At 39.3% G+C, this 144,179-nt stretch overlaps 2 protein-coding genes across 2 annotated transcripts; one reads left to right on the top strand and one right to left on the bottom strand.

The window, feature by feature from the left end:
* The first annotated feature begins 16,839 nt into the window (after positions 1-16,839).
* Positions 16,840-22,145, top strand: dusp4 (dual specificity phosphatase 4). The gene is made up of 4 exons (XM_053477760.1): positions 16,840-17,407; positions 17,971-18,098; positions 18,829-19,048; positions 20,196-22,145. The coding sequence occupies exons 1-4, from the start codon at positions 17,038-17,040 to the stop codon at positions 20,576-20,578; spliced, it is 1,101 nt and encodes a 366-aa protein (XP_053333735.1). The 5' UTR covers positions 16,840-17,037; the 3' UTR covers positions 20,579-22,145.
* Positions 22,146-24,014: 1,869 nt separating this feature from the next.
* Positions 24,015-137,595, bottom strand: tnksa (tankyrase, TRF1-interacting ankyrin-related ADP-ribose polymerase a). The gene is made up of 27 exons (XM_053478089.1): positions 137,023-137,595; positions 135,528-135,752; positions 121,988-122,083; positions 85,847-85,883; positions 82,364-82,439; positions 54,824-54,918; positions 54,001-54,067; positions 50,926-51,112; positions 50,257-50,378; positions 49,722-49,813; positions 48,824-48,902; positions 44,640-44,811; positions 44,472-44,551; positions 42,506-42,651; positions 41,711-41,876; positions 40,518-40,737; positions 38,281-38,390; positions 34,335-34,523; positions 31,959-32,196; positions 31,306-31,388; positions 29,564-29,684; positions 28,891-28,988; positions 28,381-28,455; positions 28,105-28,210; positions 27,090-27,276; positions 26,849-27,005; positions 24,015-25,970 (listed from the first exon to the last, which is right to left on the bottom strand). The coding sequence occupies exons 1-27, from the start codon at positions 137,480-137,482 to the stop codon at positions 25,884-25,886; spliced, it is 3,771 nt and encodes a 1,256-aa protein (XP_053334064.1). The 5' UTR covers positions 137,483-137,595; the 3' UTR covers positions 24,015-25,883.
* Between the last annotated feature and the right edge of the window lie 6,584 nt (positions 137,596-144,179).

The following is a 144,179-nucleotide window of genomic DNA, read 5'->3' as shown; positions in this document are numbered from 1 at the left end:
TGTTAATATTAGCAGGGGGAAGAAAGAAAGAAAGAAAGAAAGAAAGAACGAACGAACGAAAGAACGAAAGAAAGAAAGAAAGAAAGAAAGAAAGAAAGAAAGAAAGAAAGAAAGAAAGAAAGAAAGAAAGAAAGAAAGAAAGAAAGAAAGAAAGAAAGAAAGAAAGAAAGAAAGAAAGAAAGAAAGAAAGAAAGAAAGAAAGAAAGAAAGAAAGAAAGAAAGAAAGAAAGAAAGAAAGAAAGAAAGAAAGAAAGAAAGAAAGAAAGAAAGAAAGAAAGAAAGAAAGAAAGAAAGAAAGAAAGAAAGAACTAATGAACTAACGAACAAACGAACTAGCAATCCAGTCCAATACTGTTTGCCTCTAAAAGATTCAGGGGAGATCCACAGTGCTGGAAAGAGAAGAGATCAGCTGTTCGCTAAAACCTACATTCAAAACCAGTCACAGAAGCCCTTTCCACACGGAAACACATCTGCTAACATTATGTCTCTTTATTAACTGCTTTTACATTATTTCTGATTTGCCTCTGTACCATCGGTGTTGTGCTTTGATCCAGTGTTGTGGGGTTTTGGTACTGTATGTAAACCACTGCTGCCAAATGTAGCAGGTAAAATATGTAGCAGAATAAGATTTTCATTATATTCTGTTTTATTCCAACAGCACAGAGACAGACAGCAGCTCAGACAAGCTGGGGACAGTCAGGGATTACCTGTATACAGCATGCACCTCCTTCTTTACCTCCTAAACCCAACACCTGTGAAGGGTATATTTGACTTATTGTTCTAGGACGTAATTATTTTTTTTTTGCAACTCAGACCACATATTTTATTAATGTCTTTTAGCCAGGACAGGAAAAAAATATATATTTTTTTTAATTGAAAACTTCTTGGTTCACTCTCGTGGTTAACTGTGTTTCTTATTTCTTTCTACTCCATACAGGTATAAGAATATTGCTTTTTTTCTAAGAAGTTCTATCAACCCCTGGCTATTTTTTGAGATTAGATTTTAGCCATTTAGCATGCTAATGTAGCAAAGTATAGACAAAAAATACATTATTTGGTGAAAACATCAGATTAAACCCATATGTTTCCCAATCTGGTTTACTACATGTTAGCTACCTTGCTATTTATTAGAGATAGAAGAGTTTTTCTTTTATATTTTTGTGTTCAGTAACTAATGAAGGTAAATCTATTGAGGTGCTCTTTGGGCAATGAAGTATTTTGTGAGGAATAAAAGTATAAATAAATCTGAGCACAAAGAAAAAGCTCATGTTTTTTTCATTTGTGCTGTACGGCACAGTAAGGGTTAAGGCTTGTCAGCGTGAGATTTCGACTGCTGTTGTGTGTTGAAGGCCATCTTGGCAGGAAGAGAAGCTCTTCGGCAATGGCACATATCAGCTCAGCGGCTGAATGATCTCCTGGAGTCTGTCCAAACTCAGACCAGGTTCTCAGAAAGCCGGAGGGGAGGCAGGCAAAGTTGCAATATTGCTGCTTTTGTTATGTTTGTGTGTGTTTTTCTGGCTTCCTGTAAAAATTATCCAAAGCAAATAAGAGCTGTGTGCGGCACTCAGATGAAAGCAGTGCCTGGACGAGCACACGTCACCTATGTGACAGACTCAGGAGAGGAAGTTGGGCAGTCCAGACAGAACATCTGCCTCCCTGTGATCCACCTCCCCCTCATGCTTAGTCTTGGGTCCTTCCCTCACTTTCTTTCTCTCTGTGTGTCCTTGATCTTTCAGCACGTCATAACCTGGACCAACCACAGGTCCTGAAACACAAGGTTACAACATGGCAGCGGGGATTCAATTCAACTTAACTTGTTCAACAATGTGAAATTTTGAGACACAAAATTAGATTAAAAGCACACAGGTCACGCATCCCTACTTTGGTCAATCATTCAGATTTAACAAATGATATATTACATTATAGTAAAGAAAGGTGTTTTTCTAAAAGAGAAAACACAACAATCAAATTCAGAAACAGTAAATCTTTAATAAGGCAGCAGTGGTTAGTGATTAGCACCTTATACCTCCAGGGCCTGGTTTGATTCCTGCCTCACGTCTGTGTGCATGGAGTTTGCATGTTCTCTCTGTGGTTAGTGGGTTTCCTCTGAGTATTCCAGTTTCCTCCCACATTTTAAAGACATGCAGTTTAGGCTAATTGGCATTCCCAAATTGCCCGTAAGGTGGCACCCCATCTAGGGTGTACTGTACCCCACTTCATGCTTCAAGTCACCTAGGATAGTTAAACTTTCATTTAATGCAGTATAATCTTTATTTCAATTTGTATTGTTTATATTATATAACACCAGTAGTAAAATGTAGGATCCTCTTTGATGTTTACATGATTTATTTTTCCTTTATGACTGTGCACAAGATCTGGCACGGACTCCAAAATTTGTGCATTGTAATATATTCTAAAGCAAATCCTTTAAAGTGTCATCTGAACACTTGTTTCAATAGTAGAGATGTAGAGTAGACATGAGGAAAACCTGGTATGGTCAGTAGTACACACTAGATAACAACAGCGCAATAGAGATCTACTGTAGATATAGCACAGAATCTTCAACATTAAATATTTAGAATATTGAACATTTGCTCCTTTTGTTTTCAATATTTCAAAATTCTAAAACACTGTTTATTTTTATATTTTTCATGCTATAAAATCACAGACCTTTGAAACACCACTGTCTAGGTCTTTACAGTAAATGTTTGTATTTTTATTCTTATTTCTGGGAAATGTCAGAGCACTTTTTGTGCTGATACGATAAAAAGCAGCCCGACTGACAACACTGCCCTTCAATCCTAGCTTTTATCAGTCTGGCTTGCTTTCTATAATAGATTTTTTTTTTTTTTAGCAATGCTGATGAGATAAAGATTGGTGTATTTCTGGTGATGAGTCTTCAGTAGCAGCAACTTGTAAGAGTCTGGGGTGAATATGAAGGTAATGATTTCTGGAGGAGGAGTTTGTGCTATTGGTCATGATACAATGATAAGGTGCATTACTATTATTACTATTATTATTATTATTATTATTTGTCTTAATATGATATAGAGGGGAAAAGACATTCTTAAGTTATATATATATATATATATATATGTGTGTGTGTGTGTGTGTGTGTGTGTGTGTGTGTGTGTGTGTGTGTGTGTGTGTGCATTAAATCATTGCTGATTTGCTCCAGTCTAAAAGGAGTTAAACAAATTGGGATGTTCTGTTTTGGGAAAGAAAAAGAAACAGCCTCAGAGTGGTCACGCAAATCACCCCCCTCTTTCAATCATCATTTTATTACCACCACAAGCTGTTATACATATAAATATTAATGTAAAACATATATAACGGTATAGACGGTATAGAAGATGAAAGAAGATAAGATCAATTTGACAAAACACCCAGTATTGAGTTTTCTTTACAATATTCCAGAGAAGAAATCTTTCTGTATCCAGCTGCAAGAAAGTGTTAGAATCTCCAACTTCCTCATCATCACCTCTGCTGAAAGCGAGAGACGATAACAGAGAGAGAGTGAGAGTGATTGGGGGAGGAGGAGGAGGTGAGGTGAAGAGCAAACCGGGTGCCAGGGCTCTTCTCTTTTAAGTCTGCTTCCTCCTCTCGCTCAGAGATGGGAGGCTTCCTGTGTCTGGCCTTTGTCACCTCCTGTTAGCCAAGAAGAGCTGAAGGAAAAAGGAAATGAAGGATCTCCTTTTTGCCACCTTAATAACAACGGTCATAATCGCATTGTCCTAAGTGGACAACAAGCAGACGTCTGTTGAAGAAGTGAAAAGGTGTACAGGATACACGTCTGACCGCAGAACAACTGATTCTCATTCAGCTTAAAACAAGCGCTCCTACAGATGACTGAGTAACTGTAATGGGTCAGAATGTCCAATCTGATTAGTTAGAAGATACTGATTAATTCCATGTTTTGATGAGAGACGAGTAAAACTCTTGTTCCCAAAGTGAATAAGTGACGTTTAGAATGAATAATAAACCCGCAGGGATAAATTCTTTTCTTAATCATTATTATTATTAAGCTATGTAATTAAAATAAAGCATGTTCTATTTGTTTTAAAAACAATCACATTTTAAAACATTATTTACATGTTTAATTCTATTGTTTAATTCTACAGAGAAGGTTGAAGTATTTATCCACAAAAGTTGGTTGTCTAAGATGGCTCTGTTCCACAGTGTTCCAGTGTTCAGGGGTGAAGTTTAGTTTATGTTTAGGGATGACTGGAAGTCACACTCTGTTCCAAACCACATGTTACATCACTGAACTTGGTGTCATTTAATATGGTTCTATATACAAAAGAATTCAGGTGACACGGACCTCATCAAACCATTGTTTAAACCTGAGTAAGAACCCAGCTTGGGTGTGCACAGAAAAAAAATCATTAAAATTTTTTTATTTAGGTCAAATATGTAAGTTGAAAAAAAAAAGTAAATAATCGTTTGTCTATGTTCAACTCGTTACACAGAATCGAGTAGAATTTACATAATATGTAAAAGCTAAACAGGCCTTTTCTGGGTCTATGTGCATATATTTAGCTGCGCTATACAAATCTCTGCAGTAGCGACCCAGATGCTCAGGCCAGATGGTAAAGCTGCGGTCTTGAGCACATGACCTAAAAATACATTAAAATCAGCTGAGCTGAGCTGAGCCGGCATTTTAACATAAACACAGCACTGACAGGGAAATCTGTGAATCTGTCATAGACACACTGACTGTGATCACACTCTCAGTTTCTTCATTAATGCTTCTGATTCGAGGGGGAGAGTGAGACTGAAAGCGCAAGGCCTGTCCCTGGCTACTGTGTCACATGACTTCATGATGGTGGACTGAGGCTCTGCTGAAAATAAAGCTGAAAATAAATCTGTGAGTTAGTATGAGGATGAAAACCCGCAGTACTGTATCGGTTAATGTTGTATAGGACAATTATTCAATCTGTCTGTCTGTTAAAGCTCTGTGTCCATCTGTTTATCTGTCTGTCTGACTGTAAGTCCGTCTGGTTTCTAGCTACCACAACCCTGATCAGGATACAGCATTTGGGTGTACACCTTCCTGTCTGTCTGTCAAATACATAAACCTGTCTGTTGTCTAGTTAAACAACCATCAGTCCTAGACCTGTCGCTCTCTGTTTGTTTGTCAAAGATGCATAGATGTCTATCAAAGACGTGCATCTGTCTGTCTGCCTCTCTGACAGTCCGCCTCTTTAGCTGTATATCTCGCTGACAATCACTGTCTATAATAGAGTCTAAGCAAATGTCGGTATAACTAGTATTCTATCTGTCTATCTGCATTGTCAACAGTACTAATCAATCCGTCCACCTCCCATTCAGACATGTCCATCTATTTGGCTGTCCGTCGAAATCTAAGGTTTGTCTGGCTTTCATTCAAAAGTCGTCTGTGTTAAAATGTATTTCAGTTTGGGAGCTCAATAATTGTAAATGTTACTCTGCGGTCAGTGCGGTCAGTGGATTAGGTGGTATTTAGTAAGTGTTTATTCATGCAGTCAATAAAGTGAGCTAACCGAGATGAAACCGAGCGACTAGCCATGATGAATGGAGTTTCACACTTAATCCCTTCTTGCAGGCTCAGCCTGCTTTAATCGGTTTACCCAGGAGATTAAAGTGAAGGCGGGGCGGTTGAGGAAAGCAGATGCAGTCTTTCAGTATTACACAGGGTCAGGGTTTTCAGGTTGGATAGACATTTTTAACACCAGTAAAGGTTTTCTCAAAAATTCACACGTCATTCCAAACCTTAAACAATTGACATAATCAATCTAATGTGAATGTTAATTTTTGTAACAATACCACAGATTATGCATGTTCTGCTAATATTCTTTGTTAACTGGGTTGTGCAACAAGTCAAAATGGAATCTGTCAACTTATTGGTAATATATATATATATATATATATATATATATATATATATATATATATATATATATATATATAACATTCATACATATTGTATATTTACAATGTTTCTTCATTTTTAGCAGTTGGAACGACCCAAAAACATTTTTGTTACATACAATATTTTAAATGCATCATGAAGCAACAATTGGAAAGCATGCAATATGTAACATTTCTAGTAAAGTAAACATGAACAAGAAGCTGCAAAAACGCTCAGCTTAATTATCAATTATTTTGGTTCTTGTGCACATGCTGAATTAAATCTCAAAGCCACGTGTCATGAATCTGCTCCATTTCCTGTATCCGAGGTCATCAGAACTCACATGTCACTTGATACTCCGCTGTAATTCTTCTGCATGTCCTTCGTCTTCTGTAAATCCTGTCATATGTTCTGGGCTCTTCAGTAGGATCTCTCTGTGTTTTTTACATCTTGCGTCCGTTGACGATCCCCACTCATCTGCAAAGCTACAGTTGGCGGTAACGACTGCACGTGCAGGAATATTATATACACGGAACGATCTGACCGGAGTTTCAGTCATGCTCTGACCTCCATCCTGCCCCTGCCTTCTGTGATTTGCTTACACAAAGTAGGGCATTTTGAATGAAACGGATGTGACTTCCACATTCACAGAATCATGTGCGTGTGTGTGTACATTGGATCATATGACTGAGAGTAAGTGAGAGGTTGATGGATGATTGGTTGCAGGCTAGAAGTCTGGGGAAAACCACAGTTTAGTGGCCTGAACATGATGCTTTGCATAGCAGAAAAAAAACATCGCGTACACGCATGTCACAAAAGGCAAAACATGAACGCAACTTAGGTTTTCTTTTAGTCACTTTACACATTAGTTTTCCAAAATCATTCATCATCATCAGTGTAACCATCAGTTGGTTTAATGTCAGGGGCGATTACCATAACAAATCCATATACTGGCAGAATTTTTGATCTGGAACAAACCCACACAGACTCAGAGAAAGCATATAGTGAATCTCCATTCAATCTCCAGACGGTAAACTATAGCACTATGACAAGATAAAACTGTTCCAATATTCTGCCCTTAAAGCTTCTCATAATTATTTGATATCTATACATTCCTATCTGAAAGTAATGGAAAAGCAAACACTTCCACCATTTGGAGCAGACCACCCAATTTTTAGCTGAGCAAAAGTATAGAAAAAAAGATAGTATTAAAGTAAGGAGCATTTAATAGTTGCATAACTCTTACTTGCAATAACTGAACCAAACCAAGGACTTTTTATTTTAGGGGGTTTCCTCCATCATGTCATGCTCATTTTGGTCAAGATCTCCTGATTGCCTTCTTCAGTCTAAATCCTTCCATGTTTTCCACATATGAACACATTTTGTTGTGTCTTTGGATAGATGATACATTGGATGGATTTCTCTGTATATCTTTAATTTCATTCTGCTGCGACCATAATGAGTTATATCCTTAATAAAGATTAGTGAGGCTGTTCCAGAAGCTGCTTTGCAAACCCAAGCCATGACACTTGAAGAGTGATCTCATATATTTGGCTCACAGACAAATCCTTCCTTTCTTTGGCCTTTCACTTGGTAAAGGATAAGCTTGGTGTCTATATTTGTCCATGGTACTCTTTGTACTGCTGTTGAGTGGTTTTGCATATTGTGGTATGGCCTTTCATATTTCTGCCCTCAAAATCTTCTTTAAACAGTTGATTGTGAAAGGTTCATTCCTGCCTTGCGGAGGTTATTTGTGATGCCAATGGCTTTTTTTCTTTTGGGATTTTTCTTCATAGCTTTCACAAAGTTTCTGTCTTCATCTGTTGTTGTCTTCCTTGTCCAGTCTGTTGAGTGTTAGTACACCAATGGCTTCTTTGCTTTTTCGAACATTCCTGGTTGTTTTAATGCCTATGCATTGCTTATACAGTGGCCCTGATGCCAGTAAAAAATAAAAGTATATAGTCCTTGCAAAAGAGAACCACAAGCCTTGTATCAATGTAAAATAATAATAAAGCACCTGATCTAGTGAAAAAAAATCAGATAATACTAAAATAACAGAACGGGTGATATGACTTTCTTGCCTTGTCGCTTTCTTCCCTTGGTATAAAATGATAAAGAATACACTGATCTAACTAATACTATTAACTGTACATGTTTAAAAAAACATTCAATTAAGTTTTAATCGAGATCATGTCCTTTTTAATTTAGTTAGAAAGCAAGTAAACAAGAATTCTTTAGTTAAGCTATCTACAGCCACTCTTTTCATAAAATTTCTACACAATTACTTTTTATTAGAATTTTCATTCATTTCCAGCCATGTTTATAAGAAATCCAGAGGCGTGAGAAGTTTCCTCTGAACATACTCTTGTAAGATAAAATAAATAAATAAAAAACACTATAATGCGATATACTGTATTTTTTTTTATCATACAGACTTCTAAAAAAAAACGACACAGGTGGCTTTATGTTTCATATCATTTTCATGAAATACTTGGTAATTCATTATGAATAGCATAAAAATTTTATTAATACCTGTGATGCTACAGTGAGACTTAAGCTGAGGAATAATGATTTCACTTTGCCTCAGTCTTGAGTTCCTCATTTCCAGAGAAGTAAATCAGTGATGTGTTGGGACTGGAGCACATTTGAGGGAGGTTTATTGCTCAAACACATAATTCCAGAGGGAATCTGTGACACTCCTTAGAACAGATTCCACAGTGATGGGCACTGCGTGACTGACTTGCTAATCATCAGGAAGCAAACCACAATCAAGAACAAACACGTGGGCAATAAGGGAGTGTTAATGCTGACATTTCTCTTCGTCATGCTCACTAAGACTCACCTCACATTCAAATGCCCTTTTCCCTCTATCTTGTAATATCTGTATTAAACATCTAATAGTAAACAAGACCAGACAAGCTATGATCTGCCAGACAACTCCATGAACTTTACAGAATTCGGGGGATTTGAGACAGAGTTCCTGTTCACATTTCTGTAGAAACGGACAAATTTGCAGTTCCATGTTATGAGTATTATAGCTAAGCACTAAACATTAGCTTTTAGCAGTTCAGTTTTCTAAACATGTAGAAATGTTTAAGTAATCAAAGAATCCTCAGTTTGGCTCTTCAGTATGCGTACATATAGAGGTGTTACAAGTGTTTTTTTTTAATCTCCCAAGAACAACAACCCAACATTTTTATTTACATTAATTATTAGTTTCTTGTGATATTTTCACATGTACTGTATATAGGACATTGCAGGAATGTTATTATTGAAATAGTGGATCATTACGAATAACAGTTCATACATTGATACAAAACAAAGGGACATTTAACAAAGTATTTCCCTCCCAGATGAACGTTCCTACTAGAACCCTTTAGAACTACTATAACCCCCCCCCCCCCCCAATCTATTTTAGATATTAAAAAGCAAATAATAATGAGTAATTATTTGGAATCTCTACCCTTACTTACCTAGTTACTACATATACAATTTAAAACAAAATGTACATTTTATAAATAGTGTAGTTAAAACTCTCTTTTTAACAATAACACCTTGTGATCAGGTTCTACACAGGACCCATAAGAACAAGTGAACTACCACTAAGGAAGAACAATTTTTCTAGACATGTACCGCATAGTGGGGTTCTATGGATATTGTAAATGGTAAAGTGGTCCTAATTTTACTATATGTAATTTTCTATATGTAACAATTCATATATACATACAATCTGTCCCTAGAGAGGTAAACAGAAGAAGCCATTAGAGTGTTAGATGAAAGGTTTTTTTGTTTGGTTGGTTGTTGTTTAAGAGCAATGGCTAAGGCTTCCTCTGGGGCTTTTGGTTCTTTATGCGTTCTTCCATTTCAACAAAATGAATCGGTACTGTTTTACACAGTGTAGTTGTGGTCAGTTCACTTAGTTTAGTTAAAACCTGTTTCATTTTTCATACTTTCTAAAAATATAGCTATTATAAAATCTTTTTCACACCCTTGGTTATTATCGTTAGAGCAGGACAGCGTTTAAAAGAAAAGATGTTAATGAGGCATATTTTGTACAGCAAGAATGTTTTTATTGAGTCCTTTCCCAAGATCTAAAATAAATGTCTAATGTGGTTTCATACATTATTTTAACCTTAGCTATTATATGGCATTAAAATGTCAATTTCTGGCCTTTTTTTTTTTTACATTTTTCTTTTTTAAATTTTGTTATGATATTTTTACACTGTTGTTATTTGTTGTCATCAGTAAAGTTACCCAATATATAAAATGAAAGGCATATTTATTTAAACATAAAAATGAACATTAACAATACAGAAATACTTATTTTGTTCAAATATATGTTTTTTTTTTTTTTTTAGGTTTTTCTGATACTGGCACTGACAGTTCTTCACCCGCTAAAGAGTTGATAAACTTTTACCTTAAATAGACGTGGCCAAAATAAGATCGATGATGTCTGTCAAAAGTCCATCAGGATCTTTTTTGCGCTAAATCGATTGGCTAATAAGGTCATACTGACTGTTTTTTGGTTGTGCATCCAAAGTACATATTAATTTGTAGTTTTGTTGGTCTCCATTTAAGTTGCTCCACCAACAGCCCCTGAGCATTTAATACCTAGCCACAAACTTCAGTAATTTGAAAGTCTAAACGATACACTTTTAAACAGTGTGACATTATAGAGCTTTAAAAGCAAGATAAAGACTCTGGATTGAAAAAAAAAATAATAATAGCACGGTGCCTTGGCTTTAAAACCTATTTCAGTTTTTTTTTTTTTTTTTTGAAGCTGTTAAATTCTGAAATTGAAAGGTATTGATTCATTTGCTAACAGCTCGGACAGAAGTTCCAGCTTAATTCAAATGGTAAGTTTATGGTAATGCACTTGTTCTAGAACAGTTTCTATTTTATAATCGACAGGGACTTGTACATAACAGTTAACAGTTAAGATGAGTTGAAAACGTGTTGTTATATAACACAGTAAAAGCTAACCAGGTGGTCTGGAGAAGCTGAATGTGTAAACCAAGACCCACCCAAACGCTGGTCTGTGAGAGCGAACCACGCCAGCATTTCTCAGGAGAATGACTGGCCAAGTAACCTCATAACCCCTGAATGTCCGGCAAAGATTTTCTCACCCGCATGCAAACACAGTCAGGGCTTTCATTCTGGATTACAAAGTGGAGGAGGAGGAGAATAAGTGCACAGAGGCTAGGGAATGTGAGTCGGCTTCATGATGGAGTGGTGGGAGGGGATGGAGATGGACAGATTGCACAGGGTTCGGGAGACACGGCTCTAATGAATACGGCAGAAGTGGATCAAGTGACTCATCCTACAAAGCTAAAAACCAAAGCCCTGCCTGCTTATCAGATCAGCTCTGAGAGACAGAAAGAAAGGATGGTGGGCTAGAAGGATCTCAGAGATATATGAAAGATCCCACTCGCCTTTCAGCACGCACACACAAACACACACACACACACACACAGTTTGACGTCAAGTGACTGTGTTAAAAGAAACCACTCATGTCCGCTGCCACTTCTAACTCGTCCTCAGCTCTCAGCCTCTCCGTGTGCCGTCCCTCTGTTGCTATGACAGCTACCTTGGTTTCACATATAGTTGCTCAAGAGAGCACTGTGAACAGCACATGTGCATGGCTGCCATGGCGACAGAACACATGTCATCTTGGCATAGTTTTGCACAGCTCTTCCTCTCTCTCTCTCTCTCTCTCTCTCTCTCTCACTCTTACACACACCAAACCAAAACCTTTCCACTCTGAAACATTTAAAGGCTCTCATGCATAATTTAGTTTGTTCTGCAATGCCACACTACCAGCCCGGCCAACACCTTTGCCTCCACCCACGTCACAGTGTCCTGATGAGGGACTAGGGCTCTATGAGGTGGTTCAAAAAGGCTATCCCAAATATAGGATTTTTAAATTTGATACTCTTTTAGATCTTTAATCTGATATCTTTCTATCATGGCCAGCATTGACTTTCATAAGCAACCTGGCTTTTTTGTGGGATCGGACCAGACGGGCTAGGCTTTGGTCCACAAAGGCAAAAATGAACCTTGGGTGCACATGATCCTGTCACTTGTTTCCTTGTATATAATTGATAAACATCATTATTCAATTCACCTGGCAGTGATGTTAGTGTTGTGGCCTAATCACATTTGGTGGGACGAAAAAAAAGTGTTACAACACTCTTTAGTCTTAGTTAGTAAACTAGTTTAAGCAGCTTGTGTGTTTGATCAGCTTACAGTGAAATGGCAACATGAAGTGCGCATACCAGTAAAATTCCCCAAAATGCACATTTTTTCACCACCATGCCACCATGCCATCCTCCATCTTTGTTTTTCTCATCTGTGCAAGAAACTGATTGGTGCATAAGTAATGTTACAAAAATTGTTATCCCCTTTCACACAGCCTGGTGTGCCTTCATCACATCTCTTTGTTCTGTTGAAAGGCACAGAGTCAGAATCAGGAGTCATTGTTGTTGTGCGGTTGGTGGAGGTAGTCACAGAGGTGAAATGTGGTTTGTATAAAAGAAAGAGCCGCCATTGTGGAACAGGGTGCGCCAGTTTGAAAAGTGTGATGTGTTCAACCCACAATTTGAAGAGTAAAAAAACAGCAAACAATTAGCAGGTACCCACACAGGGGTAAAACCAAATGAGTGTATATATAAGTCAGAATGTTAGCTAAGTGGGGAGATAGCAAAGTACAGGAGCTTCTTACCCTTGTGTTTGTTGTGTAAAAATGTAAATGTGCATAACTAGCAAAAGCAGCTCAGCACTCAGTTCATTTGTCATCGTTGTTTGGAAAACAGCAGTAAAAGGGTTTTCCCTAAAGCATATGTTATGGTTCACACTAGTCGCTAACGCAGTTCTGTTATAGATCTCAGTTCTGATCCGGAGTCTGGATCGATTTTTGATACATGCTTTTTGAAAGTGCACACTGTGCTGGAAATACAAACTTCATCCAGATAATACAGTTGGGAATTTAACTACTCCTGGGATACAGAATTCGCCCCTGGTGCTCTGCCCATGCTCAACAGTTCCCATGATGACAGAGCCTCCAAAACAGAAAACAAATGACAAGACAAAACAGCACAACAAAAAATAAAAAGGTTTGACATCAAATGGAGTAGGGTGTGAGATACTTTTTTAAAATAAGTTATATAAATATCTGAAATCTGTGGTATTATACAGTATATTGCACTGTGGTACTGTACACAATTATTGCACATATATTTATTGACAGCTGATGTTTAACTGTTCATGAGGGAGATTGCCTGGGGAAAAAAGCTGTTTGATGTTAAGTCAAGTCACCTGCGAAAGGTTCAATACTTACAAGACGAAAGGGACCATATGGCCACCCATCGAACAATCCAATTAAAAAGTCTGGTCCTGATCGACTTATCTATGCATGTAAACGTACTGAGTGAAGACCACTACAAAGCCCACTGAAAATCTTCTCCTGTTTCTAAGCTTCCTTAGCGTCCGAGCATGTCCGGACTGATCCATTATTACAGTTAGGATAAAACCCTGTTATCCTTAAATGTCTAGCATTTAGATTTACGGCCCCAAGCAACCTAAACACTCATTATTTACCACATAACAGTACCCCCCCCCCCCTACACACACACACACAGAGACACTCAGACAGTACAACAGAATAAAAGAGCAGCTAATGAGCAGTCTGTTAAGGTGTGTGTGTGTGTGTGTGTGTGTGTGTGTGTGTGTGTGTGTGTGTGTATTCCTCATTCTCTCTCTGTCAGCTTTCTGTAGAAGGGTGTGTCTTGTAATAATATTATCACCTCCTGTGTGTGTGTGTGTGTGTGTGTGTGTGTGTGTGTGTGTGTGTGTGTGTGTGTGTGAATAATGACCACGTCTCGGCTCACAGCTCTCGGCTCTCTGCTCAGCCTGTGATGGCAAAACACAATGCAAATGGCGGCATGTTGTCAATGAGCTTGTGTTAAATCATGCAAATGTTTTCCATTCTACATCCGGAGAGTTCAGAGCACTGCAGTTCTCTAAATCCCGACTTAAAGCTAAGGCATTTTTGTGGGTGTACAAGTACAGTACTGATTTTATTAGCAGATATTAATATTACACATATAATAATGCAATTTTATTGTTTCATTAAGTAGTGTTGATGATGTTCTTGGGTTCTTCAGGCCCAGTATAAATGCCTTAAATGGAGAACAGGACCACTAGGTGTAGTCTGGGAGAGAACATTCGCCTTTAACCCCATTGGTGTTAGTCTGACTTAATTAACTAGCCTATTTTAAACACGATTAGTAAAATGTAAATGTTTTGTGATGTTTCCTTGTGACAGATAAAGACAACCAGGTTTCCGGTGAGAGAGGTGAAACGTGTGAGGTTTAGACCTGTTTCTGTAGCAAGGTTCCAGCTTCAGTGGGATCAGGTTACATACATCAACCTCCTCACTCACATCGTACGTAAAATCAGCTTTGGTGTATTTGTCTTGTAAATGAGGGACGACGCATTCCGAGCCAGCCAGTCTAATTTTCATTGAAAAACTCATTCAAGTTTGTCTGTCTGTCTATCTATCTATCTATCTATCTATCTATCTATCTATCTATCTATCTATTAATTTAGCCACTTGTCTACTAAGTATATTATATTAAGTGCATTATAAATACAGACAGACCTTCACGGTATTTAAGGTAGCAAAACAATGGATTTCCGCTTTAAAAATGATCACCCATGGCCATTACTAGACCTTTGTGTCTTTAGCCATTTATTCTTCAGCACTAGCTCTTACCAGCTCACATTCCATGGATCTGGAGAATTCAACATTCTATTGCAGACCAATGTGTACTCTCTCTCTCTCTCTCTCTTTCTCTCGCACACACACACACACACACACACACACACTCTCTCTCTCTCTCTCTCTCTCTCTCTCTCTCTCATTCACACCTGGTGATAAATTAGCATAACAACATCCACCTACTTGTATGTTGTTGGGAGGTGGGTTGAAACCAGAGAACCCAGAAACCTCACACAGGAAGTATCTCTGTAACAGTAGCTCAAGCTCATGGTTGAGTCTGGAATCATGGAGCTGTGAGGTGAAAATGTTATATTTTGTGATCATAAATATTGGATTATCAAAAAGAAAAATTAATAATACAGTAAATAAAAAATGAAAATAAAACGGGTGATTTTCACCATAATTGACTTTTGAATTGACTTTCCAACAGATTAGTTTAAGGCACAGTTTGGATGTTTATTTTTGCAGAAAAGACAGTTTTATATATAAACTGCTGCACTCTAAGAAAAACAATGAAGGTACTGTAGGTTTGGTATTACAAAAACACAGTTTTTCTTTTAACCATGGCTAACCAATGACTGATTTCCTTTCTGTCTTGTTTCAGTCCACTTAAAGATCCCCTGCAGAGGAAGGTCAGTCTGTTAGCATTCGCAAAAGAAAGCAATCATTAACCTGTAAACCATTTTCTCTTATCTTTGCTGTTGACAATAAATAAGTGTCCAGCAATAATCAACGTCTTCATTCAGAGCCGTAGACAGTGGAGTGATTGGTGCTTTTCATGGAGTTTAAAATAAAACCAAACAAGGCAAATAAATCCAATACCTCCTGTAGAGAGTGGGTGGATTCTGGATTTGTTTAAATTAGTGAAATCAAAGACAATGAATTTTAAGAATTATTTTGTTAAGAGAGGAATGTTTTTGTTTTCACAAGTGTTTTATTATTATTATCATCATCTGTTGTTAGACATATAAGACAGCATTACTGACTCAGTAGTATTTTAAGTTCAAAAACACATTTTATCGTTTCATTCTTTAATCATTTTTCTTGGTGCAACAATACAGTAAATCATTTGCTAGCAGAAAAGAGTTCCTTGTTTCTATGAGGTGCCAACAAAAATGATTAAAGAACCATCCATCAAAATGGCCCTTAGAGCAGTTTTTCATCTATTTAAGCCTTAAAATACTTCAGTGTATATACAATTTCATTGACTTGTACACGAAAAAACATAAAAGTACATATATAGTGGAAATTAAATTAAATTAATAAAAAAATTAGAAAACAAGTACAAATTTTGTTAATTTGATAAAATAAACTATTGAAAACAAACTGTTGCTTTAAAATAGTTTAGATTATCATATTAACACAATTTTTTTCAAATTTTTTTCTTAAACCAATTTACTTTAACTGGTTCTTATAATGTTAAGTTTAAATTTCTGAAAAGTCCCTTTTTTAATTCACCTCTCTGGGTTAAGTTTTAAAGATTCTAAAGTAGTACAGATTGGCAGCTAAGAGTCCTATAATATATATGGAACACTTGATGTGCTGCCTTTTTTAAAGAAGTTGTGGTAATGCTTTAAAACTTTGGTTCTCAAAATAAGGTTCATGAAGCGCAACCAGGTGATTTTTACCTATGTGATGCAGCTATGGAAATAAAAACCCGAAATTAATCGAAATGACTATATGTATTATTGAATTCGTGTGGTCATTGCCCTGTTTTGCTGGTTTTATGTGTTCTGTGAGTGAAATTTTCAGGAATAAAAACAACCAGAGGCCAAATAAATAGCCAGACTATAACTGAGCACATTTAACCTAATATATGTCTATGAAATAAATCTGAACTGAGTATCTCCATAGATTTTATTTTACAGTTAAAAGGCTGCTGGTTGAAACGGTTGGACAATGCAACAAAGGAAATGGTATGACACAATGCACTTTGCTTTGAACCCAAAACTCTAACATTTCGTTATTTGTTTAAAGGGAATTCCAATCTAAGACGCATAGTCTAGAAATTTGGTTTGTCTGTATTTTGCACCTTGCTGCCATTTCTTCCTCGTCTGTTTTTTTTTTTTTTTATGAATGAAGAGGCGCTCGCGGTTAATGAATGGTACTAGTAGAAGACGTCATCTCCATTGTGACGTCACGCTCCTTTTATGGAAGCGAGCGCGCCCATTCATAAAAACGGAAAGAGCTTCTCCGCCTGTGGTAGTAATGCTCTCGGGAGGATAAGTGCGCAGAGGAGGCTACGAACACCGAGCCTGTGTTTTTCTTCACTATTTCCTTGTTGAAGGGGGAAAAGGAGAAGGGAAAACAAAACTAAAAGCGAGGGAGATCCGTAGACACTATCGAGATCAACAACAGCACGGTCAGGATGGAGCAGCTGAGCGAGATGGAGTGCGGAGTGCTGAAGCGGCTGCTGAAGGAGGACGGCACGGCGAGGTGTCTGCTGCTGGACTGCCGCTCCTTCCTGGCGTTCAGCTCCTGCCACATCCGGAGCGCCGTCAACGTCCGCTGCAACACGATCGTGCGCCGGAGAGCCAAGGGCTCCGTGTCTCTGGACCAGATCCTGTCCGGGGACGAGGAGGTGAAGTGCAGACTGATCTCGGGCCTCTATTCGGCCGTCGTCCTTTACGACGAGCGCACTCCGGACGCGGCTTCTCTCAAAGAGGACAGCACGATCGCGCTGGTGTTTAACGCGCTGGGCAGAGACACCTTCAACACCGAGGTGTATTTCCTCAAAGGTGAAGAAATCCTTTCAAAAGAATACATGAAGAAATAAAGTCTTTATGGTGTATATAATCTGTGTGTGCGCAGACCGTTACAACTGGCACTGATCTAGTGTAAATGCAGAGATATTCTATATTTATTTAAAACTGAATTATATAATTCGGGTATTCATATGGACAGATTTAGATAGACATATTCATATAAGTCGTCATGCGCAAAATATAACCTATTTAACACTTACAATATTTAATTTTAACGTTTTTCTCCCTATATTCCCTATAAACCTGTTATTTATTAATTTATTTTTTGCCTGATAGTGACTGAACAGGCCTACATTCATTCATCAAGGCAAACATTTTTTTTCTTTATTAAATAAAAATAGAATATTTGGGTTAATTCCTCCCTAGGTGTGAACAGAGAAGTGGGGTTCAATCTACAGCATTTCCTTTCCGACATGGATGCAGAAACATTTATCTTATGAAGAAAAGCCCCATGATCCCGAGCAGCCTAGAATATGATGTCATATTTCTGCTGAAATCTTCACCAACAACATTCGATTTGTTTTTCTTTCCCGCAGGAGGCTACGAGCGCTTTCTCTCTCAGTATCCGGACTTGTGTTTAAAGAGCAAGTCCCTGCCGGTGGCGGCGGCTCAGAGCCAGACGGAGCCGAGCTGCAGCTCCTGCACAACTCCACAGCACGACCAGGTGAGACCCCTCTCCAGCACGCTCGCTGAGGTGTGTGTGTGTGAGAGTGTGTGTGTGTGTGTGTGTGTGTGTGAGAGAGTGTGTGTGTGTGTGAGAGAGTGTGTGTGTGTGTGTGTGTGAGAGTGTGTGTGTGTGTGTGTGAGAGAGAGTGTGTGTGTGTGTGTGTGAGAGTGTGTGTGTGTGAGAGAGAGTGTGTGTGTGTGTGAGGGGAACTCTCATGTCCCAGCGCGCATTAGCTGGCCTACAGTAACCTGAACTACAAAATGGAGCCTTAATGGTCCATCGATTGGTGTCATTAACTCTCATTCCCCCGCCCGGTAGCTGTCTTTACTGGCCTCTGTTTTACTCGCACATCATTTCCTGGCTGTAGCTTAAAAGCAGGTCAGCGACCTCAAATCAATAAGGATACTTCCGGTTCCGGCCGGATGATAATATTAGGTAAATAATACTTTACCTCCAGCATTCTTGCTTTTAAGTGGCTGAATGGTAAGGTCTCTCTCTCTCTCTCTCTCTCTCTCTATCTTCTCAGCTCAGTTAGAATAAAGAGTCACTCTGTCTAACATAATGAGACCCATCATCAGGGTGGTATTGTGTAAAGTGTAACTACACAAGACACACCAGGACACCACCTCAGAGACAAGGAAATGTAGTTCAGTGACTACCGTGAAATTCGCAGACATTTGTAACATTGCTGCTTTGTAACATTGCTGCTTTGCTTATTTTCCCATAGGGTGGACCTGTGGAGATCCTTCCCTTCCTGTTTCTCGGCAGTGCCTTCCACGCATCCAAAAAGGACATGTTGGATGGCATGGGGATCTCTGCCCTGTTAAATGTATCTTCGAATTGTCCCAACCATTTTGAAGGAGCTTACCAGTATAAGTGCATCCCAGTGGAGGACAACCACAAGGAAGACATCAGCTCCTGGTTCACTGAAGCCATTGACTTCATAGGTGAGCTCACTGATTTAAATCAGATCATCATCATCAGACTTTCTCTTTTCCAAGTAAACACTTAGCATGTGCAAATTGAGTGGGCAGGGATAGATCGCGGGAAATGGGTTTTGCTCAGCGTCGCTTGTCTTCATTGTTTTTTTTTTTTGTCATCATTGTAAACGGCTCAATGTCAATCAGTGATTAACAGACTCATTTGCATTACACTGGAATCTGTTTAGATTATTCGTGTCACAAACGGTTTTAACCACTCATCCATTTTTCCATCCTGAAAGCATCTGATGTGTGTGCATTGATTTGTGCTTCATTGATGGGTGATGTATTAATAAAGGGTAGAACATTTAGAAGCGGTCAAAGATGCTGAAGGCAAGATTTGCATTATGGGTGGTTCTCCCTCAGGCAGGGTTTTCTGAGAGTGTGGGTGGCGGAGAAGTGTGGGGTATCCTCAAGATCTGATTTCAGTGCTGCACAGATCATCTGCAACAAAACCCGATGCTGAGAAGGAGGAGGAGGGGGGGTGGCTATGTAAGCATGTATGAATGCATCAGAGTGCGGAGCTCAAGGACTGGGCTCTGACTCATCCACCGTTCAGCAGCACTCGGGTCCTTCAGTCATTATATGTGTGCATTGTGAAAGCCGATGAGACACAAATTGAAGTTCAAAAGGTGCCAGAAAACAATCTTCAGGGCCAAATGAAAACCAAGAATGATTAAAGATACAAAAACCATTGCATTATTTTTTTTTTTTTTTTTTTTAGACCTTCTACTATTAAGATGGTATGAAATTTAAGATCAGGTAGGAAGAAAATGATTGTTGTCTTCCTTTGTCACCACTGAGTTCTCACTTTCTAATTAATGATCAGCATCTTGTTAGTGTTAGAAGGGTGTCGATGTTTACGTGTTTTAGTGAGGCACAAGGTGTGAAACACACCCCAGGCCGTATTGTTAGAGTGAGAACTGCTCTCTCATCTAGAGGTGTTGATACCATTAGAGTTTTTAGACAGTGTTGGTGTCTTGTTCTTTTGTTTCTTTTTACATTATCCAGACCATCAGCTCACTCAGACTGTAAACGAAATACAGGATATGCTAAAGGTCTATTGAAACCACCATTGAGACTAATTGTTTCGTCATCATTTTCTCTCTCACAGACTCGGTGAAAGACTCCAACGGACGCGTATTGGTTCATTGTCAAGCAGGGATTTCACGCTCAGCCACTATTTGTCTGGCATACCTGATGAAGAAGAAACGTGTGTGCCTGGACGAGGCTTTTGAGTTTGTCAAGCAGCGACGCAGTATCATCTCCCCCAACTTCAGCTTCATGGGTCAGCTGTTGCAGTTTGAGTCACAGGTGCTGGCCACGTCATGCTCAGTGGAGGCAGCTAGTCCATCAGCCACCCTGGGCCCCAAGTCTTCCCCATCCAGCAACTCACCCTTCATCTTCAGCTTCCCTATGGGGCCAGTGGGGCCGCACGGGCAGCCCAGCAGCCTCTCGTACTTGCAGAGTCCCATCACCACCTCACCAAGCTGCTGATAAACTGCTCAGGCCACAAATGGCAAAACCTTTTTAAATTGTGGTGCAAACAGAGGACTCACTAATAAAGGATATTAATGTGGACAATCACTCTGAGTGGGTTCAGGGAATCCACACCAGTTTTTTTTTACCCAAACAACTAGAATTTTTGTTCGCTGGCTGGTTGGTTGGAAAGGAACTCGAGTAATCAATCATGAACTTGAAGGGACGAGAATATCAGACAAATGAACTCGTGTTCATCTGTGCGGGAGACATATCTCGGGTTCTTCCAAAGCCCTGCCATGTGGTTTGGTAGTGTGTGTTGAATGAGCGCTGTGGGGGTAGGGACATGCACCGCCTCTCCTCACAGTCTCACTTCCTGACAAAGAGCAGTAGGCCCTTCAGCTGTGGCAGGTGCTGCACACTGTGTCCGGGACTGTTGGCTTTCTGTTATCGTCCCCCTCATTTTCTCGGTCAGAAAGAAAACGATTGAGCTTGTCCAGCACATACTGAACCTGTTCATCGTCAGGGGTTTCATGCGGCATGTCTCATTAGTTCTGTTGGTTTGTTTTTTGGTCAGTGCCTTGTACAGTGAAGGTACAAGGCACAGACGGGCCTGTCCTGGCAATTATCCAGATTTTTAAATGCAGACGGACAGGCAACTCTCGACTAAAATGTTTCGACTTGCAATACGTCTCCGCCTCTCAACCGAAACAGAGCAATAACATCTCCCTGTCTCTTCCCAGTTGCCACCAAAGCACTGTTGTGTTTCAGAAGTCGATCACACTGTACACTGTTTTTAATGTCATCATTTCTGTCCATAATTATTTGTACAGTAGCAGGGTAGGGAGTTATTATAATTTATTTTTTTTGCTGTGTGCGGCTGTGAAAATCTCTGCAACAGAAAGTTGAAATAAATCATTTTGGTACAGATTTGATTCGTAAAGCGTACACAGATTTCCCTAGGTCACCTTGACAGGTCTAACCACTGTAAGCTTTATTTCATATGTAAATGTGTTAGTGGATGCAACTCTTGCTGCTCTGTATGACTGCAGTGGATAAACGGCAAGCGTGAAGATGGAGATGGCTGCAGTCTTATGAATGTGTATGTTAAGACACGACTCAGTAAGAGACTCTACCTTCGATTTCTTCAGCTTGCCTTGAAGACCAGAGTTCATCTCAAACATTGAATTGGGGGTTTAATAGTTTTACCGTTCCCTGACGAATGTGGGCACCTTTTCTACAGAGCACTTTTAAGTGATGCAATATGCCGAGGTTTTGTTTTGCACATGACCGGAGTAGAGACAAGAGCTGTGTGTTTGTAACACCCGTTAGAGCTTTACTTTGTGTCCATGTAAATTCCATGGTCTGTCACCACATCACTGATGAATGCAATACTTTTTACTGTGTCCGTCAACTGAGACGTTTAGACTGCCGACGGCAATATCAGTTTGATTTTTAAAGCGATTTGTTGTGTATGTATATTTTATTTATTCCTTGACTTCCACTGTCGAATATAACAACGTTCTTTAACAAAAGGCTGGTGTGACTCATTATTACGTTATGTATAAATGATTGTAAGTGGATTTACAGCACCCCCTTGTGCAATCAGTTTGCAGCTACAACTTTAGTCACTCGCACTCACTAATTGTCTCTAGCGCTTTATCCTAAGTCTATACAGGAGACTTGAGGCAGGTACAACCTGGATAGGGTGCCAATCTATCGCAGGGCGTACACTTACACACTCATGGCTAGACTACTGATCTGGATGTCTTTGTACTGTGAGAGGAAACCCACCAACGCACACAGGCGTGAATTGAACCCAGACCCTAGAGGTGCAAGGCGACAGTGCTAACCACTAAGCCAACGTACTTCCTAAACTTTAGCCAATGCACATGTTTTCCTCAATTTTGCAAAATAATAATATAGCCAAGATATGGAATTGTTATAATAAGCTGTAATCTCTCCCTCTCCCTCTATTTCACCAAATATTGACTGTGTTTGATTTATGACTTTGTAGAGACCTTTATAGAACCTTCTTTTATTTAATAAGGCATTTTCGTTCATATTCCCAAGACGTTTGCACAGTGCTTTAAGTAAAACAACTGTTCAGTTTTACTAAGCATGCTGGAGAACATGAGTACTTTGGAACTTGTCGTCCTTTATATATTATATATTGTTTTAGACAAATTAAGTCAACTCATTAAGCAACAGTTGCTTTTGAAGTCATTGAAAAGTTCAAGTACACACAACCCAGTAGACCCAGTATTTCCAACACATATAACAGCATTCAGGCAGTAAGTATATTCTCAGACATCATTAAGAGTGATCTGCTGGTCTAATGTATGCATTTGAGATGAACGTTTGTCAACAATTCATATTAATTTAATAAAAAAGTTAGGATAATACATATTTTTAATTACACTTGATGCAGATCATAATGCCTTATTTAAAATGTTACTTCCCCTGCAACCCTTCAAATAATATAGAGCATGTTCTTTCTTGTTTTTTTGGTGTACATATAAACAGTAAAATAGTAATGACTGATTTTGATTCTTTATGGAGTAGATTTAGACAGGGATCAAAAAACATAAATACTTTTCTTCACACAAAATCTCTTTATCTTACCCATGTCTATTTCCATCTACCTCTATCTATATACCTATTTATATTCACATCTTTTCATATCCATGTCTATATCCATCAATCATTATTTTTACCTTTGCTTATTTTTTGGAACCAAGGTGGCTTCTTAACCAACAACATAAAACGGAATAGACTCAGACCTAATAATACCACCTCTGCATGTAACATCGGTCCTGATACGTCCAGAAATGTTTTTTGCATTCATTTAATCTGAGCATTTGCAGTAATTTTTTTTTAAATATATTTGTGACTATGGATTTAAACCCTGTATATTTGCACTATATTCATCTTCAACATTTATATGTGCTCCTGATAGACAAATTTCTACTTACAGAAACAAATCCCTAAGTCATTGTAGTATCTGTGCTTTAAAGGTGCAAATTGTTCCACTTTATATAAGTATCCATAATTTGGTATAATTTGGTATAATTGATGCAAGAGTCATAATGCAATCAAGACGTTAAAAGAAAGGGAAAAAAAAATTATTAATATACAAGTAAGAAAACCCAAACAGAAAAATAATTAATTAGCTTCTTTTAAACATTATGTACTTTGTGTGTGTTTAAGTCATTGTTCTGTCTGATTTTGTAAAATCTCTCATTATACCACCTCCCTCTGTCTCTGAGTGTGATGATGATCAGCCGCAACGTGCAAACACTTACAAACTAACAGGAAGTAGGTTTCAGCCAAGACCTCACACCTGCTGTGCAATCAGCTCAGATCAGAAGAATGCCATTTTCAACGGAACAGGAGTGAAATGAGTCACAAGACCACGAGAGTGCTGAAAGGGGGGACGATGACAAACCAAACATGAGGAGCACATATGACATATGTACTTTATTAAGACTGGTTTACAGGACTGAGGACTGTTCAGTTAGTCTGCTTATGGTAAATTGCTCATCACATTCTGATTAAAGTATACTTAAAAAAAAAAAAAAAAAAAAAGGAAATCATTAGACACAAGTGAAACGTGAAGTGGTTCAGGCTGGGAGGCAAAAAAAGACGTTTGTGCCCTTTTCCACCAACATGGTGCTGGTGTCAATCAAAATAATTAAAAACCTAGTGTGTGTGTCTGTAGCTGGTTCCCAGCAGTAAACTGCTGCTGGCCTTGAACGAAACACCAGTGATGGCAGACTGCATGTTGCCATGACAACACCAAGTTATTCAAATAAGACATGTACAGTCATGAATGGTGTGTGTTTTTTTTTTTTAAATAATTATTTAAAAAAATCATAACGCATGTATGAATCATCATAAGTCTTACAAAAGAAATGGTGCGCTTTTCTGAAAAAACAACAACAAAAAAACAAACAAACAAAAAACATAAGATTCCATTAGAATAGTTTCACTAAAAGAAACAAAAGCATGGATCCATCTTGTCCTGGCTATAGATGCTGAAAGATTTTTACTTAGAATTGTAAAATATGCTCTGAAACCATCCTACGCAGTTATTTTTTCCATTAGGAAACGCCTACACCTGGTCATGTTATATAATAGTTCACATCTCCAAATGTGATAAACAGGGAAAAAAGCTGATTCCTTGTACGGCACCAGTACTGTGTTGGTGGAGAAGTGAAATACCATGCAAAAACTAAAAACAACCCCAAGAACCTCCAGCCAAACATAAGCTTCCAGGGGCACATTCACATCCAAGCTGTTTTCCACAACCTGTGTGTGTGTGTGTGTGTATATCAGTGATGCTGAAATGTCAGTAGTGTCTCAGAGGAAACAAATCTCTGCAAGAGATTATGCTGGAATGAGACAGAAAATACAGATCACCCTGCTGTCATCCAAAACCCAAAGAACATCACAAAAATGGTACTGAAAGCAGGGAAGGAAAAGCTCCAGTCATGAAGCCATCCTCCAACAGAAAACAAGAGCACAGAGAGGAGAGCTTTTACCAAAGCACCCATCCATCACAATCACTACAGGAAATGTTTGTTTATGTAAATGGCATTTCTCAGTTTCATTAGAATAAGTTAAACCCTGCCTAAAAGTGCGAGTCTTTTAAAACGTTGCATTTTTATAATCCATATATGCTAACGGAAATGATGTGTCTGACTGACTGTCCTGTGGAAAGTCAAACAAATTACAAAAAAAATAAAATAAAAATCCTGTGTTAAACATTTTGCTATTAAAGGCCCAAATGGGAAACTGTGTTTTCCCACACGTGTCCAACTTTCAAAAGGCGTTCGCAACAATTCATAAAAAAAAAAAAGAATGAGTCTGAAAAGAGAGGCTCCATGGAATATAATAATAAAGAAAAAAACATGGCATATCACTAAAGTGTTAACGGTGACATGGTCCATCTTGTAGTGTGTTAGGTTTAAAATAATTCACGTAAAACATTTCAATGTAAGGACACGAAAAAGTGGAAGAGAAATGTGTACTGGATTAAACCAGTAATAAATGAGCAAAAAGCTATGGCAATGAGGTCGCTTGTCCTAGATCACTTCAGCCCTCAATGCTCTGACCTGTGACCTCTGACTTGGGTAAATCACATTAAGGAGGGGGAAGGTTGCTTAAAAACACTAACGCTGCAGGTGTATGCGAGATGAGAGACGGGGAGGTCAGGTAGGCGAGAGGCTGGGGAAAGACGAGGATGAGCTGGAGGCCAGAATGTGTGTGTGGTGGAGTGTGTAACAGTCTGAGCAGTGTGCAGGAGACGAGGTCTGGACACTCAGGACTTCTGCTCTGCTGCGGCTGGCGGCTGGGCTGGGCTCTCCGGCTTCACGATCTGGTACGTGATGAGGTACTCTGGGTATGCCTGTGTGAGGACGAAGACAGCACACAGTGAGGATCGAGGACACGGACGCTCTCATAAGCACATGCTTTATTTACAGTTATGTTAATGATCCGTTGCCCTAGTACACTATGTAAAACAGGACATACATCAAACTGCAGTGGACCATCGCATGCTGCCTTGTAGATACTACATGTAAAGTAGCGATTATGAGACAACTTTATCCCAGCAGGACAAATGGCTAACATTAGCTCAGGTTAGCTAGTCAGCTGACAGAGACTTAATGAAACAACCTGGGATCCTTTCCCCACCCTGACATCAACAACTAGGTTTCTGTGCTCTTAAATACTGTGAGGCAGAGAAGCTGTGCGACATTAATCCTGCCGGGAAATTTAAAAAATAATTTTATTTGTTAATATGATTGTTATTTTTACTACCACAAGCATCTTCATTCTCCTCCACCTCGCCTGCTCCCCCTAGTGGTCCCTGGTTGCAGTTGTACCTAGGGCTATAAAACCCTGTGCCTGGAGTTCAGGAATCCCAAATACTATAAGACCTGCTTGCGCCTGGTTAAAATGTTTAAAGCATAAAAAAAAAATCTGGATCCTGATAAGGCTTAAACCAGATTCGTTATTATTCTGTGATATTTGGGAGCTACTCTTTCATGCACCACGTGGTCCATATGGAGTAATATCATGCTATTTTGAGTTGAGATTTGAAGTAAGAATAAAAACTAATTCATCCTTAGAACATCATCTCAATTTCCTGCTCAACGTTAGGTGCTGTCATGACTCATCACTGAGACATTTCTTTAAGACCGGTGTGAGTGGACACCCGACTCATTTATCAGCTATGTTTCAGACACAGACTCAATTATTCATTACAAAAGCGTAAACTCTGACCTGCTCCCCTCTGTAGATGACGTACTCTGCGTAGGCCAGGCCGTTAACGCTGGGTCGCCCGATGACAGAGTGGTGCCCCGGAGGAGCGTGTGCCATTTTCATGGCACTGAACTGCAGGAAGGATTTGCCCAGGGTAACGCGACAGAACAGCATTTGTCTGCACAACACAGAAAGTACACAATAATTATAAAGGCATCGGCTAATTATTTACACACGTTGCTAGAACTAAGAGCTCCTGTACCTGTGACAGACGTAGCAGGAGCGATCTTTGTGTGTGGGGCAGCCGGTGCCGCCGCCGATGCCGTACACGTATTGGTTGCTCTTGGATGAATTCTCAGCAAAGTATATCCCCGCTCCGAACATCCCCCCGATGTAGGCGTGTCTCTCATCGAAACCTTTGTGGATGATGGCGTTAATGAAGGGAGAGCCTGCGCAGAGAAAGGAAAAGCATATGAGTTTGACCATGTAGTCAAACATTAAGCTTCACATTAATGTTTGTTTTAATACAGATCTAATTATTGTTTCTATAAAGCTGATATTTTTTAAATACCAGCAGCTGGTTAAAGAAGCTGCTATAAGGGATATGATAACAGGATCCAACCAAGTTCATGGACACTGGACAGCATTTAAAAATATACCTGTGTAAGGTATAGTACCAGACCTTTAGTAATTACATTTAAATTAAACTTTAAGTTACAAAAGGAATGAAGCAGTTTGGGATGTGCTGGTACAGAGAAGTAATCAACAGCGGTTTTTACAGTAGCTCCACTGCATCAGTGTCCGCGCCTTGTAACAGGCCAATGGTTGTGTTCATTATGTACTGTCTCTTCTGCCTATAAATGGACCGGAATGTCCCCCAATATTTTAATTTAAGTTTATAACATCTGCTAAATGATGCTGTAAGGATGAAGCTAGTGATGGATCCAAGATGCAGGGATGAGTTTTGTTCACAATGCGTCAATGAATAAACACACAGTTCCAGTCAGATGATAATGTCCTCTCACCACACAGTTTCTGTATTTTAGTAGACAATTATCTAGCAGGCTGTGATGTTAGGATCAGCAGAGAGTTGTATTTAAAGTGCTCTCCAGTTGACACGCATATATATAAATTGAGATAAAAAAGTGTGATCAATGTTTAACCAACCAAATGAGCAAAACTCCAGTCAAGAATCAGTCCTAGTTCTTAAAAAAAAAAATTATAATAATTTTTTATTTGTTGTGTGTGTTAGCTTTTCATTAGCAACTGAACTCTACCATGGAATAGCATGCGCTCGTTGTGGTGGTTGTGGTTTTCATCAGCAATTTCTTTCTGTCTGTGTGCGTATCTCTCTCTCAGCTTCTTGTTCACCACCTTCTGAATCTGTAAACACGCACATGGACACACACACACACACACACACATATATATATATGCATGCCTTATTTATCCTTGCCAATGCTGCCCCTATAAGAAATAATGGAGTTAATCATCTCTCTCTTTAATTAAAGTGCCTTCAGTTACAACATGCTGTGTGTCTTGCTCTTGCTTACCTTTAGGATGTTGTACCTGCTGAAGACTCCGCCGGCATTTCCTCCATCCCTGTGCTCTCTGATCGTGCTCTGTAGCTAAATCCCCACAACACACAGACAAAAGAATGTAACACAAACTACGCTTTTACACATTCCCGGTTTTTGTTTAACAGAATTGTGTAAAGTGTTTTTCAACAGCACATGCAAACTGAGCATAATGTAATCTTTGACAGAAAATACTAGCTGGAGATATATAACACAATAGTTGTCCCCAGATAGTACAGTAAAGAGCCTCAGAATACAACATAACATGGCAAAATACAGAACGAAACAAAATAATTATACTGAGCTAGCATGAAGGACAAAATATGATCAAATAAAATTTGTATTTCTGTAAAACTCATAGTTTTTGTTAATATAATAATTTGTTTTAATATAACCCCAAGCCGTTTGTACGGCCTTTTTTACCCTACTTCCTGTACCATTGTATAGCGAATTTTTTTGTAAATGAGGTCAGGAACCCCGACTCACCTCCTCTTCCACAGACTGAAACTCTTTGTCGTCAGGTGCCAGGTCGATCAGGACTGTGCCCTGACTCGCACAGTGGAATGTCAGGTATGGGTTGGCACCTGTCGAGTTACAGACCACACAGACACTATAAAATTTCAGATATTTTACTTTGCAGTAATCTTTCTTAGTTCTTGAGATTTACTTGAAATGATTTTTTAAAGAATGCACAGAATAGTCTTGCATCTTCTTAACTTATGCTCACAAGTCAGACCTTTACACCACAACAAAATACTTAACTTTCCACTAAATATGCTGATTGTATATGGTATAGGCAGCACAACATTAGAACTTGAACAACCTTTTCTGTTGAGTGTTACTGTAATCTGACAAACTTCTCATTTTCATGATTTATCATTAGCAGCACAAAGGCATTTCAAATTAAGATTAGAACACAAAAGGGTGTGCTATTATAAGCAAATAATGCAAGTGATGTGAATTTTTTCCACCAACATAAGATCCTTAACTGTTTTATTCTTCTAAACCAGGCAAAATTGCTGTTGCACAATAAAAACATTTTTTTTCAAAGGGTCTGTTCTGAATTTCATCAACGGATGACTCAGTAAAAAGTTCTCAATTAGCCATGATTATCACAAGTAAAACGAAAACCAAAGATAAATCACCACAGTGTTCTGACCTTGCTGACCGCCCAGCAGTCTCTCGATGCCCTTGATTAGTTTGTGACGGTGACCGTAAGCGTTGATGCCGATCTCCTTCAGCTCCTCGTGTCCCATATCAGCCAACACGTCCAGAGTGATCTAGAAGACAAAGCGACAGGCGATCGGACACAGAAACCCAATAGCTCAACACGCTACTATGCAGAACAACTTGCGCAGAAGACAAACAGCAAAAATAGCAGGACCGGGATTAAACGGTGTGATGCAGAAGGACACGCTTATCGCAGATTTCTTTCGTGGTCTAGATAAAAAATGCCTCCTACACACCAAGATGAGGATTTATTATTAACAGATGCAGCGATGAGAAGCAGAGCGAGAGATGAAAGCCTGCAAAAGAGAGGGATGCTAAGCCCGAGTAAGATAAGGCAGCAGACTGGCACTGATGTGACACTCCTCCAGATTTCATCATTTCTACCTTTATTCGGTCCACATGAGCTCCATCAGCAATTTTAGCACATCATCGCTATGATAGGTCTGTTTACAAGCCATCAGCCCGGTTACTCATTCTCTCATTTCTCAGCACACTGAGATATCCATGAGGATGCATAAAATATATTATTATTTTCATCTATTATTACTTTTTAGAAATACAATTTTATAAAATAATTACATTGAGAAATAATAAAAAGTCAATAAATAAAAGCCAGACAGGTAAAATGTACGCTGATTAGTCATAATGTTATGACCACTGACGCATGAAGTGAATAACACTCATTATCTTGTTACAGTGCCACCTGAAAATGGGTGGGATATATTAGGCAAAACATGACGATTGTGCCTGAAGGTGTTGGAAACAGAAAAAAAATGGGCAATTTTAAGAATTTGGATAATGTCGACCAATTCCAAAAGTGCAGCCCTTGCGATCTGCAGTAGTCAGGACCCACCAAAAGTGGTCCTAAAAAGTAAATCTGATAAACCGGCGACAGGGTTATTTAGCAGCCAAGACTTAAAAGCACATGCGAATGCTATCCATATTATCCCATGCTGATGTGTGTCCAAAAGTGCTACAGTGGACACACTTTATTAACACTGTTTGGCCTATTGATAGTGTTCTGTTTTTCTCTTAGTAACTTCATATCTGACTGCCTGCTCATGGCTGCATGACAATAAAAACATCCTGCTTGAGTGACTTGCCCCTAACCAAACCCAGTACCTCAACCTGATGCCCTGCAAACTTTACTAGCTAAATAAATAAAAAAATAAATAAGTGCACCTTCTTTTCTGCCACCCAGCACAGCCTAAAACAAAAGTATCTTGCACTACAATAGTTTGCCTTAATATAAGCCTAATTAAAACTCACAATAGGCTACTTTAGACAAGTCATTCAGATTACAGGGGTCCAGCTGATAGGAAAGGAGTTAACTAGTGCAACAAGCAGCAGAAAGAAAAAAAAAAGTGAAATGAGCCACACGACCGTGGCTGCTACCCTGCTCACATGCCACTGCTGGAGCCAGTTCGGTTCATTTATGTGCAAATGAGCAGCCAGTGAGTCTCAGCGCGATTAACTCAAAGCTGAGGACCTTCAGCCCTCCACCCATCATGACTCGGAGCATCATGGAGGGACCAATCAAGCAGTGCGGTGAAATGATGCTCTACCGGCAAGAGAATGAAGGGAAATGACCGATGACAGCAAGCCGAATGATGCCATTACGTTTGCATGAACACCATGCTCAGATGTTTAAAGTGAGCTAGGGCTTCTCACCTGCTCCCTCTCAAAAATGTCCCGCAGATGCTCGAGGCCCAGACTCTTCAGGAACTGGCTGATGTTCATATCCAGAATGGTAACTAAAAGAAATTTAAATAAAATTATTATAAATTATAAACATTTATATTAGATATTTACAGTATATTATCATTGTTGTAGGTCTCTTTAGAGGAAATAAGGGAATAAGACCAAAGTTGACTTGTCAGTCTCCTTCCACTCTGTCAAAAAAGCTGTGCAAAAATAGTAATAGTGCCACCTACAGCTAATAGTGCAAATGATTTTGTTTAATATCCCTATATTATAAGAAAGAGCAATTGTTTGCAATATTTGCTATAGATGGTGCTGTTACTATTTTTCTGTTTATTTAATAAAAAACAATAAATAAACTTAAGGATTAAATAAAACTTAATAAACTTTGCAAGATTAACAAAAAAATCATAACTGACAATATTTTATAAAAACAAAAAATACAACAAAAACATTGAGATTGTAGCTGGACTGTAGATTTTTCAACACTTTCAATCATTCATTTCAATGACAAATTCATTGTGCCCAATTCTGATGGCAGTGTGTCGTGTTTACAGGATAATGCTCTCCTCTCACTGATGGAAATAAAAGGTGTAAACAAGTTATGTTTAATTTTCTCTCACTCTCTCCCTCCTTCCTCTCAGTCCCCGTAGCTCCGTCTGCAGGCCCTGACGCTCCGGCCGCTGAGAGCTCAGTTAATGGGCCGGCCAGGTTATCGATGCTGCTGGCAGCTGACAGGCAGGACGGCGTCGATGCGGGCGAAATCACGGCGGCGCTCACCACCGTGGCCTGAGGTTTAAAGCAGCTGGGTAGGGCATCAGGAGGCATGGCATCAATCAGCAGAGCACGGATATCATCAGCCTACATCACACAGAGACACAACCAAAGAATTTAACCTGTTTATAAAATACAGGACACTATACGCGTTATACCACAAAACTGTATACAGATAAGTCAAAATGTTTTGACGGTCCAGCTGCAAAGGACAGCTTTATTAGATGCTGAATGAATGCAGAACATAACGATTTGTGCTTTATGATGTGGTTTGTATTATTAACTCAAGACTGAGAAGAAAAGGGAGAAGGAACAACTGCTCAAAAAAAAGGACATCCAGAACTAATTTGTTAAACAGATGATCCACAAGATTAAATTTAAATGGAATGTAAAGGATGACAGGTCCTATTAATTAAAATAAAAAGAATTAATGCTTGCAAATTGCCGTGGTTTGAAACAAATAAAACATTATATGAAAATAATACACCCTGGATACTCTACTTCATCACTATGATGTTGATTATTGTCCTATAACAGCATGCACTGATTTATGCTGCACAAATAATTCCATTTTTAAACATCATCCATATAATTTAAGGCATTTTGAATTTCCAGATTATAACTGATTACAAGAGTGGGGAGTGAAGATAATTTCCAGCATTATCGGGTTGTCCTTTATGCAAATTCCTAAATAAAGATGAATAATTTGGCTCATTACTTTTAAATTTAAAGCAGTGCATTATGTTACATGAATGCAAAAGCAGGTGTTTGTATTATGAACACACACACACACACACGTCCTCTAAGGATTAACAAGACAGGTGGTATTTGTTGTTTTCTATAAAAAATAAATAAAAAAACTAACTGCTCTACTGTGATGGATTTTTAAGTCTAATTAAGTCTAATAATAAAAGGTCACAGGGTATTGGAGCACCTGACATGCTATCTTTTTCAGATACAATAGCATGTGGTTTTTAAGCATTCTGTGCAACAAGACAAATGTCCAAACTATCCAGGGATCACATATCATCTGCACAATCTAATTTTTATACAGCCTGTTTGGTCTGATCCCACAAAAAAACCACAACCCAGAAGGCAAGCAGCCCAAGAGTACTGACCTGGCCTCTAAACTCCCTGCATCACAATCCAATTGAGCATGGGATTGCATCAGACAAGTTCAATCCATGAACAGGAATAAACATACAGTAATGGACCATACTATTGTCTAAAAATTATCCATGCAGCCCAGGCTAAAGTGAGTTATTTATCTTAAACTACATTAATATAATGATTAAAATTTCTAATTAATTAATTAAAAAAGGCATCAAAACATTTTAACCTCTCATAGTTATGTCATGTGATGGACCGGACACAAAACAAAACTGTTGCTCCTCATGTTACAGAGAAAGTGTGAAGTGCATAAGTTCCTAATTTTTAGAAATCTCTAGTTAAAAAACTTACTGTTACGAAGCATGGACAGTGAACAGTTCTCAACTCATAACTCTTACATAAAACTCACACAAAAAAAAAATGAATATTTATTTATCTCTGTTAAATAACACCAAGATTATGTGGGGCTTCCGCCATAAAAGCACTTATGTACGAGCTGAAGTCCCTGTGAATGTTATTATTGAAAAGAAAGGGAGCGTTTATATAAACAGACAAAGCAACATTCTGATTTTTGCATTAATTTGATCTGTAATAAAGGAGTTTTTGAGGGTTTTCTGCAGTGGCTGTGTTAATCGCTCCTTTTCAGTTAGTTCTTGAAATGTTCAAGACTTATTGGGGGTCAGTAACTGACAACAATGAATATAATAAAAGACTGCACATAAAAAACATAAATGGCTACAATAAAAAGATTATAGAATATTCATACTTAAAAAAAAATGCTGAATTGTGCATCCCCTTACTGATTAAGGACCAGAAAAAAAAAATTGCACGAACAAAAGCTTTGATGCATGGTTTCAGTGTTTAGTACTTTATGAGAAAGACTGATGTACAAGGAGAATTTTTACTCCTGACAAAAGCTAAGGCAAAGCTAACATGACACACATTCACGTATATTTAGTCATTTCAGATACTATAAAAACATTTTGAAATTGTTCAATGTGAAATAAACATCATATCGGCTATATTTTATATATTTCTCCTGAAAGAGAATATAAACTGTACATCACAAGTTCAGACAGAAAAACGTATGATGACATTAAGATGATTGTGATTACCGTGGCGAGGTCGAGGGGTGTCTGGCCCTCCTGGTTTTTCATGGTGGGGTCGGCTCCATGCGCCAGCAGCAGGGCACACAGCTGGGTGCGCCCCTTTTGCGCAGCCTCGTGGAGCGGGGTGAACGCCCACTTATCCGTGGCATTCACACACGTGTTGTATTTAATCAGCAGAGCCGCAATATCCACGTGCTGAGGACAGACAAGCAGCTGTGTTACAACAAAGCTTGCACTTATTTCAGGACAAACAGATTAACATTAACATCTCAATACAGATTTAAACTGAGTTTAAATGCATATAGTATGCCAACTAGTATGAAAACACAAAAAAAAAATCTATTTTGAAAACAACAAACAGTAAATGTGAACTAGTTGCACTAGACCTGAAGAAAAAAAAAAAAAAACGTTCACTTGCCGCTGTTGCTAAAATCACAACTCAAAATAGAGACTGAAAGTCACAGGGACTCCATGGAACAAAAGGAAGTACAACTAGAGCTATTCATCATCCCAACCTCACACCTTCTACAGGCATTCACAAGCTTTGGGTGGTCTGTTAGACCCGTCGCTGGAAATCTAGCTGTGTGTGCGCGAGAGTGTAGACATGCTCCCAGAACTAACTGTCTAGTTCCACAGACAACAATTTGGCACATTGTAATACATTGGTCCAGCATTCACTGGCCATCAGCATCATATCTTACTGTGAAGCCAAAGAGCTCCCGTACACCAGACCTCACAGATTTGTGGGAATCTTAAAGCTTCTGGTTTTATGACTTTCATGAGCCAATATGTTTAATATAATTCCTGTGTTGGAGAAATGTCAAAAAATTAAGTATATATCATTTTGTATTATAATTTTATTTCCTTTAGATTTGTATGTGAGCTTAATTTGGAGTAAAAGTCTGTCGTACATGTCTGTCGGCTGTGTATGTTTGGAAACGCTATTTCTTCACTGCCACTTAACAGGGTGAGAAAATGGTACTATTTCAAGGCTAGAATTATTTTTTTTATCTGTTCCTGATGGCTAAAAGTAAAGTAAACAGCAGCAATGAATGATTGGTTGAATTGTGTCTCTAATGCACTTGAACGACCAATCTAACTTCACTCTGAGTTAAGACAACAGTGTATAAACCTATGTGCCCTAGTGTGACCTATGCTAAAGCATTAATTCAAATGCATTTAAATATAACATTTTAATCTATGACTGCTCTGCTTCAGAGTGCATGATAACTTTCTTTTCATTTTGTGAAGCTGCTTTGAGACAATGACTATTGTTAAAAGTGCTATAGAAATAAAATGTAATTGAATTGAACTTAAATTTTGCAGCATACTGGTGCCATCACCGGTTCAGGAACGTTTTGGCCGTGAGAATACGCCCAAATGGGGGAGACTCCAGAAAAAGTCCTCCTCCCCTCTGGACATACTTCAGGGTTTGGATGCTTGTGAGGCCAATGATAAGGGTGGTGGCATCCAAATAGCCAGTGTAGATCCCAGGTTGAAGGGTTTGTCGAATTCAGGTTTGTCGAATTCAATGTCCAAGTTCAGGGAACTTAAAATAACTATTTGAGAAATACCACACTGTTCGAGAAACAGTAGGTCAGAGAGTAAATTGTTATTCGAGGAATAACAAACTGTTCAGGGAACAGAGCGCTTGTGGTGAATATAAACTCTCTTTAGAAACTTTTTGACCGACCTTGAATATAAGGAGATAAAGCCTTAGAGCGGTGCAATCTGGTTACTTTCTGTTAAGAGAGCAGAAAGCACTGAGAGTGGCATAGAACTGATGTGAAAAAATGGTAAAAAACCTTTGCAAGGGTGAATTGTTTGAGGAACAACTAGAACTGCTAGCGGATCAGAAGTAGGCTGCCTTGGGATGTTGATAAGGAGGGACAGCTTTCACTGTTCGAGAAAAAACCAGAAGCCTACGTTAAGTTAAAATGTTAAAAGAACAACTGATCTGATCAGAAGATATACAGCTGTACAATGTAAGAAATGTGCCAGTGTCCCCAACTAGAGTCCCAGAGGGGCTGTGGGCCATACTCATGGTAATTAAGTCATACTAATAGTAATAATAAGTACAGGGAACGTCATTAAAATAACTATATACATATAGCTATTTCTAATACTGGAGGAAAAAATGCAAAACTCCCAGAGATGAGTCCGATGACTCCTCGCACAGTCCGTGTCTACCACCCATAATATTAAATCAGTTATGGCCCAAGAGCCATTTCAAAAACAGATGAAAAAGCTACATCATCTTTAATACATATTCATTCTGCGGACGCTTCTTTTCAAATGTATTTATTGTATTCTTATCTTCAGAGAGTGGTCTTTTCTGCAGAAGAGTGGTATTTTATGCAGAACAGCCGACTGCCTCATGCAGTCAGTTCAATGTATTGTTCTTGTACTGAAACTCATTTCAGTGTTGCATTATTATGCCTAGTGTCGTATCATTAGGCAGATATCTTGGGCAATGTTTATGCTGATGTCACTCATGATGGTAGCAATACGAGGAATACAACTGAAAAGAAGCATTCACACATTCAACCTGTGCAAAAAGCCTTTTCATATATGCAAGCTTTTAGTCAAAGATCTTCTTTAAGGTATAAACAGACAGCAGGAGATACTTGTACTACAGAGGTTACAGCTAGCTCGTACTGTCTGTTTATGCCTCTAAGAAGGTGGTGTCTAACTGTAAGCTTTTATAAATTGTATTAATAATGTTTTTGAACATATTCAGAGTGCGGATGCTTCTTTTCAATTTTTTTTTTGCATGTTTTACAGCTCCAGCACCTCGGTAAAATTTTACGTTACACCATGTAAGCAGTGTTTTCCTCTTTTATTAAGGAATATGAAGTCTACATGTAACAAATTACTTAAATCATGTTTCTGTTATACCTGTGAGAGGCATAGCCCAGAGGCCATTTTAAAAAATGGTCTTTATGGAGCGTGAGAGAAATGTAGACACACTGACATTTTTAAAGAATCACTTGTAATATGGTGTGTTACACATTATCACACAAACAGCATGCACTCCAATAGCTGTCAGGAAAACAGCGAAAGGCTCAGTAGGGGTTGGCTAGTGAGAGCTATACTCTGGCTCCACTTTAAATTCTCTTTTAAGTAGCTTGAGAGATATAATTAGTTTGTGTGTTGTTGCATTTCCTTTGAAACAAGAAGTATGGAATGTAAAAATGCACAATTCGCACAAATTGCAACATAAACAAACCCCAGCAATGTATTTACACACTATCTAATCTTTTGAAAAAGGAACTGTGTGTGAAAAAAAACGCACAGATGACTGTGACAAGATCTCAATCTTTTTAATTATTTTTTATAGATATTCTTTCATACTGACGTCTAGGACACTAACTAAGAAGTAAACTAGCTTTACAGGCATTCTGTCCTGACTTGGGCCTTCTGCAGCCGATCAGCATGCAGCTCAGAGCATGCTGCCTCAGCCTGAACGTTATCCTGTATAATAAATACGTGCTCAGGCACTAACACGTTTTGGATGATTTTAAGAAGAAAAAAACTTTGTACAGGACAGACAAAGAAGACAGGACCGTCCCTTGTTTAGAGCTTGGCACCATCATCTGGCCTGGACTGTCACTAGCTACAGGGTATCATCCCAACCTCGCAGGTCTATTCCTGAACAAATCGTGCACCAGATTGTTGCATTAAAAGTGCATGAGCCAGGACGCTCCCGGCAGCCAACAGAGACGCCGCACACTTCAGCACTCGCTATAACCGGAACAGTCAGTAGCTAGTGGCATGAATGGAAACTTTAAAGCTTGTGTGTGTGTGCATAGATTATTCACATCTCCATCTGTTTTTCTAGTTGCTATGGCTTGTCCTTGTTTGTTCGTTCTGCACTTAACTGCCAAGTGTCCAGGCTAATCTGATACCAGGAACCGCTTGTTTAACAGCCATGTTTAATTTGTACACTCACTCCGTATGAAGCTGCGTTGTGGAGGGGAATCAGGCCTCCTTTGTCCTGCGCGTTCACGTCCGCACCATGCTCCAGAAGATACTCTGCTACCTCCAGGTTGTTATATCCCGCTGTGGAAGTTAAACATATATACACATGATCAGAACACACTGGATTTGAGTTCTGTGAGAGTGAGCTCACTAGATCAGCACTAATGAATACCATCTATACAGAACGCAGCTTAATGTTCATGCAACTGCACTCACACACCTACACACACAAACAGACGCGCACATGCACAAACAGCTATTAAGACGTGCCTTTTCTTTTACTTAAATGTTCTCCACACTGGTCTGTTCCTTTTCCCTTCCATGCATCATTATGCAGCAAAGAGGTTATTTAGGGTTCATGGGCTTATTATAAAGAATGCTTTTGCTTGTAATTTTTTTTCCATTAGCTAGTTTCCTACTTAAAGACAACAAAATATAACATGCAAGGAAAGTGGAAAAAAATTTAAGCAAAATGCAATAAAACATTCTAATAACTTTTAGTATTAAAGTTGTGGAAACATAAATTAGCTTCCCTTCTTCTGAAGTTGTACTGCACTGCCTCATCCAAAATCTTATGCATGGCATTACATGCTTTCGTAAAACATTTCACTAGACTGGAAAACCATGTGTTGTTCTGTGATTAGATACATAGACTGTTTAGCCCCGCCCACCCAAAAAAGTCACATTCTATATTATTTTGTTGGACCGCCTATTGCTCTGATTATGGGATGCGTAATAACACTCCCCCCGTGGGCTTGTATTAGTAGGCACGATGGGTACACTAGGTATGATTGTTTACTATTATTTTTTAACCCTAAAGCAGCCATCACTCTGGAACAGGGTAAATCTGGACTCATCAGACCACGTGATCTTTGTTCCAATGCTTCACAGTCTATTCTTTATGCTCCCTAGCAGATTAAAGCCCTTTTCCCAGATTACCCTCCTTAATAAGTGGTTTCCTTAAGGCTACACAATTGTTTAATCCCAAATCCCTTGAGCTCTCTTCTCACTGTGTGTGGGAGAAATGCTCTTACTTTCACTATTAAACACAGCCCATAGCACTACTGATTTCTTTTTAATTTGGGTTCAGCAAACATTTAACTGACCTCTGATCACGATAATTTAATTCGTTTTCTAGTCACATTCCTTCCTTCCCCAAAGATGATTCCTTTCAGGTTTTAATAATGTTTTTTGTCCTTGATGCAGGACAATAATTTGACTCTTCTGAAACGGAGTAACATCTTTGCCATGACCACAGGATATGTCTTCTGACATAATTGTTTAAGAAATGAGAAGCTGCTCCCTGCAGTTGCCAGCTGAACCATATTAATCACAGCAGTAATTATCCAATGGAATTATCCAATTTTACTATGTGCTTAGTTAAATCCAGGTGGTGATTTTTGATCTGTACGATCAGGAGCTCAGATCATAAGCATTGCTCCTATTCTGAAAAGATACACTAGACTGTCCAAAATGTTTCTTTTACACATTTAAACCTTAAAATATTTATTTTTAAAGCCCATTAACTGCAGCATAAAAAATGGGGGTGTGAAATACAATCTGTGCGTACCGTGTTAGTACGGAAGAGAACAAATCCAGGACTTGGGTGTACTAGCAGACATGCCAACACTGTCTACAAGAACCTGGTGATAGTGAAAATAGTTTTCTGGTGTCTCCCAAATCACAAGGGGAAACAGATCTAATATCAGTACTATAGCTGAACCTGTACTTCGGCCCAACAACCCATATTGGTCTTTGTTTCATGTAAACATTCTGCATATTTCTTTACATTTTAGGTGATTATTTTATCAATATTCATGTGAATGAAAGCAGATATAATATCTGATCTAAAGTGTCCAATGTATTATGTTTTGTTCAGAAAAGAAAAAGCCTAGAGAGGCTGGAGGTCTGCTCAGAACTGAATTCAGAATAAAGGAGATTTAATTGGACATGACTTCCCTGCCTGCTTTATCTAGCCACATCTCGAGGGAGAAGGGATGCTGTTTTCCAAAGTGCCACACAGCTGCTAACTCTCTTAAACACAGTTTCAGACTAGAACAATATGGTTCAGAGGCATTTTACAGCTAACAGTGCGACTAGTGTTGTTTAAGCAGTGACTGCTGTTTCTGCCTGTCATGTCCCATAATTCCTTAGCACTGTACAAATGACGTGCGTCAGTCAGAAACCTCTCCTAACACTCTCCGTTACCTGCCAGGTGTAGTGGTGTAGAGTTGCGCCCCTGCGTGTCTCTGCAGTTGATGTTCTCCGGGCTGCAGAGTTTCTGCACGCGGGCCAAGCAGCCTTTCTTCGCGGCATCCAACAGAGCAGCGTCTCCTCTTAGCAGGTCCTGGATATCAGTGTCTCCTTCCTTCACCATGTCTAGGGGCGTGTTCCCGTCACGGTTCTTCTTCGTCGGGTCAGCGCCGTGCTGAAACACGTACAGCCATGAACTCATCAGAACACATGATCGTTTTCCATTGCTCTCAAGGTCAGTCTTATGCTCTCTAGCAAATTTTTCCCCCGATTACTCACTAACAAGTTTTTTTTTTTATGTCTCCACAGCCGTTTAATCACAATCCTGTTAGGTCTGATCATATTGTGCATGTAAGGAAACAGATAACCCCTTTAAGATCAACCACATTTCTTTCACATAGTTGACTTATCAGCAAAATGTGTTTAAGGGTTATTAGTCCAGTTCCAGTAATTTAAATTTGCTTTAATTGTTTTTCGGTACTTGATGGAGCCCAACAATTTGACCCTTCTGAAAGTGTAATTTACATAAATAAGCACTACTAAGTTTATGTTTTTGCCTGAAACAGTTTTGATTGCTGTAGGTGTCCATCTTTATAGTACTGGGAGTAACAGTTCCACTAGGGCCTAAACCACACTTGCACATCTGTGTGACTTCAGTGAAGAGCCAGATGTGGTTTGAAGCGGATATTTACATGCATATTTGCTTTAGAAAATAAAACAACACCCCAACACAAAAAACTTAAAATTGAATATGGTACACTTTCATTTCAAGGCTTTAAAAGTGTTAAAAAAAAAAAAAAAACAAGCGCATAGGATTTCAGATTTGAAGAGGTACTCAAAAACACTGCATATGATGCGAAGAGGCCACATGATCTCTCATTTTAATAAATATCGAAATATCAACTCGTTTAAAATGTGCTGCTCTCACCATTCTTGAGCTGCAAAGGAGCTCCGCTGAGGAGATGGACGCGGAAAGTAATAAAAAGTGGGTTCATCTCTAATAAACCCTAAGCCGAAGCTTTTCTGCAAAGGTCAAAAGTCAGGGCTGTGTTCCATAAAAAGATTTTATTTGAATTAACCAGGCAGGCAGGAGGAGATGCTGAGTCACAGTGCTCTGTGCGTGTGTACGTGTGTGTGATGCACCAAACCTTTAGAAGAAGTTTGCAGATTTCGTATTTGCCCTTGGCAGCAGCTTCGTGCAGCGGCGTAAACTTCCACAGGTCAGCCACGTTCACCGACGCACCGTGTCTCACCAGCAGCTCGGCCACTTCGTAATGCCCGTAGGAGCAGGCGTTGTGCAGCGGCACCAGACCTCTGACATACACAGACGAAAAATGCACTATTTATATAAATGCTATACACTTCTTAAACATAACAGGCTGTACACATTAGTTTACTTAAACATACAAACTATTATAAACATTCTAAACTAAACCTACATCAATTATTTAATGTGTTTAGTGGTAAAACTTTTTTTAATTTCATCTGCACCACAGTGCCGCCTGAGTTCTGCATTCTGCTTAGTCAGCATGGTTAGGATAATTATTTATTTTCTATGAGAGTAGTACAGCTTCAAATAACAGGTTAATAAACAAAACAGTGTTTAAACTGCTACATTAAAAAAATTATAATCTGAGTTGGATCATTTCCAGAAAGGCTTTTTTTGTTTCCCTTTCAGGAAGCCATTTGTACTAACCTTGTGTAAAAGACTTCAATAAAACAAAAGGATTCATGCATGTTAATGACAGTGTGCCAAATCTTGCAACTAAGAAGCATTACTGTAGAATACAACTGCATGCTCAAATAATGATTTCATGTGTTCAACAACCCAAAACAAACAAACAAACAAACAAACAAACAAACAAACAAACAAACAAACAAACAAAAGTGTTCCAGCTAAGTTTTTAATCAGATCTGAGTGGACGCTGGAAGATCGCGCTCACCCTTTGTCTTTGGCATGAACATCTGCACCGTGATGGAGCAGGTACTCCACCACAGCCACACGGTTGTAGCCTGCCGCAAAGTGCAGCGGCGTTGAGTGACGTCCCTCCAGATCTCTGCAGTTCACATTCTGAGCAGAGCACAGTTGCTGCAGAAAAAGAGAGAATGCATGCACACACACTATATAAATATGAGCACATTAGTTTATGTTCATGACTTTACAAATATACAAAACAACACAATGCAAAATACACAAAATAGACTGCTAAAACAAATTAAATATATTAAGGAGCTACATTTCCAGCAGTTGCCTTCATTCAAGGCTTTCCCTCAGTTGCCCCAGTGAAAGCCTTCAAGTTCGTCTTGGGGTCAAACCTTTAGCTTGACCTTATCGTCTAGCTTATCGTCTGTTTATCGGCTAGAGTTTGTTGCCCCTAAAGGAAAAACTCATCTTTTTATCACTTTCTTAATTCTGTCAAAGTCCACAAAATAATTTAGGACATGTAGTCTGAATTTATATGATAGTTCAAGTGAGACATTTGTATTTCTCTGAAACTTGATAATAGTTTAAACTATTTTAGACTTTAAATCTACTGGTTTAAAGTTTACATTTTGACTATTTGGCTTTTTACAGCAAAACAAACATGGAGGCTTTGGAGTTGGGTTACTCATTGTCAACAAAATCAGGTAAAAGACAGGAAGGTGTTTGACAGCAAAGGGCTTTCAATATCAACATGTTTAACCCTAACAGCTTCCCATAATCGCAGCGAGGTTACCAGGCTGTGTGTGATAATGTCATGTTTAACACAGATAATAAGATGACTGAGGAAACATCACCAGGTGTGCTAAACAGCAAGTTTCATTATAAAAAAGCTTCTAGATGTGTACTCAAGCTAACTTCAAGGGTAAATATTTTTCCTAGAACAAATTAAATGTAAGATGTGGGAGTGATGGCTCAGACGGCGAAGGCTCTGGGTTATTTATTTTTGTATTTAAGGATCCGGGCTCGAGCGTCACCATCGGTGGTTTGCCACACCCCATACTACCCAGCCACTGCAAGCAATGCCAATTTGAGAGACTTTAATTTAATACTTGTTAAATGTTAGTGTACGTGCATGTTATTCACAAGTTCTGACGCGTGTCTTTTTTGTTACACAGTGTCACTCACGAGTCCAGACATCCGTTGATTTCTTTGTCTCTTGTTTTATTTTCAACATCAAAGTACAACGTTGTTACAGTTTCTTGCATAAATCCACTGTAGTCACGACAAGTCGTTTGCTGTGTTCTGTAGCTTTGATAGATTACAGTTACAACAACTTATTTTACTGTATCTTTTAGCTTACAGTCTCTCAGTCAAAAGCTTGTGTGCTCCACACCTTTCTGTATCCTTCCGTGTCTTAACAACAACTGAACAACATGCAGCTACATAACTGTGGGATGATGTCACAGAACAACTCATAAAATGATGTCACAATACAAATTACGAGTATGATACTTAATGCTTAACTAATAGACTGACATGAAATAAACACAACAGCAAGTTACAAGAATGAAATATGGCCCTTACATTTAGAGATATTATAAGACTGCATAATCTGTTTCCTCTAACCAGTTTTTCATGCATTTCTTTATTCCAACACTGCATGTTTATGATACAAGTCACAGTATTTTAAAATAACTATGATAACTAGTTGAGGACGCTGCCACTCTGTACAGTGACACAAGCAGTCATGGGATATTTGGTCCAGACACATTCTTGCACAAAAGAAACCCTGGTTCGGTGTAGCGTGTCCACCAAAATGGACATGCTATGCGGTGTCTTTGCCGCTCTCTAAAAGACTCTGTCCTTGAGCACTTCTTTTACATGATTCAAAAATGGCAGAGCCATTCACTTAATTCCGAAAAAATAGTGTCTGTTGCTTTGTTAATTTTTTTTTCCCTCCAGATAGATGCGAGTGCATTAGTCACCTTCACAGTGTCCAGGTCTCCTGCTTTAGCTGCCTCTAAAAGCCTGTAGTCTACATCAGAGTTCCTCACGGGAATGTTTTCTACAAAACAGAGTTATGAATGTTAGCAATCCTCTAATGCCCACATACAATACCTGGTGCTGTGAGCGTGCCTTAGGCTTGTGTTTACCGTTGAGGATTTGCTGGACAGCCTCGTTGCCCATCTGTGCGGCGGTGAAGCCCTGCAGCGAGACCACGGCTGGATCTGCGCCGTAACTCAGAAGCAGACGGCAAGTCTGCAGGTGACCAGCGAGAGCCGCTCTGTGCAGAGCCGTCTGTCCCAGGGTGTCCACAGCGTTCATCTGTGTTCATATAAAACACACACACACACACACACACACACACACACACACACATATATATATATATATATACATATATATACACACACATAAGGAAGTGCCAGATCTGCTGCTACTGCTGTGTTCATTAGTGTGTTCAGTCAGGCATGCGACTCCAGGAATTATAGGATGGTTATAGCTCATTTAAACCATCCTATAAAGTTTTTTTTATACAACTTTAACAAACTGACAGTTTTGGTAATTTACAACAGTTTATTTAAAACCGATTATTTAGAAAAGTTATAGAGGGTGTGGATCCACACACTGATCCTTAGCAACATGGCCATGACCTGAAATGACCTAAAAAATTTTGCTGTTCACATTGTCATTTAAATGCGACTGCCATCAGTCTCATGTGTGAACCGTATACAGCCCTGAAGTGACCCGTAAAGCTATCCTTTAAGGTCTGTCAGCACTGTGCCTATGAAGAAAAAGCAACACAAAAGAAACCAGCGGTCTGTGTGTCCATGCATGCAGACTTTTTTCTAACCTGTGCCTCAACTCTCCAAAGTTCTTCACAACTTTTGACACAGCGTGTGCGTGAGGTTCAGTCTCAATTTGCAATTCCAGCCTATAATTGTAAACACAGTGACAGCTGGACGACTGCATGTTGCATCCCGGCACGTAAATGGTCTGGAGATGGCTTGGCTCGTCCAGTCTCTCACTCGCTGTCTGTCTCTTGTGTGTAACGAGCTCCTTCCATCAGCGCTGCTCTGTGCTGACTTGTGGTGAGTCGAAATAGTGTGTTTACCTCCCTGCTCCGTGGTCTGCTTATTAGTGCGACACTGCCACACCATCTGTTTACACACTCACCCCCTCTCACACTCCACCACTCATCATCACCCAGTCTATCACAGTGAGTCAGGCGAAACAGCCCTCAGGTCACACTGGCTGTTTATAACTCGAACAGAGCAAGTGAAATCGAGCGAATTCAAGCTTTTGACACTGGGAAAAATACTGTAGGCAATCATCATCTGGTCTTTACTATATTTTGTAAGGAAAAAAACATTGAAATGTGTATGAACACTAACCCGGCTTTACTTTGTCTCCCTTAATATTAACCGAGCCAGAAGGTTTGTGTTATGATTTCTATGCGTTCTATGTAGGATTTCCACGCTAACTGTTTCTGTCCCCTGCCTGGTCATGCTCGCTGAATAACTTGCATTGCAAGCATTAACCTAATAATTCCACTTAAACTTACTGTAACATGCATCAACATTCTGAAATGGAACTGTCTGGGAAAAAAATTTTGGTTGCACAACCAGAACACTTGCAAAATTTCACCACCCTGAGGTAACACAAAAGCAGACAATTACAACCAACACAGATGTTTAATTAAACACAACTCTGAACACAACTCTCTTGAAGATCACAACCTGATCCTAATCTAAGTGTTCTTAGTTTGCACATGCTTAAAACAGACCCAACAGTCAGACAACACTGCGCTGTTTTAGCCGAGGTGCCTGGCAAGGTTAAAATACTTTAAGCCTAAGACACATCTAAGAAAGAGTTGATTAGATAGGATCGTTAGGAGAACAAAAAACAGGACATTTTTGCAGCAAACACAGCAGAGCAACCAGCCAGCATGGACATCCTGAGCTTTGTCTAGAGCCTGAACGGCTGTCTAATCAGTCCATACTTATCTGATTGGGCTCGTGGAAAAGAGCTGCATTGATCTGGCAGTCTCTTAAGCACCGGTGCTGCCGCTGCTGCTCCCGCGCTGATATAAATGATTTACCTCTCTGATAGTTTCCAGACCCGCAGAGAGAACTGAGATTTTGACTCACCGCCAAAAATCTTTAGCTTCACAGCTTTCTGGCACGAATTTCACCTCAGAAATGTCACCTTAATCCTTCACAAGGTGACATATTACCAGATAAAGACCCCTCCTGTGATTTACACGTTTAACCATCCAGTTTTTCAGCAGAGGTCCGTGTTCATACTGCGCACCCGCTGAATGAATTAAATGCTGCATTTGAGACTAATGTTTACGACGGTAAACAAACAGCATGCATCCTGGATGATAGAAGCAACACAAGAACACTGAGTGATGACACAGAAAATGTTAACATTAAAATCAGAAAGTGTGTAAAACTTCTCAGGTCACTAGCTGTCCTTTAGGTCCAACTTCAAGATACAGTGATGTACATTCGCATCCTTTTGAAAGGCTTAACAATTTATTTGTGAATTACTGTGTCAAATAAGTATTTGATCACTTGCTTATCAGCCAGATTTCTAACCATCAAAGACCTGTTATTTTGCTTTAAATAGTCCAGCTACACTCTGCTCATGATTCTAAATTAGTAGAACCTGTTTGAGGTGTTTAAGGAAAGGATCCATTAAACCCCATCTTTAATACTCTGACTGAGGGAAGGAGGTTTTTGCCCAATATGCCACAATACATGTCCCCGTTTATCATCTCCTTAATACAGTGCAGTCGTCCTGTCTCCTGTGCAGAAAAACACCCCCAGAGCGTGATGCTTCCAGCCCCATGCTTCACTGTAGGTATGGTATTATTGGAATGATACTTATCATTCTTCTTCCTCCAAACACGGCGAATGGAGTTAAGACCAAAAAGTTCTACTTTGCTCTCATCTGACCACAGGACTTTCTCCCATGACTCCTCTGGATCATCCAGATGGTCCCTGGCAAACTTCAGACGAGCCTGGACATGGGCTGACTTAAGCAGGGGAACCTTCTGTGTGATGCAAGATTTTAAACCATGACGTCTTAGTTATATATACAGTATATACACTATTACTGATAGTAGCCTAGGAATAGGTGGTCCCAGTTCTCTTCACGGCATTGACCAGCTCCTCCCGTGTAGTTCTGGGCTGATTCTTCACCATTCTTAGCATCATTGATACCCCATGTATATACTTAGACTTTGGCTGATTGTGGGGTGCACAGGTGTCTTTATGACAGCTAACAACCTCAAACAGGTGCTACTAATTTAGAATCATGAGCAGAGTGTAGCTGGACTATTTAAAGCAAAATAACTGGTCTTTAGAGGTACAGAAATCTGGCTGATAAGCAAGTGATCAAATACTTATTTGACACAGGAATTCACAAATAAATTGTGTAAAAAATCTCACATAGGTGGAATGCACCTATGCTGAAAATTGTAGACCCCTCCATGATTTCTAAGTAAGAGAACTTGCAAAATCACAAGGTGATCAAATACTTATTGACCTCCCTGTATATATAAACACTAAGAGTGTTATAATGAAGCAGAGTTTCTGTTACAAGCTGATTATTTTAATTTCATTACTCTTATACCACAATTGGCACACAATCAGCATTCCCAAATTGCCTGTAGTGTGTAAGTGGCTGTGTGTGTAATGGACTAGCACCCTGTCCTGGTATGTACCCTACCTAGTGCCCCAAGTGCCCTAGACACCTCCCATGAGTGAGGCTGTGGAAAATTTGAGAGACAAATTAGTTCCGGGTATCATTTGCATTATGGGAGCTATAACAGCTACTCCTTTACTGATGTCTTGAAGTCAATAAGCCAAAGAAAAAGCGATTGTTTATGTATTTATGGACACATTTTCAGCGCCGTATAACACTGATACAGGCATACAAAAAAGAAAATCTGATGCGGTTTCGCTTGAGTCATGTTCTTTCTCCATGTCTCATCCACAATTTGCAGATAGAGACACTTTGTTAGATGTGTCTCTTACATAAAGCTCCATAAACACTGGTTCTCATTGTTTTCATTATCATTAATGGACCCGAGAGTGGAGAGCGCACCGACGGCTCCACATTCTCCTGCCCTCATGAGGTGAGAGAGTGAGCGGAGTGCTGAGAGGCGTGCGTGTTCGTCTGTATGACAGGAGGAGACGTGTGAGTAATCGCACTAGCGATGTGTTCTAGCGGTCTGTTACAGTACAGACACTCCAGATGGCCCGTGATGTGATGTGATGTGATGTGATGCGATGCACGACAATCACTGTGTGTGTAAAGTACCTACCTTGGCCCCGTGTTTCTGCAGCACCTCCAGGATGTCATTGTGAGCTCTCTCAGCTGCCACGTGCAGAGGAGTCATAAAGCTGTACATAAGAAAGGCAGGAAAGAGTGATATTAAAATGCATGCAAACCCAACGCTCACAATTAACAACATTCACATTGCTCAAGATTTCCTTAACAACAAAGAGTCCCCCACGGTACGTGCACAATTTGTCGTTACATCATATGTACAGTGTATGAGTCCAAATTTTCTTTCTACGATATGAAGGACAAATGTGGTCCTTTACACCATAGACTTTCCTGCACACCTTTCTTCTGCAAGATCAAGGTCATGTGAAAGTGGAAGGTCTGACCTAACAGGACTGCCATGTGGACTTTTAAGCAAAAGTGACCAGAGTGACTCAGACACAAAGCCGTTAAGTTTGAGTACCGTCAGATTAATGCCTGATACAGGCTATAGCTCCCCAATAAGCAAGACAGGCCAAGACCAGTGGCTTGCTCCCGGAGACAATATGAGCAGGAAACCAAAATAGGAACCAGAATAAAAAAGGAAACCATTGTTTTCTGTCCACTAAGTTTAATAATCGCACTATAAGTGCTATAAGTGCTATAAGTGTAAGGCTAAGGGAAGAGTCTTAAAGATTACTGCAGCAGTAATACTATTCCAATCACATGTGAAGAACAGCTGTATGCTCTGGCCAATGATGTCCCATCCTACCAATCACTTTGTTGGACTTTGTCAAGGTCATCATCAGCGTTCTGACTACAGCTTTGGAGATTATATACGGAAATTGCAAAAACACTTAAACTAAAATACATCTAAAAGAAAGATTTTTTTAAAATATGTTTTGTTTTATGGTGAAAAATCGAGTCCGTAACATGAAACGCCTCACTGAACTCACTCTTTGTTCTTCTCGTTGACGTTGGCGCCTTTCCGAAGCAGCAGCTCGGTCACCTGCTTCCTCTTGGGGTGGGGCGAGGCAACAGCACAGTGCTGCCACAACAAAACACCAATAAATTAAAACTCAAACCACATCATGTCAAGCACCTGGGCAAACTTAAGTAACACATATCTGTTAAAATCTGTACTTGAAACAAGCTCTATATTCTTAACTGGTGGCTGTAGTAACATTAGACTGACAGCAGAAGCTTAAAGAAGCAAAGTGTGGGTGCTGAACATGTCTGGCCTGACCAACTAACTCTGCAATGAAGGGCAAACTCCCCCAGTGATATAATGGTGTGGGCATGGAGTCAGAGGTTCTACATGGTCAGGTGATATCGAGTTCCGAAGGATATGTTAATTGTCATGAAATCTACCATTTGTACTGGGGGATCAGAACACTCACCTTTTGTTACATTTTGAGTTAAACTATACATGTATATATGTATAAGTGTGTATATGTGTGTGTGTTTGGGGGTGGGGGGGGGCAGACTCACCAGTGCAGTCTCGTGGGTCTGCGGGTGTTTGAAGTTGATGATCTCCAGAGCGAGCGTCTTCTTTACTTTGGCCATGTCAGCTTCCCGTGCCGCCTGGAGCAGAGAGTGACCCTTAAACTCATCTGATGACAAGCAGGACAAAACAGAAAATGGTTGTGAGTGAGAAGATGAGATCTGCGAGGATAATAGCATATTCTGGGGGGGAAATACACATCATCATCTAAAATCCAGTCAGAGCTTTTGTCTGTGAGATTCATGCTGTTCAGACAAAATGGTGATGAGTTTTTTTTTTCCTTGCTTCATTTATCAGAAAGACTACATTGCAGTATAGTTTATTCAAGAGCATAAAGTATAGTGTGAGAAGCTGACCTAAGGAATTCATAAGAAATTCATCAATGAGATAAACAACCTGACTCGCAGCAGAGTAGAGACCTCATCTAAAAATTAATTGAATAAATCCAAAGCGAGCTTATTTATATTGGCTTGGTTTTGGAGATTTAATAACTGCTATATTTTAGGATAAAGTCTACAGTGGACAAAGGTGGCCATGTGTTAATCCCGATTCGTCTCAAAACCAAACCAAAATCAAACAGAAATTAAAAAATGTGATTTGCTTGTTTTGAGGAAAAAAAAAGATAATAAGAAGAATAAGAAGAGTAACGTGCTCACAGGTGAGTCTCTCTTTGAGCTCGGGTGTAGGTGCCATGTCCACCGCGCTCTTGCCGTGACAGTTGACCAGCGTAGGATCGGCGCCGTGACTCAGCAGGAGAGAACAGACTTCTACGCGGTTCTTGGACGCTGCCTCATGCAGGGGGGTGAACTGCCACAGGTCCATAGCATTCACACACGCTCCATGCTGAAGGCATACAAATACTTTTGGTCATGTGTGTTTGAATTTCCAACATGAAGTAAAATAATATCAGGAGGACTGAAGCAAAAAATGTAATAAAAGAAAAGAAACAACTTACGAGCAACACTAATGAGACAAATACTAAACTACACCACATCCAAAGCAACAGAGGGCACTAAAGTTGTTTCAGACACTGTGTGAAATGGGAAGTAAAAATGACTTCTTATTGCGAGCTGTACAACAATGTGACGCAGACTTCAACCTCAAAACAGATGGAATTTATGTGGCTGTGTCTCACACCAACCTTCTTTGGTGTAGAGAATACTTTGTGTTTTATTTGCTTTGCTTTGATCAAACTCACAAGCCTGTGTCTCCTATTGTGTGTTTTACACCCCATCTCTAATTAAGCCAGGATCAGCACCCAGCCAAAATCAGCAGAAAACCCTGGATCGGTTATCAGAGGAAATAAACAAACACTAAGCCTGATTCAAATCTGCACAAATAAAAAAAATCTTTAATCAAATTTATAAAAAATTTGATTAAAAAATTTAGCCTGAAAATTGACAGAATTGCTTGTAGCACCAAGTACTAAAATTACATAAAGCTGGTCATGTAGTGAATTAAACTTGAAACTTGAAACTAGGATTGGGTCATATAACAGAAACCCAAATGATTCTTTATGACATGTGTATGATAACTGCTGTAGTATAAGAGAAAAAAAAACACTTGAGGTTGTTGAAATAAAAGAATCACATCTTTGAAGAGGAAACAGTACCCCGACCCGACGCCTGTATGCTACCATTACCTGCGAATGGAGTGTGTGGTCAACTCGCTGCCACTCTTTATGCAGCTCCATTGGTTCATAAGCCCTTAATTGTGCTTGTCGTACTGTTACACCCAGGCAGAAACGCTTGGGACACGCTCACAATCTGACATAAAAGTGGGCAGGTGACAAATGTCTTGCTCGAAATGATTATTATTATTATTTTAATATATATATATGGGGGCACGGTGATGTAGTGGTTAGCACTGTCGCCTTGCACCTCCAAAGTCTACAGTACGTTTAATTTCCGGCCAAGCTCATTCCCGTCCCGTCCTCCCCGTGCTTGGTGGGTTTCCTCCGGGTTCTCGGTTTCCTCCCACCAGAATCCAAAAACATGTAGATTAGGTGTAACAGTTGACTTTTACATCAAACTACGAGTGTGTCTCACTGAATGTAACATTAGTTAGCATATACAACAGGCAGAATTAAGGACTAATGAAACACTGGAGCAGCGTAAACCTCTAGTGTTAAATAAACTTCTTACAGTAAACTAGTAGCAACACCATATGGCCTTCAAGATCAGTGAAGGAATTACAAATATTCACATTCCTCCAAAGGTCTGTGTCATTATGGGCCCCGGAATGCAAGTTAAAATGAACATTTTCTCTGTTGTTGCTGCAGGGTTACTTAATGCTACAAGCTACAAAGTCAACTCTTTGAGTTTGAGAATTTAGGATGAAGGCTCCTGCATTGTAAGTCAAGGATGGCACTAATTAAATAAATTAAACAGCCAATCAAATTGCACCACTTGTGTGGTGTATTTTTTTTTTTTTTTTACTTGATCGGCGCAACATTACAGCTTCACCACGAACAGAGTTTATTTAGCGTCTCAGCAGAGTCAATGCAATGTTAATTAACTTGAAGTAGTTGTGTTTAACATGAGACTTTGCTTTAATCATCCCAATGTAAAATAAAAGACAGATTAAAACATAATTTTGTGTAAAATAACCCCAAAATCTTTTGAATAATATATTATATATTACATATAGTACATGATATTCCACATTATTAATGAAAATATTGTTATTTTCTCTAATTAAGGGTGCCACACATGCCTTGTAGATGAAAAGACTTATGAGAATCAACAGAGAGTGTTTATTAAAGTACAGTAGAGTAGAATTCCTGACCAATGAAAAAAACTATTTACTACAACTGAAACATAGTATAACATGAACTAGGCCTTAAAAAATGTGAAACACATCAAGTCAACATGCAAAGGGACTAATACTATCTAAATGCAAAAAGTCACACATGCCCTGACAAACACTGCTTCAGCATCTGCAGTGACAAATGACCTTAAAAAGACGACGGATGAGGGAAGATGAGCTGTAAGTATCAGTCTCAAAGAGCTCCGCTCTGATAACCCTGCTAACACGTGTTAACCACAAAGCCGACACTGATAACAGGGTTTTTAATTGTCCTTTTGATCCCTTACATGGCATCTATTAATCGGCTCTGGAGTCAAGCAGCTAGAGCAGACGCACTGTGGGCTTAAGAAGATATCAGGAGCTGCTGATACTCCTGGGGGGGAGCTGCTCATTGTGAGCCACCAGTTAAATCCTCTTAAACCACAGAGCTATTGGATTCTTGCTTCTGATTGGTTAGAAAGCATTGATTAATTTTTTTTTGATAACAGCAGCACAGCTGCAATTAACCGGTTTATATGAATTTGCATGCTCTTATATGTATCTGGAAAGGAAAGAAAGACAAGTCTCCATATTTCGAGGTGTATAAATATTTGAACACTGACAAAGTTACTGATTAAATTAAATAATGAGACGAATTACTTTATTAATTTGATTGAAATCCACAACTGCCTTCACAATGTACTACTATTTCTTTTTTATTATAGTCTGGTAGGCATTGCTGGCTCAGGCATTGGAGGCTTCCTGCCTCCCATGTGGAAGGACCTGGTTCGATTAGTGTAGCAGGGGATTATATAGATAAATAAGAAGATATTTTATTCTTACACTTGTGTTCTGTTTCGTTGCTCAATCAAATGTCCCAGTTTGATTTGAATACCCCTCGCATTTCAAACAGGACCTGAGGGATGTTAGTGTGTGTTTTTTACCTTAAGCAGCAGCTCTGTGACTTCATAGTGGCCGTAGGAGCAGGCGTTGTGCAGAGGGACGAGGCCGCTGAGCCGGAGAGAAAACACAGAGATAAGTAACACGTTTCCACTTTATAACCCAGACATTAAAACAAGCAGGGTCTTTATACCATGGACATATGATCTGTCTGAAACTCTGACTGCTCCCACGGACACGTTTAAACATCATGCCTTAATGCTAATAGCCTCTGTAGGACATCAGCCAGTGGTCTTTTTTTTCCATCCCTCCCCTCTGAGAGATCTCAGGAAGATAGGACGATCACGTTACCACTGCGCCAGTAGGAGGCCACAGTCTGTTGTGATTTTAACGTACAGATTGTAACAAACATAACAAAATAAGCGTGAAATATAAATAAGGCTTAGAATACGCTATTCTTTTTCATCAGGGTAAACGTGAGATAATGTATAACAATCTAATGACTACAAAAAAAGTTAAATGTACAGTAAATTATAATAAGATGATATGATCAGTAATATGCTCTAAATCATGATGGATGACTGACAAAAAAAAAATTATATATATATATAAAAAATCAATTCCTTTTGAGATATCATCAAGCTGTAATGTCATGGACTCAGGAGCCGTGATGATAGGGAAATGAGTAAGACCAATAATCTTATTTCCCTTAATAGGGATGCTACAAAGAGTAAAGTTAATAAAGTAAAACAGTTTGCTATAGGGAAAAAAATATATATAAATAAAAGTTATATATATATATATATACAGTGTACATATACACATGCATATACACATACACACAAACACAGAGAATTAGATATCTACCCCTTGTCCTTGGCGTGGACGTCTGCGCCATGCTGCAGGAGGAGCTGCACGATTCGGACTCTGTTGTAACCCGCTGCCAGATGTAGTGGAGTCGACTGGAGGAAGGAAAGAGAAGGCGTTGTTTTTATTTGATTATTTATTTTATATGAAGGTTGAAATCATATAATGATAATAAACTACGGCTACATTAAGTTACACTGCGAATGACTTAACACAGCCGTTACAGTGCAGTCTGGGGCCAATTTCAGCAGCTAAGCACAAAAATAAACCAGGTTTTTAGTCTCACTGAGGAAGTGCAGTAACAAATAACCTTCGCTGGACATGATTCCCTGGTGCAAACTCCTTCAAAGTCACTGCTTAATTCAGGCGGTTTAGACTACAGCCAAGTTAGCAGCTGCTGCAAATAATTTATCCCTCTGCTTAACTGTTATGCAAGCTAATCGCTGACCTTCCAAAGCCGTCCAAACTTAGCGGAAAAGAATTCTAAAGAACGAATGTGTTAACGGTATCAATAACTCACTGAATTAAAAAAATATAATAATAATAATAATAATAATAATTGAGGCGCCTCAGGACTATTTTCTCAGCCTCAGCTGAAGATGTCCCCCTCTGAGCACAGGGGTAACGATCATCCACAAAGCTGGAACAGCGAGGTTGACAAGTGCTTTCTCAGTATCCCAGTTATTGCTACCTTGTGCTAATATTGTTAGCAAGACTGCATTAGGCTGCATCATCTAGGGATGATATTGTCACAGCGTCTGCAAAAAGTCTGTTTTATTATAATTTTAAAAACACTTAATAATTTGATAAAATGTCTGAGAAGTCCTGTCACAAAAACCTTTAACAAAAATAAAAAATAACCACCAAACCACCTGCACATCAACATTTATAATTAAAACACATCCAATATTTATTCTTCAACAACATCTACGATTTCTGATAACTTCTTGGTCTCTTCTACATTGCCTGGCCAAAAAGTCACGGAATCTAATATTTCCTTCAATCAACTTTAGCTTTAATTATAACACACAATGTGGTAGAGTTTTTGGGAGGAAATGATTCCTCATGCTGCCAGAACAACTCTTTTAAATTATGAGCCATGGAATATACCCGTGCCATTGGGGAAGTAAAACTCCGGTGATGTGATACCCTGGTCATTCAGTACATTCAGGTACAGAATGTTGCTGAGCCTGGCCCTGACTAACTGAAGCTACCTCAGATCATAACACTCCAGAGGCTTGTACAGTGGACACAGTGCATGATGAGTGCATTTACTTCTTGTACTTGTACATGTTCTTACTTTCACTATTAAACATGGCTATGGTTTTTACTTTAGATTTTTACCATGCCATTTTCCCAAGTGTTTAACAAAGTTGAGGCACTGTCCTTACAGGTTTTGATAAGGTGTTCTTAACCCAGTTCTAGTAGTTTAAAATCTCCTTAGTTGTTTTCTTTGTTAGATGCAGCCTAATAATTTGAGCTTTCTAAACTGGTGACTTGGTTTTTGGCCAGACAGTGTATTTTCACAACAATTTCCAACATTACCCACAATTCTCTTCGACTCCTGACAATGGTGAGGTATGACTGCTTCATCTCTAAGGCAATAAAGGAAAGCAACAGGTCAGATCTTCAAGTCCTTCAGCCTGTCTTATGTCCTCAGATCAGCTTGCATTGTTTCCACTTAAGCTCTAAATCCGCCATCAATCACACTGTGTCCTAATGTCATTGCGCGGGTTATGACAAAAAGACAGCTGACGTGATGTAACTCTAAAAGTCCCAGCTGATGGTGGGATGCACGAACAAGTAGCAAGGCTACGTTTGCAAGATCAGAAAGATATCACCAAAATCATGTTAATGCAAATACATGCTAAGCGTAATCGGTGTTAGGTTGTGAATGACGAAAAGGAACACAAAAGTTACACCGCATATTAACAGCCTGATGAGTCACTCATCTGCCTGGCAACATTTTATAATAATAATAATAATACCAACAATGTACAACTCACTGGAGTCCTGCCCACATGTGCATTTTCACAGATGCTGAAAAGTAATAATGAAGAGATTCAAAGCCTGTGTTGTAGATGTTTTGAATACCGGTCACTGTGTGCATCCTGATCGTGCCTTTTTGGTGTTAGAAATGTGCGAGGATTCTGAAAATCTTATCAAGGCTGCTGGTCAGGATGCTCTTCTACACTATAACGTGTTTGTAATCTGATATCGCTCCGTATGATTAACCACTTGTCCAGAAATGATGGAAACCATTATAAACATTGTACTTTACATTGTATACACTCTGTGCATGCATACGTAACACAAAGCAGTAGCTAAACCTCAACTTTTGTACACACATACTGATCCTGAGTGTAGGGCTGCACGATTAATCAATGAAAAAATGTAAAAAAAAAAAAAAAAGTAAAAAAATCATAGCCTCGATTCATACATACACGTGATATCTTAACGTTTGACTTGCATGCAGTTCGCTGCAATCAGATCACGCTGCATTCATTTGTTCACTTATTTACTTGACAACAATGCCAGATTTCTACATAAGTTACACCCACGCAGTGTAAAACAAAACATCATTATTTCACCAATCAGGCCAGGGATAAACAGATGATCCAGTCATACAACTTTATCGCTTCTCGCATCTTTCTTCCTCAATTATAAAGTTCCAATATTAGCGAGTGCTGAATATCACAACAAGTCAGACACTGGAGAGGTGATCCATTCGGACAACCTGTTTCGGGCTAGCTCCTCTTGATGCTCGTGTTGGCCCTCAAAGCGGATCTGTCAAATGTTCTCCTGTTCTTGTGTTTAGCAGCGAGTATATACTTCATCATCGCATGTGTTTGTTTCTTATTATCATAATCAGAAACATGTCAATAAGATAAATGTGTCACATGAACACACACATACGCAAACACAAATTTCAATTTAACCTGAGGCGTTGGTTCTAGCTGTTACACAACAACTCTGAGAACAGAGAGAAAGCTACACAGAGTTATACCAGAAGTGTGTTGAGATTGGAAGCAATAAAACCTTAGACACCAAATAATTGTTATACTGTAAAATATGTATTTAATTTCGAACTCCCTAAGAAACTCTGAGAAATAGTAATGATATAAACTAACGCATGTGATTTAGTACTGTAGTTGGCCTAGTGTCCAACAAGCACATATACTATTTATGAGTTATTCATAATTATTATTCTTACCATTCTATTTATGTTCAGCAGCTTTTTAATTATTAATTTTAAGAGTTCTTAAATAAGGAAAGATTTTTTTCCTCAAGAGTTGAAACTGCTGTTTTTTTTTCTTTTTGAGTACAATAATATAAAATTAATAAAATAAAATAAAAATAATATGAGAATCAATATCTCTTTTTGCATGGAGAAAATCGTGATTTACATTTTAACAAGAATCATGCAGCCGAACATCACGGTGGTGATTTTTGTTTTTGCTGTTACCCCCACCCCCCCCAAAACCCTTAAGTTATTGCTAATCGTGAGATGTTTGACGAACCCATTTATGAAACGACAGAAATATAAGGCTACTGATCTGTCCACACTTGTGTTCTGAAACTTTACCAAAAAACTCCTGACACTCACTTTAAAACGTTTTAAAGCGTCTACAAAATTCATTAATGAACGTGGTTTCGAACGAGAGCGAGACAAGCCTATCACGTTAAACTGTGTTTCAAGTCAACAGGCCAGATTAAGAAACAAGACAAACAAAACAAGAGCAGGAGGAGGTGATGTGTGTTAAAGCAATGCGGTGATGAACAGCAATTCGTGATCAGTGCTTATGCTCTGGGCGTCTGAGCTGATGCAAAGCACGACCAGACAGACGGTCAAAACATGGACAAAGCTGTTATAAAACAAGAAATAAAAAGAAAAGACTGCAAAGCTAAACTCCATAAATATCATCTCATACAGATGCATGGATGGGATATACAGGAGTACAATGCTCACGCTTCATACACGGCCCGATCATTCCTTTAAAGTGTATGGATTGTTCGGCCAAACACACAAATGAAACACACAAATCAGTGCAAAATCAATGCTTGAGAAAATGAGACCTTCGATTATTCCGGCTGACGAAATGCAGAGGCAAGCTGTTGTTTCGGCATGCACGTCCTAAGACAGGGCAACTCAGGAGGAATGGTAAGGAACTGAAAAGCCAACTGGAGGAATCAGTCTGCACCATGTTAGAGGGTGCACAGAGATTAGACTTGAACCAAAAAGCTCAAGTAGCAATTGTCTTATTAAAGAGGGCGGGGGATAAATAAAAAAATTAAAAAAAAAGGCAGGCAATGAGGCACGGTGTGATAATCTGCCTGAGAGGGAAGAGGGTCTGCTTACAGCAGGGGGAGAGTGACACATGACACGTATGAAAATAAAAAAAAAAGAAAAAGAAAATCTCCAAACCCATCCATAATGTGCATGAGGAACTCCGAGCCAGCACACTGATGAGCAACACAAAACTTAAAGTGCAATCTAAGAACTTACTGAAAATAACTTACCAGCATTTTGTGAGATGTCGACTGAGACAATGTCGCCAGAATCACAAAAAAAACATAACAAAAAAACACAAACAATGATATAATGATAGCATCATGTAATTTCAACAAAGTGCTAAACAGCCATGTTAGCTTTTCCTCCCTACTCCCCTCCCTCTATTATTTGTTTTTGACATCTCCGAGGATGTGCCGCTTGTGTGAACTGTGTGTACACAAAGCCTGCGGGACTGCGGGACTCCGTACTGCGACAGTGATCAATCGCAAATCTAACTTTCTACACTGAGATGAAACGCAGAGCGGAGTGAAGCCGCTATCCATCATCGGTTCTCCGAGCTCCAACGCGTCTCTGTTTTCCCGTGGTGGAGGAGCAGCCGCGCCGAGCTCCGACCCAGACAGCTGTGGCTTACTGGCAGCTCTCTCTCCCTCACTCACACACAGAGTCTGTAGTAGTATAGAAACGCCTGCAGCCTGTTCAGTTTGTCACAGAAAGGCAATCTAAACAGCTACACACCATTTATTAATAAACGCTCAAGAGCTGATACAAAGCCCTTAAACTTGGTTGGAAGCCAATTATTTACATACAATTTATTTATTAAACATTTATTTACTCCTTTATATTTCCCAACATCTTCAGTTTAATAAATTAGAATTTTTTTTTTACATAATTATGAAAAACATTATTATAGTCTGGTTGTGTAATGTGCTTTAGTCCAGAGCGCTACTGAATTCTTTGACAATAGTGCAGCTGCACAAGTAGGTAGGGGACGTCTGTAACACTTTCACTGTATGACAAACATTGATGACGCTGCCTACAGCCTTCCTGTAATTTACATCACCCGCTGTATATTAAATACTAACAAACAAACATCGGTTTTATATCCATCATATTATATATATTTATATATATATATATATATATATATATATATATATATATATATATATATATATACACACACATATATATATATATATATATATATATATATATATATATATACACATATATATATATATATATATATATATATATATTTATATTACTCAACTTTACCATCACAGCAAAGGTTTATACCTGACGACCTTCTTCCTGCCTTTCCATTTGTTACATAAAGCATTTTTTTTAAATCAAAGGTTTGTTTTGTTTTTTTGACTGACTTTAATTGCAAAATTTTCCCTACGATTATAAAAGTGAAGACGTGAGAATTTTAAAATAACACCAAATGGGACCAAAATGGAAAGTGCTAAAAGAATGTAAAATATCTGCATAGCCGTGATGACACTTTCTGTCCTTTCAGTGTCTCTGAACTGCTTTACTAGCAACTGGGGATTTTCTGTAAAATGTTCCCACATGTACCTTTAAGCTGCTTTCCAAGACTCTTATAATTCACTAATAATAATGTGACTTTGACAATATTTGTGTGTGTATATATATATATATATATATATATATATATATATATACACATATGTAAACTATCTAATAACCATCTACTTTATATACATATACTATATACAACTGCATATATGGAGATCTGAATACTAACACAAACATGAAATTCTGAGATTTTATCAACTGGTCCTCCTTTAATTTCAATTCAGGACCCCTACCATAGAGGGAAAAAAGTCAAGATTTTTATTATATGTATTATTAACCACAGACATACAGCTATGTGCACACCGGGTCATAAGGCTCTCCACAGCCACACAGTCTGTGCTCATTTGCATAAAACCCACCCACCAAGCTGTTTGCAAAACATGTGGGAAACTCCACATTTTCTTGGAATAATAAAAAAAAATGATATACTGCCTACAGTTTGTTGAGTCAGGGTTATCGTGAGGAGCTTGTAGATTTACAGTGCCCGCATGTATGTAAAGGTGTCATTGTGACAGATCTCAGAACTGAATCTGACAGGCTGTTTACAATTCGAGCAGCAAGGCTTTTTGTTACTTAGGGAGGAGTCAGGTTAATTTTTTTCAGCAGCGCTTGAGGCAAGAATCAGGTTAAGATTAAAAGTGAGCAGAGGGATGCAATAAGTCTTTTGTGCGAGTGGGAGGTTTTTACTTTCAGCAAGCCCTTGTATATGAAAAATATGACAATGAAAAAGGTGGTATGGTTCATATTTACTAAAAAAAGATATTTATATACGTCAACGCCACACCATAGTAACGTTAAATCCGAATACACATACAACAGAAAGACAAAAACCCCAAGCAACAAGGAAATGTCTAGCACTCTTTCATTCTGTAGAAAGCAAGTGCATGCTCACACCTGGATGCCTTGTCTGCAGAGAGAGAAGACAACTCGGTGACAAAGAACATAAGAACTTGATGATGGCGCAGGAGAGGGTGGGTGAGAGATGTAAACTGCTTCACTGACTCATACACATAGCCGGTGATGGCTGCTGCCATGCTCAATATCGTCCCTCAATCAACATGAAGCAAAGTAAACACAAATCCGGAGATGAAAAATGTCTAACTAAAGGGAAGCGATTTAGATGCAAAACAAATGCAAACGTCCCTATCACGTTGCTATGGACAAACCGGTGTCGTATTTCAGCACGAGAGCAGATGGACACTTCCGTACGTTTCCCTTTTCCTGCCGTGGAGAAACTGTGACCTGTAACCATGCCAACAGCGATTCCCCATCCCCCCTTCCTGCAGTTTCCATAGCACGACAGAGGATAGGTCTGGGTTTTAAAATAAACCTTTGGACCCAGGAGAGACGAGAGAAACTGTCTGGAGGAAAACAACAAGCTGAAGGCATGGCACTGCTCAGGCCAGGCAGATCGATAAGAGATTAGCCGGCGCTGCTAACGCTCATCTCTTACCTGCTCTACAAATTACACTATGGATCCTGTTTACTGCACCCAGGTCAAAAGTAATAAAGCAGCCTCTTCTCCCCATGCCATAACTCTCATAAACAAGGCGCTTCTTTTTGATGATCAGCTTCACACTGCTGCATAAGGGAGATTTTAAGCTAATCTGAATCATGTGTGAAAACTACTTTTGCTAAATGTTCCTAGGATTTATTAGCATTTGTCACAGAGACAGCAAAATCAGAATCTGAATATTTATGAAAAACACGTTTTTCACAAACAATATGGCTGTCAATTAGTTGTCGAGGGGACAAAGGTTTACCGTTATTTAAATATCTATATGACTTGTAATAGGTATTTGGATTTGCATGAAATGATCCCTGGTACACTGTTTTTGTTCATTAAAAAAATAAATGTTATGGGGAAAATAAATGCCTCCTCTCTTCTCCTCAATCTCCTTAATTAAATGTCAGAGATTTCTTGTTTATTTTTCCGATAAAACAGTGTTCTGTTATGTGTGCGCGTGTGATAGAAAAGAGTGGAGGAAGGGTAACTGTGTAAGACGAGAAGGGGGAGAGGGGAGCTTACCTTAGATTCGCACGCGCACACATTGTATTTTTACTTTCGTCTTTGTGTTAATTATTTTTATGTATTTATTTTTTGGGGCTGTGAAACGAATAATTTAAGTTATTTCTCATTTCTCTTTATTTCTCATTTCTCGTTATTTCTTATGAACAAAATTAGATTTGGTTTATGAGTGTTTTGAAATACGAGCCCGCTTCTGGAACTAATTATGCTCGTGATCCAAGGTTCCACTGTATTATTTAAAGGAGAAACTTCATTTCATGTAGTCCTGGCACACTGTTTCTCCTAGCCTCAATATTTTAACAATTATTTTACAGATGTGGCTCTGGCTACCACAACCCTCAACAAGCAGCTCATAAATAAGGCATTAAACATTTGGGAATGCCAGCAGCTTTTCCTTCACCCTTTTCCATTCCAGATTTCTGATATTTGAGGTGAAGGATATTAAAAATGTATGTATTGCAATTCACTCAGCAAATGATCCATAAGGAAGATTCTTGGAAAAACAGGTGTTATACTACCAGTATTATCAACAGAATGAACATATGGTCGGTAGCATCAGTGATATTTCGGCTTTTAATTTTTTGCAAAATGTGGACCGACTAAGATGATAAAAGAGGTCATTTGAACAATTTATTTACTCTATTATAAATTATATACATTAGTAATATATAAATAATATGAAAGTATGTCAAAAATTATATGTGCAGCTGTGGATGTGTTACATCGGTTTATTTGTAACTGCGGTGCGACCAAATATGGATGCCACGCTTGTGATTAGCAAGAAAAAAAAAAGTCAACCAAAAAGAGAAAGTCAACCATCAGCTGGACAATCGACGCTTTCACTTTTCAGGGATTCTCAAGAGCCAATAACATTAAGACATATTCTGGAAAAATGTCCAACAATCAACAGTAAGATGCTTATTGAAGAGCTGAAGCCTAAACCTCATATTAAACAAAGAGAACTGGCAAGGGTCGTTGTGATCTTGACTGACAATGAATGTTCGCACACTTCTGCCCACACTGTCAACAAAAAAATTCATTTATAGGTGTTATTAATATATTAACATATTAACTGCAGATCATATTTAACTAACCCTCATATTTTGGTAGGTATATTATTTTGTCAGGTTATGTGAGGCTTGAAATGTAAAAAATGCAACAATGCACTCCATCATTGACAAACGTTTTCCAGTGTGGAAATCAGCCATAACATTAAAACTACAATATCATTACTGTCTGCCCTGATATTGTGTACCATCACTGTGTGCCACCAAAACAACTCCCATCCATCAAGGCATGGACTCCAAAAGACCTCTAAAGGTGTGCTGTGGTATCTGACCCCAAGACATTACAACTTACAGGGTTACAGGATCTCATGGTAATGTGTTGGAACCCCAACCCAGACTTGTTTTCTAGAACCCCTTCACTGACGCTTGATCAGATTGAGATCTTGGCCCTTCGGACGCCAAGTCAACATTTTGAACACTTTGTCTTGTTCCTTAAACTATTCCTAAATGTGTTTTGCAGTGTTTCATGGTGCGTTACAGTATCTTGCTGAAAGAGGACATCGTGATCAGGGAATACCGATTCCCTGCACCAAATTTTTTGACCTGTGAATGGAATCAACCGGTTATCAGCTTGATCCACCATGACCAGTCTCAGATATTTTATTCTTGTGCATTTTCCGAATTATCTAGAGATTTTATGTTTAAATCCTGGCTGGCATACTTATACTCTCACATGGATAGTACTTTCCTTCTACCCCCTAACAGTGCCAGAGCAGCATGTTGAAAAGATTAGTTTTGCTGGGATCACAAGCCTTGGAGAAAGAATGTGATAGCCTTTGTCTGGCTATATTTGTACCAAATTGCTTGGTCGAGTTACCTGAAGCACTATTTTATTTTGGGATTTTTTTTGCGCACTTTTAGAAAAAAAAAACCTTGAAGTAATGTTAAGAAAATGTAAAAGGCAATTTTTTTTACTACAAAAACAGAACTGAACGTTTTACTATATATTTAAAAATAGATCTCAGAGCTTATATGAGGTCACGAAAGAGGAAACACTCTAATTTGCTTCCTTAAGACCAGTCCAATAAAAAAAAATAAAAAAAAAAAGGAAAAAGGACAAAAAGCAAAGAATTTATGTTTGGAAAAGTTTTTACCAAAAGTAATTTGTGCAACAGATTTGTCATTTTTCCTGCTTCAAGACATCAATTTCAAGAATTAACTGATCAACTGCTGAATATAAACATATCCCTGTATGTAGTTTTAATGTTATGGCTGATGGATGCATAAATATTTACCTGTGAACAAATGCAACAGAAATGGATATTTACACATCTTTGATTTTGACAGCAGAGAAACTCTATTGTTGATCTCAATACAGTTACACAACAGTGATTACATTTTCGGCTTCTCTGCAGTGATTCACTTAGCAGCAAAACAATCCCCACAGCAGTCCCCTGATCCACCACAATGCAATTTTCATCCTTTATCAAAGTGCAATTTCTGCTATCTCCAAAAGAAATTCTTCCCACGTCTTAGACTTGGCAAATAATATTTCTGCTGGGGGAAAGAGAAGGCACCTTTGTCCTACTCATATCTATTAAAGGCAGTCTCCACAGACCACTTGCACCCTTTATCGGCGCAGTGGGACCAGCAGTGATGTGATCGTAGCACACGCACTTAGGGTTTGCTCATCCCTTGGGTCCGTTTCAGACCGCTGTCGGCGATCATGGCCGCTTTCTGTAACTAAGTGCAATGAAGTGGCAGTGAGCGCGAGAGAGACGGGAACTGCTTCAGGTGCAGGCTTCAGTATCTGCCTACGTTCGTGCGGGAGCATGCAGTCTGACAAAGAGAGCAAAAAGGGGTGGGGGTGTGGGGAGGGCTTATAAACACCAGATAAACGTATGGCACAAGAATTTTCTTTAATCTGCCCAAGGATAAAGAAATGTTTCATTTAAAACAGCATGTTCCCAATAACCACCAGAGCATTAGTTTAGGCAGACAGAACGACATGTCATGTGCATGCATACACACAAACAGGATCAGGGGATGAACTCACTTGCATCTACACATCTGTGTGTGTGAGCTGAGGGCGAAGGAAAAAAAAAAATGGGAAGGGAGCAAAAAGGTCGACCGTTCTCCATAAACCTCGACGAAGTAATTGATGGGTTCTGCAGCGGGTGTGGTTTGAGTGATCTGCCACTCTCCAGGCGCTCGGCACACGGCATCGAGATGACGCGCTCTGCTGTGCTGTGTTAATGAAATACACTCCCAAATGATCCGTTATCTTTCAGGGGGATTCAGTCCAGATCTCATACACTGGAGGGGAGAGGGAGGACATGTTTTCAGATTTCCTGAAAGCATGACATTCCTGTGTCGCATTCCTGCGTTAGTCGTCTCAGATCTTGCCTGAACATCTCTCAGTTTGACTCTGAAGGGAAGCAGCGTGTAAGCACAGGGAGGGGGTGTAAGGGAAACCGGGGAATATTTCAAATCATTTACAGAACACAGATATTTACTGATCAGACGAGATGCTGCACAATAGCTTATTCATTAGCATGACTCTCTGCAAAGAGAACTGGATGTAATGGGAATAAAATAAGCAGATAAAAAGAAAAAAAAATACTGGGAAAAAAGGCAGATACAAAGGAAGATATGACAAAAAAATAATGTTTGAAAAAAGGGAGAAAGGAAAAAGAGAGAAAGGAAAAACAGAAAGAAAGAAAAAAAAACAGTCATGCTCAGGGTGTGAAATTCACAGCAGCAATGAAGGCATTTACCTGCCGTGCCTGGACCAGTTTTTGCGATGCCCTATTCATTTCAGAAACCATGGAGGCAATAATTTGCTGTGCCCTTTTCTTATCGTACCTTGGTGCCCTCTTTTAGCCACCTCGTCTGTGATGAACCAGCATTACCCTTTTCAGCAATTTGAGCTACAGTAGTTCTTTTATGGGATTGGGATCCACAGGCCAGCCTTCGCTTCCCATACGCATCAGTAAGCCTTGGTCACGTATGACCCTGTTGCTGGTCACTGGTTTTCCTTTCTTAAACCACTTTTGGTAGGTCCTGACCACTGCGGCGTGAGAACATCCCACAAGAAATGCAGTTTTGAAGTTGCTCTGATCCATAACTGCTGGGCCTAATTTGCATCAAGCGAGCCTTTGCTCTGTGCATGTGCATAGTTTGGATGAATTGTAGTGCTATGTACATGGCCATGAAATTTATATGATCCCAACTGGACTCTGAAATGAAACGAAGTGCAAAGGCCAAAATTGTTAAATCTTGCAGCTAAGTGCAGAAAGGTTTCTAGCTTTTTCAGCTAAAAAATACAGAAATAATGAGATATAAGAATATTTTAATATTTGTATTTTGACACCAAAAACGCTGGACTGTTGTGCAACAACTGCAACATGACAGATAAGAATTGTTTTGTTTGAGAGAGAGAGAGAGAGAGAGAGAGAGAGAGAGATAGATAGATAGATAGATAGATATCAGTAAGCCCAAACATATAATTCTGATAATTTTTCTTTTTTCGGCAAAACAAAATGCTTTATTGGATAAGATGTAGAAAAAGCTAATTTCCCACCCCCATGAAAGGCCTATTTCTATTTTACTTCACAAAAATAAAATACGTTCTTAATGAATATGTTGCTTGTTCATTTCAGACATTAAAAATCACTGTTTTTCATTGAATCTTTATGTATTGTCACTCTCACTGGAAAATTAATAAAATTCTTCATTTACAGATTGTCCCTGATTTACAAACGAGCTCCGTTCGTAAGCACGTTCATAAGTCTGATTTGTTCTTTAGTCCGACTTAATGAGCCTTATACGCCTTTGACATGAACATACAATGTAAAGCATATTAATCCACCTAACTAAATCTCTGTCCCCTTTCCCAAAAACCGTAACCATGCCTAAGGAAATTAATCTCACGTGAAATATAAGTGTTCTCACTCGCAAGGGGAATACCGGATGCCATTTTGTCTCAGAGCTGTTTTCCACTGTTTTGGACTGTAAACTCTGTTTTAAATTAGGATTATTTACAGGACCGCTTTACAGTTAATTAATTATTTTCCATAATCTACATGACGACAAGCGAGGTCATTGGATACCTTCCGTTGTTTTTAACTTTTACATTTACTAACTAAAATTCTAACTAACTAAACTAAATTTATAAATCACATTCTCTTGATGACGATCTGCTGTGTATAGTGTAATAAAAATGCATTCCTGAACTTACAGTGGTGTGAAAAACTATTTGCCCCATTCCTGATTTCTTATTCTTTTGCATGTTTGTCACACTTAAATGTTTCTGCTCATCAAAAATCGTTAACTATTAGTCAAAGATAACTTAATTGAACACAAAATTCAGTTTTTAAATGAAGGTTTACGTTATTAAGGGAGAAAAAAAACTCCAAATCTACATGGCCCTGTGTGAAAAAGTGATTTTAAATAACTTAACTGTGGTTTATCACACCTGAGTTCAATTTCTGTAGTCACCCCCAGGCCTGATTACCTCCACACCTGTTTCAATCAAGAAATCACTTAAATAGGAGCTACCTGACACAGAGAAGTAGACCAAAAGCACCTCAAAAGCTAGACATCATGCCAAGATCCAAAGAAATTCAGGAACAAATGAGAACAAAAGTAATTAAGATCTATCAGTCTGGTAAAGGTTATAAAGCCATTTCTAAAGCTTTGGGACTCCAGCGAACCACAGTGAGAGCCATTATCCACAAATGGCAAAAACAGGGAACAGTGGTGAACCTTCCCAGGAGTGGCCGGCCGACCAAAATTACCCCAAAAGCGCAGAGACAACTCATCCGAGAGGCCACAAAAGACCCCAGGACAACATCTAAAGAACTGCAGGCCCTACTTGCCTCAATTAAGGTCAATGTTCACGACTCCACCATAAAAAAGAGACTGGGCAAAAACGGCCTGCATGGCAGATTTCCAAGGCGCAAACCACTTTTAAGCAAAAAGAACATTAAGGCTCGTCTCAATTTAGCTAAAAAATTGATTGATTTCCAAGACTTTTGGGAAAATACCTTGTGGACCGACGAGACAAAAGTTTAACTTTTTGGAAGGTGCGTGTCCCGTTACATCTGGCGTAAAAGTAACACAGCATTTCAGAAAAAGAACATCATACCAACAGTAAAATATGGTGGTGGTAATGTGATGGTCTGGGGTTGTTTTGCTGCTTCAGGACCAGGAAGGCTTGCTGTGATAGATGGAACCATGAATTCTACTGTCTACCAAAAAATCCTGAAGGAGAATGTCCGGCCATCTGTTCGTCAACTCAAGCTGAAGCGATCTTGGGTGCTGCAGCAGGACAATGACCCAAAACACACCAGCAAATCCACCTCTGAATGGCTGAAGAAAAACAAAATGAAGACTTTGAAGTGGCCTAGTCAAAGTCCTGACCTGAATCCTATTGAGATGTTGTGGCATGACCTTAAAAAGGTAGTTCATGCTAGAAAACCCTCAAATAAAGCTGAATTACAACAATTCTGCAAAGATGAGTGGGCCAAAATTCCTCCAGAGCGCTGTAAAAGACTCGTTGCAAGTTATCGCAAACACTTGATTGCAGTTATTGCTGCTAAGGGTGGCCCAACCAGTTATTAGGTTCAGGGGGCAATTACTTTTTCACACAGGGCCATGTAGGTTTGGATTTTTTTTCTCCCTAAATAATAAAAACCATCATTTAATAACTGCATTTTGTGTTTACTTGTGTTATCTTTGACTAATAGTTAAATGTGTTTGATGATCAGAAACATTTAAGTGTGACAAACATGCAAAAGAATAAGAAATCAGGAAGGGGGCAAATAGTTTTTCACACCACTGTAGGTGCGATGGCGAAGTTGCCTCAGTGCCCCTTGTAGAACTTTAATGCCTTAGTGCTCCTGCCATTTGTAGAACATTTAAGGCAATTACCTTAGTTCGCCTCAGGACATGAAATTAATACGCTGCATGCAGTCAGAATGACAAAAGAATTAGATGAACAGAAGAAAGAAGATACGAACAAGACAGACAGAGGCAAGATCCAGGAAAAGCAAAAAGCAAATAAGAGTTGCAGAAAGAAAAAACAGTGAGAAAAAAGAAAGACGTTATTTTAAAAAAAAGAAAGCGACATACTGTCACAAAGACAGAAAAAGATGGGAAAAAAATTAAAAGGATATGAACAAGTCATAAAGAAGAAACTAAAAGACACAAACTGTAAAAAGAGACAGACAGTCAGAAATGGAAGCCTTCATTATCATTACATTACCCAGAAGTCTTCTTTAATTAACTCTGGAGTATAAAAGGCATGTAGAGTAATTAACAGCAATAACATGCAGGATTCCTCTGGGGTTCTTTGGGTAGGTAAAGGTTCTTTGCTTGCTAAGGTTTTTTTTCCCCTCCATATCTGAAAGTGAACGCCTGCAACTTTTGAGAATGATCCTTGATTCAACCGCTTATTTTCAGAGTGTTCTTTATTCGACTCATTTTATTATTAGGACCTGGAGTAAGGCGCAATCTAGACACACAGTGCCTGACGGAAGCCAGTAGAAACTGTAGAACACCTGTTCTTGCACGCATGTGGAGAAAGCTGCTCGTCCAAACTATGCAGCAGAAGACGGATCTGTAGGAAGCCTGACCAACCCATCAATCTCCAATTTCTGTAACAGCTTCCTCTATTTGGTTCATCATCTTCATTATTTGTAATTAATTTGCTATTAACTTCACCTGACCACCTTCATTTCTTTTCTTTTATCCTTTTGATTTCATAAAAAATGCTGCAGATATGAGATTTCTTTGCATATCAGAGGTTTTTAAAAGAGTGTTGTTTTTCCCCGATTTTCTCCCTAATTTAGTCATGTCCAATGCTTCTCCGTCACTAGGGGCTCCCACATTAAGGCTACTACTACCACTCAGTCGGGAGGGCCGAAGACTATTACGTGTTTCCTCTGAGCCACGTGACGCCAGCCGACCAAATCTTTTCGAACTGCTCGCTGACGCATCGTCACAGAGCTATCTGCTCCTTCCGCTTACATGAGCTCAAATATACCCCTAATTGTAGAGCCGTAATTATTGTGGGAGCACAAAGTACCTCTCATCCTCCCTCTCTGAGAGAGCTCGGCCAATCAGCTCTCTCTGGACCTCCATCTGCGAGAGGTTACAGCATCACCTGGGAATCGAACTCGCGATCTCTGGAAAATAGGGCAAGTGTTTTACCACTGCGCCACTCAGAGGCCCAAAAGAGTGTTGTTTTTAACCTTTTTCTTGATTAAGTGATCACCCTTGGGCAGCCCTGCACTGCTTGAGCATTTCCTGTAGCTACACCTCCAGCCAGAGTGCGGACACATGGCCCTTTTTTATTCTAAAAGATATGCTACATTTCTTGTTTTTATAAGGTCTACCCATGCCTGCATAATTTCTTAAAAACGCAAACTGACTTTAAATGTCTAGTTTAGCAAACTCATTCATCACCTTTTGCATTTTAAAATGTGTAGATAAGAGCTTTGTCCTTTGATAGGAATCCAATTTTCCTTTCTCGTGCTAATGCTGTCGATATTTACGCTTTAAAAGTGGCTGTAATCAACGAGATAGAAGTCTCGGTTCTCGCATTTCTCACAGGTTTGTATACAAGTGATCAGCAAGGGTAAATGCAGGTCTGTACTGTCAGTCAGGGGGAATCAATGAGCGTTACGTATGTCTTTAGAGACAAAATGAGAAAATTATACAGTGGAGGAGTGCTGAACTGCTTGCAGGTCTAAGTGTACAATCTTCTCCTGGGCTACCACACATACAGAGCAGCGTTGTACCTTCTAATAAGCTCAAGCGGCTGCATTGCCAAGCTGAGATGCCTCCTCATCATAATGTATTGAGGTGATTTCGTGAGAAGGAGGTGCTCAGCTGATGAGTCTAAATGAACAGGTTGATATCGGGACAGAATACGTGTTCACAAACAAACAGTAATCAAGAGCCCTATTCTTCTTCTATGTTTTTTTGAAAGTCTTGTTTAGCTGATAAGCTTGAGTCCATAAATCTACCATGTCTGTGGGTCCCACGTTAGATAAAGCAGGGAAACCAGATAATAGATGAGAAAAGCTTCAGTTGTACCAGGTAACTGCCATCGCAGTATAATTAGTGCTCCATCAGACATACCAGTTCTACTCCACACAAAAGAGGCTCACCACCCAAACTGGACAACTTACAGTTCTCCAACAATGGCTAGGAGCTCGGCATGGCACAGACCAGCTCCGCAATCAGGTCTAGCATTCTCCCCAGCTTTGTGCTTTCCCCATGCTGTGATTCCAAGGACATTCTTTTATCACCCTTCACAATATTGTGGGTTCCATAGGGCAATGGGATCCTTATGCTGCACCAAACTGCAACAAACCACGTGCCACTTCGTATGCAGAAAAAGGAAAAAAAAAAAAACAGCAAACCAGGGTGTAAATTCAGAGCAGTTGTAGGGGTTACACATGGCATTTGAACGCTTCAGAGAACAAGAGTTCCTCCAGGGTTCTAAGGCTTTCCAGAAAATAAAAGGAAAAAAAAAAAACTAACAGCAGCACTCATGGTTCTGTAATTGCATGCTGGCAAAATGAGTCTGCTTTAAAAACGTAGCATAGCGATGATTATAAAAATGTACTGGTTGCACTGTTAATGTAACGCAAAAAAAGTGATCTATCCCTGTGGTGCCTAAACCAAAAACCCTTGAAATTACATTGCTCAGAGTGAGACAGTGCCTGAAGAAAGCAAGTTTCAATTCCGCGGATAGAAAGCGAGTTTCAATTTGGAGCAAGGAAAATAAGTTTCAAGACCTTTGGCTTTCATGGACCAAAAAAAAAAAAAAAAAAAAAAAAAAAGACGGAAACTCAGCAAAAAAGTTATTGCAAATTAAAAGAAAACCAAATCGTGCTCAGCTCAGGGCCTGGATACAGATTTGTATTTTGAAGGGGGGAAAAAATTGCAACATTATCTGAGACAAACACAACAGAGGAACCCATCTGTAATTCCATGACAAAACAGAAAACCAAATTATACCATCCAAGGGCAAAGTTCTCTTAAACGACTTCCCCCGCGAGCTCGCATTAGCTCTGATGATTTATGCAGCTATCTGTAAGGCATCGCTGGTGATAAATGGCTCTGTGAGAACAGAAATTAGATAACGTCCCCCGATGTAGGCGGGAGCGACAAGATATGTTGATTGTATCGTCAGGATCACTGACTGCATGTTGGAACAGATTTACAAAACACCACGCAGACGTCGAATTTAAACTGCGCATCATGGAGCTCATAACACTGCATCGTTACTCTGCTCAATTCTTGATTCTGATTGGTCAGAACGTCGCTTTCCTTAACGTCGGCTCTGGCGACATTAGCTCTGGATGTAACACTCGCTTGTTCTATTGCGTTATTCTTCAACAGCTCATTCATAAGCATTTGCATGACAGAGGCTCTTTATAATCCAAGTCTAATAATAAACAAAACTAAATAGATGCCAAAAAGAATGTATTTTTTTGTTGTTCCACAACAAAATTAAACCTAAAAGTCAAAAGAAAAAAACTTTGTTCTGCTGTCCCCTGACCACAAATTTGAAGACTAAGCCGCAAGCATCCGTCAATAGAAATACACGATAGCAAAACTGCCAGTGCTCTTTGAGTAGAAGTGGTGTCAGACTCACTCTGCCTGTTCAATCAAAAAGCAAAACTGACCAATCACCTCTTTGAGCTAAGGCATGCATAATGGGGTGAACAGCTTTCTTCTAAATGTGTTCCCGCAGCTCAAGGTCTGGTCAGCTGATCCTCAGATGAAGCACATGATAACTTTTGCATTTACAGAGAACCACGGAGCAACATTATGTTTGGTGTAAAATGTAATGTTTTTCTTATCATTTAGGAATTTCAATACTTTTAGTGGAACATAAGTGGAATACAACACTTGAGGACATGCTGTTATTGTAAAATAGTCAGCTCTGGGGCTGCATTAGTAAAGCCTAATTTATGCGCCTGAGTCACGTCTACATCAAGGGTCTCATGCGCATAAGTACTACACTACCGTATACCCCATATACCTCTTAGCCTAAGGTGTACCTGACGTGCACCTCGCCGAAAATGTAACCAAATGTGGTGATGCATAGCGCAACAACTGTGTCTGGTCCACCTGGCAGCAGTGCATTTCCGGCTTCTTCCTCTCTCTTCCTTTCATTTTCTAACTGAAAGTCGTACCACACCTTCTCTCATCACTTCATCACAATTTCAGTAACTGTTTCAGTAAAATTAACAAGCAAGTGGAAGACACCGCGTCAAACTGGCAAACAGTTGTCAGTGAAACTGCCACGCCCTGTATCATTAATGTCAAAAGTTTTCCTGCGCATGACCGTATAATGCAAATCCAAACATCTATTTAGCATCATGGATAATCAGCCATACCAAAAAAGAGCACAAAAACAAGGCCTTTTTCCAACTTTTTTTTCTTTTTTAACTAGGGAATGCTCAGTTCCACCCAAATGAAAAAACATCACAAAAGAAGCCGCAATATAAATTCACTTAAACCTTCATCTAAGCCAGACGATGTGTTTGGGGTTTTAGACGAACACTGTGCTCTTGCCTTATCACCTCTCATTAGAGAAGCGACTGAAAGCAGTACAGGCTGGTGGCTACACGGCGTGCAAACTAATGAGCACACTCAAGAGTGGCCAAACACAGCAGAAGCTTGCCATATAACGGGCTATACTAGTACAAAGAGCATGTACCCAAGCCGTGTTTATTGACCAATACATAGATACTGTTACTGCTGCTATCACTTTTAGCCACGTAATGATGTCATAAATTGTGTTTTTGAATTCTGATTGGTCCGGAAGGTGTCCATTAATTATCCAACAGGCACCCTGGCAGTAGTGCAGATTTATATTAATGCCCTCGATCTACAACGCTACTGTTTCTATAGTAACAGCTGATCAGCAGAGACTCGTACAGTAAGGGCTTTGTGTAAACAGACCTGAAACACACTTCTTTTGGTACTATTTGTTCATAGTAATCGTTACATTACAGTTTGGCCTGATACAATACAGTTTGTTTATATATCTTCTTCTTTGTCTTTCGGCTGTTCCCTTTCAGGGGTCGCCACAGCGAATCATCTGCCTCCATCTAACAGTTTGTTTATATATATATATATATATATATATATATAGAGAGAGAGAGAGAGCTGTATTTCTTTTGTATAATTAAGGCTTTATCAACGTAAATTAAAAGGTAAATATAGTTCATAGGGATCAGCAACAGATTAATTCTATTTACCAGAATTTCTAAGTCATTTATTTATTTTTTTATTTTTTTATCAGGCAACAAACAAAACGTACAAACAAATATGAGTAAAGAGTCCTCAAAAATAAATAAAGAAATGAATGTCTGTGTGAACTTTGAGGACTCTTTCTGTATCTCACTGTAATCAGTGCAGTTTTATAAGGAAATCAGCTGCAAAATTTTACTGAGCATCCCGAAGAACCACTCGCAGTTCTCCTGAGCCTATTTCACTTTGTTTTTTTATCTTAATAGTGGTTGCTTATAAAATATGCTGATTTCTTTCCTAGCATGTTGATGTTTTTAAAATCTGAAATGTTTTTGTACTGACCCAACTAAAGTCTAAAGTCATGATGCCATCTATGACAAGGTTTGTACCAAAAAAAAAAAAAAAAAAAAACAGAGTGCCTAAGGTTTTTTGCACAGCACTACAGTGCTGTGCAAAAAACTTTAGGCACTCTGTTTTTTTTTTGTTTTTTTTGGTACAAACCTTATATATATATATATAAAATTAATATATAATATATAATATATATTATATATATATATATATATATATATATATATATAATTAAAATAACAGGTAACAGAATACAACTTGCAATAAAAGATTTTTTTTTAGGCTTTTACTACAGTTAGAATTGTTAATTTTATATAAGAATATAACTTAAAAGAGATAAGAAGGTGGTGATGAATGTTAAATTTGAGCCATTTGGTTGAAATCTGCACTACTGCTAATATATTTCAGCTTCAAAGATATTGCTTTTCCACCCTCAGTTGCATTAAAAAGAAAAAAAAAATCAACTTTGTTTTAAACTCGTTCCAATTCAAGTTTATCAACTAATTTTGCATTCATTTTTTAAACACCCCTCATCCCTGGAAAGGCTTGAGAAGCACTGGATACCCATGGTTTCTAATAAAAGCTAGAATATACAGTATAACGCTGACCTCATAAAAGTAAAAAACAAATAACGAAATCAATATCTGCTTCTAAGCACACTGGCTCAATCACTAATCCACATAAAAGCAGCATGGACAGCAAGTAGCAGGCAATAAATTGTAGCCCCATGGATGTCAATTCTGTCTCACGCACATATGAACAAACACACGCACGCACGCACACACGAATGCACGCACCACTAAGGCAAAAAAACAAACAAAGAGGTAACAAAGCAGGAAAGAAATGCAAGACTGATTATGTGACGAAGGTGTTCGCTAAGTAAAGATGGCGTTTTTGAATAATTAAGAGACAGCAGAAGCGGACTCCTAAAGCGTTTCTCCTCTCCACCCAGAACAACTAAGCTGTGTGGGGACAAAGGCATGCCCCAGTGGAGCACTCTGTAGCATGCTGCTGAATAACAGTGAGCATCATAACCTGCTGGGGCTTCCACTGCCTCCATATGCCGCTCCCGCATTCAGAAAAGGCAGCGGCTGCGTTTCCTATTCCTGTTCAGAAAGAATCTGGCAGCCCGGATCACCTGCTGAGTTATGGGCCACAAGAAGAATTTCTCATTAACGGGGGAAGAAAAAAAAAGAAGAAAAAAAAGAAGAAGAAGCAGCAGCCACACGAGCGGGACGGGAGCGCTGCCAAATGTATCAGTCTAGTGGTGAGAGGACAGGGGAGAGAGTGGACCCGAGGATTTATTGCCTCTAAAAACGCAGCAAACATTTGGAGACTACAGAAAAAAAAGGTGGTGATGAATACTGCGGCAAAGTGAGCGAGAAACTGTTATCCCAGTGAACAGACACTATCGTCGATGCTAACTTGACCTCAGACGACTGGAGAAAGGCTTTGCAGATCAAAGATCAGTTATGCTGGTGTTCATAAGATATGATCCAATTAAGTAAATTTTACACATAGATTTAATCACCTGCTGGGAAATCACTTGCGTATAAATTACATCACCGTCTGCAACTGTCAGAAGTGTTACCACAAGACAAAACTTTCTTACTGTACAATTAAATCTAAGCATTAGAGGCTAAGTACCATGCATTAACCATTCAGTCATCGCCGTTTTTCTGGACTGTTTTCACTAAACATTCACTCACTCACTCTTATCCTGGACAGGATGGCGGGAGGCCTGGAGCCCATGCCAGGGGACTCGGCACTAGGCAGGGTAGACCCTGGGTGAAGTGCCAGTCCATCGCAGGGCACGCAAGCCTACACCCATTTAAATGCAATTTGGAAACGCCTATCGTTGGAACAGCCTACCGTGCAGCTCTTTAGACTGTGGGAAGAAAACCCAACACAAACAGACTCGAGGCGGGAATCGAACCCTCAACCCTGCAGAACTACAGTGCTTTCCACTGTGTGCCAGGCTGCTGAATTTTACTAAACATTCAGATTAAAAATGTATGAATAAATAATTTTGGTCTAAAGTGTTATAAATAAAATGTAAAGAAATAGTTTTTGTACAGTTAATTATGTTCATGATAAAAAAATCTTGTTGTATTTTGCCATTAAAAATTTTTTTATGAGCCTTTAAGCACTGCACTGAGCTGTGAAACAGAATTTGCAAGAATTCAATAACCAACTAATGATGTAAAAAAAAAAAAAAAAAATAAATAAATAAATAAATAAATAAATGGAGAGAGAGATCAATATGTCTCAGTGTAGAGCGGGCATCACTCTGCCACTTTACCTTGAAGAGCTTTATTCATGATGAGTCTCAGTAACAGTTGGAGTGGAATAAAGCTGGCAGCTAGCAGGAGACGAGTGACTGATAGATACTGCTCTCTCTCCCTCTCCCCACTCTCTCCCTTTCTTTCGAAATTCTCTCTCTCTCTCTCTCTCTCTCTCGGTGGAAGCAGGCACGTTCCCCACCTCAATAATGCTAATCTGCAGCTCCAGTGCGCTGCATGGCGACAGACCAGGCTCAGTTAAAAAGCCAACTAACAAAGAGAGGGACATGAACCTGCTCTGGCTTATACTCCAGAACTGCTGAGGGCCGAACAGGAGGAGAAATCCAGCTTTTGTATGCCAGGTAAAGTGACAGTATGATCTCTTTGCAAGTGTGGAGCTTTTCCGAGGCTTCACCGGTTTATCAGACTGTTTATGTACAACCTGCACATGAGTAAAGTCAGGCTGAAAGTCTATAGCAGATGGGATAGACATGATCCCAAAGTAATCTGTAAATATGTACTGATTAGTGCCGCAACCCAGTGAAAATATAAACCATGACAAACAAGGCTAAATACATGGAATATTACTTATTTATAATATTTTATAAACTGTAAAAATCATTTACAGTAAACTTTTAATAGTCTCACTAATAATAACTATTATTAATTATTCACTCCTAAGACCCAAGTGTTACACCCACTCTTTTAACATGACATTAGAATAATATGAAATAAATTAAACATAAAATAATCAACTTTTACAACTGGGGAGTGTCAGTGTCACCGCAAGGGCTTTGAAATCTTGTAGAACAGCACACAATGCAGGAAATATCGCCATGACAACCAAATATTCTAGCTCACAGAGATTTTTGTCTATCACTGGCAATGTTATGTTGGGGAAAAAATAAGCTCTACTATACAACTGCCTTTACCACACAAAAAATAAATAAATAAAAATTTAATGTGTCAATTTATCACAGTGACTTTTTTAATTTTTTTATTTATTTCCCTGTTTCTCCTCTGAGTGGCATAGTGGTAAAGTGCTTGCCCTGTCATCCGGAGATTGCGATTTCGATGCCTGGGTGATGCTGTAACCTCTCGCAGCCGGAGGTCTAGAGAGAGCTGATTGGCCGAGCCCTCTCAGAGGGATGAGAGGTTCTAAGTGCTCCCATATTAGTCACGGCTCTACAGCCAATCAGGGTTGCAAGCGGAAGGAGCGGATAGCGCTGCCCTCCGAGTGTGTTACGCTGTCCATTACGCCGGTGAAAACATGCGGTCGGTTGGCTTTAGCTGACTATCACATGTTTCGGCCGTAGTTAGCCCCCTAGTGAGGAATAGGACGCGTCTAAATTAGAGAGAAAATCTGGGAAAACCCTGACCTGACTTCTCTATTAATTTCGTTAATTTTAAATAAAGAAACAGCTGGTGCGTCACTGAGGATTTGTAGCGAAACATTTAAAAATCACTTTAGAGAAACTGAATTTGAACAAGTTTGAAAAATAATTTAGTTGGATGGAACACTAAATTATATTTTAAATACTCAGTATTTATTTTATTTTATTTTATTTTTTAAATTGAGCAAAGATTTATCTATTTGACTGTCTGCATGTTGATTAATCTAAAGCTAAAATGTTTATTTACAGTCACCACTGGCTTAAACGGTTAAAGCTCTGGGTTACTAATCTGCAGGTTGGTGATTTAAGACCTGGTGCTTCGTTTTTAATTGAGATTTTTTTAGGCTGCAATGGATGAAGAACTTTTTTTTTTTTTTTTTAAAGGGTAAACTCAGAAACAAGTCTATTAAAACTGTTAAGTTTTCCAAAAGTTAAGCATTTTACCTGAGAGAGAAAGTGTTTATTAAGATGTTTACTCCTATTGATCTTTGTGCAGAAATGCTTTGGAAAAACTTAGCCATGAAAAGGTTTCAGAAATATTTTCTTTTAAAAATTTGATCTAGAATCCAGTGAAAGCAGTGGAGTGAGGGGGACAGAGTCATTAAATACCAGGTATGATAAAAACCGATTCTGAAAGCAGGTCCACGACCCTGCAAACACATTCCTAATAAATTCCATTTGAACTCTGCTGTCTGAACAGCTGAAAGATTTTTAAACAGGGCTTGAATAAAGTATTAAATGTCGCGAATGTAGCGGACACGCTTTTTGTACGGTGTGCAAAACAAGCAGTGGCAAGTCGCACTGGGACGTTTTTTCATGAGCTCGGCATCAGTAGTAAAGGGACAATACTCAGTACTTATGACTGTGCCTAATTTTCATATGACATTTTAGTGTGAAAGCCTGGGAAATAATCACTATGATAAATATGCATGAGAGTGTCTCAGAAATGGCCATGTGGACTCATGTCCTCTTTTAAAAACTAAAAAAAAAAAAAAACTCATGCCTGGCCGAATGGACATCATAAATAAATATTCATAAGGATCCAATCACACTCACTCACTCGTCTTCTATACCGCTTTATCCTGTATTCAGGGTCGCTTAGACCTGGAGCCCATCCCAGGAGACCCAGGGCACGAGGTGGGGTACAGGGTGCCAATCCATCGCAGGGCACACACACATACACACACTCACACACTCATTAACACACTACAGGCAATTTGGGAACGGCAATTAGCCTAACCTGCATATCTTTGGACTGTAGGAGGAAACCGGAGTACCCGGAGAAAACCCACTAAGCACGGGGAGAACATGCCTCAGGATCTAATCAGTCGTTCTTAAATCTTGCAAAGCTTTTGCCTACAGACATTAAAATAAAATGGACACGTATAGCCATTGCAGGTGGAACTGTAAATTATATCATTATTGTAATTAATAATTTTTTTTATATTATTGCAATTTTCTTACACGAACATGCACTCCGTCAGTGTGCACAGTGTCACTCTTGGTATAAAAGCACTAAAAAACTGTAAATCAGATTTCTCAATCGGTATCACAAATTGCGTTCACTTCTGTTTAACCGTTTGCTGCACATAATTAAATCATCAGAGAATGAATGTAAAAAAAAAAAATGTACAGGGCTGCAACCTAAACTTTTTCATTCAGTGGTCAGAAATACGGCGAATAGAAAATTGTCAAGTAGAAATAACACAAGACAAAATCACAGGGGCACAAAGAACCAGTGCTAAATTAATGATGATGCAAATAATTTTATTTAAGAATATTTCAGTTTATTTTGTCTTTTTTTTATCAGTAGAAGACGAGGATCACATTTCTGCAGTGCTACGGCTCTGCTCTTTAGCTCAGAGTGTCAACCCGACAGCAGCAACCCAAAACACATGGCATGTCTGGCGATGCGGATTTGCATCTCTGATGCAAAGCAATATTTCTGGCACATTTTCGTGTCTTTGCTGTACAGTACAGTGGTGTCATCAACAAGCATGTCTAACTACTTTTCACTAATTTGTGATACAGTGCTGTGAGAACTTGGTTGTAGAATGTCTTAAAGTTTAACAATTTTTCCATGAATGGAAAGACTCTGTCTCAGCTCTGTCTCTGGTGGACAGCCTCCTCTAGGCAAAGTCAACGGCTACATTGACAGAGTCCATCTTAACTGTTTACATTGATAACGATCTGATAAATTGTTCAAAAGGATTTAAACAGAACATAGCTTATTTGGTTCTGCCGATTGTCAAGCATTTGTTCATGCAGAAGATGTAGAAGTAGTATTTTTCTCCATCTTTGAGGTTAGGTTATGCTTTTTATTTTTTCTGATAAACCCCACCTTCAGTATTATGATTAGTGACTAGAATTCAGCCTCATCTATTATTTGTGAAATTAGCCAATTAGTGCCTTCCACAATCAGTGGATAAAAAGTAAACACTGGTGGGAGAGAGCTGCTCTCTCCGGGATTACTGATCTGGAATCAAAACCATAACTTTCTTCAACAAACTCATCACGTTTTATGAGCCTCATGTGTACAGACATGCGCAAAAAGAAAATATTTATTGCATCGAGAGAGAACAGTGTTCGTGTCAAGTGTTAACTTAAAAAAAAAAATAAATGAAATAAAAAAAAGTCATCACTCAATTTATTGACCTGCATCAAGTGCTAAAAACAATAAAGAAGATTTAAAATAAGTGGAATTGGATTATGAGCTGTCCAACACATTATTAAAACCTGAAAAGAACCTTCAACTGTACTGAAACTTTAACTTTGTGGAAGAAAGGTGGTCAGGACACTTTTTTTTTTTTTTTTTTTTTTTAGACCGGGGAGTCTATAGGTTTACACGGTCCCTCTCATTCTGACTAAAAATTCATCATCACCACTATGATTGGGACATTATTTCAATTATTAGTGGAATATTACAGTCCATGCAAAGGAAGCTGCTGACTGGGTAAGGAAGAGATTAGCCAGAGGAGAACACTTATGCAACATTTATGCAAAACAATTTTGCAAGCTACACTGACTTGCGCCCAGTTCTATATTAAGAAATATATATATTTACTTTATGTATATTCCAAAGTCGGCGAAGATCTGGCAAAACTGTAAAATAATGAAACGAGTTTAGTATCTAGGTCAACACTCCTGTTGGGCCAAAAGTCCATCTTAGACTGGGGATTTTTCCCTGCATGGGTCAGCACATCATTTAATGACCAGGCAGCTCCTAGCAGCTAATTGTGAGCTAAATCAGGTGGGTTAGTGCAGCAAAATTGAATGTATGTGGTGAAAAAGTGGTTTTTACCTTGCGTCCATCGCTGGCGTGGCAGTTGACGTTGAGCGGGGTGAGCAGGGCCATGAGCTTCTCTTCATTTCCGCTCCTGAAGCAGAGCAGCAGTTCATAAAGAACATATAAGAAGGAGGGGAGGAAAAATAACACCAAAACACAACCGAGAAGAAGGAGGAGGAGGAAGAAAGCATGAGGCAAACAAACAAGTGGGAGAAATGTAACATCCTAGTAAACACAGTGAGATTGAGGGAGATGGAAAGCTAGAGGCAGTCTTCTCTTGTGGGACCTTGGAGGAAAACAATAGCACAGTGTAGGGACTTGGAGCTCAGCGGGGCAAACTGAACTCAAGTCCTCGGCATTCTGTTCATATTGTGCAAAAAAAACCTTACAGGCATGTTTTATCGGCCGCTTCAATACGAGGTCTCCTGTACTGCAGGTGGCGCGATTTAAATTTATGACTAATAAAACAACTGACAGGATAAACTACGGCAAGCGGTTGGAATAAAAAATTTAAAACGTAGGGACCAGGAGGAACTGCTTATTTTGTATAAGAAGAATTAATCAAAAAAGGCTCGGGTGGTACAGAGAGAGATTAATACACAAATGGAGGGTTGAGCATGGCGAGTTAAGCACGCTAGTGAATCTGAAGCAGTCCGTGCACATTGGAAATGACCAATCACTGGCTTGCGAGCACAGTGTGTTCATCTGGTTGCCATGAGAGTGACACAGTGAGCGAAGCCTTCAGAGGAGTCTCGTTTAAGCTAATGCTAAATCGTCATTTGGTGAGCCTGGCACATCTTCACATAACGTATGCCGAGAACTGGGTTTCTAAGACTTTCTGGCTTTGAGATCATTATTACAGCTGTTGAGTGACTTGACTTTCTTCTAAGGCACAGTGTCACACTTAAGTGAATATTTTACCCAATTACCCATAATCTTTATCTCCCTGCTCCTCAGCCAAGCTTATAGGTGTTGAGCCGTTTGGATTTATCAAACCATGTCTAACTCCGGCCAGCACAGGAGCAATATTTAACCCCAAGACAGCTGCTACCGTACTGATGCTCCTCTCCACTTAAAAACAATATTAAAACAATATTTATGGATGTAAGATTAAAGGAGATCAATTTTTTTTTTTAATTAAACCATGCCCCACAAAACCCTTTCATGGAGATTAATTTCATGTGCGTGTTTTTCATGTTGACCCACCTCACGCCTTTAAAAGTATCAAGACTGATGTGCAGTAAAGACATATACAGAAACATACACACAGTCTTTAGCAATGATGTCTAGCTACTAGCTAGTGGGTTTTACAAACCAGATATTGTTAAACCCACTAGTTATAAATTTAGAATGTTTTTATTAATTTATTTTGGGATTTAATTTAATTTAATTTTTTTAAAGGACCAATGCAACCAGAAGAAAACAAGAAAGCGCGGGTCACTATGGGTGATGTCTGGCTGTGTTTCACATTATTTACGATTGATTTGCACCTGTGCTCAGGAATGATTGTTTAGACAGCACTGATGTCATGTCTAAACAGCGATCTACTTTCCTTCTCAGGTGCGATTGGCTTGTCTGTCTGATTCGATCCGTACCTGAGTAAAGTAGAGCGACTGTGTTCTCACTGATCAAAATGACCAAAAATTATCTTGGGGTCCTAATGTGAAAACCCTAATGTGTAAACCCTATGTTCTCTGCTGTTTTTGTTGTTGTTGTTGTTGTTAAGTGTGTATTTAATACATTTATACCACAGCACTACTTTATTGAATTGCACTAAGAGCAGCACTATCAGTAACCATGGCTAATCAAATTTATATACATTTATATTAATGTACACAATATATTACATTTATATATATATATATTAACATCTTTTCAATAACAGCTTATTTACAGAATCCAATATCTTGATGCTCTGGATTAACATGTGACATGGAAGACATTGTGCATTTCTGTAAAAAGGAAAATGCTCCACATTTATGGAAGGAGTCTCCAATGTCGGTGCTTTATACCAGGCATTTGATTCAAGTTTAAAAAGACATTGGAAAAAGTCAAGACAGCCTTAGGCTCTTCGCCTGTGCGCGGCGGGCTGTGATGCACTGGGTGTTCCGGTGTCTTTCGATCCTGACATTTTTAGGGCTAGACTGGCACAATTTGTGCTACACTGGCTCTTCTGTGCACACAGGTATTAATGAGCCTTGGGTGGCTGTGATCCTGTCACCATGATACTGGTATAGAATTGATAATGAATGTTATTTAATACACATGGCGGTGGCTGCAGTGTCATGGCTGAGCGGGAAAAACAATGAAATGTTTTAAAATTGAAAATGGATATTATTATTAAAACCTAAGCAGTGGTATAAAAGTAATAAAACACACCTGGACAGGTCAGCTTCAGGGTGGGAACAGTAACTTGAAGTATAGCAACAGAAAGGGGTCCATCTACTCGACCTCTAATTACTTTCGTTAACTAGCACATCACTGAGCATTTTGATGCTTAATGAATTTCCTCATGTCCTTTTTGAAAAACTGATTGGAATAAATCAATACTAGTTTCTGGAGAAGGCTTATTTCTGTGAATCTCTCGATTTTATCCTCCAGCACCGCTTTTCCTCCACCTACTCAAATTTGCCAAACTAGCAAAAAAAAAAAAAAAAAAAAAAAAAAATCAGCTTTATTCCTCCTAAGCTCCTTCATTGAGATGCGCGATTCATCACCAGCACAGGAAAAAGGATTCGAAAAAGCGTCAAAGTGGTCTTCGTTAGACTCGCTGGTTCACATCCAGAATGAATCCTTACTCAAAAGCAGGAGAGTCACCCTGTATTTGAGTGTGTGTCTGTGTGTGTGTCGCAAGCCTGCCTGTTAGACGACTCTCAGAGCTGCTGTTATGGGGATAAAAGGATGCGAGGCTCCTGCTCTGGCCTGATGCTGGTGTTGGATCGATTTGTAGTTACCCTCGATTCATTACTAAACAACACAAATCCTGTTGTGCGCTCAGTCTCTCTGGAGGCTACGCTGAAGACTGTGTTTTAAAAGGCAGCCGAGACGCTGCGGAGACCAGGAGGCAGGGCAGGGGGTTTTAAAAAAAATAAAAAGAGTTCCAGCTCAACACCAAATAGCTCTGTACAAGCTTAGAGGACGTAACAGTCTCTGTCTGTAGCGAGAACAACAGGTCGGGGACAGGAAGCGAGGGGAATCATATGAACATGGCTTTATTTCGTGAGTTAGCACTATGCTACATGCAAGCCTTATTGTGTTTACGGGGTTTGCTTTTTCTCCAAGGCAAACGCTGATCAACACAAAAACATCCCCAGTCGCTTGAGTGCATGCTCTCACCCCCCCCCCCCCCCCCCCATAATAACTGAGAGACACACATGCGTACATATACACAGAGAGAGAGAGAGAGCGAGAGAGAGAGAGAGAGAGAGAGAGGGAGAGAAAGGGGAGGGGGAAGTAAAGAACGAGAGGAATACACAGAGGAAAGGTGCGTGGACTCACCTCGCCGCTTCCAGCAGTTCGTCCTTCTTGTATTCGCCTAAATGGTTACAAAAAATCATGGTGTCAGAGGCAGACAGGATGAAGGATGCACAGCAGCAACAGCAGGAAGCCAGAGTCACAGAGCAGCGCTGGACCAGCGGCAGTCCAACGTCCAGCGTTAAAATCCACACACACACACATCCACGCACATGCAGAAGGAGCCGTCTGGCTCGCAGATCTCTCCCTCCCTCTCTCTCTCTCTCAGCTGTGACGTTAAACACAGCACGCTCACATCATCATCATCATCATCATCATCATCATCTGGAAAACAAATCGACCTGCATCGCTTGCATTTCCAGCTAAACTGCTTGCCACAAAAAAAAAAAAAAACACGACACACTTGTCTGAGGGGTTTTGTATTCACTCTGATAACACAAGATAACACTGAAGCAAAGGGGGGAGGGGGGGATAATAAGAACGGCCCTTTTCTCCTCCCCCTGCTCACACAGTCGGTCCTATTGACCAATCAGAGCGGCTCTTGTGATCCCCCAACCACCAGCAACACCACCACCACCACCACCACCCTCCCACATGTGCTTTCTCTACAGGAGCAGGAATGTAAGAGAGGCGCGTGTGTGTGTATGTGTGTGTGTGTGTGTCAGTCAGAGGGAGAATGAGGATGGGGCAGCACTTCAAAAGCCTTGATGGAGAGGTAGAATTGACAAAATGGCTCTAGGGAGAACTACAGGCGAGAAGGCTACAGGATTATTACAGTGAAAATTTAAATAAAGTACATTAATAAAACAGTGTGTGTGTGTGTGTGTGTGTGTGTGTGTGTGTGTTTGCATGAAAAAAGCCCTTGTGCGTGCCATATACATGCACACAATCTGACAGAATATAATCCCATATACTATATATATATCGCACCGCTCTGCATGACTAACTTCATCATTATCATCATCGTCTTCGTCACCGTCTCCTGCTTCCTCACTCCATTAATCACACAGCAAGCAACAGTTCAGCTCATTAAATACTGCAATATGAGGGTTAGTCAAAAATGATCCGCACTCCTCCGGTTATACTATAATTTCTGTCTCATCAGCACTCGATACTGTGTCCAAAGTCACTGCTGCGCAGGTGTGAACGCGTTACATCAGTTTATTTATAACATGGTGCGAGCAAAAATGGATGCCACACTTGTGATTTGCACGGAAGTAGAGCTGCATGCAGTGATTTATTTTTTTTATGTGGCCTGTGAGTGTACCTGGTGCCATTATTTATCAAACACTTTGTGCGCAGCATGGAAAAAGCGTTTGGATATCACCAAACAAAGTTTGGACTGACACTATCAGGAAGATGAAAGTTTCTTAAAGAGAATCATGAGACACCGATTCATCACTACACGTCTGAAAGTAAATGGAACGGAAAGCAAATGCTCACGGAAAAAGTTTAAACGTCAACCATCAGCTATAAAATTGATGCTTGCAGCTTTCTGGCGTTGCCAAGCGCCAGTTTTGGAACATTATAAGGAAAAAGGTTCAACAGTCATCAGTGCTCGTTATAGTGGGGCGGCTTATTTAAGAGCTGAAGCCTGAACTTCTAAACTTGAGATTAAACGCAGAGCACGTCCACAAACTTCGGTCCATACTGACGACGGCCTGCAAAAACTTTGTTTTGAGCATCCTTCCTACAGTTCTGATCTCGCTCCATCAGGCTTTCACCTGTTTGGTCCCCTAAAAGCAGCACCACAAAAAAAAATGATGCGTTTGTCTTAAGTTAATTAAAATAAATTCTACAGCCAGTGTGGAAATAATTTTTAACTTATACACTCATACTCATGGTAAATATTTACACAAATGTAATGTTCATTATACTGTTTCTTGATTAATGATAATGATTAATGATTAATCTCCTTCGAACAGTTAAGGTTGAGATGTAACTGCTACTCATCTGTAAAACCTTCATAACAGTTCTAATCCGAGGTGCTGTTTGTTTGTAAGTGATTTCTGAAGCTGGTAACTGTAAATTAACTTCTCCTCTTTAACAGAAGTAAGTTTTGGTTGTGTCTTCCTGGGATGGTCTTCATGAGAGCCGGTTTCATTATAGTGCTTGATGGGTTTTGCACTTGACAATACTGTTCTTGCAAGGACTATTCCCAAAAAGCTGATCTCTGTGTTTTAAAACAACTGACTGTTGTTGTTGTTACATAATTATCCAATTCCATATCTTATTTTAGTTTTAAAACCCCTAGTATTGTTGTAGAATGTAAAAAAGAAATCATTAAACAAAAACAAAAAAAATATACAGGTGTTCGCAAACTTTTGAGCAGTATTGTATATAACAATATAAAAAAAATAAAGAAAAAAAACTGCGGTTATAAAGATGAAAAATATAATTTATAGTTTATAATTATTGCACTGCATGTGATAATTTAATGAGTAAGAATTTTTTTTTAATATCAATAATAATAATAGGGATAATTTAGATTAGATTTTATGTTGGATAACAGATCTCATTATAAAGTCTACTGTGTGATCTCATTATATACCAAACCGACATTTCATATTAAAAAGTATTATTATTATTATTATTATTATTAATAATAATAAAATTCTATTTTATTCTAAATTAATAAAGTTATGTTAATAATCCAAACAAAGTGGCACTTGATAAAGTGTTAATTATTAACATTACTGCATTAAATAAGTTATTCCACACATCACTGTGAAACATTAGATTTGGACTGTTTAAGCATTTCTGTGACAAATTGTTTTCATTATTTAACAAAATATGTTATGAATGATTTGAATGATTAATCTGCATAAATAATACTGTTATTCAAATCAGTGGGGTGCTGTGATTACCCTACACACATGTAAATTATTTAAATATTACTAAGTGTTATTCGTCATTAATCAAAACAACATTAATTTATTTTACACAACTGAATTTGTAAAAGAAATCCTGTGCCCACTCCTCATCCCCATGTGCAGATTCAATCTGATCGGCTGGCGCGGTTTCAATAAAACTTTAAACTATAAATCTAGTTTACATCGGCATTGTACCAAAATGCAAAAAGGCGATCAGTGCATAATAAATGCAGAGGAAATGAAGAAAGAAAAAAACTACAAAAAAAAAATTATTCTGAGCAGATGGTGAGGCAGAAAGCATGAAGGCTTCGGAGACTGTTAATGAGCAGCTTGCCAGGTTTAGCGATCTCTTCATAATAGACGTGGCGCAGATGCTAGAGAGACGGAGACGTTTTTTTCTGCACGGAAACAAAAATGTTTGCACTGCTTTTAATTGCACAGAAAGCTCATGAAACCTTCATGTTAAAGAACATAAGCTGCAGGTCTGTGTGACGTCAGTCTAGAACACGGACTGATTTAGTTACAGCCAGAAACTTGGTTCTATGGTTTTAGTCACAGATGCAGAGGAGGCCATCAGGTAGGAGGCGTGGCTTCATGTTCGAAGGCAGAGCTGGAGGATAAAAATGCATCATAGTGATGGTTTCAGCTCAAACGTATTTACGTGCATTTAAAGCTTTTAGGACAAGACATCACGAGTGACGATGCTTTAAACCCATCGTTCACAGGGTCTAAGCCGCGGCTGCTCGGTTGCTGTGCGGATTCCAACCTCACATGTTCTGCCTTGGCTAGGAACACTTACTGTATAACCTGCACAGAGATTGTCCCGACCTGGACAGCTTACATCAAAGGTGATGACAGAAGAGTTAAGGGAACAGATTAGATTTACTCCACTCGCGATCAGTGTGTAAAGCCTGACTGTGTTGCTCACCAATCACAGATCGCCGCTGTTCCCCTATGTTCAATCATGAACACCCTGTAATTAAACAAATAAGCAAATGCTTATTTATATAATATTTGCATATGTCACTGCAGCGCGGACAGTATGTTTATTTATTTAGCCGGTGATGACTGAGACGCTCATTTGTAAAGTCACCTGCCTGCAACTATTGTATTTCTTCAAGACCATTTTTGGCACCACATGCTTACGTGTGTGACAAAACAGCACTGGTTCTTTCTTATGTCAGCAGTTTGATTTTAAGTGAAGTGCATTTGCTCCCACAGGCTCTTCGGATTGAGAAGGTCTAAGCGAGTTTAATTCCATATCGGTACGATCCTTCTGTGGAGATGTATAAAAAGAAGGTACTCTTTTCTCTTTGTTGCATCTTGTTTCCCAAAAATGGTGGCTCATTATGAAGAATATGACACTTGGTAATTTCACTCACCTCACGTTGTCCGTAATCACTTTTTTTCCTCACCGAGCCAGCATTTCCGAGGACCTTGTGCTGAGTTTTGTGTTTCTGGAGGCTGTAGCTCCTCCTCTTGATATTATCACACAGCAGTTGGCAGGGTGCTAATCGTGAAACTGTCATGTTTCTGTTTGTTAGTGTAACATCACACAACTCACTTACTTACTTATTCACACAGCGTCAACTGCAATCTGAACGATTTTATAAAGCTGTAAATGAGCGTTCTGGTAAACATCAGAAAAGCTGATGATTGAATCATGAGTGTCTACGGAGCCCAAGCACCGACACTTGTCTGCACTTTTTCCATAAATGGGATTAAAAAAAATTAGGGGACTGATCACGGCAGAAACGACTCAACGTTTAGAGGTGTGGAAAAAAAAAACAAGTTGTGATGAAATTCCCCAGGGAAACGTCCTCAGGGCTGGTGTTTCAATAGGTTTACACGGATACTAAATCCATCACGATTATTTGTTTGTTCTGTTTAACTTGATTTGTTTCTAGCTCTCGTGATTTTACTGACTGCACAGCGCTTGTGTATAATAAATAAATCTGCTACATACCCAATTTCAGCAGGTACCAGATGCTTCATGTAAATCAGACTGTATATTTTATACTGAATTACAGCCTTAGGAAAGAATTTTTTTTTGACTCTTACGTGGATAATGAGCTCATTTCAACATTTTATGGTTAATTTGATTTCTTGATTCCCAGCACCCGAAGCAGCAACACAAAAGAGCTACTGTTTTTCTGTAAAAATTCCCCCAAAATGAATATTAAACAGTAAAACTAAAAAAAAAAGTTTTCCAGTTTTATGTTTAAACTTTACACACTTAAAAGGGTTGATAGCTTTCAGGGAAAAAGCAAAGGTCAGAACTGAAACGGTGTTAATTCTTACTAGAAATTCCATATCTTACTTTAACATGGGTCTCAGCGGTGCTTTCCCAGAGCGTGTGTGTGTGTGTGTGTGTGTGTGTGTGTGTGTGTGTGTTGAAGCATCAGCTAAAATAACCCTCAGACTCCCTTTATTTCACTCCTTCTCCAAACATGCCATTTCTGTGTCTACGTAAATGAGCTACTGCTGATCCACACTGCAACCAGACAACAGAGGAGCTGAGCAGCAAGATGTGGAAGGGGTATCTTCGTATATGAGGTCACAAGAGGGGGGAGATATAATTGGCTTGTTTAAACCCTGACCAATACAAAAACAGAAAACAACAAAATGCATCTATCAGAACGAAAGATCTATAATGTAAAAACAGAAGAAAGATGAGATTTTTTTCGCCTCCAGTGAGTAAACATAGCTAGGACATTTAGCCTGCTTTTGTGAACTGATAACGGTGCTGGCACAAACCTGAGTATCCAACATACAAGCTAAATAACTAATATATTCGTAATGATTTGTGCACTGTTCTATTTGAGATGTGTTTGCGGTCACTTACTTTCAGGTGTTGGCTCGGTAAATCACTAAAACATTACATTTAAGGAAAACAAAAAGGAGGTCAATTATAAAAATTAAGAGGACCTGACTTCAGCCCTGTTGGATTGCATGGAACAGAAGCTAAAATCTGTTTATGTTAAATACATCAAGTAATCGGTATTTATATATATTTAAAAATATATATATATATCTGCACTATTTTTCTGATTATGTACTGTATTTTCTAAAGTCCTTTCTACATTGTAAAAAAAATAAAATAAAAATGCTGAATATGTCAATCTTTTTCAGGCTGATAACTCTAAATGAACACCACAACGGCAGGGGTAGGTTTTGGTCTTGTTTTCCTGGGATGGTCTTCATGAGAGGCAGTTTCATCATGGTGCTTGATGGGTTTTGCAAATGCACTTGACAATACTGTTCTTACAAGGACTATTCCAGAACAGCTGACCTTCGTGATTGCTTGGTGTCAATCTACTGACCTCTATCCCTAGTTACAGTGACACCTCAGGTGCTGTGAGGGCAACAACACTGACTAGGGTGTTATTTCACAGATTTGAACAAATCCTGTATTATTCTCGAATGTAGAAAACAAAATCTAAATTTCTGTCCTGGTTCTGTACATGTCAAAACTATGTGATGTGACAAACCACTAGCTGTGCACACAACCGTGACCTGATCTTCCTGCACCAGCTTTCTAGTTAACACTTCAAAACTGAGTGATGTGAACAAAATAAGCTAACTTTCTTCACACTTGGATAGACTTGCCCCTCACTCCTGGCTCCGCTCTCAGTAAGGCTGATTAAAGGATCATGCTGGAGAGAGTCTGTGGGCTGGCGAGAAAGCAACTTCTCAGCATAAACATGAAAAACCTGAGGAGAAAATACCCAGGCTTGAATCCAGACGATCCTCACTGCAGAGTCATGCTGTAAGACCCATGCTCCTGAGAAGGAAGTGTGTGTTTAAGCTCAGCGGAGTGGATGTAGATATTAGCTGAGGAAAGGAATAGTGACCTTTTACCCCGGTGTAGAATCAGATCTAAGAAGCATGACGACCTTTCCTTCTCCGAAAACCCGGTGCAGACCTGGAGCACTAACAGGATGTAAATAAGACAGTCTTTTGTGCTCAATAGATGGTAGAGAAGAGTACGCTTATGTCATCAAGGTATATTTCAGGGATACGAAACTAAAAGTTGCACCGTGATCCAGATTTTTTTTTTTTATAATATTCTATCCTGACATGCTGCAGCAGTTTAAAAATGAACAAATATCTACTTCTGTCTTCCTCGACTTTCAGAAAAAGTCAATCTACGTATGATTTACAGCACTAATCTTAGAGATGTCTAAACCTTTAATAGACTTTAATTCACACTAATGACCTTAGAAACATGCCCTAATTTCCTTGATGACACGCTGCATCAACAGAGTAAAAGTTTTACGTCAACTGACTCAATCTTCCTGAGAAGAAAAGTTTGTGAGCTCCGGTAATCCAATCTGAATAAACCACACTGGATATTATGGCAGTTTAATAATGATCATTGTACAAGCCTCGTGTATATGTATAGAAATTGCAGGGAGTTTCAAACAGCTTCTAATGTGCGTTAAGCCGCGTCGATGCATGCAGCCCCTGGTGTATAATTACGCCAAATAATTTGCACCTCTCATTATTAACCCTATTAGACATGCGGTATAAGCGCTGTACAATCAATAGCTTCCTCTGATGGGAACTGAGTTCAGATGAACAGACAAATAACTGGATAACTAGCGTGATATAAACTCTTGATATGTGACATCCTGGATGTTGTTTCCCCGTGTGAGATCTGGTAGAAAAGCACTTTACAGGCTTGAACACGTGTTGAATCAATCACATGCAGCCTGTACGTATCAAACGGGAAAAGAGCACTTTTGATTAAGTGGTGCATAAAGAGATTGAAGCAAGATGCAGCACCGTGAGCATTGACGCGCTCGCACCCTTTCCCCCGCTCGCCAGGAAATACACTTTCCATCCGGTAACAAGGTGTTGGCATGTAAAGCAAAGCTCCAGAGGACACCTTAACAGAAGGGAACTGAAATCTAATAGCTAGAAATAGGAAAGGATACGCATATACATTCAGCCCACCCGTTCACGGCCTCATTCGTTCGCAGGAATTTGCCTTAAAACCTTACTAAAAATTGTTCGTGTAAACCACGCAATTTCGCCAAAATTCCAAATATTCTCCGCAATTTTTTTCCCTGTGGCAATATATAATTTTTCGAGCATTTTAACGCTAAACTATTTGAAACCATATAACTCACTAATTTTGTAAAAAACATTAACAAATTCAGCAAAATTTCCATATAAAATATACTGTATACATTTTTTTTTACTATACAGAGAACACAAAGCATCGTAAAGGAAAATGTGGCTAGGTATGGTAAAATATTACCATATTTACCTCGCTTATAACAACATAAAACAGCGCATATCAAAGAATTACAGTACATACAGGGGTAGAATCTTTATTTTACATTCTAGCACTGCTGGAGATTGTACTGTCCAATATGGGTTTACATTTACATTCATTACAAGGGTAATGTATTAAGCTGAGTTTAAAATGAAAGTAAGTGTTTTGGGAGCATATTTAGGGTTTAACTACAAAAATAGGGTTAGGGGTTAATGTAAATGCCCTGTTTTTTTACAATTCGCTCTAGGAACATGACCCTCATGATTATTTACATATAAACATAAATACATAAAGGCACACTAAGAAAGAAAAGGTGGTTCAAGCACTAAGAAAAGGCTCTCAAGCTCTTATCTCCACTATATATTTAATAAACCTTTATCAAGCTTATTTTCCCTGACATCAATACACAAAACTACTCCTACACAAACATCCTGTCTGTAAAAGGTTCTGTGAGTTCTGCCAAATGTTACAGGAGGCGCTGTGTCTCAAGGCTGTTTGTCTCCTGTGTTCATGTCAATCAACATCACATTCTCAGTATGCATCCATCCGATTTAATACAAAACATCATCTCGAGCCAGACTAATAAAGAAAACGTTATAAACTGCAGCATTACAGGAGCCAGACAGTTTAAACACCAATCAAATCTATATAACAAAGGTTTTTTTTTTTTTCCTAGCCACCTGATGTATCTAAATCTTTTAAATGTGTACTCCCTAAAAAACATAGACTGACCCCTGCTTCTATACAAGACCTGCGATACTTGGGGTCACTGTGTTAAAGACATACTGACATCATGAATCACAACGCAGGTGCGTGATTCACATAACACACATCAGCGCTCTATTAACGCATCCGGTGTTTAAACTCCAGAAGGTCCAACATGCACCAGCCATCGAATTTAATTTAGGGACCACGCTGGGTCATGATGCTCGACATGCACTAACGATGATATGATTATATGACCAAGATAGAGAAGTTCGATCAGGCTCTTCACTTAGCTTTTAAATGACACCAGCTCCACGCTGCTTCAATCGACAGCCTCCCAGAATGAGGTGACGAAGGAATGGCGCTCATTTTATTTTTTTTCAATCAAACTACAAACCTCTATTTCTACTTATAATGACATCTTAGGTGCTGTGAGGGCACTCGCTATGGATTGACCCTTCATTTTGTCCTGCCACAGTCTTTTATTATTTAGTTTTAATAAAATGAGAATTTACACATGCACCTACTTATTTAGACCCACCTGTGGTGAGTTTGTTTACAGAATTAAACCGCCAGTCTTTATTTGTGTACTTGTACACAAACTCCGTTAAGTCATAATTTATTTACAAATGGCTCTGAATCAGGAAGCTGAAGCAGTGACATGTGGTCACCTCCAACTTACAGACAGACCAATCTTCCATAAGCAACCAAAAAAGGACACTGATTACATTTTATTCAATATAACAAATTTTTACTGGTATTTGTCTTAAACTACTATATTTCTAAAAATTAATAATTATTAAAAACTGCTAAAAGTATTTAATAAGCAAAACACAAAAGTTAGAACCCAGACATCTGATTAAACAAGAGGCAGTCCATAAGTGGTGATAACAGACAGTAACAGCACTGGGACGTTTATGCATCCCTACGTGTCCCAGGTGTTCTACAGTCATTGTTGCCAATCGTCGGCTGCAGCATGTGTAAAATTACGTCAGTCCAGGTCCCCATACCGAGGACAGAGCACCTACCTGCCAAAACCAACATTCAAAACCAGTCGCAGAGACACTTTCAGCAAAAAAACACGTCTGATTGCATTTATGTCACCTTAAAGGACACCTTGCCCCCTTAGTGAGTGCTTTTAATTCTTTCAGAATTGCCTCTGTGTGGTTTATTCATGCCTTAGATGAGTTACAAAGCTAACCAGCTTCTGATACAAGACTGCATCCCCGTGCCTACGACTGCATCACAACCGTGCTGATTGTTCACTTTAGAGAATTTAACAATTCAAAGTTAACTAACTATAGTTGAAAAAGAGTAAATTGATTCAGAATTGAAAACAGACCCACTGATTCAATTAATCGAATTGATCTGCTCAAAAGAAAACTCTTCTCAGCCTACAGACTGGCCTGTGCTGCCACGCTCGATAAGTAAGGAGGCTGATTATAGTGTTGTATTTTACACAGCCTTTGCAATCACTTTCTTTTTTTCCTGGAGCATGTCTTAAGAAGGATTTTAACTAGTCATGCTGTTTTATGTTTAAAAATACATACAGCATAAAGACTGGCATCATTAGGATCGTGTATACTGATAAGCTTAAAAAAAAAAAAAAAAAAGTCTAAATATTTTGCTCTTCTGACCTCATTCTACAATTACACCAGGCATTTCACTTGTCTTAGTGACTTCTGTGCTTCATTGAACTGCTCGAACTTCTAAAGTGCAAGACAATTTGAAGTTTAGTCTGACTTGCAGCTCAGACTCAAGCATGGTGACTGACAATCTGTTTCTTTTATCAAATCACACAACCTCCATGTGACGGAAGACTCGATCAGCACTGTTGACTAGATGGAGAAAGATAAGTCAAGTCACTGCTTTTAACAATTCAGAGGCTCCAGTTTCCCTGCAGGGGAAAGGAAAAAAAAAACAGGCTCACTTAAAGTGAAGGGAAAGGACTGGTGCAGAATCACATCCATCACTGCATGTAGAATCACATCATCTTCATCACCATCCCATTAAACCTGCAACTTTGACCACTGCACTGATTTTTCCACATCCAGATTAATGTTATCAAAAACCTAGAGACTGTCCTCTTGATACAATACAGCCTTCTCAGAGAACGTCTGTGCCAAATGCCAGCCACGAGGCAGAATGTTTCTCGTTGCCATCTGATTGTTTTTTTTTGTTTGTTTCCACTCAGCAGAATTATTCAGGACGATGTATAATTTAATAAGATTAATAAGATTTATTAAGATTGCATAACCTTGTAGACAATCTCTGTACAATCGGAGTGCTGCATTACAATATGCATGGATGACAGGACACACTCAGCAATGGTATTATCCATCACAGCGCCTTTAGTACCAAATACGAAGGTCCGGCCTACACGCGGGTAATCCTCTTTTATATGCAATGAGATTTTACAGCCGGAAGTGGCGTGTGCCTCGATATCTCCCTGTACTGTGCATCAAGAAGTTTACAAAACTTCTCAAGGGCATCATCTTTCAGCAGGCAAACTCGGTATACACATATTCAAAAAAACTCCCTAAACATCACAAGCTGCTGCACAGAAGATTCGATTGCTGGTTTTCTGGTGTTGTTTATAACGACATCCTCAACTGTACTGCATAATGTGCAGTGTTACTTCTTTCAATTTCTAGAGCACCGTGTTATGCTTTCTGTATTAAATAGAAGCATTATCTGCAGCATATTATTGAATCACACACACTCACAGGGTATGTGACATGGATCTGTAGCTGAATAGCAAATGGAAAAAACGATGGAAAAAATTTATTGATGGAAATAAATCAATCATTCTAATTGTGTAGTTAGAATGCTATGTTGCTATGTTTTCGGAGGTCTTGGCGCTTTTGGCATTTATCACTGCTAAGTTGGAAAAAAAAAAAGCATTGCCCTTGAATTTTCCATGCAGCTAAATGACCTGTGTCTTCAGAAGAGCGTCTGCCTTAACGTCCGCCTCGGACAGAGAACCAAATTAAATGTCTAAGCAATTTGGAGGATGCATCAGCACAGGCGATGTACAGAAATAGGGCGATATAGGAGGAAATACAGTGCTGCATGTGAGTCTCTGGAGTCACCATGGCAACCAGTGCAGATAGGTCAACAACGTGTGGAATTTGGGCTGCCAGTCTAAACAGAGCCAAATCCAATCTGATCACAGCCAAGTAACAGTGTGGACAGTCAGTGTTAAGATAGGATTTCTCAAACAAATCGGATTTGCCTGCAGTCTGAACGAGGCACGAGTCACAAAGTTACGAAGGTCTTATTAAAGGTGATAACTAGCCAAAGTGATTAATGAAGCTGATAAGTTAGCAACTAAACAGGTAGATTACATTCATAACAAAAATAAAGGATTCTTTATTTCTGTCATTACTATAAATGCGCCATTTTGACAAAATGTAAAGCACTTTGAGATTCTGTATTTAAATGTAAAAGTGGCCTGCATGTGAAGTATTCTTATTAAGGTACCATCCTGTCGCTCAGCTGCTAAGATTCGCCTCCTGGAGCGGTCATGTACCTCGGCTCTTTTTAAAATGCAGCATTAAAGAAATCTTAAATAAGCCCCAGCAGTGGGGAACAGACGGATGCTGAAGATATACCTACAGGGTTCTCTCTCTCTCTGTGTGCTAGCGGAGAAAGAAGGAAGGAGACTGAAATGCTTTAAGCCAGTGATGAAAATGTTTCATGAGCAGCTATGCACTAAGTGAAGATAACAGCTGGAAACCCTGGCAGCTGGCGTGAATTTAAAGAGATTTTTTTCCCCTCCCTTCAATTTTTTTCTTTTCTTTTTCCGGAAAATGGTTGGTTTATTGCCAGGGACTGCTGGAGGAGGAGGTCACTCTGAGCTGAGCAGCAGGGGTCATTTCGGTTAATTTAGCTCATCTTTGGGAGCACGGGAGGTCTTACAGAGCTCAAAAGACGAACACGGCACAGCGAAGAAGAAGAAGAAATGGATGATGCTCAAATGACAGATGTGTGGGCTGTGAAGAAATCTGACACAGCCATGAGTGTTAAAAAAAAAAAAAAAAAGAAAAAAAAAAAAACAGACCAGAGAAAACTCGCTTTTTCCCCGGGTTGCTTGATTTCTGCCACAGAAAGGCTCGTAAAGTGGACACGGAAGAGTCACAGTTTAGTGAGGGAAAAGTGAAACCCTCTTGGTAAACAGAAGGCCAGGGATTATTGAAAGTTTTGTCGATGAGAAGCATCCAACTGAGCCTGACTGTCACTCAGCTTTGCCTGGAGAGTTCAGCCATCAATCAGTTTCGGCAAAATTGATGAAAACATGGTGAGAGAAAGAACAGTGCTGGGGATGAGCGTCAGTCACTGCAGCCATATGCTAGCACAGTGAAGTACTGCTGATAACATACGACGCTGAAAGTTTGCAACAGAAAAATAACTTATTTTTCTTCTTCTTCTGTTAGGCGCAACTTCCTTTCTGCAAATTGGATTTGGCAAAAGTTTTACTCTAGTCTGATGCAACACTCCCATTTTTTTTTTCTAGCATCCTGATCACAAACTTCCCTACAACGTGAGATGTCCTGATAATCGGATACCAGCATCAGGTATCAGTCTGACCCCGCGCTTATCTACTAATGCTAGTTTTGGGGATTTACATATGAGGGCCCCATGATCTTTTCTGAGAACATTTGTCCCCAATGTTCGATTTATTTGGATCAGTAAGAACACAGGAAAAGGTGGCGTCGAGAATGATATGGCGTACTCAGGCATGGATCCAAACAGGTACGGAAGCCAATTGTGGAAGTAGATCACTGTTTAGACGCAACATCAGTGCTGCCTGTCTTCCCTGAAATCTCTGAACTTATCTTTTGCTGTACACAGCCATAGCTGATAGAAAGTAGGAAGGCACAAACTATCACTAATATTAGTCATAGTGCGAAGATTGATGACGTCTTTGTGTCTCTTAAACCAAGTAGGTGCATACTGCCACTTACACAAGTCTATCTGAGCATAGAAAAAAAAAATAATAATGCGAACGCTGGCAAGCAGGGGAGTGGGGAGCAATCGTTCCTAAGCACGATTCAAATCATTTGTGTCTGATGTAAAAACATCCTGTTTGTAGTCATGAACAAAGAAACTGTCAAAATAAAATAAGGTCACCATGTAGGTGAACTGCAGGTTGTGTTCTCTCCAAGTTTAATATCAGAAAGTAAAAGGAAAGTTAAGGGTTTTTTTTTGCGAAGGTGTTATAACTGGTTAGCTCGGAAAAGATGACGTTGTGAGTGAAAATGCGCATATTCGCATGAGAAGTCTGAGAAACTGTAAAAAAATATTTATTCTTAGATTTCTTATATTGACAATAGGTTAAGAATTGATGTCCTATTTTAGACATGCTGTTTTTTTTTTATACATCATAAATTTTCTTTCTTAAATGTACAGCATTCCTTGCGTAGTTCATGTTAAAGTTGCCATGTTGTTTTTTTCTGAGTGGTTGCCATGGAAGGATGAAGGATGTGAAGCCTAAATGGGGAGGTTTCATTGCCTATGGAATGTATTTGATCTTAAGTTGTAATTATCAGCTACATGTATATGGCTTTTCAAGTAAGCATATATTAATGTAATAAAAAGTTATTTCTCATTAGCCTAAAAAAACAAAACAGAAGATTAATGCATTCCCAAAAATTCTGTTCATTAGATAGACATTGGGGGTTCTACTTGGTTATGAATAGCCTTTCCTTTGTGTGCCATTTCGTGGATTGCCACACTGATTTCAAAACCAACTGTTAAATGATTTATTACCTTTATAATAGAAATGCACCGGACCAGTGGATCAGCCAGTGGCCGGAATTGGCTGGTTGTCAGGTTGATTAGTCATGACTGCAACCAAAACACATTTCTATGGCATTACATTATCAAAAAGTTGCATGTGTAAGCAAATTAATCTTCAAACCCACTTATTAAACACACTTACATTAGTCTCCAAGAGCATTATCTCAAGTAATGAAACATTCGCGTCAGATGACTCATGACTTTGGAGGCATTTGCGGCGGTAAGACATCACCGTTTCTTTACATTCCTGAAGGTCGAACGCTCTAAACTATTCACACACTAGTATCGCGTGTGGTAGGAGTGTATTATTTGCTAAGTTGGTTTAAAAACATGAAATAGTAAGTGAAAATAAAGAATTGTAAAAATAACATTTGTTTAATTAAATTTAAAGTTAAATGTTTAAGTCTTGTATTTGAAGTTTGTTTATATGCTGCACTTGGTTTTTAAGTGAGAAAACTAACGTTATAATAAATGGGCTACATTTAATTTCTCATGTTCAATTCAGTTGTGAATCTGATTCGAGGTCTAGGTGCTCGGTATGATTACTGTAAGTATACAAAGAGGCGCACTAGGGTTGTAATGATGTCACTGTTAGTCATGGCGTAAGATGACAAAGTTACCTCACTGCTAAATTGATACTGTGATTAAATTTTGATTAAACTGCATTTCATCTTTTAAAGTTTTTTACCAAAGTGAATCTAACTGCTTTTAAGTCTGGTGGCCTCAACTTTCTGAACATTTCTCAAACTCATTCCTCTTTACACTTCAGTAATCACGCAACACACACTCTGTACAGCAAAATCAGGTAATTAAACAGAAGCTGAACGTTGATTCTCATGTCTTTAATGAAGTGTGGTCCTGCCCTCAGTCGCACCGGATGGTAGATCATGCGTTAATGAAGAGTTTAACAAGACCAAATTAAGGATAAAGTTATGGTTTAATCTTTAAACTGGCTCAAAATTCTTGATATACTGCTTGGCGTACAGTGTGTAGCATTCAACCAATACATACAAAAGTCCTTATACACAGATTAGTGCAGAATTCAACATGTGCTTAAAGGACACCTGTAGCAGTCGGCGCCCGGCAGCTGCTCCATGTTTCAGCTCTGGCTAGAACACAGTCGAAACCCAGATTGTGTAAGTGCACCAGGTAAATGAAGTTGTCCAGTATAATACAGTCTCCTTGCTCAGAACAAAGACTTTACACATCATTTCATTCTTTCTATGAGACAAACCCGTACTGTCGAGCGAGTCTGTGAGAAGCTGCTCGGCCATGTGAAAAACAGATTCCAGCTGCACGGGAGCATGGGAAGATTAATCACTTCCCATCAAGGTGCTAGAAAAACATCCAGGCCAACTGGCAGCATGCACTTACCTGAACACACTGCAGGTTTTCTTTGCGAACGCAGCTTATGAAAAATATCGTCTGTCAGTTCAGGCAAATGAGTTTAAGACTTTTCCCCCATCGAGAAATGGTGGTGTTGCGCAGAACAAGGAGGAGGGAAATGGAGAAGGGTCTGAGAGTTGACATGTTCTCATGGCAACGCTGAGTAAGATGGATAGATGGATGGATGGATGGGTGGGTGGTGATGGTGGTCTCAGGAAGCCGAGGGGCTGACAGTCTTGAAAACCTGGCACGTCACTCAGCAAACACTGATTCAGCCACAAGCCAAACCTGCTTCTCCACACTGCATTATTACTACTGAACATCAGCACAGGTCACTGAGACTAGCACCAGCTTCATCGTGTATATATACAGTATACACACACACACAGCCAAAATGTCTCATGAGAAAGCTAACAAATTTTAATATAATAAAATCAGAATCCTGTGTGCAGAAATCCCACGTAAGCACAAATCAGACTGTGGCTAATAATTGCTGTTTTCTGTTGCTATAGTTTGCATAATAAAATAACTGTAATGCATTATCTAAACACAAGAGACAGTAGGAAAGGTCGATTAAAGTCAATATATTAACGTTTACCAAAAATCTGTCCGTGATCGATTAACTGGCAGCAGTCAGTTCCCTCTCACGCTACCGCACCTGTTTATTCTGCTACTGCGACGGAGGTGTACTGCTGCCGTAAAAATAGTAAGAAGGGTATACTGATTGTGGGACGTGCTCTGCAGAGTAACAGTTTTAACCTTTAACACTTAAGCGGCAGCAATCTGTGCGACAACACTTCACTGTCATTACTGGGTGATTTATATAAAAATAATAATAAACAAAAAACTCTATTCGGGAGTGTGCGCTTACTGTCATGTAGAACCAAAACCCATAAATTGTATTGTTACCATAATATGGATATAATAATAACCAGTAATCTTACAAATCTGTGCCATTTCTTTACTTATTAAACTCTTTTTTTTTCTTTCGTCATATTGCCTAGGTTGTGTTGAAAAAAAGGATGTGTCTCACTTTTTCACTACACATACAGTATTTATGAATACACAATAATGCAAAAAAAAATGGCTTACAGTGTTCTGACAAACAGTGCCATCTCTATACATTAGTGATGGGTCGTTTATGAACAATTCATTCTTTTTAAACGAGTCTTTAACGTGACTCAGAACAACCAGAGAAGTCTCGGAGAGGCATTTGTTCGTTTTCGAAATCATCGCAAAACCTCTGTAGGTTATGTACAGAAAACAAAAATGAGTAGTTACCTATAAGTCTTTTCGGTCCGAATCTTTCATTTTTTTGTCACGTGACTTCCATAGATGCTATGCGGTGCAACAGATTCATAAAGCTGTTTATTATAATATGTCCTTAGCTGCACTGTAATATTTTCATTAATAAAACTATAGACAAAATTTGTGTATGTAGACGTGTTGGGGGTCTGTTTATTGAAAATGCAACATTTTATTTTATTTCTGATCAAAAGAACGAAATGAACTAAATGGCTCACAATCTGTTCATTTTGATGAACAAGATTCAAAGAACCGAATCACTAAAATGATTCAAACTTCCCATCACTAACATATACCAAAGAGTGTTTAGTTCTAAAAAATTTTACTTCATTTTTTTTTCTCACAAATGGGTAGATAAAGGGGAGGGTTAATTGGTTAAATCTCTAAAATGTGAAATTAATAGAAATGGCAAATAAATACAAAATATTGTGTTGAAGGCCTCATGTGTTTTTAATGGCGTAGACTACCATTGTGCTGACAGGTACTGTAATACTGAGGTGTTTCCGCTGGCTGCCAATGCAAGTATATTTCCGAACAGGAGGAAACATTGTTAACCCTAAATAAATAAATAAACAAATTAGTAACGCTGTAAACGTTGTGAGTAAATAATCTAATCTTCAGACAAACATAGCTAAGCTGACTCCAAGCTGGTAAAAAAACAGAGGTTCTTTCACACAACCCTGAATTTGATCAGCAGCAATCTGATTTTGAAATCATGGGAAATCATAGGATGATCAGCCAGAGTTCTGTCTCACTTTTGGAAGAGAAACTGTGGGGAAAAGTAAATTTTTTCACCAGCCTCAAAAATGTGAAATATCCAATGAAAAAGAAAAAAATTGTAGCAGTTTTTAAGTTATTTAAAGGTGGCTCACAGACCTTGTAGGTGGTTTACAGACAGTTTACAGACTCTGACGGTGGTTTTGCCTCTCTGGAATGGACCACAAACTACAAAATTATTCCACATTCCTTGTTTAATTTTTGACATGGAAAAATTCTCACAAAGCAAATCTGCTGAAACTTCTAACCAGTACTCTACATACGACAAATATCAGAGATCTAAAACATGTCAACCATTTGGTTTATCAATTTAAATGTATTTATGACTTTAACGTCACAGAGTCGAGAAACAAGTATTTCACTTTGCCCTGATCTCATGACCGGTTTGAGAACTGGGGATAAACGTCTCAAAATACGCTGGGAAAATAAACACCGAAACATTTGACTATTTAATATAAAAACATTATGGAATTCATCGCTAATCAAGATCAGATCATTTAATAACCTGGCTGTGCTCTACGTGGTTTATAGGTTTCTTCCTGCAGTCAGAGAGACTAAGCTAAACCTGCTAGTGATCTGTAATAAAATCTGACCGCAGGCTCACTAAAGGGATTATGCATCTGCTGTAATGAAGTTCATCCCGTACGATTTAGCGGATTAATGCAAGCAAATGAACGTGCAGTAAATCTTTAGCTCATGACAATAAGCTGCATCACACTGGCCCTCTCTCTCTCTCACTCTCTCTCTTTCACACTCCAAAGCTGTTCATCGATTCAGTTCCCTTCTCACAGGTCCATGGTTCCCTCACACTGGCTTTAGCCTGTTTACAGAGGATGGCTCTCACAGGGCTGCATCCTGATCTGGCGGCACAGAGGACCCAATTTAAAAGTTGCTGGCTTCGAGCAATCTCGGGATATAAGCCGTGGGGGTTGTGTGCCGCTCCAGGCCTCTCGGCAATCCGCTCGTTTTCTCTCTGCAGAGCTGACGACGATAAGCGCAGCAGCGGCACCTGGCCGGATCCAGGCAGCTTTCCCAGAGCGCTTGGGACGTGTCCCGCACAATCAACTACACCACGAGGTGCCTGCTCTTCTGCACAATGTGGTGTTCAGGAGCACAAATCACAAATTCACCAGCAAGGACACTTGGCAAGTCAAAGATCCGAAGTCTACTTCCCAGTTCTGTGTTGGGTTGCAGAAAGCTGATTCACCCGGCTTAAATGTTATAAACTCTTTTACCCCTAGTGAAAGAAAGGCTCCGTGCAGAATTCTACACATTTCAGGCGTATTGCAGTAAAGCCACAAATCCTACTGAATGATTTCACAGATTAGACCGATAGTATAAACCTTTAACTCCTTAATCTATAAAAATAAAAAAACAAACCTGGACATTTACAAGTCATTATATATAGCTACATGACAAATGGGACTCATTATATACACTCGCTGTCCATTTTTAAGGTGTATACTTGGACGATTATGCAGATATCCAATCAGGGAATCGAGCACAACACATAAAATCTTCAATCTGCAAGATTTTACAACTTAAAAGTTTGATTATACAACTTAAAGCCTCGCTAAATAAAACCAAACCTACCAGGATGTTTCCGGGATTTGGAGAACCCAAAGTAATCCCCATGTGAACTTGAGTCCTGAATCAACATTTACACTTCAAATCATTCTGCTGATGTTGTGTTTCCCAGATTACATTACATGACAAGCGTCCATTACTCCTCTACAAGTCTCTGTGTCTATGAATGGTTAGTATTGATAAATATGAAACCAATATGAATAAGTCAAATTGAATGCACCACTGTCCATTAATCATGACACAGTAATCATTAATCAGCACACACACCTCCGGAGGACACACTCAAAACCTCAAATGTCGCCTCCAAGACAAAAACAAACAAACCTGTGTGTGATGAATGAGATCTCTTTCCACGTTCCTGTAATGTTTTATTTATTAAACACTTGATAAATATCAGTAGGACGCTTGCCCAGAGAGATCTGCGTGGTCAGAGTGCGTCGGACCCACAAGGGGGCGCTGTGAACTTAGCATACCCTTAACAAAAAGATCAACAGCACACCAGCGTCCAAAGAGAAATGAAGGCCAAAGTTAAGAATCAAAAGCCAAATCAGTCCCTTCTTTAATCAAATGCTTAGCCAATTAACTCAGAAACGGCACGTGGACCTTTAAAGGCTTCCTGAACAGGCGTCTCACTTTAGCCTCAGTCCGTAGTAGAATTTATTCTATAAAAATATCTTTCCCACGTTGCTCAGATGGAACAACATCTCAATCCTCACAGTAAACAATAAGCAATTAGGGGTGCTCCGTCTCTTATGTCCATCGCCTTGAAAAATTGTAATTTGAATCGTTTTTGGTTTTTTTTTGCATCCTGGAAAAATATCTAAACTAACCGCCCCTAACCGTTTTCAATGGTACAACCATTTCTACAAATATCCTTCATCTAATCAGAGACACCGGGAAAGAACTCTGATGATGTCAGATGCTTAGTCCTAGCGTGTCATTACAATTGACTAGTTTATAAACAGCGCTTGACACTCGTGCTCCACAGAGAGTCTGATTAAAGACATTCCCATCCAAGAAAAGAGGACACAGCTCCTTTGCAAAGCGACCTTTCAATACCATTAAACAAAGCAATTAACTGAAATGAATGCTGCTTAAGACGCGCTCTAAAAAGCTCCACTGAGTGCTTCATCAGCAAAATCAATTAGCTTTCTTAGGAGAACATCACGAACATGTGCTTCTCTTCTAATCAGAGTATCCGCCCCCCCCCCCTCACTTTTTTTGGTTGCTTTTGTTCTGTTGTTGTGCTGGGGTCTTGTTGAGACTTGGATTAGTTTTCCTGTTATCTATATTGTTTTTTTTTCCGTGTTTTCGCTGGACGGCTTTCAGCTGGGTTTTACTTTACGAGATTACTTTCTACACCCTTGGGCTGCACGGCGAGAGCTGGAAAAATTAATCACGGTAGTTTACACATCAGTTATTTAAACATTACAAGAGTCTAATCATTTTGTTTTATTCCACTTTACCATTTTAAAATAACAAAAAACGACATTTGCTTTCATATTGTACAATTTGGTGTGTAAAACACACTGCCTTGGCAAAAAAAAAAAAAAGAAAAAAATTTGGGCTGCGTTAAGCAAAGAAAACAACTAAGGAAATTTGGAATAACTGGGACTGGGTTAAGAACCCTTAAATACATCATCTGAACCTGGAAGGAAAGTGCTCTGTGAAAGAAATGTGGTTGGAAAAAATAATCATTAAAAGGAGATCTCTAACACTTGGTCAAGTTGCAGGACAACCAATCAACGGTAAAAAACCATTAGCTATGTTAAATAGTCAAAATGAGAATTCTATACACGGACAATGTGATAATAACTCTCAAGGTTGGAGAAAAAAAAGTAATGTGGCCTGATGAGTTCGGATGGACCCTACTCCAGAGTGAGGGGTCAGGTTAAAAGGGAAGCACATGAAGCGATGCACCATCATGCATAGTGCCACTGTACAAGCTTCTGAAGGGGGGTGTTGTAATCTGGGGTTGCTTCAGTTGGTTAAGTCTGGGCTCAGCAACGTTATGTAGCACTAAAATAAAGTCCGCAGATGCAGCGAATGTTATCGCATCCAATTTTTTCCTCCCTGATAGCATACGAGAAATCATTTTTACACATGAACTGGCCATTACAGTCTGTGCTATAACCAAATTGATTCCACGGCAGTAATTTTTACTGTCTGCATCTTTATTTTTCACACATTTTAAGGTAAAACAAAACTATCGAAATTAACTAATAAGCATTATAGAACAGTTTGTTCCAACTAAGCTATCTGATTGGACGAGAAGCATTCAACGAGTGCCAATAAAGGTCAGTAACAGCACTGGGATATCACTCTGCGGCATCAGTGGTCGAGAGTCATTAATTAACTTAACTAACTGTCAAACGCAGCATGGGTAAAAGTACGTCAGTACGGTCTCCAGGACTGAGGATAGAGTGGCTACCTGCTCTGTTTTTTTTCCTGCTTCTGAATTCCAAATCTCTCTCCAAGCCCTGATCAAGGGCACTACTTGACATGTGAGACGAGTGATTGTACACTTTAGCACACTAGCTTTCCATTCATCGCTGTTCAGGAATTAACCCTGGAACCTTGACTTTAACAGAGCTGATACTCTAAAGTGTAAAAAAAAAAAAAAAAAAAAAAAAAAAAAGGGGAAAATACAAAGAGAAACTTATGAGATTTGCAAGACTGTCCACTGACTCAAGGATTTATTCTCCTCAACTTTTAACTACATAGTGCCGGTAAGAATTTAAAACTACTTTCACCGCTGTTAATTACGCTAACCGCCAGTCTGTCAGTCGTGGTTTGTTAATCCTGCCAGGTAAGGAAGGATGTGTGTTGGTGAAGCAAAATAACTGATTAAATAAAGAATCAAATCATAATCTGTTAATAATAAATGATGTTCAGCATTCAGGCTGTGCCCTTGAGCCCACGACGACATCATACACAGCACTCCTTTGTGTGCCATGTAACTGTAGGAGTACGTACTTTATCAGACATGTTTTATTATGAACATGTTATTGAAGAGAAGCAACAAAAATGTTTGTATATACTCTTAATTATAATTTACAGAAATTAGAATCGGCCAAGAAAATTGCAGCTCAGAATGTGCTGCTACAGGAAAACAATCAACGTTTTAGAGTAACAGTAACCCTAACCTTCTCACACCACTGTTGATTATTATTCTATATCAGCACACAATGTTTTTGTGCCTTACAGAATTCGTTAAAACTTCAAAAGATGGCCTTAGCATTAAAACAGTCATTGCTTTAACAAAAACAAGAGCACAGCCATGTTCCTGGCCGTCTCACGCCATCCACCAGTGCAGATACGTGTAACTTGACTGCTTTTAAGGTAGATGAAACGCAGTCAGCTCGGTATGTTTACAGGCAGACAGCTTTAACTGTTTGCTGTTTTTCAGGCTAAGCTGATCTGCCAGCACCAGGTTTCTGGGGGATCTGTGCATTACACGCACAAAGTGGATAAAGCCCTTTAAATTCAACATACATTATTTATAAATAAACAGACTACTAAAGGCTGAGCTGAATACAAAAGCTTCAAGCCGCCCGGCACAGCAGCGAGAACAGACAGCTCAGATCGATGGGTCGTGCACAGGTCATGCGTCTCTGTCGGTGTCGGAGCTTATGCTTCCAAGCAAAAAAAATAAAATAAAAAAATAAGAAAAAATAAACAAACAGAAGAAGCTCCAACAATCCCTGGAGGCGTTATTAGAAAGTAAGAAAGCAGTGAATCTGTGTTGGAACACTGCGCAGGTTGCACGCGTGTCATGTGAGATCCTGAATGTGTGATAGTCTTGCGCAGTGAAAGCAGACGCTCTTCCCCAAGTCACAGCTAATGAAACCAGACGTGAAAATATCCCAGTGCTTAACAGTAGAAGTTAACACAAAACACAGAATAGTGAGCCTTGTGCAACCATAAAACCACATAAATAAAATACATACATGAACTTTTTGGGGGAATGGAATTACAAAATATAGTGGTGATACAAATCAGGTCAATTCAGACGTGTGAAGAATCAAAGCCTCAGCTTCCATGACAGAGAGTCGTTCTTTTAAAGTAGAACTAAATATTACGCACAATTAATGAAGGAGTATTCTTTACATGTAACGGTAAACTATTTATTCGATTTGGAAGCTTACATAGTTTATGTAAAAGCATTACAGAGTTGATATAGATGGAACACATCAACAAAAGCGATACACATCTAAGACACGTCACTCCGCGCCTCCTCAGTGCAAAAGCAGACAACGGTATTGAACAGCAAGTCAGAATGCTTTTTCGAAAAAGCTGCTCATGTTCATTCTTCTCAATAGAGACACACCAATGTGTCCCCGTTTTTCCACAGATGTCTACACTGCAGCAAGTAAAAAAAAATAAAATGAAAAAAAAAAAACTTTCTTAGAACGCTGTAAGCACTCAACAGGTCACAGGTCGAGAACCAGCCAATTAGCTTTGCTCTTTTCATCGTCCTGGATATTCTGGTGAAATTCTCAGTTTTCTTCGTGCTTAAAGGATGGGGTGCGCCTCAAAAAAAAAAATTTCCCTCTTGTCCGGAAATAAATCCAGTAGCAGAGCAAGGACTGGAAATTCATTTATATTCTGCAACTTCCTTGTCGTTATGCTTTGCTCAATTCATGGTTGCTTAGCAATGGTAGTGCTGTGTGGTGGGGAATAAAGCGGTGCAACTGGTGTATTCTACTGGGGTTTTTTAGACACATGTAAAGGGCCTCTTTGACTGCTTTCACAGTGTTCACATTAATAATATTGTTCCATAATCTAACACACTTGTGTAATCATAGTATACAATCCAGAAGGTGGCAGTATGCAGGTAATTGGTTTGAGAGCCACTAATAAACACAAAGTAAAGAACAGAATGAGGAAGATGACCTTCGCACAACATCTACATCACTCCACGATCACAGTCTATTGCATTGTGTTATGTTGTCGTGTTTCTGCTCCTGTTTACACATTTGCACATTCTGTTGTCTTTTGTATAGTAATGTCAATTTGGTTTGTCTTAGATAATCAGCTAATTAGGTGTCCTAGTTAGCTAGTTAGTTCTGTTAACCTATGTTACATGTATGTAGCACTTTGGTCCTGAGAAACGCTGTTTCGCTTTACAGTGTACTGAACTGTATATGGTTAAAATGACAATAAAAGCCTACTGTGTAGTTCTGAGGATACGATTGAGTGCTGCGAGCACATGGAGACGTGGGAGGAGACAATTGCCATGATGAAGCTGCATTCTAAATAGCGGTCCCGTTGTAAGCTCATATTTGATTCTCCAGTACTGAATGCTCATAATATGCAAATGTACAAAACTTTGCAGTCAAGTGTAAAAGAATCTGTGCTTCGGCCTGTAGTGTGAAAGCACCCTAAAATGTCACCATGTTCTGTTGAGTGTCAAAGTTTTAAGTTTGCTCAGTCTAACTGGCTAATTATGATCAGAGAAATCATGAATTTCACATGGGAAGCATAATTGGCTAAAATATATTATACAGTGTGTGTGTGTGTATATATATATATATATATATATATATATATATATATATATATATATATAAATCACAGTCTAAAAAATTCTAAGAAAATTCTTAGAATGATGAAATTCAGGACTAAATCTTATTAAAGATTTCTTGCTTATTCTAAGATTTCTTTCAAGTCTCTCTTATTATTAAAATAATTCATGAAAGCTTTTAATCTAAAAACAGCTCCTAAGGTAAAAAATTGTTAAGAGTAGAGAGGAGAACTTTTTAGAGGCTTAAGAGTTTCTATAGCAGACGACAAAATGGCGGAAAGAAGAAATATTCTCCAAATACGAAAAGTACTGTTCTTCTGTCCAATTTGGTTTTCTTGTTCTTTCACTCCCTCCCATCTCTTCTGGATTGTTGACTATATACCATCCAAAAGCGCAACTTAAACAGACTGTCCTGCAATCATGTAAACTGGTAAATGCTGAGCCATTTTGCTCATTAATCTGAAATGGATTACACGTAATAAAATCAGTTAGGTAAATAAATGCAACTTAAATACTACTGTATGGTAATTGATTGCTTTAAAAGTTGACACATTTTCAACATTTGGCTGTTTCAATTATCTTTAAGATATTTAGCCTTTAAACAGAAAAATTGCATAAAGTAGCCTGTAGTCATGATTATACAATTTCTTTATATACAAACATTATGATTTCACTGTCTGTTCTATCATCATGTATTCTATTTTCACAAAGAGTCCATTTCAAAAGCTTTACAGAGGTCAGAGCTTATTTTTTAAAAGTACTGTTCCTCCGCAGAGTTGCTCTGAGAAGTTTCCTAAATCGCTTTTAATCTAGGACTCCCGACTAGGTCTTTTAAGCCATTCAGGCTTGGATTCAGTACAAAGTAAAGATTGCTACAACTAACTCTGCTTTTTGCACAGCGTCTGCCCGGCCCTATAAAGGACTCCATGGCGCCTGACTGAGCAGCAACTCCGCTTTTAGTGTCTTGACGTCCTTGGCGTTGAAATCACAAAACATTACACCCACATACCATGAAGTTAAAAGCATCAAGACACTTACCGCCTTTAATTTCTCTCAGGTATAAACGTGAGTTTTTTTATGAGGAATATATATGTCTGGCCATTACCTACTACGTCATCACTTAGCATCATTTAGCAGCTGACAAGACGCCAAGCAGTAAAGGGCTTCTAAAGTTACCCCATTTGAAAGCGAGTTTAGCTTAGGCACATGCCGTCTTTTAGTGGTGGTCCATAATATAAAGTGGAGAAGGTTTTAGCTAACATCCATCCAGTTTTTAAAGAATTTTTTTATTTATTGACTATTTAGTCAGATTATTACAGACTAGATCAGGTACTAAGTTCATTCTCCTAACAAATGTGTGTGCTAAAAGGACAAAGGGTAAAATATGAGAGACATATTTCAAAAAGACGCTTGTCTGGTTTGTCCCTACTAAGAAGTTTTACAGCCTCAAAATTCCACATTCGGGTAACAGTTCACAAGTTGTAAATCCTGCATAATTTGTATATTTTTATATATTTCTATTTGCAAATTCGTATATTTCAACTTTTAGGGGGAGGTTTTGTATTTTTGGGGGGAATTCTCTCTCTAGTTTAATTGTATTCTAACAGGGAAGCCGAATTAACATTTAAGAAGGACTGTTCAATAAAACTGAGAGAACCGAATTTCATATTTGTTAGGATTTAGATCTCTACTGTATATATGAAGTCATTGTTAGTCTATCAAAACCCTTATTTTGTCTCATAGTGGCGGTTTACATTATTGCTTTTTATTATCGTCATGGTTTCAGGGCATAAATCAAACTGGTTTTAAACTTTCTGCAGGAAGAATAAACATACATTGATCTGTTCATTCATCTTAAAAAGTTAAATTTTTTAATAGTCTACTTTCCTTTTTTTGGAGTAAGCCATGTTCTATCGCTCTCTTTTCTGTTTATTTCACACTCTGTCCAAACACAGTAATCTATCACGTTGTTTGTTTGTGGATTGGTGCATAAAGTCACACCCACTACTTTTAGTGGAATAGTAATTATTCTCATTTATCAGAAAAAGCATCAGAGAGAACGGTCACTCGGCCATGGTCTGAACCGTGGTCTGCAATAGTGGTGCTTGCATTTTTTTTCCTTTCAATGTAGTGAAATCTTTCTATTCTAACTTTCCATTTTAAGTCACAGACAGTCGTATAAGCATTTTACTGCACATGATACTGTGCATGATTGTGTACATGACAATACCATTTGAATTTGAACAAATAATGGCACAGAAGATGAGGATAGTTGGCTAGAAATAGTCATCAGCAAAACAGTAAATTATTTTAACTTATTGAAAGGAAGAAATAAACGGATGTTGCAGAAGAGGTGGACTAAGCAAGATGACTAACAGACCCTACTGTCTTTCCCCTTTACTTAGGGTGATCAAGTGAAACACGAAACGCAGCAAAATGTTCATTAGATTTAAACAGCCAGTTCAGCTACACATGAACTTGACAGACCACCAAGCTTCCTACCACAGCAGAGTACCGCCCTTTTAGGTCAAATGCAACCTTTGAGCAATAAGCGTGTACCGGGGCAGGAAAGACAAATAACAGCATTTAGAATAAAGAGTGTTTCCTCAAGCACTAGGAACACAGCTAAAAATGATGCACAATACTCCTGAAACCCACTGCACACCCAAGCCCACATTAGCATTAAACAGGAGCGGATGTGAAATGATCACAACCCTTTTTTTCTGTCTCCTTAGAATACACAAATCAATACAGAGTCAACGGGTCGCACAAAGCACATTAGCATAGCGTGCTTCTTTTATTTTTCGGTGGCTGTAATGCTTTTAAAAAAGACCACTTGAGTGCTTGATCGTTTAAAGCCGCTTCAGCGAGTGTGTACATTGGTTACACATTTCAATAAGGCTGCAACAATTAATCAACCTAATTAAAAAAAAAAAAAAAAAAAACACTGACATTATGTGTGCAAGAATATTTTCGCTCCAATTACCAAAACAAGGAAAAAATAAAGAATTTAAACACAGTTAATAGTCTCTCTTGTCTTTTAAGTGTCCTCTTTTAAGAGGACATGCTGGCACAGCAGGTGGCCATGACGCCTTTTGGCTCCTGGGTTCCTGGTTCAATCCTGAGTTTACTCTGTTGAGTTTCACACACTCAGCCTGTGTGGGTTCCCTCTGGATGACTCTGGTTTTCTTCAACGTATTTATACCAGGCAGTGGGCGAGCTGGTGGCTTTAAAAGGGTAAGCATATGCAGTGTCACAGTAGCATGGGAAGTGGGAATGGGACCGCGTATACCGGCCCAGGAGCATGGAATTAATTCTCACTTGGTTTTAACTGGTCAGTATGCTGGAACTGGAACTGAATAAAAAAATACATTAAAAAATGTTAATAATTGGGCTGAACTAAAGTAGCTGGCTGGTCAGGTTGTGGCAGGCTGATGTTTGCTCGGGTGTGCTCGGTTTACTCAGAAACGCAGTTTTCCTCCTCCTGAAGAATTTACACACGGCTCTGGATGGAACAAGTGTCCAACAGAAGCTTTCACTGTGAATCACACGCCAGGATTCTGGGTAAGCACACAGCACACGCATCCCATGAGCGCTCTACGGTTCATGATGGAGGAGCAAAAGGCAGATAATGCGAGTAGAGTGGGGTTTTAGTGCTTTAAACATCCCAGATATCTCTGAAGTCCTTCTACTGCATGTTTTTATTTGTTTAAAAAAAAGTAAAAAAAAAAATAATAATAATAAAAAAAAAAGAGCTGCTTAATGAGCCAGACTCGCTGCATATGGGAACTCCTGCTATAATTGGTAGCAGATGCACCGGTTAAAGATGTTTAGCCTCGCATGAATGTAAATAGACACTTCATTTGAGTCTACAGCCGAAATCAAGCCATCCCCGTTATATGTGAAGAGATGGGTAATAACATTAGAGGATATGACATCAGATATAAAAAAAATAAATAAATTTAAACGTCAGAAAATAAAACATTAGTATAAATTTATTCCGGTTTATCATTTATTCACTGCTTTAACAATGGCTGCTTAAACACTTTTATGAATGACTATAAAAAGATATAATGTATATATAATGGTGTTGACAGGCACATCTAAACACTCCATGACTATCAGAAACTCAGGCAGCACTCAGTAACAAGATTTACAGCTCTCATTTTCTGCATCTCAAAAGTGTGATGGATAATAAAGAGTGAGGAGATGATGATGATACATGAATAAGAAATGGATGGTATGAGGATCATTCTGCTTCTACAGAGGAAAGTAAACAAAGACCACAGCCATGGAAAAGGAAAAGTGCATCTATAACAATTATTAGAAGCACTCGAGAAGCTCTCAGAGACCAAAACCTACCTCTGCCGCAGACGAGAAGTTTATTTAGAGTAATCAGCCTGAAAAATTATCAATTAACGGCACCTCCGATTAGAGGCGTTATGAAGTCTTTACAGAGCATAAGTAGCAGACACATCACACCATTAACTGTTCAAAGGAGATTAATGCATTTTTTGGACACCTTCAGCATTCCTTTACAATGTAGAAAGAAAGAAAAATCAGGAACCATCATGGAGTTAGAAAGTGACCCCAAACTTTTGAACCATAGTGTGTATATATAATGTGTGTGTGTATATATATATATATATATATATATGGCGAGTCTCTCATCTGCCATTATCACCAAAGAGTGAGAAGTGAAAGTAAGTCTCTCAATAGCTATTTGTTATCCGAGTTCAAGGCAGACTCGTTTATTAAATGAAGGCCGCTCTAAATGCATTTACTCCACATGTGGAGCTCGGAGTTGATTTTTCCATCATGGTGAGTGATGCAGAGACTCGACCCACAAGCACCCTCTGTTTGATATGGCAGAGACTCAGTGATCTTTATTTATTCATGTAAAGTTTGTGCACTGCGACTTCAAAAAAAAAATTATGTCTCCATCAAATTAAATTTTTTATTTTTTTTTAAATAGGTCAAGTTTGACAACTGGTTTAGGTTTTCAGGATATTTTTGTTGGCTTGTTTTTTTTTTTATGTTTGTAAATTCAGTCAGGTCCAAAATAAATACGTCAATTTATTTAAAGTTTAACAGTAAAGTTTAAGCAAAACCATGTATATTTAAAAGTTTGGAAACAAGTGTGGATTTACTTCATACATTGTTTTCTACCTTATGGAATACTTTCAAAACTATGAAAACTATGAAATAGAACATATGGCATTAGGGAATTAAATAATAACTGTCGGCTGTTATTTTTGGACAAGAGGGTCAGCTGTACTGTAATAGTTCTTGAAAACAAACAGTATTGTCGAGTGCATTTGCAAAACCCATCAAGCACCAAGAAGCAAATTGGCTTTCAGCAAAACTTACGTCTGCTGCAGAGAAGTCTTCTTAGAGTTTCCAGCCTCAAATATTAACAACACCTCCAATTAGAGCCGTACAGATTACAGACAGAGCATATAAGTAGCAGACACGTCTAAGCATTCACTGTTCAAATGAGATTATTTTATATACATTTTTAAAAAATGTGCATACAATAATTGTATTTTGTATGAAGATTTTGAATGAAGCGCATTCAACATAAGGTTGTTTTCATTCTTTTGTCCACCTAGATGCACAATATACAGTGAAACCTCGGTTAACGAGTAACACTGTTTGCGAGTGTTCCGCAAAACAAGCAAAGGTTTTAATTTTATAAATTTTGACTTGAAAAATGAGCAATTCTTGGTTTACGAGCAGCGAGTATCATGTAGCACACATGCACTTCTTGATTTGACGCCGAGCGTCACGTGATCACAACAGAGCTAACAGGGTTTTTTTTTATTTGTGTTTAATTGTTGAGTTGTAAACTTTGTTTTTAATTCCTTTTATATTTGTTTTATTTTTTGCTGTTTATTTCTATTGTAAAGCACTTTGGATCAACTACTGTTGTGTTAAACCTGTGCTCTATAAATAAAATTTGACTTGACTTGAGGGATAGATGGATAGATAGAGAGAGAAACCTGCCTGCATGTCTTTTATGCCTGAGTGGTGGAGGGATCATGTTTTTGTTAGGTTGTGCATCCATTTATCCAAGATCTCATTAGATGCTAAATGTTTTTATAAATTATAGTGTGATATCTCTGTAATCAGCAGATGAACTGATTTTAAATTTGATCCAAACGGTCACAGCGAGTGCAGACGTCTGAAATAGTCTTGCTCCCCCTCTAACACTGCTGACTTGTTATTCATACCCTGTTTCCTTCTATATATAGATACATATTAGGAATGTAACCAAATACATCAACAAAAGGGAACAGATAAGGTGAGTCAAAAGCTTGCTAGAAAGCCTCACAGCGCATTTGATTGAGGCTAAAGGCTGGCATTGAGACTGGACACAAAAATCTAAACAAAAATGTGCCATGAAGTGCAATGAATTTACACCATCCACATCACCAAAGGAATTTAAACTTGTTTTGAAAACAAAACCACCTAAATTGGTTAGAACATATCATCAACGAAAATATCATCTATCTATCTATCTATCTATCTATTTATCTATTTATCTTTATATATATATATACACATATACATACACACGCACACAAAGAGAGAGAGAGAGAGAGAGAGAGAGAGAGAGAGAGAGAGAGATTAGTCTGGGTATTTCATAAAAATCCTCTTGAAAATCAATAGAGACTTTATTTAAAATGTGTCAGCTAGGTGAATGTTTCAGCTTGCCTGAAAGAGAATGTCAAAAACAAATACAGAAAGAAAGAATCCAGGTCTTTTCAAGCCTTCAAATATTGATTTTTTTCACCTTTCAGAGATTCCATTTAGGTTTTTGTGCTATTTTTAAAGGTCATTAATGGTAGCATGAAAGGTGCAAATGTAAAATGTGCAGAAAGACAACAGACTGAGGAACCCGAGCAGGGTTTCACATAGACTTTGTTCACTAAATTCTGCACCAGACTGGGATTTATTTTTATGATTGCATCTTGTCTGGTCTGTGTGCTGGGTAGAGCAATCACCTGTGGGCACGCATGAGTGTCCGGTGATTTAGTCAGGAATGTGACTGAGTGTATTTTGATGAACATGTCTCATTGGTTCTCATTAGGGCTGCACCTAACAAATACTTTTATATAAGTTAATCTACTGATTTTTCTGGTTAGTGTAATAATATTTTTTCACAGTTAATCCAGACCTTTGATGATTAATCGTTAAACCTTTCATTCAAGCATTTGTTCATATAAATGTTTATGTAATGACAAAAAATGTATTGTTGATTAGTTCATGACATCACTGCGCTTGACTCTTGCACGAACTGTGGAAGCTCTGACATGTAGGAGTTAGACTTACTGGAGTGAAGCGAGTAAAAATGCGATGGCAAACACCTTCACAAGCAAAACATCTCCTAAGTGTGTAAACATTTCACTCTTAAGCAAAACAGCCGCTACATTCTGAGAGAAAGAGTTTGTACTGGAGGGTCGTTGCCTCTTTGTAAAGGAGTCAGTTCAGTGAGAAAAGATTTACACCTGTGGAGAATGTGGAGAATTACTCAACGCGTGTTGCTGTGAATCCGCACAAGCACACCCCAGAACGAGCACCCACCCATGCACCCACAGACTCAGAACGCTTTTTTTTTTTTTTTTTTTTTTAACTTTAAAAGTTCGTAATTCAAATGTTCATATGAAGAGGTCTTTCTGTAATTTTACAGTATAAATCTATAAATGATATCAACTACATTCCTCTCAGAAAGGCTTGCGCGATCATCACTCATTTTAACGTGTTATCTCTGCAGGAAGCAGCCATTTTAAACTTTAACTCTACTGTATTTCGCTTAAAGTCTATACGCCCATAAACAATCTGTTTACAACTCCCAGACGTTGCTACCCACCAACACAGAGACTAAACTTACTCTAATACACACTTCCGTAGCTGTTGTGTTGTTCTAAGGTCAATCAGAGTGTTTTCTTTTGGAATGCTCATGCTGTGTGCGCACTGTGGTGAGTGATTTTACTTTAACAAAGTGTGTAGAGTACCACTTTATTAAATGTCTCTTTAAAGAATAACCATACATCAGGTTTGGATTTTGGGGATAAAGTCTCATATTTCATCACGCCGAAGATAAACATTGCGGTGCAGCGACGCACTCCACAAAAGTCGACCTATTTAGGTAAATCAACATAATATTTGATGTCGATTGTAGCCATATATATATATATATATGGCAACATATATTCATAGTTCAGGAAGGTCAGAAATGTCAAAGCAAGAAATTAATAAACCACAAGCAGGAGAAAGCAGTAATCAGGCGTTTCTGTGAACAATCAGTTTTTACAGATAGTTAAAAAAAAAGCGGTGTGCGCTTAACTCTAACCAGAGAGACTAAAGCTGCACAGCAAGCACGAAGCACTGAAGAGCTCAGAGAACTGAATTTTAGGAGAAAGTTTTTAATACTCCGAGTCTATGGTGCTTTAATTGATTTTTAAACCAGATGATTCAAAGCTCTCCCACTGGTTGATATATTTTTTTTAAAGAATCACAAGTTTTTCAACAGCAAGTCTGCAAAAATAAATGAATAAATAAATAAAATCTTTGTCAAATTATATTATAAAACAATGCACTGCTGGCTCAGCAAGTGATGTCAAGTTAAACCGGGCTGCTTGGACCAGGAAGAGTAGCTGAAGTAGCACTCCATACCTTAAAATGAGTTGTGTTGGATCTCGAGATGTAGGGGAAAAAAATCAATTTGATTATGTATTGTGAATTATAATTTTTTTGGTTGGGGTCAATTGATTTATCGGCACATTGACTTCATAATCGATTTTTAAAATTGGTTTTCCCGTCTTAGAGTTTACCTGTTCTCCCCGTTCTCCGGTTTCCTTCCACAGTCCAAAGACATGCAGGTTAGGCTAAATGGCATTCCCAAATTTTCTGTAGTGCGTCAAAGAGCATGCGAGTGTGTGTGTGCGTTGTGCTGTGCTGTAGATTAGCTCCCTGTCCAGGGTGTACCCTGCCTCGTGCCCTACGTCTCCTAGAAGATGAGTGAGTGAGTTTGAGGTAGTAAAATGTTGCAGCTCTTCTGTAATCCTCTAGGTGGTAACGCTCTAAACTAGTCACACACTGGCGGGCAGCACAGCATCCCGTGTGGTAGAAGCAAATTACTTGCAAAGTTTTCTTTAGGATTTTAACAAAATCTTTCAAAACATATATTGAATTGTGATATTTATAAAATTGCGATATTTGCAGAACTGCAATTCAAATCTAATTGTGATAAATATTGTATTAGGTGGTCTGTGGTGATTCCCATCCCTACTGTATACACACACACACACACACACACACACACACACACACACACACACACATCAGCATCAGATCCATCATCATTCAGAACTTCCTGCTTGTTAACTCTGTACCACACTGACGCTACAGATCACTGAACGAACTCCACTTGTCAGCTGGCATGACAGAAACACATAGGTATCCATAGGGGAAAAGAGCCGACTGACTCCCCCCTCCAGACTCTTTAAATATTCTATAAAAAAAATTTAATGATTTCCTGCCATTATGTTGTTTGGAGCACTTGTTTGCTTCAACATCTTTAACACACTTACCAACATCAGGTGAAAGCTCTGCAGTAAGCAGCACTAACTTCATTTCGTTTCGGGAGGTCACGCTCGCTGTCGGCTTTTTCACTTCTGCTCGGCTCTGATGAGCGCGGTGTCTTATTAAATCTTACCGTGCAGCGTTATCGTTCTCGCGCCTACTCGGTGGGGAAGAAGCGTCTAATATCCGTTTCATTTCATTTCACAAGTTTGTCAGGCTGATTTGCACAGCAGGTGACGGCAACGTGAACCGCTCGGAGGACAGCTGGAATACGGCAAGATTTTCATGCAAGAGCATTTACAAACTCATTAGCGCGACGCGGGCGGGTTCGTGAAAGGTTTAAGCTTGCGCTAATCCGTTCAGCTGCAGGTAAATCTTTGCTAAATCACTTTGCAAAGTTCATTAGCTTAGAGTTATGCTTTGAGTTAAAACCACAGGGATGTTCGTTCGCTTTCTAATTAGTTTTATGTGGAACTTCTTTGGTGCAAAGTTGAATAATTTAACACACCATGACAACCTGATGTCTCCATGCACTTAGAAAAATCCTTTCACATTCAATGTCAAGCGCATGAAGTTAATCATGGGTAAATGACAACGATTTTTTTTTCATTTGCGTTTATTTCATTTTCCATCCGCAACTCCTGCATGCATTCAGGATATTGTTATTATTCTTACCACTAACACAGTGGCCAAATTAATGAGAACATGCCACGTAGGCATAATCTCTTCATCCTTACAGATTAAAATTTGTGCGTGCATTAGAAAAACTCAGTCTTCCTGTTACAATGTGACAAGGGCAGGTGTGTACGCGCGTTTTGCCCTCGACAGCCTCCAATAGCACGCGGCTACTTGTTGATGCAAGGCAGTGAATAATCTTGACAAGAAATTACACGCGGCTACACATGACAGCTCTGGCACCGGTTGACGCTAACGTTCGAGATGTGATGCAACTCCGCGTAAACGTGGGAAGAACAAGGATAAGGAGGGACACAATGCAAACCGGGAATGAGAGAGAGAGAGAGAGAGAGAGAGAGAGAGAGTGAGAGACCCCTGCTTTGTGCATTAACAAAAACAACACTGAGCATCGCTGCAATCAGTGAGGAGCAAAGGAGAGAGAGATTAGACTCCTGCTGCATACATCCACAATAACACCAATGAGCATCATTGTAAAAACAAAGAGAGAAAGAGATGCAAAGATACAAATGTACACACAGTATTCACTCATAAAACAGTGAACATGTGAGCTGCAATCAGTGACAAACATGGAGAGAGAGAGAGAGAGAGAGAGATGGACAGATGATGAAGGAGAGCAGTCGGCTGTGTCGACTCACCGGTGAGCACGGCTTTGGCGGATGGCTCGGCCAGGTCCAGCGCTGATTTGCCGTCGGTGTTGCGGATGTTGGCGTCAGCGCCGTGCTGGAGCAGGACTGTGCAGGGGAAACACAGACAGTAGCATAACTCAGGCAGGCACAGGCTCGAGCCCAGCGCTCTCCTCAACATCACGCTCACACACACGCACACACACATCGCACGGCACGCGGGCAACGGATGAGGTGACACACCACGCGCTACGGTTAGGGCCAGCGGAAAAGCCCATGATACTCGAGCTCCAAGATACGAGAGCGTGTGTGTGTGTGTGTGTGTGTGTGTGTGTGTGTGTGTGTGTGTGTGTGTGTGTGAGAGAGAGAGAGAGAAAGAGGGAGAGAGAGAGCGCGAGAGCTGGAGAAGAAGACAAAGCGAGCGGATTCGCCGTTCACAGATTTTTAATCTCCCGCTGCCAAGTGAACAGCGCAACACAAACAGCGTCCAGAGTCTCCAACTGCCTGCACTCCATCTCAGTCACTCGCTCTCTATCGCTCTTATAAAAACAACACGCACTCGCTCGCGCGCGCGCTCTCTCTCTCTCACACACACACACACTCGCGCACCTCCTGCCTCTTCACCATCACTGCTAGTTAAAGGAAATTTCAACTGTACACAATGTTCCCTTTCACCTCAACCGTATGCTATCAGCCAAGACGTGTTTAATGTTTGCTTTGAAACCACACACACACATTCCTAGTCTACATCGCATAATAAAAAAAATTTACTTTCTTATAAAATCAATAACCAGTATATTTATTATTAAAATATAAACTTTTACATTAGATCAGATTGGGTGGGATGTTCTAGTCACTGTTGTGTATTTTACTTTTGTATCTTTAACTGAACAGCTGTTTTTTTTCCATTACTGTGAAAAGACAGAAATCAAATGCACAGAAATGTACACAAACTTGGGTGCAAAACATAAGACAAGAAGTTATTTTTTTTTCTAGCTGAATTTTCATTACTCGCGCTAAACATTTTCACGAATAAATGATCTTGTCCACAACTTGATAAATGAGGCCCGGTGTTTTCAGGGCAGCGAAAAACAACCCCTCCTTGATTACTTACACTAAAGACTGTTTATTGTGAGCATGGACGCAGTGTTGAATCGATGCGTCCTCTGGGTCTGGGTCTATGGCCGAAATATACAGCAGTCTGAAAGCCCCGCACACGTGAAACACGCCGCAGTCACGTCTCCAAAAGAATCACAAGAAATAAGCTTTTAAACTCAAACAAATCTCCTATCGACACGCTTGCACATCTGTTGTAAGCACCAACAACCAGAACCACAATAAACTACAGAACGTTCAATTTGAAGGCCCAGGTGCACCGCAGCCCATTTCATCATCAGTAACCCGAGGGCTGATGTATTAAAGGTCACCTATTGTGCAAAATTCACTTTTTGATCATTTTGTACATTTACATTGGTCTAGTATGTGTATATAGAGATAAAATACAAAAAAAAAACACATTTTTCTTCGTTTCCCCACATTCTTGTTTGAACATGCTTTGTGACATCACAACAAGGAAAATGAGTCATTTGCATAAACCCTCCGCCAATTCAGTGCTCAGCTCTCTCTAGGAGACTGCTTTTTTTTTTTACACCCCAACCTTTAGGAAAGTGTAGACACTGTGGATGTCACCTTACTACAGTAGAAATGTTCCAGCAGAATCCCTTAAGTCTTTTATGTGAGGGTTAAACATTTCACATCAGACAAGTTTCTCAACTAGGGACAGTTCAACACTGCTATAGTCATAGCAATAGCTACCAGTCATTAGGATACTCCTCCATCAAGGCTACAGCTAACAACCAGGGAGGGCAAAGGAAACACATGACGCCAACCAACCACATCTTTTTCCAATTGCTTGCTGCTGCACCATTGGGAGCGGTGTGTAACAGTAATGTATAAGTCACACTCACTGATCACAAACAGACTACAGGTACTCCCCAACTTACAAACTAGTTCCGTTCCAGAAGCACGATCGTAAGTCGGATTTGTTCCCAAATTTGACAAAGTGAGTCTTGTACACCTTTGACATGAATTAACAATGTCAAGTATACGGTCTGAATGGAGACCGACATGTACAGTCGAGGCCAAAGGTTTTATGAATTACACAAATATTAGTTTTCACAAAGTTTGCTGCTAAACTGCTTTTAGATCTTTGTTTCAGTTGTGATGTACCGAAATATAATTACAAGCACTTAAGACGTTTCAAAGGCTTTTATCAACAATTACATGACATTTATGCAAAGAGTCAGTATTTGCAGTGTTGGCCCTTCTTTTTCAGGACCTCTGCAATTCGACTGGGCATGCTCTCAATCAACTTCTGGGCCAAATCCTGACTGATAGCAACCCATTCTTTCATAAATCACTTCTTTGAGTTTGTCAGAATTAGTGGGTTTTTGTTTGTCCACCCGCCCCTTGGGGACTGACCACAAGTTCTCAATGGGATTAAGATCTGGGGAGTTTCCAGGCCATGGACCCAAAATTTCAATGTTTTGGTCCCCGAGCCACTTAGTTATCACTTTTGCCTTATGGCACAGTGCTCCATCGTGCTGGAAAATGCATTGTTCTTCACCAAACTGTTGTTGGATTGTTGGAAGAAGTTGCTGTTGGAGGGTGTTTTGGTACCATTCTTTATTTATGGCTGTGTTTTTGGGCAAAATTGTGAGTGAGCCCACTCCCTTAGATGAGAAGCAACTCCATACATGAATGGTCTCAGGATGCTTTACTGTTGGCATGACATTTTTTCATGACATTCTTTTCCGGACAAGCCTTTTTTCAGATGCCCCAAACAATCAGAAAGAGGCTTCATCCAAGAACATGACTTTGCCTCAGTCCTCAGCAGTCCATTCACCATACTTTCTGCAGATCAATCTGTTCCTGATGGTTTTTTTTTGGAGAGAAGTGGCTTCTTCGCTGCCCTTCTTGACACCAGGCCATCTTCCAAAATTCTTCACCTCACTGTGCGTGCAGATAAGCTCCTACCTGTCTGCTGCCATTCCTGAGCAAGCTCTGCACTGGCGGCACTCCGATCCCGCAGCTGAATCCTCTTTAGGAGACGATCCTGGCGCTTGCTGGACTTTCTTGGACGCCCTGAAGCCTTCTTAACAAGAATTGAACCTCTTTTCTTGAAGTTCTTGATGATACTATAAATTGTTGATTTAGTTGCAATCTTAGTAGCCACAATATCCTTGCCTGTGAAGCCATTTTTATGCAACGCAATAAAATTCAACGCAATTCAAGCATCACCCTCCTTTTAACATATCAAGTCTGCCATTCTAACCCAATCAGCCTGACATAATGATCTCCAGCCTTGTGCTCGTCAACATTCTCACCTGAGTTAACAAGACGATTACTGAAATGATCTCGGCAGGTCCTTTAATGACAGCAATGAAATGCAGTGGAAAGGTTTTTTTGGGGTTTACGTTAATTTTCATGGCAAAGAAGGACTATGCAATTCATCTGATCACTCTTCATAACATTCTGGAGTATATGCAAATTGCTATTATAAAAACTTAAGCAGCAACTTTTCCAATTTCCAATATTTATGTAATTCTCAAAACTTTTGGCCACGACTGTACAGTTCTCATTGGGATATAACTTGGATATAACTTGAATTTAATTAATTTAAAGTTAATTAAACTGACTCGTTGATTCCAGCTGTTACACACATACTCTGAGATCAGATCAACAGCTACAGAGAAATATACTAGAACTTTGTCAAGACTTAAGCATAACAATTTATACTATAAATATGTATTTCATTTCAACTACCTAACAAAATGACTTTTACCATGTGGTGATAAAAAAATAATAATATAAACTAACAGATGTAATAGTGAATCGCTGTAGTTGACGGAGTGTCCAAAAGGCACAGGTGCTTTTTTTAAAAATATATATTTATTTATTACTCTCAACATTCTGTTATTCGATTACTTTTAAGTTGTTCACTTTCTTCTTCTTTGTCTTTCGGCTGTTACCTCTCAAGGGTCACCATAGTGACTCATCTGCCTCCATCTAACCCTATCCTCTGCATCCTCTTTTCTCACCCAAACTAACTTCATGTTCTCTCTCCCTGCACCCATAAATTTCCTCTCTGGTCCTCCTCTAAACCTCCTACCTGGTAGTTTCAACCTCAGCATCCTTCTACCAATATGCTCACAATCTCTCCTCTGAACATGTCCAAACCACCTCAATATGGCCGCTTTGACTTTATCTCCAAAACATTTAACACGGGTTCTCTCTCTGATGAACTCATTCTTGATCCTATCCATCCTTGTCACTCCCAAAGAGAACCTCAACATCTTCATCTCCGCTACCTCCAGTCTGCCTCCTGTCTTTTCTTCAGTGCCACTGTCTCTAAGCCAGAAAGCATCGCTGGTCTCACCACTGTCTTAAACACCTTTACTTTTACTCTCACCGATACTCTTGTCACATAACACACCTGACACTTTTCTCCACTCATTCCAACCTGCCTGTACCCGCCTCTTCACCTCCTTTCCACACTCTCCGTCGCTCTGGGCGTTGACCCCCAGTACTTAAAAGTCCTGCACCCACTTTACCTCTGCTCACTGTAGCCTTACCGTTTCACGTTACTCTCATTCACACACATGTATTCCGTCTTGCTGCGGCCAACTTTTATTCCTCTGCTTTCCAGAGCGTACCTCCACCTGTTTCCTGCTTTCGCTTCAAAGCACAATGTCATCTGCAAGCATCATAGTCCATGGAGACTCCTGTCTAACATCTGTCATTAAGTTGTTCACTTTAAGGGTTCTAAAACAATGAAAAGTTACTTTTTTAAGGCTAGAGAGTTTTTTCTTGAGTGCATAAATGCTTTGAATTGCGCAAAAGAATCATGATCTCAACTCCCATGAAGAAAAATACCAATTCACCTAACCAAAAATACCAACACATCTAACACAGGGATCTTACCCTGGACTTAATAATTTCCATACGAACGGAATCACCTGCCAGAGTGCTCCGTGCAGGGAATCTTCAGAGTCTTCCTAACTCACCTGGCACTGGATGGCGCCACTGCGTTAGGACTCATCTCAGAAAAAGACAAGACAGGAATGAAGTCCTGAGACTGGCAGGGTAGTGATCAAATAAACAATCTTGTCTGGAACTTCCTAAAAAACATAAGTTATGGTAGATAACCCTGATCCACCATTCCAAAGGATCCCTACTTTTATCTTTCTTGGTACAAATGTCGCCCATTGTGATTTCTCCTGGACCACAAACACCACAGAATCAGTCAAAAGGGCACGGCATCAAGACTACTTTCTGAAGATGCTCAGGAAGGAACAAATTTCAGGAGAAGCTGCGTGTCCCACTACCTCTAATTCTTATATTACTGTATAGAACACCAGCTGCTTGGCACAGCCTTTAGAGGGTCATCACCACTTCCCAAAAAGCATCAGCTGCTGATAGAGTTATTCAGCTCTCTTCGACACAGGAAGTGGAAGAGCACAAAGAACACAAAGAGCTTACGACTGACATATGATTAGATTATTCACAGTCCTACAGCTTTTTCCCTTTGGCTCTTTTTCTGCACTTTACAGCTCAGATTTGCACCTTACTCACTTAAAAAAAAAAAAAAAAAGGCACGTTTTAAATTCACTTCCGGCGGTCGGGTCGTTTTTCTTTCCCGCTGCATTATCCACAGACGGGTTATTTTAGTCTGTACCTGAATGCTGTGTCCTCACCTGCCTACAGGAATCACACCAGAGAGGAAAGCACATCAGGTTTCTAATCAAATATATATATATATATGAATACATGAATGAATATGAAAGACGACTTCATCTACCATCAAGACTCTGAAAGTGACAAGAACTTACACAAAGTACACTTAATTCTTTTTTTTTTCATGACAGAAAGCAGCAGCAAAAACTAGCTCTCTAAACTCTAAATTATCCTGATGCTGCTAGAACACTGGTGACTCATAGGTCATCCATTAGTCATCAAAAAAAAAACCAGAGACGGCAGTGCTGCTGTGAAATACGACACCTTACCAAAGCAGGACCCACCGCTTTATAGAGAGAAGGAATAGAAGGAATAAAATTGCTATTTTATAAGTATTATGATTTTATTTATATTCTGATTCTGTAGATTTTCCTCCGATTTTGTGTTAAAAAAAATTCCTTACATTCCTTCCTTAAAAGCAGCATTTAAACATTATAAAATAACTTTAAACCCAAAAGTTTAACATTAAACTTTTAATTAAATTAAACAGGACCCCTAAATGCCGCAGGGGTAAAGTGCTCACCCCATCATCCAAAGATGGCTACTTTAATTTACAGGTGAACGTGTGGCATCTCGCAGCCTGGGGCATAGAGAGTTTGTTTGTCTGTTTGCTTGTATTAAGGTTTATTGCCATTTCAGCCTTACATGCTTTTTCACAGCAGATACATATTAAACAGTCAATCAATTTATACGAATCAATATAATATAAAGTTATAAATATAATGTAAGGGATTAAAAATAAATTAAACAAATATATAAAAGAAAACAATTTTATACAAGGAGATGCACTTTTGCTAGAAATTGTCACAGTTTTTCTGGTTTCATCTTGCAGGATAATTTCTTCGTTCGCTCTGGTTGAAATAGTTTTCTCATAGCATTAAAACTTAGACAGATCAAAAGTATATGGGCCTAGAGAGAGCTGATTGGCCGAGGGTGGGATGGGAGACATTTAGCGCTCTCACATCAATCACGAGTCTACAGCCAATCAGGGCCGTCAGTGAGCTCATGCAAGCAGAATGAGTGGATAGCGCTGTCCTTCGAGTGCGTGTCTAACAGTGCGTGAGCAAGCAGTTCAAAAATGCGGTTGCGGCATCACGTTGTTTGGAGGAACCACGTGACAAATCTTCCGCCCTCCTTGACTGCTAGAAAAATCCTTGACTGGGGAAAATCAGGGGAAAATCCCCCAAAAAAATGTATATGATTTTTAATTAAACAAAAAACACTAATTTGTTACTGAGCAGCATGCACCTCTGTCATCAGCCATGATTATTATTTTCTTTTTTTTGTGTGTGTGTGTGTGGGGGGGGGGGGGGGGGGGGGGCTTCTCATCCTCCCCATCACTAGGGGGCTTCCACATGAAGCTACTACTACTACTATCTTTTCGAACTGACACACCGTTGGGGGCAGAGTATAACACTCAGAGGACAGCGCTATCCACTCCTTCTGCTTGCATGAGCTCAAAGACGCTCCTGATTGGCTGTAGAGCCGTGATTAATGTCGGAGCACAAAGTACCTTTCATCCCTCCCCTTTGAAAGAGCTCGGCAAATCAGCTCTCTCTAAACCTCTGGCTGCGAGAGGTTACAGCTTCACCCGAAAATCTTCTGATCTCCAGATGATATGGCGGGGCTAATGATTATCATTTTTAAATAAACTTAACAACACAGGATGAAAACGTGTACATAGTTCAGAGTGCACTTCTGAAGGATTATAAAAGAAATCCTCTGCCTCAAATACATTCAAAGTCTCAAAACTCCACCCTGGAGAGCTTACAGGCGTGTGCAGCTCAAAAAAAAACATAGGTCATAACTGAACCAATCCACCCAACATGCACCCCCACCCCTCCATGTTTAATATACAACTGTCCTGGAAGTACTGGGGCGATTAGCTTTCGAGTGGAAGGAGCAGATGACAGAGAGGAGACAATTACAACACACAAGCGTGACTCCTACAGCCAGGCTATCCATCAGCTGTAAAGTCAAGTGGAGGGGGGAAACAAAAGCATCTGGCTGAAGATCTGGACTGCCTGTAGCTGGAATGAGATTTGCCCCCGATTGCAGAAAGTTACAAGTAACAAGTTAAGCTCGTTCACCCTCTCCCCTCAGGTTGTTACTGCATCTTACATGACTGTTGCAAAACTGAAAAATTTGGACACAAAGGCAGCAGATAAATTTCAAAGCCTAAAAAAAAAAACGAAGCCATTTTAAGATGCTTTCACGTACATGTCGAGTTTTCTGGTTTTCTTAACATATGGGCTGTATGAAACAGTATGTGGCTTAATATTTTACAAAATGCTCACGCTGCATATTCGCTGGCGTGTGAGCATCATCACTGGCTCTATCGTCTCATGCGTCAGAGCTTTGTGTCATGGCCGACGCTGCTGTAATCGTTAATCATGCAGGCAGTAAAAGCCATGACACGTCCTTCCGTTGAAACACTGCCGTGGCCTCCATCACCACCATCCATCTTTCGGCTATGGATCAACATTAAACGACGCGATTTTTAAATCCCCTTCAGCAGCTTATGGTAGACTGGACTGGAGCGTCAGCGGACTCAACCAGAGTCGACATTAATTTAATGATTTATTCATTATCATTAAAGAGCAGAGGTGAGGGAAGCACTGGAGTCCGACCGCTATATTACAGTTTTAAGTGACGCCTTCTATAAAACATGAATGGATTTGTTCAAATCAATCAGCAGTGCAGAACTTGTTTAGCACACGGTCATCAATGCATACATAAAAATGATGTCAGAGACAAAAAAAAAAAAAAAGCAACAACAAAAATTTTACCAAGAAATAACTAAACTAAACTGTTTAACTAAAGAGAAACAAAGATTAATTGGTTTTCTTTTTAGAAAAATCTACTTTTATTTTTTATACGCATACAGCATTTTATAAAAAAAAATAAAAAATTTAATTATATAAAAATAAAATAAATTGTCATTACTCACAATACAAAAAATAGCTTAAAGTTGCCTGAGATGAATTAAGTGCACTACAGTGCCATACATTCTTATTTTAAAGCCTTTTCGCAGAAGAAAAAACTAAAAAAAAAGGTAGTCAAATGACTAAGTATCAAAAACTAAGGCACACATTAAAATAAATAATTACACAAATACACTAAGTTGTGCAACATAACTTTCAGAACTAAAAGTTTAAAAATCTAAAGCTCAGAGATAACATAAGCCTTTACTGACAATTTCTCTCGCTTTCTCTTGCTGGATTCTTCATCTCTTGGCTCGCTGATAATTGCAGTCCGCAACAGAACGCTCCCTCAAATCTTTACACAGCTAACTGTTTGCATCTGACGTAAGCGCTTCTTCTTCGTCGGTGTTTACGGTCGGCTAGCTTCCGGAAGCGTGTTGTGTCATGCCAAACAAATAATTACGCAAAAACATAACGCAAGCTTTTAAATTTAATTAAAAGAAGCTTCAAGACAGAAGATTTTGCCTCCATCATTTTTTGTAATCGAATTATTTAACGAATCGTTTCAGCCCTAAATCACAGAGTTCTTTAGTTGACCTGTGAATATCCTAGTATTCAACCATCTAGCAGCTTAGCTCTCATTTTTAGGAAAAAAAACATGAACTTGGGTTTGTACTATCACTCTCTTCACTATTGACAGAGAATTGTTTCAAGGTGAAATTAGTCCTAAAAATGTTTCAAATAGCAGGCATCACAGTCATTTTCGAAATGTATGTGAAGCCAAACACATCAAAAGTGGGACAAAACCGTGGCACCTGACTGAACCAAATTTATTTGCACAGCCCGGTGGATCGCGCAGCGCGGACTAAGTTGAGCAGCACTGCTCGAATCACAAACCTACGCGACCCACTGTTTTTTTTTATTTAAAAACGATTTATTTAAAATATCAATTTTAATATTTTATTATTGTTTAATATTGTTTCCTGGTTTGTATGTGCGCATCCCAGCGGGGTAAAATGTATCTTAATGGTCGGCGTGGTCTATTTCTACCAGAGTTGCGCAGGTTTGTGATTCGAGCAGCGCTGCTCAAGTTGGTCCGCGCTGCGTGATCCACCAGGTCTGGATATTTGGTCTGCCCACGCCGGCTCAATCGGGTGCCACGGTTTCGTCCCACCTTACATGTGTTTGGCTTCTAATAGAAGTGAATGTGTATTGCGTGGTTACGTAACCTGCAACATCACGTGATCTCAACCGCGATTAAGACGATAGACCAAAATCTCTATTGGTTGACAAATTTCTACCGGTTAACCGTGTCTACCGGTATATCGCCCACCCCTAGTCATCACCATCTGCAAAACCAAAGAAAATGCTTAGCAACAACCGGGACCATCCTACGAGGTCTTCCCCTCTCACCCCGGGGGGCAACTTACACTGCACAACCGCTCTAAGGGCGTTTTCACATCATTTTCCCGAGAATGCTTGACCTTTAAAACCTGGTTAATTTTGATCAGTGAGAACACAAACGTTCCATGCTCAGGAACCGTGCTCAAGTCTCGAGCACAAAATAATATACTCGGGCAAAGATTAAATCAGATATGCAAGACACTCATAATTGAAAACATAAGTGGACATGGTGTTATCTATGCTGCCATCTGCTGTATTGGATGGTAAAAATGTACCCAGGTACACAAAAAAATAACACTGGACAGTAGGGTATGTGGGGCGTTGGGGGATGCTTAAAGACATTTCCCTGGTTTTAGCATCGGTATGTACAGGGACAGTAAGGACACATTTTACTGTCAGGACGTCTACCACCTGCCCCCTGCGCCAACCCCTCCCACGCCCACTCATAAAAAGCAACTAAACATGACGACAGTGATCTACAAAACGAGATGTTAAATCTGATTTGGTAAAGATTGCAAAATTGTTATTGAAGTTATGTACAAGTCACGCTCTTATAGAAATTTATTATTTCTTTGGTGCAAGTATCCAGATTTTAAATATCATGTTTCATTATCTTCCCCTCTCTTTCTCGCTCTACAGGAAGATGGAAAATTAATCTTGAAACTTGTGAGCTATGGAGTCTGACTGAGAGACTGCACAGCACTAATCTCTCTTCATTTCAGGGGAATCCTTTAATTATTCTAATATTGCAGTCAGAATACAACTCGGTGTGGAAAAGCAAAACAATTACAAAATAAATGAAATCTCTGAGATTTAATTAGTCGACAATTATAACAGATGTGTGATTTGGTCTTATAGGATTAACATCGGGCTCTGAGTAAATTAATGTGGCATCACATGACACTGCCATTAGCTGCTTTGGTTCAACTTTGTAAGCAGGAAATCAAGTGTTTGTCCTTTCCTGATTACAGCAGCATCTCATGGCTTTGTGCATCATAACACCACAACAGTATCAAACCACAAAGTGACCGGCCTTTAAAGATACAGCAGTGTGCAAAAGTAAGAGACCAAACTTTTATTTTAAATCAAACAGCTATTCAGGATTTAAAGCTCATTAATTGCACTCATGTATAAGTCTAAGAGCTCTCCAAAATCTGTCTTAATGTTGCAGCAGTGATACGATCTTGTATTCTTGCTGCTTGATTTTCTCTGTTTCACTTTTTTTCTAAACCTGTTGTGTCAGAGTCTGTAGTTTTAAATAAACTGATCAATTTTACACGTTTAGGAAACTAGAAGGCTTTTTTTTTTTTTTAGGAGCAACTGATTTAGCACATGTGTATGGCTACACTCACATCTCAAGTTGTTTGATTGTTTACTTTTGATCAGATCAGATTTGCATGTTATAACAGTTCACGCTCATAATTATAAGTAACTTTTATCTGACTCAAATGTCCAGGTGTCTGTCCTCTGAACGGCATTGCAAAAATCAATATGTGGTTGCTTGTGACATCCGCGATAAAAATGGCATATTTCTGTGACTATTTATTAATTTTAAACAATGCAGTGCTCCAGATAAACATAAATCTTTAGTAGCTAAATATATATCTAAACTATTTAGAGGACAAATAAAAACTTAGTGGCCAAAAATTAAGACTTTTCATAATGTTATATTGAGTACAGCGAGTTCAACTGGAGCCAGGAGGACAAAAGTACAAAGTGGCTGTGTTTAATAACGAGAGCGCTTATGAAATGTTTGTGAAAGTACAACGGTCTGACAAAGCATCTTGCGTCTTCATTGAACACCTGCTGTACTATCATGCATGTCTAAAGATATATCCAATCTAGGGCCACATACTGTATGATAATGACTCAGATTTGTGCATTCAGACAGCCTGAGGAGGAAAAAAAAAAAAACAAGTGTCACACTGTTGTAACAAAATGTAATTGAGTCTGTTCAGGCTGGTGATGTGAACATAGCCTTTGTGTGCACACACACACACACACACACACACACACACACACACACACACACACACAGGAGACCCGTTTAAACATTTAAAAAAATTACTAAAACTGGAATTGTGCATAATAAGTCCTCTTTAAACAACAACTAAGTGCTGAAGAAGGCTTGGTTAGCCATTAGCGTTTTCCCCCCTTTAGAAACATTATGAACATCGCAAAAAAATAATAATAATAATAATAATAATATGAACAACAGAAATTTAAAAAATAATAAAATAGAAAAGCAAGAAAAACACAAATTTCAAGAAGAAAACTGAACGGAATGTGTTACTGACCAACGATGATCGTCCAAACTAATCAAAGTGAATTCTGCATAACTGGTCCCCTTTAAAGGGAAAATGTATTTAAGATTGCTTAAATGAGCAAAGAACTTTATAGTTAACTGTCAAACATCCTAGCAACCACATGGAATACCATAGCAAAAACATTTCAACACCTAAAACCCAAAGCAACTGCCTAGCAGTACCACCTCTCTCCACGTGGGCACGTGTACTTCTGATTGACCGACAAGGCTTTACGGTTAGGGTTAAATCTCTAACCCTGTTAATTTGACATGCTCTGACAGCATGTTTTTGCCCTTTCATTTGTAACAATTTTTAGGAGCTGGAGGGGGAGGAACTTGGGGATGTTTACATACCCGTGTACATGTGGATCGGGCCTGAATGTTAGACACTAACCATGATGCATTTAGAAAACCATGCATCTACCTAAAAAGCATTATTCTTATACGAAACTGTGTTACACATTTAACAAAAGGACTAAACAGCTGCATACAAGTTTTTTAAGCAATGTTTAAAGCTCTATAAATTTGATGAAAAAAGCATACACACACACAGAACAGGCATGGGCAAACATAAAAAAAAAAGTTTCGCTAAGTATAAAATGAGGGCTGAACTCATATGACCCAGAGAAACCATTAAAAACAACATTATGAACACAGAGCGGCAAAGAACTGATTAATTTTTTTGAGCAGCGAGTAATATGGCAAGCAGTGCTAATCAAGAAAAATGTCACATGGTTAACCCTTATTGAAAACTGCACCTCAAGCAAAACGGCGAAAAATTAAAGCCATACATCTCCTGGACGTACTGAGACAGTTTTGTTAAGTACCGTATTATCTGGACTATAAGCCACATGCCTTCACTTCTGCCTTTTACAAAAAGGGAATTATAAAAATAAATTAAAAAAAGATCAATATATAGTTGATTTGCCGTGTATGCTGCATTAATTACCATCCAAATTTTTACGCTGTCTCTAAAATGTCTTCCAGGTTCGACTGAACCGTTAATACTTCATTATACGCAGATTTGTTTCATCACTTCAAAGGAAATCAAACACCCACACTGTCTTGGCTGATGTGCGCTTGACATGACGTCTATGATCGAGTTATTAATGCAGTCTCTCACCTATACAGACGTCAATTTTCCCCTTGATGGCGGCCTCATGGAGCGGTGTGTAGTTCCAGTTGTCTCTAGCGTTGGGGTCGGCTCCCTGGCACAGCAACAGGCTCACCACCTCAGCGTGGCCGAATGAGCAGGCGTTGTGCAGGGGGATCAGACCACCATCATCACGGGCGTGCACGTTTGCCCCGGTCTGCAGAAGATGCTCCACAACGTCCTTCCTTCCAAAACCTGGAGGAAAAAACATGCATTTAGCACTACATATAATATATATATATATAAGAGGATTAGATAATACATACACCACCAAACAACTGTTATGTGATGGCGATGTTAGATTTCCGAAGGGGGCCGCCCAAACCAGTGTCTGCTGATGGGTAACAGGAAACACCTTGGAAACAGCTCACAGCTATAGCAAATTAGTTTGCTACCAGTTTAAAAAAAAATTATAAACAAACATTGTTGGTGGTCAGAGCAGCGTGAGCAGTTGTGGTCATTAAAAACTGGAACAATGGATAATGTATGTTTACAATCTATATGAATTTAACTAACATGACAAGAACCCCGACTAGAAATCTATTCAGACACTGGACTGCAAAGCGCAGGGACAGCGCATCACCACATCATTGTGTTTGGAAAAAACACATCAATATTGGCTCAAAACTAATTTAATGACACTGAATAATTATCATCAGTACAGTACAGCCCTGCTGAAATGTTATTACAACTTCTTTATATGGACAGATATTTTTAGCATGGACAGGATTAGTTTTTATTGCACCACTTTAAAATAATCACTCACTCATCGTCTATATCCTGTATACACCATCACAGGGGGCCTGGTGCCAATACATCGCAGGGCACACACATACACACACTACAGGGGAACGCCCATGGCCTAATCTCTGGATTGTAAGAGGAAACCAGAGAACCCAAAGGAAACCCACCAAAACACGGGGAGAACATGCAAACTCCATGCACACAGATTCAGGAATCGAACTGTGCAGGGTGACAGTGCTAACCAATAAACTGATCTTTAAGCCCTTGCTTAAAAACTTAAAGATAGATTTGACTACAGAAATGAGGCCTTAGGCATGGGGTGGCAAAAGGGATCAGGATTTTATACATCAGGATATGGTTTATAAAACATGAGCAAACTGGGCACAGCTTACTCAGGTTTTCAATACAAGTTAGTGCTGGAGTGGCAAAACTTATTTCAAGGGTGGCAGCTGCCCGCATGAGGCCACGCCCCCTGTACCAAAATGACAATCATAACCATTTGTATTTTTTACAAAACACATTTGTAAACTTATTGTAACTGAACCATTTCACCTACATAGTTTATATAGGGAAGAAATCAGTTAAAGTATCTGTCTATTCTGCTAATGCTGCTTCTGAAACTAAATCTCAGCTGTACAGTAGCTAGCAGGCTGCAGTTGCCTAGCATTAGCGAGCTACGTAGCGGAGAACTTGGTAATAAAGTCCCGGGGACGTTCTTTACCTGCGGCAAAGTGCAGGGGAGTGGATTTGCGCCCGGCCATGTCTTTAGAGTTAACGTTCACCGAATCCACCAGCCGTTTGACCCGAGACACGTCTCCGTTTCGGCAGGCCTCGAACAGCTCCCGGAAAGCGCCGCTGCTCGCGCAGCCGCCGGCCGGGCTCGTGCCGCCTGAATCCGGACTCGAGCCTCCCGTGGTGCTCGGGGAGCTCGCGCTGCTAATGCTGGTGCTGCTGCTGCTAGTACTGCTAGTGCTGCTCGCGCTGCGGAGCGGAGCGGGGGAGGAGGCCGCGCTCGGGTCCGCATCTCCGGCCGCGTCCTGTTCGCCTCCAGCCGGGGGGGAGATGTTCGCGACACTGGCGCCCGGAGGGGATCCGGGCGGAGTGAGAGAAGTCGAGACAACGCGTGGAGGCGAGGATAAAGCCTGGTGTTGCTGCTGAGAAGCGCGACGAGACGTCGCCATTTTTCACCACACTCTCTCTACTAGCAACAAAAACAACAGGCTCTGAGGGGGAACTTCCGGGAAGTGTCGGGGCCAGCTTCCGGTATCAAATTGCAGTTTGATCAGAGTGCCGTGCTATAACACAACGTGACGGGTGATGAAATAAATGGAAATGGATTTGCCTTTACTTAGATTCAAGCGTTTCTTTTCAATGTCAGATAGTTAGTGCCTGTTCAGAAATCACTAGATGGCGTCGTACGTTACATAGAGCTCCATATTTATTAGGCATAAAGATTATATTGGCGTATATACGTGTGCAGTAGAATATAAGTTATAACACAGAAAGAGCTGTTCGGTCACAGCGTCACAAACTCTTTATTTACAGCATTCTAATATTTTATTTCAACAACAGTAAAGACTTGGAAGATTTGGATTAAGAAACTCACTTTTATTTCCTTCAAATTTCACCAGCAGCAGAGTTTAAAATGATGAACAGAAAAGTGGTTCAGTGACTGGCCATTAGGAGCAATGAAATCAAATTAAAATTTTATTCAAAGTTTATTTGTCACATGCACAGTCATACACAGTACGATATGCAGTGAAATGCTTATTTAAAATTTTGTACTCCATGGTGGTAATTTTGACAATAAAAAAATGCTGAAAACTAACTTAAAAAACAAAGAAAAGGTGGTCGGAGCAGTCGTGACGGCAGCCGGCCTCACCGGCGCCATCTTGATCATGATGATTGGGTTTTAGGAACGATACTGATCAGTGATTGCTTGTTGGGACTGCCGATATCAAGTGATTGGTTGTCGGGACTGACGATTTCCAGTGATTGGTTGTCGGGACTGACAATTTCCTGTGATTGGTTGTTGGGACTGACGATATCCAGTGATTGGTTGTTGGGACGGCGGATATTCACTGATCAGTTGTTGGGACTGATGATATCCAGTGATTGGTTGTTGGGACTGACAATATCCAGTGATTGGTTGTTGGGACTGACGATATCAAGTGATTAGTTGTTAGGACTGACGATATCCAGTGATTGGTTGTTGGGACTGACGATATCAAGTGATTAGTTGTTGGGACTGACGATATCCAGTGATTGGTTGTTGGGACTGACGATATCAAGTGATTAGTTGTTGGGACTGACGATATCCAGGGATTAGTTGTTGGGACTGACGATATCAAGTGATTGGTTGTTGGGACTGACGATATCCAGTGATTGGTTGTTGGGACTGACGATGTCAAGTGATTAGTTGTTGGGACTGACGATATCAAGTGATTGGTTGTCGGGACTGACGATATCCAGTGATTGGTTGTCGGGACTGATGATGTCAAGTGATTAGTTGTTGGGACTGACGATATCAAGTGATTGGTTGTTGGGACTGACGATATCAAGTGATTGGTTGTTGGGACTGACGATATCCAGTGATTGGTTGTTGGGACTGACGATATCAAGTGATTGGTTGTTGGGACTGACGATATCCAGTGATTGGTTGTTGGGACTGACGATATCAAGTGATTGGTTGTTGGGACTGACGATATCCAGTGATTGGTTGTTGGGACTGACGATATCAAGTGATTGGTTGTTGGGACTGACGATATCCAGTGATTGGTTGTTGGGACTGACGATGTCAAGTGATTGGTTGTTGGGACTGACGATATCAAGTGATTGGTTGTTGGGACTGACGATATCAAGTGATTGGTTGTTGGGACTGACGATTTCAAGTGATTGGTTGTTGGGAGTGACGATATCAAGTGATTGGTTGTTGGGACTGACGATATCCAGTGATTGGTTGTTGGGACTGACGATATCAAGTGATTGGTTGTTGGGACTGACGATATCCAGTGATTGGTTGTTGGGACTGACGATATCAAGTGATTGGTTGTTGGGACTGACGATATCCAGTGATTGGTTGTTGGGACTGACGATGTCAGGTGATTAGTTGTTGGGACTGACGATATCAAGTGATTGGTTGTTGGGACTGACGATATCAAGTGATTGGTTGTTGGGACTGACGATATCAAGTGATTGGTTGTTGGGACTGACGATTTCAAGTGATTGGTTGTTGGGAGTGACGATATCAAGTGATTAGTTGTTGGGACTGACGATATCCAATGATTGGTTGTTGAGACTGCTGATATTCACTGATAAGTTCTTAGAACCAACGGGATCAATAAGTAATTGGCCATTGGAAGGGAACGTGGTCAGTAATTGTTGTTAGGAACAATGTTGGAGCAACAATTTAGACACAGGCAAGCACAGTGGTGTAGTGGTTAGCTCGCATCTCTAGGGTGGAGTGTTTGAGCTCCCTACTGTATGGATCTATGTATTTGGAGATTGAATGTTCTCTGTGTTTAGTGGGTTTTCTCCCTTGGCCCAGAGGCATATTTATTATATAAAATGGCATTTACAAATCATCTGTATTGTGTGACAGACTGGCCTCTGTCCGGTTTGTCCCAGGAAATCTTTGATAAGCTCCAAGCCTTACCTGACCCTGTGCAAGAGAAGTTGTATAGACATATAGAGTGGTATAGGGAAGTGAGTAAACACAGGTTTAACATGAAGCTTTTGTCTCTAAACGTACAACATGACCAATAAGGTACTTATGTGAAAAAAAAGTGTGATAAATTTATACATTGCGTTTTCTGGTCAGCTAGAACCAGCAAACCAAAGAGGAATGAACATGCTCAGTGATGTGGAGACGGTGGTCCCTTGTTTTTGATTTGGGTGGACAGTTGTGCATGGCCACAGATGGATTACAGTAAGCAAGTGTACCATAATAGTGACCCTACATGGAAGGTGAATGTCACGGTGTTGTGGGTTATTAAATGTCATACTTATGGAATTCAAAAGATGAAAAAATCTGATGGGATTTGGACCCAATGTTGAAATTTGCTCCACAGCGACCCCTGTTGGTCAGACGATGGTTCAGAAACCTTGGTCTAGCAGGGATTTATCACAGAAGCATTCAACAAAACTCTGTACACTGAGCATGTCCAGTCTTATTTGATTTCTGTTTATCTCGATAGCCCACTCTAGCTGTAATTAAGTTCAAACCCTAATTCTGCTAAACAGTCACTGTTATGTCCTCAAGGTTCACCTTTAACCTTCAGTTGTTTAAGTGTGAATCATTCTAAATAAAAGTATTAGCCAAATAAGTAAATGTAAGTAAATGCCATGGACTAGTGTCACCTCAAGTTTGTTTTCCTGCATTGTGGCCAGTGTTTGTGTATTAGGCTTTGAATCAATAATAAGCAAGGCCAGAATTAAGCCCCTACTAAAGATTAATGAATGAATAAATGAAGTGTCCCAACCTTGAATTATCGTCTCTGTCACTTCTGTGCTAAAACTATCAGTCAAATTGAGATTAAGTAGAATGGGGTAGGTCTACTTTTTATGAATGCCAACAACTTGGGAACAGCACCAATAAATTTTATATGGAGTTTGATTTAAGATGCCTTTATTGCCTTTTGTACTGTAGCACAGGTACACTGAAAGTCTTACATTGGTGTTAGTTATATAAAACTTAGGTTTCTAGACAGAAAATCAAAGAAAATATTTTAGTGAAGAAGAAGAAAATATTGTTTATGAGAACAATTACACATTTCGGAGATATTGCACACATATTTTGGCTTCCAGTCTGTGTGCATGCATGTTCTCCACATTGTTGGTGGGTTTCCTCAGGGTACTCCAGTTTCCTCCCCCACTTCAAAAAGGTGATGTGTTTTTAAATCTGTATTGTATAATTTGGTGCAGGTACAGCACCAGGACTGATTAAATGCTCATTTAAAATCTCTCCTTTCATCAAGAACTCAGTTGAGCTCGAACAGCCTGAATGAGATACTAAACCAGACCAATCAGAGACTGGAAGGTCAAGCACAAGGAAACAGCCAATCAGAATTAACTGTCTTCCAGCATTTCATTAACTGTGAGATGTTGAGAAAGCATCAAGATTTGAAGGAGCCAAAATTCAGACATGCACATGATACAGAAACAAAGCGAGCAAAAATACTATTTTGTCTGCTTGAAAGGTTTTTGCTCAAAAAATGACAGGAAATTCAAAGTCATATTTGGCAGCCATAGAGCAGCTCATATTTAAACATTTAACATATCATTTATTTTCTATATTAGGTCTCAGACATGATTTTTTTTTAAAAAAGCATGATGAGCAGGGAAGCACCACAGGACACACAACACATGGAATTTTCATTGTCAGGTTTGTGTATGCATGTGAGCTTTAAAAAGAAATGGATGTGGAAAACAAAACATGGTTTTGTCATCCTCTTTACATTATACAACCAATTAAAAAATGTGCATAAAAACAGTTTCTCATACTGGATTCAGGACAAATGTTAGAAAACTTATTCTGTACAGGTTCAAGGGAAGCTGGAGACAGGATACACCAGGCCATCGCATGGCACAAGCACACACTCACACAAAATGGGCAATTCAGAAATTTGGGTTACACTTGTCTCTGGTCTAGGGTCAGAGAGGAGGTAACAAAGAAATCGACAAAAGCAAACTCTTAGGGAAAAAAAAAAATAATATCAAACAAATGAACTGTTTCTCTCCAGTCCCAGCACTCCAGAAAAAGACCACACTAACTTGGTAATTAACAAGAGAGTTTTATTTAAGAAGTTCAATGATGAAGGGGAGCGAATCATACTTCAGGAGGGGAACCAGGCCAAAATAACAAACATAACAGAGCTAACTTAACAGAGGGACACTATCTAGTCTCACAAAGAAATTAAAACGAACAGAAGTCTTACCTTACTCCCTTTCTAACCAAAAACAGGAGAAAACTTGGGTCAAAAACAAATGGCATCCACCTCCCTATTGCTCCAACAAAGTAAACCAGTTTAATATTATAAAGAGAAGTCTTAGATTTTTGGCAATCTTTGGTAAGGTCATACAGAGTGAAATTACAACAAGGACACTGCAACACCTCTAGAAGTCCCAACGCAGGGGAACACACAAACAACAAACCAACCAATAGCACGCACACTAAGCTCAGGGGCAGAAGAAGAAACAGTCTCTGGTGGCGGGGCGGCACAGAGTAGGCAGGAGAGAGCGCTTTACACAAAGTCTCCAGCTTTATTTCCAAAGTCTCTTCTTCAGTAGCCAATCAGGAATCAGGACAAGCCAATGGTGGATGATGGCAATTACCAACAGCTGAACTTCATTAAGCTTTGCAGTAAGGTGGACGAGAGAAAAGAGAATGAGAGAGAAAACCAAAACACGGCAAAACTCAGATTACATATACACACAATATTACAAATAAAAATAATTACGTCTTGGAACGTAACATTTGCCATATATGCCTGTCTTTGGACTGTGTGAGGAAACCGGTGTACCCAGAGGAAACCCACCAAGCTCGTACAGAACAAGCAAACTATACGCAACAAGACACCTGAGGTGCAAGGCCATGGTGCTAAACAATGTTTCACCAAAGAAAGGTCTAGGGAGGTACTTCTAGATAGACATGTTACATTTCAGACTTTGTCAATCCTAAAAAAAAAAAAAAAACATGTCTTTCAGTCATTCAGATATTCTTACCTTTAATGTAAAATGTACCTTACCATTTAATTCAGACAGGATGACGGGGTAGAGTCACGGTACAAGATTTGCCTTTCTCACAAGATTCTATTCACAACATCAGGTAAGGTATAATACTGTATAACCCAGAATTGCCAGATCATCAGAATCTCTTATAAGTACTAAAAACCGGCTCAGTCTGATAAAAAAAATTCTATTCAGCGAACTGGGGATGAAAAATTTTAGGGGGAAAAAAAAACCTTGACTTTATTTATATTACACACACACACACACACACACACACACACACAGTTGAGTTGAGTTGAGTTGAGTTGATCTAGTTTAAAAGTTCAGTGTATTTTAAATGCACTCATCTTATCATGTGACATTATGTTACCGCCACAGATATCTTTATTTCATGCCATTTTCATGTAGCTTTAAAACAGCCAGATTTGTTGATTTCATTCATATCGCAATTAGGAAGCATACAGCACTCAAGGTTAAGGGCCTTGCTTAAGCGCTTTACAGTGGTAGATTGGGGGTGCTAGGGTTTGAACTCCTGACCTTTTAATCAGTAAACCAGAGCCATAACCATCTGAGCCATCACCCGCCCCCCCCTCCAGATGGCTGTGGTCCATTTGTAGTCAGTACAGTAGGTCGTAATCGCGTGCCTATCCGTAAATGTTCCACACAGTGCAGATTCGTTCTGGGTTGAAAGTTAGCAATAAAAGTTACTAGCACGATTTCTGGATTGATTTTTTTGAGTTCAGTGCATTCAGACATTAACATGTCCTCTTAAAGTAAAATATAGTAAAAAAACAAAAAACTGTACTTCAGTTATATAGTAATTTTGTTGTAATCTTGTATATACAGTAGCTATAAAACTTCCATGCTAGATTCTGTCAGTCTGTGAGCATGTGTTGTTTTCTGGCAGCGACCCCAGTTCATGCACTTGACATGTTTTGACAAATTTTTATCAGAAAAGCTTTCTATTAATAGAAGCTATGCAAAGGCGTAGTTCAAAGTCTCTGTCTGTGTCTGGCTCACAGCTATTTGTAAAACGTCACATGTTTCCTTGAACTTCATTAGGCAATCCAATGCATCCCTGACCCAATATTGACCAACACAGCTGGTCCCAGGCAGTCGTGTGCTCTGAGAGATGATGAAATACGCAGA

The sequence above is a fragment of the Clarias gariepinus genome, chromosome 19 (genome assembly GCF_024256425.1).
Source record: "Clarias gariepinus isolate MV-2021 ecotype Netherlands chromosome 19, CGAR_prim_01v2, whole genome shotgun sequence".
NCBI classification, from domain to species: domain Eukaryota; kingdom Metazoa; phylum Chordata; class Actinopteri; order Siluriformes; family Clariidae; genus Clarias; species Clarias gariepinus.
Note: the sequence above shows the minus strand (reverse complement) of the source record. Positions and strands in the feature narration are given on the sequence as shown.

Bases quoted from the DNA above. Each gene is read 5' to 3' on its own strand.
- dusp4 (XM_053477760.1), top strand. From the start codon at position 17,038: ATGGAGCAGCTGAGCGAGATGGAGTGCGGAGTGCTGAAGCGGCTGCTG. The intron at 17,408-17,970 runs GTGAAGAAATCC...TCTTTCCCGCAG, and splicing joins CGAGGTGTATTTCCTCAAAG to GAGGCTACGAGCGCTTTCTC. The intron at 18,099-18,828 runs GTGAGACCCCTC...ATTTTCCCATAG, and splicing joins CAACTCCACAGCACGACCAG to GGTGGACCTGTGGAGATCCT.
- tnksa (XM_053478089.1), bottom strand. From the start codon at position 137,482: ATGGCGACGTCTCGTCGCGCTTCTCAGCAGCAACACCAGGCTTTATCC. The intron at 44,812-48,823 runs GTAGGTACTTTA...ATATGAACACAG, and splicing joins TGCAGAAACACGGGGCCAAG to ATGAACGCTGTGGACACCCT. The intron at 28,211-28,380 runs GTAAGCAAGAGC...GCGTGTTTACAG, and splicing joins GCAGGTACAACATCCTAAAG to ATTCAGAAGGTGGTGAACAA.